This window comes from Rissa tridactyla, chromosome 21 (assembly GCF_028500815.1).
Source record: "Rissa tridactyla isolate bRisTri1 chromosome 21, bRisTri1.patW.cur.20221130, whole genome shotgun sequence".
In the NCBI taxonomy this organism is placed as follows: domain Eukaryota; kingdom Metazoa; phylum Chordata; class Aves; order Charadriiformes; family Laridae; genus Rissa; species Rissa tridactyla.
The window spans coordinates 3,012,619-3,151,490 of record NC_071486.1 but is presented as its reverse complement, the minus strand read 5'-3'; the positions used below and the strand labels follow the sequence as shown (position 1 = coordinate 3,151,490).

Sequence of the window (138,872 nt, the reverse complement as noted above, 5' to 3'; positions counted from 1 at the left end):
CTCCGCTCCTCCCTGCGCGGCTCTGTGCCACCCTGCCCGCCACAGCCGAGCCTTTTGTCATCAGCTCCGTGTTGCCAAACACACAGGTGTTAATTAAAATCACAGTGAAACAGTAATCGAGTGAGAAGCCGCAAGCTGCCGCCCAGCAAGAGAGGGGACACACCGAGGGGTTGTCCTGCTCCCTCTCCTTTGCCCTTGCCCTCCGCTGCTTCCACCTCTCGGGGATTTCAGAGGACAGATCCCTCTCTCCAGCCTCCATCACTGACTCAGCACCAGGAAAAGGAGCCGGCTGGGCAGCACTCGGTCCCTTTTCCATGTAGAAATGGTGCTAAGACACGGGGGACCTGGATCTGCCCTGGGGACTCGTCCTCCCCCAGCCCACGGGGCAGCAGCCTATGCTGCCCATGGCTCCTCCGTCTGGAGAGGGGCGGTGGGACCAATGGGCACAGCAAACCAGGAGAGGAGGAAATGAAACAGGAAAGCCAGGAAGGAAGGAGTGAAGAAACCCACAAAAAATGGGAAAAGGAAAACGGGGTTGGAGGCAATGGTTTCTGCTCCCCAGTGGAGCAAGAGGTTTGCAAATCAGCACTTCCCACCACAATTCCCAAGGTGGTGGGAGCACAGAGAAGCTCCCTTCCTTGCTTAGGACACGTCAGCCTCTCTCAGCCCCCTTCCTTACAGCCCACGGGGCCACCAAACAGACCTCTCCCCTCCTCCCTTACCTTTTCCGCCGACTGCGACGTCCCAAAAAATATAGGGATGAAGGCTAACCACACAATGCAAGTAGTGTACATGGTGAACCCGATGGGTTTGGCTTCGTTAAAGGTCTCCGGGACCCCGCGGGTCTTAATAGCATACACAGTGCAGGTGACCATGAGAAGCATGCTGTACCCAAGCAAACAGATGAGGGAGAGGTCCGAAATGTCACATTTGAGGATGCCCCGGGCAAAGTGGGGATTTGTAGTCCGCTGGTCCTCGTAGTCAATGACAGAGTGGGACGGGTCCACGATGAACCAGATGCAGACGCCCACGAGCTGCAGCGAGATGAGGCTGAAGGTGATGACCAGCTGGGAAGCGGGGCTGATGAACCGGGGGGCACTCACTGACTTCTTGCCCTGCTCGAAGATGCGGTAGATGCGGTTGGTCTTGGTGAGCAGGGCGGCGTAGCTGATGCTCATGCCAAGCCCGAGGAAGATGCGTCGCAAGGAGCACGTGCTCAAGTCAGGCTCAGCGATCATGAGGAAGGTGGTGGCGTAGCAGAGGAAGATGCCCGTCAGCAGGACGTAGCTCAGCTCCCGTCCCGACGCCTTGACGATGGGCGTATCGTTGTAGCGCACAAAGGTGACCACCACGAAGAGGGTGGCGATGATGCCCACGATGGCGATGAAGACGGGCACCACGGCCCAGGGCGAGCTCCACTCCAGCTTGATGATGGGGATGGGGGTGCAGCTGGTGTGGTTCTCGTTGGGCCGCTCGTTGAAGTGGCACCGCTTGCAGTGGAACTCGTCCAGCTGGTACTGGTAGCCATCGCAGCGCTCGCAGTGCCAGCAGCAGGGAATGCCCTTCACCAGCTTCTTCCTCTCGCCCGGCTTGCAGGGCAGGCTGCAGATGGAGCTGGGGAGCTGGCTCCCACCCCCCGGCCACAGCATGCTCTCCACCTGTGGGGCGAGATGGCACCAGCCCCACTGACGCTGGAGCCGGGCATCTGGGGCATGGGGGGATGCCCCGCTTCTGCTCGCAGCAGTGTTGCCCGGATCCCACCCCTCGCCCCATCAGTACACCCCAGGAAGGACCCCAGCCCTTCCCAGCATGGGGCCAGGGAGGCGATGAAGCTCTCCATCGGCCTTTTGGGAAGATTCACTACCAGAAACCCAAAACAAAGTCCCGCCTTCCCTGGGAAAACTCCCTCTCCTCTGTTCTGGCTTCTCCTTCTCTTATCAGAGCTGCAAGTTGGATGCCCAGAGCCCATGGGATACTGTCACACGGGCTGATGGAGGGTCACCATGGCTGAACCACAAGTGTGTAGTTGGGGGACACCCTCCCCTCTGACTCCCCCCAAGTTTGGCTGCCTGCCTTTGCACCCATGGGCTCCCTAACTGCTTTGCACCCATGGGCTCCCCTGGCTCCCAGCCAGGTTTACTACACCCTACGTGGCCTCGATGGGTGCAGGAGAAATCTGCAGGACCTTCCCCTTGGCATGGCCATGCTGCCGGCACCAGCCAGCCCCCAGCTTTACCTTCAGGTGGAGGTGGTCAGTCCATTGCCCGATGACTTTGTACTCAGGAGTGGAGTTCCTGATCTGATACTGGTAGATGTCGTAACGCCCCGGCGCGTCTCCGTTCTCGTTGAACGTCACGGGAGTCCCAGCGATGCCTGGAAGAGAGGGAGGGCTCAGCACCCACAGCACGGGGTGCCCTGGGTGATGGTGTCAAAGGGGGCTCTGCTTTGATGCCTCCCCCTTGGCGTGGGGTTTCTCACTGCTGGGAATGCCGCAAGCTGCCAGGACAATGCCAGCACGGGCACAGGGTGGAGGAAGCAACTGGGAAAAAGAAAACCAACCCCAAACCCAAACTGGTGCAGGGACCTTATGGTACCGATCCACCGACTTCTCCAGGAGCAATGCCAGGCACCAAGGGCCGTTACACCAGCTGGTTTACTACTTCTTTTAAGAAAGGGGGAAAAAGCAGCTTTAAAGCTAAATCAAGTGAACTGTGCAGATAAATGCTAATGAAAGAAAGGAAGAGAAAAATCAAGCAAGAAGGAAAAATAAATAAGAGACTGCAGAGCAGATCACAGAGTGGAGATAAATAGAAGTAATAAGGAGGACAAGACAGAAATTGTTTATTAAGGAGATAGGGCAGAGGAAAAGATGCATTTCCAGAGGAGATCTGAAGACAGACAAGGACACAGCGGCGTGATTCAGTGGGACCTCTGCCAGCCGTGAGCCGGAGGCGGCAGGGGGGAGCGGGCGAGGGGGGAGGCCAGGCAGGACGGCAGGGTGAAGGCAGGATCGCTGATGGGTTGGTCTCCAAAGGCTCCCAGGAGATGTGGAAGCTCAGACCTCCTCGTCTGCTGATCTGCTGCAAAACCACCCTGTCTTTGCACTCAGCATTTGCAGTGACCCATAACAGGGGACACCCTGCGACACCCAGCCCCACGGAGCCATTCCTCCCCACCACCCTGGGGACGGACGGACCTGAGAAGTTGACGTTGCGGATGTACTTGAGCAGCTCCACGCCGTCCACCGGGTCCATCCTGGGGCACAGCCCCACCTTGCCGGGGCAGAGGTTCTTGTGCATGTTGTGCAGAGCGTGTCCCATGGCGTAGACAGCGTCGATGACAAACTGTACCTTTCCCTCCTGCTCGTACGAGGAGTCCTGGCCGATCCGCTCTCGGTCTGTGGGCACACGTAAAGCAGGGCTGCCATCTCCCTGCCATCCCAGCTATTTCCCGCAAAGACATTTCTGCTGCAGCCAAACCCTTGCAAACAAGCCCGCTCTGGAGCGACGCGGCTGGAAACTCCAACCCCATTCCCAAAATGACAAACCCATCAGCCAGCCAGGGCACCTCTGTCCCAGCGGGAGGCTTATGCTATCGAGGCATGTCCCAGGAAGGAGCAGCAGGGCAGAAACGCATCTCAACCAACCCCAAACTCCCCCCAGAGCAACCCCCCACCTTGTGGATGTATTTCCCAGTGCCAGCCCGAGGCATCGGCTGCGTCTGCACTGCCAGGGCTCAGGGCTCCCGCCTCTCCGCTAGCCGAAATTCCTCCCGTCACCTGTGTGTCCCTTGTCAGGAGGGACAGCCATGGGGACGCCGTGGCTCTCACCCGAGCCCCTCTGAGCGCACACCAGGAAGGTTTGGGGTACACGAGCTGGCCGCCGCGGGCAGCAGGAAGGTGACGTGCAGCGAAGAAACATTCACTGGGGACATTCCCAACCAACCTCCCTGGAATGTAGTTCTGAATATGTGGGTGCTGGCACCCAGCTGTGCTTCCAAGAGCCCTTGGGATGTCACATCCCAGTGCCATGGGACATCCCTGTGCTCCCAGGTCCCCAAGCAGAATGCGGGCTGGGCTGTGATCGATGTCCCATCCTCACCCCCGTGGGTTGACCTCCTCCATCTGGCTGGGAGCTCCCACCGGCTCCGTGTCTATCAGCGGTGTCAGGAGACCGCCCAGGCAGTATCCATCACTGGCTGTGTGTCCTCCAACACTGGCTGTGTGTCCTCTGTCTCCTGTCACCCTGCTCCCCTTGTCACCCCCTGCTGCCCTCCCACCCTGCTGACCCCACAGCCCTTTGCAGCCATCCTGGCTTGCAGGATCCTGCAAGGATCTGGTAATTACCAGCGACAGCTGCCTGCCTCTCCTGTCATAACCACCCTTAATGGGACTAGAAACATGTTAATCATTTAGCAAAAGACACCGATTAATGTCGCACGCTGTTAATTACAGCTAAGAAAGCGTCTCCCATGGGGTGACACCGCGTCAGGGAGCCACGGCCTCTGCACCGCTATCACCGTCTCTGCGGCGTGGCCGGGCACCCCGCCAGGCCACAGCTCCTTCGGCAACAGCCAAAGGGAAGGAGGGTTTCTCAGGGAGCCGAAGGCACGGCCATCACCCTCCGGAGAGGCAGAAGCAACCTAGAAAGCCATCCAAGGGTTTCCAAAATTAATTCTGGCGCCGCCGTGCACGGATGCTCCCTGATGCAAGGCGGGGTTTTACGGTGACCGCAGGGGACCAGGGCACAGAGCCTGTGCAGATGGGAACGAAAAAGGCACAGAGAAGCTGGGGTCGCTGATGCCCTCCCTACCCGCTGCGGGAAGGTGGGATGAAGCCAGCGCTGGATGCGGAGCAGGTCTCCGCTGAGCGGTGACATCCCTGGGCCGGGACGGAGAGCGAAACATGCCACTGACGAGACACTAAAGCAAATTGATAGCGAACTGACCAGCAAGAAAAGATGATATCAAGGAGGGGAATTTATAGCCCATCCTTCAAAGTTATAAAAATGCTTTTGGACTACGTGGAGATTACTCATGCGAAACCCGTCAAGTTATCCTTTCTTCCACGTTATTGACAAGGGCTATTAATCTTCTCCCTCAACTTTGGGCCTTTCCCTGCATTCATCTCTCAAGGCGCAGACAAGCCACTCTATCTTGTCAAGATAATTACCCATTAAAAAAAAAAGGTGTAATAGACTGTCCAGGGGAGCTGAGCCCATGGCGATGTCCCAGCCCCACTGCCACCCCAGGCGCCGTCCTGTCGCCCCGCAGAGGATGCTGAGCCCAGGGGACACACGGGACCCAGGACACATCCCTTCCCAGCTCCTCGGCTTCCTAGCAGGCACCTCAAATCCCACACAGGTCCCAGCAAGTAAAACACAACCCGCTACGATAACACAGCTTGCGGAGGCTGGATTTTCCTCCCAAACACCCCTCCGGCTTGCAGCGAGCAGTGGGAGAAGCCCCTTGCCCCAGGCCCCAGCTGCTTTTTCCAGACGGGAATTTGCCTGGTGCACAGAGGGTCAACGCGGAGCAGAAAGCTGAGGCTCCTTCCCAACATGGAGACAATAAATCTCCACCAAACTCACAGTAGATTAAGGCCGCAAAAGGGATGTGACCCGGCTGATTATAATAGCAGGGTCATGCATCGTTCTACAGGGCTGATAATTAATTTTCAAGTGCATGATGAGCCTCTGCGGGCACCCCTCGGAGGACGGACGCTGCTATCTTCTCAAGCGGTGGATGAGACAGGATTAGCATCAATTCCCATCACATCGCCGGCGCTGGCTTTTGGCAGAAGTTAATCAAAATCGCTCACAGTGCTGCTCCAGAGAGCTGGGGGATGGTGTTGCCTCTGAGTGTCCAAATCTCATGGGAGCCAGGTGCACATCGTCGTGTTTTTGGGCAGGGTGAGCCCATCTTGGGATCAGGGACCGTCCCCCCACGAGGGATGCTCGCTCCAAACATCTCTCTGCAACGAGGGCTCGATGCAGCGAGGCTGGCAGTGCCCGTTTGGGGAGGCGGTGGGTCTGAAGGAAAGCCGAGCAGAGGCATTGCCGGGACACCCCTGCCCGCTCAGACCCAGCCTCCATCAACAGGAGCCCTTTATCATCTTAACTACCCGGCCAGCAGTGCAAATCCTCCCCCGTTGGCCTGGCTGGGGCACGCTGTGCTGGAAAACAATCAGCGACACAAAAAAAAAAAACCAACCCCATACTAAGAAGAGACCAGAGAGAAGCAAAACAAAAAGGGAAAAGAATATGAAGACTCACAAATAAAGAAGGAAAATCAAATAAAAGCTCCTCTCCCCTCCGCCCACGTTGCTGCTCTGCATCTATCCGCAGAGGTGAGCGCGCAGAGAAATCCCCAGCCCTGCTTCAAAGCAGAGTTACCATCGAGCCCTGCGAAACGAAGGCCATTAATTAGCTCTTCTGGAAAATGACTAGCCCGTAGGGCACCCTGCGGTCCCCGTGCGGGTCACAGTAGGGGACACAGCCCTGAGCCGTGCCCCGTCCTCCTGCCCTTGTCACCCCACTGGCCCAGCAAACCCAGCGCCGCCATCGGCTCCTCCGTCTCCACGTGCAGCACCCCAGCACCTCCCCGTCTGCATCCGCACGTGCGTGAATTATTAAGGAAGCGGCGGCTGGCAGGATCCTTTCCAGCAGGAGCAGGGGCTGGCTGTCCCCCAGGAGCCTGCCCAACCCGGGGAGGTCGGGGACGCAGCCCGGCGGAGGGAGCTCGGGGGCGGGGAAGGATGCTGAGGAGATCCTACTGCAAAAGCAGCCGGGAGACAGGTCCCAGCCTGATCCTGGTCCCAGCAGGACAAACTGGGGATGGAGCGCACAGATCCTGATGGCTGCTAGGACTGGTCTCGGGGACAACGTGGGCAGCTGCCAGCAGGAATCACCCCAAAACCTGGTGCCCACCCCAGCCCTCACCCATCGCCTTCCTCCCGGCTCTCCCATACAGGAACTCCCATACAGGAACAAGAGCCATGAGCTGTCCTGTTTGGTGACAGGACCCTTCAGTTTTGGTTTTTGGGATGCAAAAGCCAGCATTTCTCGGTGCATTTTGGGCTGTACCCAAACCTGAAGCCCATGGGGGAAGTCAGTACAGTTCCCTCTATAAACCAGCCCCAAACAGGACATTTGCATAAGCCGTGCAAAGCACAGGAGCTCATGGATCTGCCCAGGCAGGTTATTTGCTTCATCGTGCGTTATTTCCCCTCTCCGTTTATCTGCCAAGCAAACATTCAGGAGATAATTTATTTGCTGACAAATTCAGATAATTTAAAGACAGTTCCTAGGACATTTGCCACGTCGTGGTTTCAGCTGCCTCCACTAATACCTTGGCCCTGAAATATTGCTTGCTTAAATGCTACATTACTATGAAGATGAAGAGATCAGTGCTCTGCAGGACCTGCTCATGCATTTCCTGGTGCTGGTGATTTCTTGATGCAACTAGGGACGATGAGGAGCTCTCAGCTACCCAAGGCCATGGCCACAGGCAAGTTTTCTTGCTGCTTACCAAGCTCTCACCTATGCATTAGCCACAAGACTACTTGGGGAAGCTGGAAAGCCCTTGTGGGGACAGGAGAGGTCTCCCCAGATCCTTAGCTGAACATCTGGGGAAATGCCTGCAAGGGCGAGGATGTGGAAGCACCATCCTTAGAATCATAGAATCTTCATGGTTGGAAGGGACCTCCAGGATCATCGAGTCCAACCATACACACACAAAAAAAACCCCTACAATCCCTGCCACTAGAGCATGCCCTGAAGTGCCAAATCTACACGTTTCTTAAACACCCCTAGGGATGGTGACTCAACCCCCTCCCTGGGCAGCTGTTCCAGTGCCTGGCCACTCTTTCAGTAAAGTAATTCCTCCTAATATCTAATCTAAACCTCCCCTGCCGCAGCTTCAGCCCATTTCCTCTGGTCCTGTCATTATTCACCTGGGAGAAGAGGCCAACCCCCACCTCTCTGCACCCTCCTTTCAGGTAGTTGTAGAGGGCAATGAGGTCTCCCCTCAGCCTCCTCTTCTCCAAGCTAAACATGCCCAGCTCCCTCAGCCTCTCCTCATATGACCTGGTCTCCAGACCCCTCACCAGCCTGGTAGCTCTCCTCTGGACACGCTCCAGCACTTCAATGTCCCTCTTGTACAGAGGGGCCCAGAACTGAACACAGCACTCGAGGTGAGGCCTCACAGAGGCACAATCACTTCCCTACTCCTTCTCATCCTCAGCAGTGAAATGGGGACAAAAAAAACTCCTTAATGATCAAACTTTCCAGGCACGGCCAGGTCCATCCGCCTGCTGGCACACCACGGCTTCCACAGACATCCCTCCCAAGGGGACGGGGGGGGGGACGCGCAAATGTCCCCAAGTCCTGCCACATCGCAGCCTGCGAGCCGCCACGGCGTTATCAGTCTTCAGGCGGTGCCAGGCAGGCAGTAAATCTCTCCCATCTCTCAGTAAACATGTCACCTCCTGGAGCCTCCAACCATCACCTCGGCAGCAGCGCTGTCAGCAAGACAGATCCCCTGGTTGCCTTGTTTATTGCACTAATCCCTACAAGTCTCTTTTAGCTGGAAATGGCTAAAAATGCATAGTTGGGGGTGAAAAGGGAGCCCGGATCAGGCTCTGCTGGGACAAGGTTTCCTGCCTGGAGTGGCACAGGGACACGGCAGCAAAGCAGTTTGGAAGGAGACACGGGCAAACACCGCTCCAGCACCACCCCGGGGCGACCGCTGCCATCTCCGGGCACCCCCCGCACCCCCCCCGTGGGGCAGCACCTTCCCTGCAGGCACGGGTACGAGCTGGACCCTGACCCTGCGCTATCAACTGGGGTCACTTCTCTGCAACCACCCCAGTTTTAGCCTGCGCAGGTGAGAGAGGAGCTGCTTGCCAGGGAGCAAGGACGCACCGGTGGCTTCATGCCTTCCACAGGACAACGGTGCTTCTGCCAAGCACATGATGGGAAAGAGGGTCACTTTGATGATGATCCGAGGGCTGGAGCCCCTCTGCTGGGAGGACAGGCTGAGAGAGCTGGGGGGGTTCAGCCTGGAGAAAAGAAGGCTCCGGGGAGACCTTCCAGCCCCTTCCAGTCCCTAAAGGGGCTCCAGGAAAGCTGGGGAGGGACTCGGGATCAGGGAGCGTAATGACAGGACGAGGGGGAATGGTTTCAAACTGGAGGAGGGGAGATTTAGATTGGATATTAGGAAGAAATTCTTTACTGTGAGGGTGGTGAGACACTGGAACCAGTTGCCTAGGGAAGCTGTGGCTGCCCCATCCCTGGAGGGGTCCAAGGGCAGGCTGGATGAGGCTTTGAGCAGCCAGGTCTAGTGGGAGGTGTCCCTGCCCAGGGCAGGGGCTTGGAACTAGATGATCTTTGAGGTCCCTTCCAACCCGAACTATTCTATGATTCTATAACTTTGAGGGTGGCAGAGCACTGGCACAGGCTACCCAGAGAGATGGTGGAGTCTCCTTCTCTGGAGATACTCAAACCCCACCTGGACACGTTCTTGTGCAACCTGCTCTGGGTGACCCAGCTTTGGCAGGGCATTGGACTTGATGATCTCTAGAGGTCCCTTCCAACCCCAGCCGTTCTGTGATTTTATGAAGAAGCAGTAGTCCAAATGCTGCGAAACAAGGCAGAACTCAGTCCCAAACCCCACAATTCTGGGTGGCTTTGTACCCACAGAAGACGAGGCCAAGGGAAGGGCGATGTGCAAGAAGCACGTGTGAGAGGGAGCAGCCCTGGGAGCTTTGCGCGGGGACGGTGCCTTCGCACGCACACAAACCACCCAGGCTCCACATGCTTCCTCAAGCACACACAGCGCATTGGGATGCGCAAAAGCATTTTTGTGCAGCACTCCAGTCCACTTTTAAGCCATTCACCACCATCACGAGCCCAGCAGACACCCGAGCGCCCGCGCAGGCGAGCAGCTCTGCATCGCCCACCTTCCCCACGCCGCGGAAGCCCCCGGCATTTCTCCAGCCTTCCCCAAATTCCCACCTGCCTTTGATGCTTAGTCCGAAAAAACCACACTCACAACCGAGACCGCCGCGCACGGACCATTAATTGTCACGTAACTGCCTTGGAGCTGGGCTGGCAGCTCCGGAGCAATAAGGACATGGCTGAGCTGAAAGGCCATAAGGGGAAAGCGAAACTTTTCTAACGCCTGCCCTGGGCTCTCTGCCATCGCCTTCACGTCCCCCTACACCCTGTGTGACACAGCAGCACACCCTCCCCCGCGAGGCTCCACTCGCCCACAGCATCCCCACAGCTCTTACTGGTGCACTTCTTGATGCTGCTGCCCTTCTTCAGCGCGTGCCGGCTCAGCTTGCAGTGGAAATTTTCCTCCCAAAACTCAGCGAACCAGATGTTTCGGCGGTTGTTGTCCAGCGTCCTGCTGGAGAAGTAGCGGTCGAAACCTGCCCGGGGAAGAGGGGACAAATCTCTGGGATGGCAGAGAGATGCTTAACATGGCCCAAAACCCCCCAAAAGAGGGGAAGGAGGGTCTCGTGAGCGATGGGGTCTAGGGACACACAAAGGTACGGTGGGTTCGTGTCCCAGCTGCCACCCGGGCAAAGCTGCAGGCTGGAAAACCCACTCAGGAAAGACCCACTGCAAAATACAGTGTTTCAAAGCCAAAACCTTGTGGTTTAGGGGATGCCATCGCGGGGGACAGCCAACCCAGGGAAGAGGGACCCCACCGAGCGCAGCCCCTTACCTTTGACAGAGACCCGCTTGGGCAGGATGGTGACAGAGCCCTCGGCCACCTCCTCCAGGTGCAGGACGGGGGAAATTTTGGAGCCCCAGCTGTCCGAGCCCATCCAGATGAAGTGGCCCGTCTGGTTCGCCCTCTTGGCCGCCTCTAGCACCCTTCTGCCGAGAGAAGCAACAGGCGCTGGCGCTCGCCGGGGCACCGGCTTCGTGTCTGGCCCCACGGAAGCGGGGATGCTGGCACGGGGCAGGGCTCGGCACCGCCTGCATCTCCTGCTCCAGGCACTCGGCTGGCACCAGGCACAACCCGGTCCATACAGATTCATGAGATCAAACCATGGTGCTCCCACACCCTCCGTCCTCCCCAGCCCGAGCACACAGGCTGCTTCTCCTGCCTCATTTGCATATTTGCTGACTGGTAATTGAATTTCCCCCTTAATTACCCAACATTGGGGGGGGGGGGAAATCAGGTTATGCCGCAGCAGGCAGGAAAAGCAGCAGCGCTGGAAAGCGCGCGTGGGCTCCCATCAGCATTGCAAGGCATGGGAGAGAGCCAGCCAGTGCTACCAGTGCCCAGGCAAGAGCTAAACTGGGCTCAACTGGGCAGCTGAGCAGCAGTGGGGAGCTGGAGAAGCCATCCGTCCTGCCGAGCATCCCTCATCACGGCCAGACGCTCAGCCACACACACTTGCACGCTCCACCAGCGTCAGCCAGTTCAGAAAAATCCGTAGCAGTGGATGGGAGCTTTCCTGGATCCGTCCCTCCGGACTCGTTTTTCCCAGGGCTCGCTGTCCCCTCGGGGGCTTGTGTGGGTCCCCAGCCCCATGGGAGCGGGGCCCGGGGCAGCTTCGTCTCCCCCGCTCCCCGTGCAGCGAGGAGGCAGGTTTGTGACTCACCCCCCGCCATCGGGAGCTGATCATTTCAAGTCCAGATGGTGTTTGAAACGCATAATAAGGAAAAAAACAAACCATACAAATCGAGCGGAGACAAGACAGGGAGAGGCAGGCGTGCTCTGGGAGCCGGGGGCCAGCAAGCAGCCGGGGAGCTGTGCCGGCTGCTCCGTGCTCATCCCGGGTCGCCCCAAGCTCCTGGCAGGGGGTCAGCAAAGCCCACGTCCCACTCCCAGCACAAGCAGCATCTCCAGCTTCCTGCGATCCTTGTCCCACTCCGAACACAGGCAGCATCTCCAGATGCCCGCGGTCCGTGTCCCTCTCCCAGCACAAGCAGCATCTCCAGATGCCCGCGGTCCTTGTCCCACTCCGAACACACGCAGCATCTCCAGCTGCCCACAGTCCTTGTCCCACTCCAAACACACGCAGCATCTCCAGCTGCCGGCGGTCCTTGTCCCTCTCCCAGCACAAGCAGCATCTCCAGCTGCCCGCGATCCTTGTGCGGGGCAGGATTTCCCCAGGGCAAAATCGAGGATGTTCCTGTGAGACGGGTGATTTACACCCGATCCGAGCCAGGCAGGAATTCCATCCCTGGACCCGTCCATCCCAGCAGCACGGCCCTGCACATTTCGGGAGAGGCAGCACACCATCTTCCCGGCTCCGCAGCCCAAGCCAGCACGAGGGTGGGGATCACAGCAGTCTCCGTGCCCCAGGGTAAATCCACGCTTACCCGGCGTGAGGTGGGTGTGTGTAAACCACTGTTCACGGGACGTAATCCTATTCGGATGGGTAAATGTTTACAAACCCCAGTTAATGGGGCTTGCCATTTACACAGCGAGGTAAATCCCCCGTTTCTCACCACACGCCCGCGTAAATGTCAGGTTTGCAGACATTTCTATTAAGGAAGGAAAAAAGAAACTCGGAGCGTTTGCACATCTGATGTAAACTGATTTAAAATCGCAGTTTACCCACATTTACATAATGTTTGCTGATTAATAAATTAGATACTTAGGAAATCAGGGGTAGTTCCATGTGAATCACTCTGCTCCATAAACAACGGGAGCTGCGAGATGTCGCTTCGCCTGCGGAGCAGCTCATCACCTCGAATGTGGCTGCGTCCCCAGCCCTGCCGGGCAGGCATGGCAGCAAGGGGGAGGTCCATAAAAGACCCCCCCAGACCCGTTCTTCTTCTATGCTGGGGGCTGAAGCTGCAGAGCAAAGCAGAACTGGCGCCTGGATCCTGCTCAGCGAGGCCCCACGCCAGCTCCGACCCACCCGCGAGCGGCGTGAAGCAGCCGGGTTGTGACAGCGGGGGTTTCCAAAGCCAAGAGAAAAAGGATTTTTCCTCCTTTGAGCTCTGTGTTGCTGTGGTTTGACGGCAGCATGGTGCCAGGTGGCCGCTCTGAAGTCAGCTCTGGTGGGTCCCTGCCGCAGACGTGTCCCTGCCACGCTGGGGGGTGCATCCTTTCCCCGCTGCAGACGTGGCCGTGCCACACTGCGTGACACATCTACACCACGTTGCAGACACATCTGTAGCCGTGGTCGGCTTCCGTTGCAGTGCCCAGCTCCTGCCATCAGCATCCCGCATCCCAGTCCCGGCCAGCAGCACGCGTAGAGCACACACGTCAGGCTCGGTGTGGGTGCCCTGAAGTGCATTTACTCGCCCCCCCACCCCCGCCTCCCCTCCCAGCCAGGCTGCCCCTCCGCACCTGATATCGTCTTCGTTAGCAAAGATGATGACGGCCCGCGCGTGGGAAGTCTCCAGGAGGCGGCGGATGATCTTGTCGAACTCTCCTGGCTTGGGCTCCCGTGGGATCTTGACGGACTGGGCCACGCACACCCCCCCTGCGGCAGAGAGAGCCCCGGCACTGAGACACCCCCGTGAGTCCCCATCCCCTGGGGACAGCCCCACTCCCAGGGCTCCTCAGCCCCACAACAGGCAATCGGGGGCTGCCCAGCTCACCCGCACTCTCGCCCCGCTGCCATCATCTCCCACGGCACCGTGCCATCCCCACAGCCCACCATCCCAGAGCCCCCTTGGCCACCATTCAGCCCCACAGGACGTGCACTTGAGTCCCCTCCTTACACCTCCTCTCCGGGGTCGCTGCCTTCATCCCTCCTCTCCCCCACAGCTCAGCCCTTCTGCATCGCCTTCCCTCCCACCCGCTCCACTGAGTACCTGTCATCTCGAGCCACAACCACATCACGCCCCGGCCCCCGGACAGACACTCCGTCCCATCCCGACATCTCGGAGAGGATTTTCCAGCCAGCTCCGAGCGCCAGCCCCCCGCCCCAGCCCAGGACTGGGTTTTCCAAAGGGCTCTGCACACGCAATGGCCAAATACCCACACAGACAGCCCGCGGGAAGAGGAGACGATGGGCTGCAGCCCCAGCACGAGCCCATCGTCCCCAAGACAGCAGCCTGGCCCTGCAAAGGGTTTTATTCCCATCCCTGTGGCACCGGCCAAGCTCCCAGCCCAGTTTTCCACGGGGTGATTGCAAAAGCAGCTAATTAAAATTAAAAGAGACAAGCGGAAGCTGGCAATTGGAAGAGTCCCCACGCAGGGCTGCTGGGCTCCCAGCCTCCAGCTCCGAAAAGCCAGAGCCCTCCTGCTCCTGCATTTTTGCAGATGCCAATAAAAAGAGAGATGGGAGAGAAAATTAAACATTGCGGGACCTTCTGGATGTAATTGATGGTCTCGATTTGCATAGTAAATGACACGGCTGATACCTCGCCTGCCACTAAAAGATCTCCGCTTAAGCAAAGGTCAGAGTAATTAGCACACGGTGGCAGGGAGAGATTTCCCAGCTTATGCCCTGGAGAGGAGCAGAGGCAGGATGGGACGGGGACAGGGACCAAGGTGGAGGCCTCCGGGACGGGAGGGTTCACTCCCTCCCACGTGGTTGGAGGAAAATTGGGGTAATTTGACCCCTTGGAACCTAATGACATGGGGATAACACCCGCTGGCCGGGGGGCCATCGCCCCAGCGCCCCCCAGCCCAGCCGTGGAGAGGGGATTTTATCATGGGTTGTTTTTTTTTTTTTTCCTGTGGTAAGAAATTGGGCCAATTCGCTGTTTGTTTCCCATATGGGGAGCCAGATGGATGGAGAGGAGGGAGTTGGATAAACAGACTCCCGGACAGACAGATCAGCCAGGCGAGACAGGCAGCAGCAGGCAGCGCCGGCAGGACGGGCACGTCCCTGCCCGGGGGGACACTCGGCTCCAGTCACCACCGAGCCCCCGGCCAGGCCAGGGTGGCACCGGCTGTGCCGCCAGGGACGAGAGCTCCGGCTAAGGAGCCGGTGTAGCTTAATTACAGTTTCCATGGCAATAAAAGGAGAAAAATCCAACAAAAGCAGCAGTTTGCAAACACAAGAGCTTTCCAAAAGCCCCGGCGCAGGCAGGCGGGTGTGTGCACAGGCGAGGGACAGCTTGGGGCTGGCACAAGCACACACCCACGTGCCACTGGCCACCAACACCGCGAGGCTCCCGTGCTGCGTGTGCTCTGCTCCGGGCTCGTGTGGCCACGGGGAGGGCACACGCCGTGACACATGTCCCACCACGGCACATGCACCCGCACACATGGGTGCCCACGAGTGTGTGGCACAGGGACACTGGGGTCCTGGGCACGCAGCACCGGCTCCATCCCAGTACGGCCAGGGCAAACCCAGCTTTGAGACTTTCCCGGCACAGCAGCAAGGCTCTGCATTGGGGTCCTCCGCGAGTGTTTTATCCCCCTCACCCCAACCAGCCACTTTGAGCATCTCCAGGATCCCGTGGCACTTGCAGGGGCAGCAAGTGGCCTTGGGTGAGCTCGTGGCAGGGACCGTCTTCTTGTAGGCACGGGAAGAGGGGGAGGCAGAGGAGATGGGCCCATAAATAAATAAGAAAAGAGACTAAATCGATGCCAATTCATAAATGACCAAGTTACTCGGCAGCCCCATTAAATCAAACTAACGAGGAATGTAACAAAAAAGGGATATGGGCAATTAGGACGTAATGAGACCCTTATTAACGCAGCGGCTGGAGAGCGTGGAGCACGCGAGCAGGATGCGGCCAGGCCAGTGGGAGGGGAAAGAGGGGATGGAGACCCAAAAAAGTGGCTGGATGCTGGGAGAAAACTGTCTCAAGGATGGACATGGATGTCTGCAACCCCTGGCTGGACCCTACAGTTTACTCCAGCCCATCGGGTCTCTCCAGGCTTAAAAATAACACAAACCCAGCCCAGCTGAAAGCCCTCGGAGTGTTGGGGTGCCCCCCCCATTCCCGCAGCACCCTCCTCCAGCCCATGCACCGATGCTGGCACCACTACTGAACGTTTTTATCTTCTTAATTAATGAAATCTTCTCAATAATGGAAAGAAAAAAGAGGTCGGGGGGTCGGGGGCAGGTGGCTGGGGTGGGCAGAGCTGGGCATTTCGGGGCAGCCCCGCTCACCTCCAGCAGCCCAGGCTCCCAGCGCCTGCATTATTCATGGCCCCCGGGCGCCGCAGCGGGCAGGGGGATTTGCCAAGTGATGCTCCTACTGCCTTCGCACAAAAATCCATTTAGTCAAAACACTTCTTTAAAGCAAGAAATCACAGCGAGGTGGCGGCGGCAGCGATGGGGAGGAGGCGGCTGCTCTCCCTCCTCCTGTGGGACGGAGCAGCATCACTCCCTGACTCCGGCCAGAGGCTGGCTCAGAGAAGCCAGGAGGTGAGGAACAGGGACCCCTTTCCTCTTTTAGCTTTGGAAAAGGACCCAAGAGGAGCGGGAATAGTGGGGAAAGCCTCCAGGACCAGGGCAGCATCCCACAGCCAGCTGCCAGAGACAGCTTAGAGACTGGCACCCAATTTAAGGATGCTCAGATGAGATCCCGTGCGCACCATCACTGGTGGATGGCAGCGCAGGATGCAGGGCGCTTGCAGCAAGAAACACCCTTGAAAACCCAACTCAAACCCATTTCCAAACCTCCCATGGGCTGGGGCAGCAACCAGGCACACGGAGCTGCAGCCCCAGGGTCTGGGAGCACCCAGAGCTGCTGTCGGCTCCTGGCCCGAGCCCCTGCAGCGGTGGCAGCCCGGTCCCACCATGGCAGAGCCAGCAGCTTCGCAGGGAGGCTGCTGCAAGAACCAAGGATGAAACAATCAGCAGCCCGCATCCGGGGAAGCGGAGACCGACAGGGAGGGTGAAATGGTGGGGATGTAATTACGGGAGGTGGCCAAGTGTGCCCAGCATGGCCGCTTGCAGTCCTTTCTCTGCCGCCTGCCAGAGCTCACTGTAACGAGCCCACCCCGGTTAATAAGTGGCGGCCACCCCGTCTCACCCAGGCGGGACTTGGAACAGATACTCATCCTCCAGCAAACAACCCCGGGGAGCCAGGCCAGCGGGGACACGTCTGCACCCACGTCCCACCTCAGCCCCAGGGGCAAAACCACAGGGGTCTGCACCCAGTGCCACCCAACAGCCCCGTGTACCCATCCCTGCCCTGCCAAGCTTGCCTGTCAGCCTACCACCCCCACCCCGGGCAGGGCAAACTGGGAGCAAACTGGGAGCAAACCGCTGCCTGTGCCCCCCTCAAGCACACAGCCGCATCCCTCCCACCAGCATCGCCCCCAGCCCGGCGGGATCGCAGCCTCCCCCGGCACCCCCCCGGCTGCTTGATGGGTGCCTCGGGGACTCTCCTCATTAAGGTGGGGTTAACGCGTGTTGTCAAACACAGGTCAGGGTTTAATCTCCACCATTACGGGCTCGGTGGGAGCGCAGCTGCTCCGGGAAGCGTGATGCTGAAGTGCCCTCTTGATTGCAGGTAGATAATAAGCTTTTGCTGGCGCTAACGTACACCATCAATCAGGGAGCGCTCTGCCGGGGCTCCCCGCAGCGCCGGCGGCTGTGAAGCACTGGATGAGCACGGGCCCGGCTCAACCACGCTGGGAACAGCAACGTGCGAGTCCCCCCCCCCCCCCACGACGTGCTCCCCCGGGGCATGCCGAGGAGGGGATGGGGCTCCCCACAGCCCCACTCCTGCAAGCAGCACCCGATGGCTCCCCTGCGAGCTCCTGGCCTCCCCTGCCTAACCCCAGCCATCTAAATGAGATTCCCAAGACCAGAGTCTTAATTGGCGAGCGGCTGGCTGCTCCCCTGCCCCGGGATTCATTATTCATGTCACTTCAAAGCCTCCAGGAACCGACTCATTAGAGGAGAAGTCATTAGGGACATGGCTCTGTGGTCTCGCAGAGGCAAAGCTCCTGTGCCATCACAGGACCGGTGTGCTTTGCTCTAATCACGCAGCAGGGGATGTCCTGCACAGGGCCAGGGTTTGCACCATCCGTCCATCCACCTATCCACCCTCAACACCGCAGCAACAAGTGGCTTTGCAGTTTGGGGGAGACTCCCTACATCCCACGGGTACCGCACACAAGCCAGGTGTGATGGGGAAACGTCCCCGTGGCATGGCAGGAGCTGCCCGGGTCCCATCACAGATGTGTACCAGAGGAGATGGGGACAGGGACGCTGGCGACACCCCGCTGCTGGCCCTGCCTTGCGCCTTGGTGACACCAGCTGACACCCACTGCCTTCACAGGATGCTTTGGGGGAGCACTTAAAATCTTAAATGTGGCCAAAGAAAAGTCTCCTTTGTCATGGCAGAGCCCTAATGAGAGCAATTCCCAGATTACCCAGCGTGAAGGCTGCAAAATCGTACCAGTCCCAGTTCCACCACTGGCAAAGTGCCTCTGCTACCAGCTCAGGTGTGCCTGGGGACACCAATGTGCCTTTGTCACCCAAAACCAGCTCCGACGCATCCCCTGGTGCAGCCGCATCTCAGCTCGTGGACTCCTGCACTGCACTGCAAGGTGGGCAACTCGCCCCTTCCCGCCTGGGAATGCAGGGCAGGGAGCAATGGCAGCTCCCTGAACCCTGTGTTTTCACAGCCTGGTCCCACCTCGGGGATGGCGGGTCCCTCCTTGGGTGCCCTGGGCTCTGCGCCATGCGTCCCCGTCACCAGAGGCTCCCGGCACTCGCCGCCTGCCTCATCCCTGGAACCGGCTCAGACGCTGCTCTTCAGTGTTTTGAAATCTCATTGGACATTATGAATCTGAGCAATTTGCGCCTGCTTTTCAGCTGCCTGCATTGCCGGGCTAAATCAGTAATTAATGAATTCGCAATGGGGGAAAAGAAGTAGGGGGGGGGGAAGCAAGTCTTCAGCTCGAACCCAGGGCCTGGAGTGGGATGCCAAGGAGCAGAAAAATCAAGTCTCTCACTTAGGTAATAACACCACAGACGGTGTCCGTGGGAAGGATCTTCTGCTGAAGACCTAATCAGGGACGCAGGGAAGTCAAGCCCCCCGGCGCCTCTGCGGGCGAGCTGCCCCTTGGCCTGCGTCTCCTTCCCCCTCAACCTGCTCCAGCCCTGAACTGGGAAGAGCCAGGAGACTTTGGGATTCCTGGGGAGGTTTATAGCAAGACTTCACAGTCTTTCCCCCATCTACTGCTCTGCGAAGGGAGCACGGCTGCAGTCAGAGTTTATTCTCTGCAGCAGAGACCCCACCACCACCACCACAAGAGTCCAGGAGCTGGGGCGTGAAGCGCAAGATGAGTCTCAAAAGCAATGACAGCTTTTCTATTCGTTTAGCATAATAATTTAGCCTATCACTCCTAATCTCTGCTTCACCGATCCCCCAGGGCTGCGTCTCCCATCTCAGACTGGACCTCACTGGGAGCTGCGTGGAGCCACCAGCATCTCCCCAGCATGACCCAGACCATGTCATCAGCCCGCGGGCACCCCCCCCAAACACACACCAAAAATATTAAAGAGGAAGATATCGACTCGGGCAGCCTCCAAAGCCCAGGTTTGGGCTCCAAGCCAGAGCCCGCGCGCCAACCTCAGCCACAACTAATAGCTCCTCTTTGTCCGGCCCCGCTCGCCTCCCTCCCGGCTTCCAGCGCACAAAGGGAGCGCTGCGAGATGGGAAAACAGGGAGCAGAGCGAAGAGCCAGGGCAGCATTATTTACTGGCAGATTTCAGCCAGCAAACGGAGCGAGCCACGGGGCTAGAGGGAGCCTTTTCCCAGCCCAGCAGCCCCAGTTCAGCTCTGGCTCTCCCCAGTCTCAGCCTGCAGGACACTTTGCACCCACCAGCCAACAGCTGGAGGGCAGGGAAACTGAGGCACGCCTCCCTTCAGGCTGTATTGGGGTACACAATGTAGACAGTAGCAAAAAGAAAAGAAGTAGCGGGGGGAAAGAAATTGGAAAATAATCCACGAAATGCGGTTTCTGCCTCCGAGGAGCCTGCAAGAGTTTCAGGATACAGAGTGGCGATGGCAGCGGAGCCTCAATGACCAGACCTGTCCCTTCGGCTGCCTCCGTCCAGCACAAAGAGGTGCCGCGTCCAGCAAGAGCTGGCGCTGATTTTTGGGCAGGGGGTGTGATGGCAGAGACCAGCACAGAAACTCAGGGGATGGGTATAACCATGATTTTGGCCAGTGGGTGTCAGGGACCCTTCCTGAGCCGCGACGTCAAAGGTGATGCTCAGAGATGCTCCATTTGAGCCCCGCAGGGAAAAAGAGATGCCAGAAACCCCCCCCAGGAAAAGATTCACCCAAACCCCAGCCTTCCCGCAGAGCGGGGACTCTTCAGGCTCTCGGCATCGTGCCACAAAACAACACGCAGCTCTGTGGCGGCTGCTGAATGGGAGGATTTGGCTGGGGAGCCGAGACGCTGGCAGCAAATAACAGCCCTCCGGTGAGCCACGGTAATTGAGTGCTGACTGCACAAGAACAGTCGTCCTCGGGGATGAAAGGGAGCTGGATCGCCAGCCCTGCTCTGCCCTACCGCTCATCACACCTCGCTGTCGCGGGGCTGAAGGTCACCGGCTTTCACTCCCGCACGCTTTGATGGCGGGGGGAAAACTCCCCGCAAACAGCACTGGGAGGTACTGGGGGCAGGTACCCACCAGCATCATCCTCCCGTCCATCCCAGCTGTCCCACGGGGACGGCATCCACAGGGCGCAGGATGGGACGATCCCCAAGGCCAGCAAATAACCAGGATTAGCAACGTGCAGGTTTGCATATACAAATCTGCTGTAAAGTCATGTCTGATGCTCGCTTATGCCTGAAGACACGGGAGCAGCTTTTTGGGGGTGACACCCTGATGCATCACCCAAAAGTAATGAACCCAGTTAAAACCAGAAAGACACAGCCAGGGATGTCACATGGGGATGAACAAGTGCATCACAAATATATATCAGCCTCTTAACTAAAAATATAGAAAACTCAGCGAAGGATAAGACAATGGGGGGCGGGGGGATGACAGTGTAAAATTGATCCAGACACATGACTAAGGAGTCTTGCGTTTGGCTGGAAATATTACCCTCTTCACAAAACTGAGCGCTGCACATTACGGCGTGCGGCATAACGTGCCGTGCTCACCAGCTAAATTGCATAAACATAAATCCAATCCTTCATCTCCAAGAGCTCGGCGACAGCGGAGACGTCAACGCGCGCAGAGGCAAAGGGCCATCCACCGCAACAACGCCATGGAGAGATGCCGTACCAGAGGGGATGGGGACACTGGGGACACTGCCTTGCACCTTGGGGACACCAGCTGACACCCACTGCCTTTGCAGGATGCTTTGGGGGCAGCACTTAAAACACTTAAATACGGCCAAAGAAAAGTCACCCTTTGCAGACACATCTTTGCAACGCTACCACCCGAAAACCCTTCGCCCTTGTGAATAAGGACTTTCCACCCCCAACAATCACCAGGGGCCAACAGTATAATTGCCAGAGTAATTGCAATAAGATATAATATATACAAAAGATATATTACTATATAATATGAGATATAATGGCCCACCCAGGTCGGTCTGTCTCGGTAGCCCAGGGCCAGCCCTGGCTGCAAGAGTAACCTGTCCCCAGGGCGAGTCCCTTCTCCCCCCGCCGGCGGAGGGGTCGCTTTGAGCAGAACCATTTTCCACCGCAACGGCGAAGGCTTCAACGCGAAGCTTCGCTAAGAATTGAAACTGAAGGTCAAGTTGATAATGCATCAGAAAGCAAACAGCTTGACTGCTAACTGCTAACTACAGCAATGAGCGTTATTGCCTGATGGAAATAAAAACCGACTCGCAAGACTCAAGCTTGGCATGAAAAATGAAGCGCAGCGCCGTTCCGGAGGAGAGCAGGGAGATGCTCGCCCTGAGCCCGGCGTTGGCTGGCTCTTTCCCCCCGGCATAAATACCCCATCACGGGTAAAGTGCTGGCAAGCCCAACGCGGGGGCCAGATCCTGAGTCAACCAACAGCCCTTTTACATCCCCCTTGGACAGGCTGGAGGCACCTTGAAGCAGCAATAAATCGGAGGAGCCTTTACGCTGCCAGAGAGGTGCAAATGAGAGCCAGGCGTAGACAAACGGGCTAAAAAAGAAGGGGACGGATCCTTCACCCGTTCCCAGTGGGTCTGCGCTGGTGTAAAGGTATTTGGTGGTTTTAGGGGGGGAAAGACTGAAAGGTGAAGCAGGCACAGGTTGGCTCTTCCTTCCAGCCTTGCAGGTGCCACCACAGGGGACAAGGCTGGGGGATTCTCAAATAAAAAAAAAAAAAAAAAAAGAAGAAAAATAAATTAAAAAAAAAAAAAAAAAAAGGAAAGAAAAAGCACATTGTTGGTCCAACCACGCCGTTATTCATGCCTGCCGAGCTACTTTCCAAGGGTGAAGGAATGAGGCTGACCCCCAGCGCTCCCTCCTCCCAGGGGCGATGCTTTAGGGCGCAGCTCGGAGCCCACCCCGGGGAGAGCTGCTGCCCCGGGGCCCCGCGCTCGGGCTGATGCACAGCGGCTCTTGTAAATAAACGGATTCCCGCAGCGCGAGCAGAGGAGCAGCGTTACTGCTGATAACGCACGGGCTGCACTTACGCCGCTGTTATACCACAATTACAGTGGAATTATGCTTTTTGATAACTAAATTATCACTAATGCACATAATCGCTGGGTTATGTGGATACACAAATTACAGGACTGCCTCAGCCCCAGATTAATACGCGTGCATTTCGACTCCATGTACACTCGTTTACTCTGCAATTACACCGTCATATCATTAACCATCTGGTTAGAGGAATTTGCGGTAACCACAGGTATCTCGAAGAAGAAGCGCTCGTGCTGCAGCGGGACCACCAGTCACGACAACCGCTCCTTACTGGTGCTTAATGGAGGAGGAGCGTGGGTTCGAATCGTGCCCGTGCCATCAGCCCGCTCCTCCGGCACCGGGATCCCAGGGGAGCAGCAGCTGTGGATGGGATGGCAGAGCATCCTCCAGCCGTGCTTGCTACGGGGTAAGGGCACAACAGGGCCAGGCACGGGCTAACGAAGCTGATTAACCCAGTATTATCGTCACCTCCCCATGTCACCCAGCTGTCCCATCAGCCCTGCTCTGGGCACCCCACGGGGCAGGACCTGCCGGCCCAAGGCGGGCAAGGAAACTCCCTTTTTGGGGTGGGAAAACAATTGAGATAATGCAAAAAAATGCCTCTCCGCCCCCACAAAAGGCTGCTTTCCCTTATTCCTCCTGTATTCAGATGAGAATCTCATTATCACCACTAGCCAGATGGGGCTGCTGTTAGCATTCACAAACCCCAGTCGGGTCAGTGGCGAAGCCGTTAAGAGAGCCATGAACCCAGACCTTTGCTCACAGCTCTTCCGTGGGGCACCCCATCCTGAGGGGTACCCCCATCTCACAGGGCATCCCATCCCATGGGATACCCCATCCCGAGACGGACTCCATCCCAAGGGGTACCCCATCTCACAGGGCATCCCATCCCAAGGGGTACCCCATCCCGTGGGGCACCCCATCCCGTGGGGCACCCCACCTTACACGGCATCCCATCTCGTGGGGTACCCCATCCTGAGATGTACCCCACCCCAAGGGGTACACCCCATCTCACAGAGCATCCCATCCCGTGGGATACCCCATCCCACGGTGTACCCCATCCAGCTCCCCCAGACCTGCCAGGCACCCAACGGCACCTTCCCCGCCTCCAGCCCCCTGTGTCCCCTGCAGCCACTCGCCATCCCACCTGTCACATGCAGGCACAACCCCGGCGCCGCTCACACCCGCATCCCCATCACGGGGCGCACAGGCAGCACGTCCCACGCCCCACCGTACAACAAGCATCGCACCCGCCTACTCCGAAGCATCCCCACGCACTCCTCCTTGCAAAAAACCACAGCCCCGTGAAAATATTCTGCTTTTCAAGTTAAAATCCTGAAGAGCAGATTCCAGGTTGAATCCCCAGATGGGTTTCTCCGCATATTAAAAGCGCAGCCGGTTCCCAGTGCCAGGGCGCGCGCGCGAGACAGAATTAACGCTGTTCCTATTTATAGGGCTTTGATTAGGAGCTCGTCACCTAGAAGTTTTTATTCCTTTTATCCGTTTATAAGGCCATAACGCAGTTTGACTAGCTCCAGATCGGCTGGTGTCCCACCGATTTTGCCAGAACTTAATGTGCCATTCAGATACAGTTAAGCCAGTAATAGGCAGCAGCCTGCGCGCTGCGGGGTTTTAACTGCCTCAGAAAACACTCTTTAGCTCCCGTCTCGCCCTGTGCACACGATGCTGCGGAGGCGAAGCAATGCCGGAGCGAGGAGGGACCCCGGTGCTCTGCCGCGGGGTGTCGGGGCAGCCCTGGGCTCACGGTAACAGCACCCACGACAGCAATATCCCGGGGTCCTCACCATCCCAGCCAGTCCCAGGATCGATGGTCGGCCACCAGCGCATACCCATGAGCTCCTTCGCGGCTCCCAATCCCCCCCTAGGCATCCCACCGCTCCCGTCAGCAAAACATTTTCTGGCTCCAGACAAATCCTCACAAAGAGTTTTGCTGAGCAGGGACTTTACGCCTGTCCAAAGCCTATAGACAAGTTAAAACACCTGCCCTCGGGGATAATTCCACTAAAATTGGGCGAAGCGCACGTTGGTGCCAACTTTATTTTCTGTTAAGACCTGGGAGTATTTGTAAAAGTCTTTTCTTCTGAAACGCGCCCAGCGCCGTGGCTCAGCAGCAGAGGGAGGGGGTTAGATGGCTCAGCAGCCATCCGAGGTCTCCTGGTGAGCAGGGAACGGGATCTCGAGATGCTTTCTGAAAGGAGCTGGCAGCAATAAAGCAGCCTGCTCTGGAAAGCAGAGGTAGGTTGGGATTGCGGGTCCCAATCCTTGCTGGAGAGCTTGGATCCTTGCTGGACACCACGTTGTCCTTGCAATGAGCAGGGCAACCCCAAAACACGCACCACCCCAGCTTCATCCTCCAAACCGTGCCATCACCCCGGCTCATGCACCATCATCCCAAGATTGGCCAAGAAGTCCAACCAGACGCATCTCTCCATCCCCATTCCCATCCATTGCCTTTTCTCCTCCAGTCTCAGCTGCTCCAAAGCCCACACCGAGCTCCCATCCCAGGAGAAACCCACTCACCATCCTCCCTGGACTTCTGGATGAAGGCTTCCACGCCGCTTTCACCATAGCTGCCCTCAGAGGCCAAGGTGGAGACGTAGTTCCACTTGAGGGCTTTGACGATGTCCACCATGGCTTGGGCCTGGTAGGTGTCGGATGGGACAACGCGGGAGAAGAAGTCATAGCGGCTGTTGTCACTCAGGTCCGGCGCGGTAGACGCATAGCTGATCTGGGGGATCTGGGATGGAGGGGGGAAAGACAAAGTGTCAGGAGAAAGAGGTGCTCTGCACCCCACTGCAATGCCCTCGCCTTGCCCATGCTCCCAAAGCCCTGCTCTGGAGGGGAGGGAGGTGGAAATCAAGGAAGACCATGGGTCAGGTGGGAGCGTGAGCCACCAGACAGACATGGGATGCTCCACAGCACCCAGGACCAGCAACTCATGGAGGGGAGACCACAAAGCGGAGGGTCATCAGCTCCACTTGGTGGAAACCCAAAGGCTTTGATCTGGTGACTCAGCCCTTGGTGGAGTTAGGACCACCTGAAGCTCAGGGACACCAAGCAGGACCCCAGAAGGGTTTACTGGGCATCCGATCTGCCCATCATGGGAGAGGCCAAAGAGAAAACCTTACTTCTGCCCTGGACAGCATGGCTAAGGTCTCCCTTTGACTTCCTGCCCCTGGAAGGACAGATCCAACCTCACCCCACCAGGTCCTGTCCACCCAAGCCGTAAATAAGCCCTTTAAATTAACCAGAGCTGCCACACCTCGCACGGTACATTAGAATGATTTAGCACCGCAGGATCACGCGATGCTGAACACTTACACAGCACTTCACATCTCCAAAGCATACCACAGACGTTAATTTATCTTAAAGATGGAAAAGGCTTATTAAATTATCAAGCCCAGATTCTCCCCACCCGCCTGAAGCTCCCTGCCAAACACACACCCAATACCCAGACAGTCCCATCCATCGTCCCCGCGTCCCACGCCCGAGCAGGTGCCTGTCCCAGGAGCAGCCCGGCACATCACAAGGGCTGGCAGAGCTCTCCCAAAACCTGGGCAAGGTTTGAAATTCAGCAGCAATAAAATCACAGGGGCTGGAGCTACAGGGCAGCAGCGCTGCAGACACCGCGACACCCCACCTGGAGCCGGGTCATGTCCCAGGGAAGGGTCCGGCCACCCTCTCACTGTCCCCCAGATGCTGCTTTGCTGCCAGGACAGAGCAAAGGGAGGAGAAACAGCCCAGGGCATCGCCCATCCCAAACCACCCCATACCCTGGGGACAAGCGGGTACAGAGCAGCCATCCCCAGCTCTTAGAGGACTTTCCGCCTCTCCTGCTCCCTCTAATCCAGTTTAGGAATAATTCAGTAATTGCAGCTTGCAGGAGCACAAATGCTGCCGGAGCCACAAGGGGCTGCACTGGATCCCAGTAATCGCCCGGGCTCAGCAGACACCTGGGTGCTGCTGGATACCCAAATCAGCTCAGGCTGCCTTTAGCCTCCCCCGTCACCACTCCCCATTAAGCAATCAGCCAATTCCCAGCAGCAGAGACACCTGGGTGGGCTCGGAGAAGCCAGGGAGAGGTTTGGGGTCTGTGGGAAGCCTAGTTTGTGTTCTAAGATCAAGCCACCTTGCTGGGAGCCCGGTTGGGCAGCGGCATCCCAAGGATGGGGACACTTGCACCGGAGCCACCCCGGACCCTCCCTGGTCTCCAGCCCCCACGACCCATTCCATCCTCCCCCGCTCCTGCTCCCAGGCTGCATCTCACAGTTTCTCCTTTGTTTCTCCATTATTTTCCCCTCTTCCACTCCCCTCTCTCTCGCGCGCGCTATTAAATGCGATACCGGTGTTATAAACCCACGACTCCACCTGAATGCTAAAAGGCCCCTGGAAAGGAGCAGCCACCCTTCCACCTACCTGCAAAATATAAGATGAAAAAAAAAAAGGGAGAGATGGAGAAGGAGTGGGAAAGGAAGGAATCTTTATCAAGGCGCAAATAGGATTACTCTCTGTGACAATCTGCTTTGTGCTCCGTTCCGAGGGGCTGTGATCTGCTCGTTGGGTATCTGTGACCGGGAGTCGGTGCGTGAGACTCAATTAAAATTCTGCTCAGCAGGCAAGGCGCTGGGCTGGCAATCATTCATCCTGGGGGTGGTGGGGGGGGAACGTGGCGGGGGGGCTGCTCCGTGCCCGCTCTCCCTCCTTGCCTTGCCTGCGGCAGCGGCTGCCCAAAGGACGGACACGGGGGGTTGGGAGGGAGGCGACGGGATGCAGCGTTGCCCATGCGACGAGGGCGCGGGAAGCAGCGGTGCCCACGTGAAAGGAGATTTAGGGGCAAGGATGCAAAACTGCCTTTCCAGAAGATCCTTTCCCAATGTTCTTTTTCTTTGCCAAGTACTTTAGTTTAAACAGATCCCTGCCTCCTCCCTGATGGAGATTTCACAGCTATTCCCCGTGCCACCGAGCATCCCATCCCAGCCGGGGCACCCCCGGGCTGCCCATCCTGCTCGAAGCCCTGCTGGAAAAAGAAAGCCTAGAAAATACCTGTTGATCTACAGGTTACGAGCTGGAAGCTGGATTTTAATAAACAAACAGAAAGAGCTTTTCTCTTTCGCTCCTCTGCCTTGGATGGAAGTGAAAATAAAATACTAGTTCCCAAATGACCGTTTCATAGACAACTTCTGCCTTTTTCCCCCTCTGCCTTTTTGATCTCCTGGTCTACAATAGCCCAACTCCTGGCACCAGCTATTTTCTCAGATAAAAGACAAAAGTCCTTTTAGGTCCATAAAAGCAGAATGCAGGCAGGGAATTCAAGGTTCCTAGAAAGAAGGAGGATGCGGTGGGGAGGGGAAGCTGGAAACTTAACTCAGCTGCGTATTTGGGCATCGGTGGCACCTTGCCTGCCTCATCTCCAGCCCGGGATAAATACCAGGGGGGGGAATCAGCAGCACCAGCTCTCCTGCACCCCAAGGCTTCCTTGTCCCATCAAGAGTGGGGAGTAACCGCAGGGCAGGGGGTGAAAACTCCTCCTTCCCTTTTTTTGAACTCAGAAACAGAGTCGGGATCATCCAGAAGCTCCCCCAACCTGGAGAAACATCCCTCAGGGTGAGAGAGCCGGCAGGAGCAGGGGCTGGGGGTGTCATCCTGCTCCCCCCAGCCCCTGGGTCAATGGACTGGTGTGATCGACCTCAAATGCACCACAAACACGCCTTGATTCCGTACCCATTACATTACTGCCAGCTTACGAGCTGGCGCGGCATTTTCTCTACCGGTGGCAGACAGAAATCCCTCCAGATTGGGGAGAATTAGGCAAAAAGCGTTGATTTCGGCACGGCCCCAGCCGAGGTTTGCGGGGCTGCGATGCTTCAACTTAAACCATCAATCCGAACATCAGCCTGAGCAGCCAGGGGGGAAGGAGCCGAAAAACACACGGGCCATTGCACAGCCAGAGCCACAGACACCGGTCGGGAGCATCCCCACGAGAAGGGGCTTCGGTACCGACACCCCCCTGCCAGAAACAGGGTCGGGAGCAGCTAATTCCCTAACCATAATTATTAATTTCATGCATATCTTATGCAAACCTCTGGTTCACCGACAAGATGGAATTGATTTAATTAGAATTTCCATCATCGAGCCATTTGGACGGCAGCTTTTAATTAGGGAGAGTGTAAAGCACTGCAGGGACTGGAGGAGCGAGGGGCTGAGTGGGGGGGGGTGGTCACACCTTGTCATCGGAGCACAGTGAGTTGCAGCCCCCCCCGTCCCACTGCCCCTTCCCCAGGGGGCAGGATCAGCCCCGGTGCCAAGAGAGGATCAGCCCTCGGCATCTCCTCGGAGAGCGATTAAGATCCCGCAACCAGGAGATGAGACACTGGGCTGCTCACCGGCTCTCCGTGCCTCAGTTTCCCCAGGTGAAAATGGGGGGAACTGCTCCTACTGCACAGGGGAGACAAACCGCTCGGGCATCGTGATGCTCCGACACGACGCGAAACCGATAACAAATTCCTCCATTTCCCAGCTCCAGTGCCACCAAAAAGCAGCCGCTCTGGGGTGACACACGCCAGCCACGCTCGAGGGGACACAGCTTGGGGCAGGGAGCAATGGACTCCCCGACCCACCAGCTCCTTTGCCGCAACCTGTTAAACCGAGCGTGTAAATCAGGCAGCTCCTACGCTGGGGCTGACGCCGGCCGGGCACTGCCTGCTCGGTCCCTTCAATAAATCTGGCTCTTGTCAAGAAATAAAGCGCCGGGAAGCGGCAGCTGTGGGAGGTTCTCCCGGCCAGCCCTGGCATGGGCTTACGCCGAAAGGAGATGCTCATCCAGGGGTGCCGGAGGATGTAAAAACAGAGATGAGAAAAAAAAAACCTTTTTCTTTATTGCTCATGGACCCAGCTTCCCACGCCGGGGAGGCAGCTCCAGTGGAAAACCCCAGTGCTGCCGGAGGGTGGCTGCAGCCCTTTTTCCCAAAAAAACAGCTCCCATCCCATCTGAGAACAAAGCACAGGATGCAGAGAGCTGCGGATGCTGCCCTTCGGCATGCTGCTCGCTGGACATGCCATAGCCCCTGCCTTCGGCCTCCTGCTCCTCCTCGCCATGCCGTGCCCAGGCACCGAGGGGGGAACCACCATGGCCGGGGCAGCCTGGGGGAACCAGGCAGCTGTGATCTGTTTTAATAAACCTGGTGAAGACCAAGGAAACGAAGTGGCAGGAGCGGGTGATTAATCAGAGCGTTCCCCCGGCCCATTTCCACCTTCCCGGCTTCATGAAGGTTATCTACCCACTAAGTGGGGAAGCGTGGTGCCCAGTGCAGCATCCCTCCCGTCTCACCGCCCCCCCAAAGCCTCGGGGTATCCCCCCATGGTGGGGAGCAGACACAAGCCTGGGGGGGGTCACACCCGGGGTCTGATCCAGCTCTGCGCCCTCCCGGCTGCAGCAACCCAGCCCCAGGCTTCAAACCCTCGCGTGCCTGCAGGTGCTGAGCACCCCCGGCTCCCGCCACGCAGGCAACGGGCATCGTCCTCCATTAGGTGAATTATTCATGCTGTACAACACCCCTGCGCTAAAAAGGAGCTGCCGCACTCGCCGCCACGAAGAAAACAAGCGCCTCAAAGTGTCCGGCGTGCGTGGAGTCCATCCTCTCACCCCGGCTGAGCACTTGGCCTTCATCACGTCCCAGCTTTTTCGGGATGGGGTTGAAAAATGTGCCCCAGCCCCTGACGCGGCTTTTTGGGGATCGCATTTGCAGGGGACAGACCCGGTTCCTTTCACACCATCATCGCTGCGGTGGTTCGGGAGAAAGTGGGTAGAGCTGGGGCTGGAAAGCTGGCGGAGAGGGGTGGGAAGGAGCTGGAGCGTGCCAGAAAGCTCTGGCAGTGACGCCAGAGAGATGCTATCACACGGAGCCGAGACCAGGGATCTGGGGGAAGGTTTTTCTGCAGGCAGAGCTACGAGGAGTGATGAAACCAGCTTGGACAGAGGATGCCGCATCTGCAAGTTGTTCCGCTGATGTACAGCTTTAATTAGACGGTGGCATCTAACGAAGGACACGTTATTTATTTATGCAGCGCGGGAGCGACAAAACCCCTGGCAGGGAGGGGCTGGGCTCACTGCTGCTGCTGGGGGAGGGGGGGATAGTGGGCTGTGTGCGAGGGGAGCGGGGATGGAGCAGGGAGAGGAGTGTGGGATGGGGAGAGGGACCACAAGGGAGGGACACACAGCATCACCCCAGGGCAGGAACAGCCACCTCCGCCACGCATATGGTCAGAGATAGAGATGGGGCTGCTCCAAGCTCCCAGGGATAAACTTGGGGGGGGGGGGGGAACTGCTGTGACCCCCTCCCAGCGAGGGCTCTGCAGCGTCTGCAGGGAGGGATGCAGACCTGCTGCGACCCACCTCCGGCTGCCGGGGCACGACGAGGGGGGCCCTGGGTGAAAAGCAAAGGGAAGGGAGGGCTCCTGCCCGCATCCCGAGGGGCGCGGGGCTGTGAGCGCACACCCGGGCGCTGGCGGGGGGGCAGCGGGGAAGCTGCTTGCTCCTCGCCTTGTTGGACTTTCTAATTGATTTCATGCCGGTGCCGCTCGCTGGATGCACTGCAACCCTCCTGGAGAACCACTTCAGCGATTTAAAAATCAATGGACTTACAGGGCACTTACAATGCACACCCCACCACCACCACGCTTTCCCCACCAGCTGCCTGCGGGCAGGGGGGGCACCGAGCCCCGTCCAGGGCAGGCACCCCCGGTGCTTCCCCCAGCGTGGGGATGGGTGCCCCTGCTTCGGCTCCCAGCACTTTACCCCCGCAGCCCCTCACCGGGGGAACACCGAGGGGTCCCGGTGCAGGCGCCAAGGGGGAAGTGAGCAGTACTCGCCTGGTGCCACCATGCCATGGCCGCAGCCAGAATTCCAGCAAGCATCATTCCCCCGGGAATGGGCAAAGGCAACCGCCCGCACAGCGGCGCCGGGGGAAGGCAAACGCTTTGCTGAACCTCAGAGCGGAGTCACCCGCGCTTAAAGGTCAGCGGCGGCGTGAAATGGAAGTTGCCTTATTTTCATTTTAAGCATGTCCCTGCCATAAACCCACTATTTGAATAACAAAGAGCGGCAGCAGCTCTCAGGTCGTGGCTTGGCGGGGGCGGGTGGCGGGGAAGAGCCCCCCCCGGGCTCCTGCAGGAACACGGCTGTGCCCAGCAAGGTGGGGTGAGACACCCACGTCCCGTGGGAATGATGTCCCCATGTTGGGGACCGCCGGGGAGCGCACCCACTCTGCACACACACCCCCCCCGGCATTCACACCCTCTCACCCCCACGCAGGGATTCGCTGCTGTCTAGGAAGGGCTGAGCTCGTCCTGCATCCTCCCCTCCCCGGGGGATTTGAGGTCTCCATCCTCTACTCGCCTCCTCACCCTCACCTCGGGCTGAGATCAGCTCCGGATTTTAAAGCTGCTGGGGACACCCAGGGCTTCAGACATGTCCCCGGTGCAAGGCTGGGGCATGGGTGCATCTGAGCCCAGTGACATCCTTCCTGCACGGGTCACGGCCGCTTTGCCCAAGGATCAAAATTGGAGGAGAAGGGGGAGAAAAATAATAACAACCTGGAAAGGATGCAGGTACCCTCCATCCTCCGACTGTCACTCTCCTGCCTCCTTCCCCGCTGCCTGCCCCCCTCCTCCTCTCCGAGGCAAGCATTCAATCATTTTTGTCTCGGCAAATAGCTTTTAAGTTCCTCCCGCTCCCCCTAATTTATATTATTTTAATTATTGAATAGCCCTCTCACTCGTTGCCTGGAACATTAACACATTTAAAAAAAAAAAAAAAAAAAAAAAAAAAAAAACGAAAAATCAAACTCCATCAGCACGCTGTTTTTTCCGTCTTCGCTAACAGCTTCCAGCCCTCCCAGGAGGGCGCCCGGTGCGCTCAGCGTGCCGGGCCGGCGGAGGAAGGGGAGGAGGGAAAGAGAAAAAGGAAAACGGCACCAGCCCTGCAGAACCGAGGGGTTTCGGGGTGCTGGGAGGGGAGGCAGAGCTGGGACCCCCCCTGCGGGAACAGCACAGGGCTCCCAGCGCTGCTGGGCGTGCGGAGTATTTACATTTCTCCCTGCCATTTGCTGCGGAGGGGGCTCTTGTTCAAACACTCTCTCCAGCTCAGGGACATCGCTGCGGATAAATAAATGCACAACGAGGGGGAAAGTAATTATAAACTCCTCAGCCTTCCCGCAGCTGGCACGGAGAGCGGGAGGGAGAGCCAGCCCTCGTCCCACCGCAGCCCTCAGCGCCCCGGTCCCCCCTGCGCACCCAGGGCCGGTGGCACAGGACCGATGTCCCCAGCCTGGCTGACGTCCCCTGGCCGGTCACAGCCGTCCTCGCCCCCCCGTTGGCGATAGCTGCCTCCATCCCCGCAGCGAGCACAGCACCCCTGCGGCCGCCCAGCCATTTGGCTCCGGTGTGACCTTACGTTGTGGGGGTATAACCCACACCCCCCTGTCGAGCTCTCCCCCAGAACTGGTGCCAGGGTGGGGCGTATCGGAACGGTCCCGACTCTCAGCCGCTCGCGGGCCGGCACGTCAGAGCGTTAGTCTACAGGTGAGAGCCACAGGCAGGGAGATGCCCAGCGTGTCTTAAATGATGGCAAAAGGGTATCTTACACCCAGGGTGCTGAGCGGGACAGGCAGGGTCCCCCCAAGATGAGCCCCCCAGGTGACACCGCTCCCACAGACCGGCCAAACCCCCTCAAGTAACAGGCGGGGAGGGGGGCGAGTTACGCGCGGGGAGCTTCCAGGGATGCTGGACCCTCTCCAGCCTCAAAGGTTTTCAAGATCCACCACAATCAAGCCCTGAGCAATCCGGTCTGACCCCAGAGATGGCCCCCGTGGGCACGGGTTGTGGGCTGAGCCCCCCACGGTCCCTTCCAGCCCGAGTTATCCCACCTCCCCCCCATCCTCAGCCCACTTCCCCATCCATCCTCAGCCCACCTCCCCATACATCCCCTGCAAGGCGACCTCCCTCCCACAGCCCCGCTGACGCCAGGAGCATCAGCGTCCCCCGTTGCCACGAAGCCGGGGGAGAAGAGATAAAAATCCTCCTGCTAAAAGTGTCGTCACCGGAGGGGGATGGAGGAAGGGATCCCAGGGGACCCGGGGGAGGCAGGAGAAGGGTTTTAAAGACACCAGCTACCTCCGGCCATGGAGGAAGAGGCACGCGTGGAGAAAAACTGCAAAAACACCACAAAAACACCCACGGTGGTTTTGCCCAGCGGTTATTTTTACCCTCGCCAAGCCCTACCTTGAAGAGCCGCAGGATGTTGGCCACCATGATGGAGACGGAGCTGCCCGAGGCGCCGATGACGCCGACCACCCGCTCGGGTTTGGTGATGATGGGGGGGCCGCCGTTGACGCAGCGCACCTCAGTGCTGTCCTTCTCGATGAGGGCTTGCACGAAGGTCAGCGACTGCTCCAGGGCGTGCGTGTCCCGCGAGCACGTGTCCAGGATGCGGGCGCCCAGCGTGATGTTGGGGAGCAGGTCGGGGTCGTTGTTGATGCGGTCCAGGGCGAAGAGCATGGCCTCCAGGCGATGGATGCCTTTCTCCTTCTTCAGCTCCCCGCAGGCTTTGCCCTCCACGCCCCGGCCGTGCACAGGGAAAAGCCCCCCGAGCGTGATGTCCCCGTCGATGCGGATGGAGTTCATGTGCGGGTAGCCCTGGCCCTTGGGCTTGGCGGCACCCCCGGGCGCCCACCCCCAGCTCCAGGCACTCAGGAGGAGGCAGAAGGAGAGACGCTCCATGCAAAAATAACCCCCGCTCATCGCCAAAGCCGTGCTGGGGCAGAGCTCGCGGCCCGAAACCCGGCGGCTGTCAGGGAGCAAGGCCGGCGCGGGTGGGCGGCATGGCTCCCGGTGGGCTCCTGCTGGGCTCCCGGCACCGTCAGCGGCTCCCGCCGGTGATGCCGTCCCCCGGGGAGCAGCAGGCAGCCAGGCTGCGGGATGGTGTCGGGGTCTGCATGGCTACACCAGGGAGAAGAGGTGGCAGCAGAGATGTGAGCCCAAGCAAAGGTTCGGGTCCTTTCTCCAGAGCCCTTTTGCAGGGGAGGAACAGGAGGGAGAGAGAGAGAAAGAGAGAAAATTAAGCAGGAGGATGAAGAGGACATCAGCTATTCCGAGCTTTCATTGGGGAGCCCAGCAGAAATTAACACTGCATGTTATTTTAAAAGAAAAAAGATTTGGGATTCACTTGATTTCTGATTCCCACCAGCTGCTTTGGCTCAGCCCAAACCGCATCCAGGTGGAGAGACCAGTGCAGGGGCCCCCAGCCCGCTCTGCCCCAAGGAGCGGGACCAGGTCGGTGGCCAGCTTGGGGCTGGAAGGAGACGCCGGGACCCATCCCCTCTTCGGGGAGCCTCCAAAGTGGGACAAGCCCCGGGATCTCAGAGGGGATCAAACCTCACATGCACCCACAGCCCTGCCCGCCCTAGAGCATCTCTCCTGCCCCAGGGCACAGCCGGGCACGGGAACCAGGCAGCCACCTTAAAGCTGAGCTCAATTTGGGGAGCTGATTGGGGGAGAAACCTGCTCGTTAAACAGCCCCTCTACCGAGCGGCAAGTCCCCTCCTCTCCTGAGCATCCCCTGCTGTGCCCACCTGCCCCTTCCTTATTCCCATCGATGGCCCAGCCAGACCCAAGCTCCTGCCCCCAGCTGAGGCTGAAGATCTTCCCAAGCCTCCTCCCAGGTCCGCCAGGCACGGCAGGGGGGTCAGAGCCACGAGCCGCCCCCCAGCCCCGGCACAATGTGCCGAAGGACCTGGGGGCTGTTTCTCAACCGGTTTTTCAATCGCCTGCCACGAGTCCCCCACGTCTGGAGCACCGCGCTGCAAACCACGCGGGCTCAGAGCTGATCCGTGTGTTAAGCGAGAGCCGACACGGCCAGGCACTGCCGAAACCCGGCATTACGGATCTGAATCACTACCCGAAGCGTTGCTGCTCCTGCCGCTTTTCCTTCGGGCCACTGATTTCCGAACCAGCAGCTGCTTCCTTGCAAGCATCCGTTACCGACGGCTTCCAGCAGCAAATACCGACAGCACCCAGGGCTCGCCCAAGCCGCAGGGGGAGTCTGGCTGTCTGGCTGCCCCAGGCCAGCAACCCGAGGGTCCGCTCAAATTGAAAACAGCGAGGATGGATGGTCAGCTGTGCACCGAGCGCATTGGACTGCAAAAGCCATCGGACCCCGAGCTGGGTGCCCACGGGGGAGGAAGGAGGGAGAGAATGAGGGCAAAACGGGTGGGGAAGGCACTGGGAGCAGCGTCTGGGCGATGCCGGCAGGCTGTGCCCAGGGACACACGCTGCATCCCGACCGAATCCCAAAACCTCCCCGACGGCCACGGGTTATCGGCAGCCCCAGCACCAAGCACGGCCCGTGGGGAGCGTTTCGGCATCGCCAGCTGCTCTCCCCCAGAAGCAGCAACCGAAGAGCAGCCCTGTCCTGCAGCACAGCACGGGGAGGAGGCACCCTTGGGTCCCGATTAACCACCGAACAGCTCGGGGTGGGATTTGGTCCTCTCACCGGGTGGAAAAACCCCACCTGCTCTTGGGAACTGCCATCCTGCCCCGCTGCCCCAGCACACCAGTGCCCGCGACGGCTCTTGGAGGTGGCGGCTCCCCCAGAGCCACTGCTGGAGATGGCAGAGGGTGCTCAGCCCATCCCAGCCCCTCCATCCCGGCCCCGCACCCTCGCAGGAGCCTCCTGCTCACAGCTGGGGGGGAGCCCGGGGGGGTCTTACCTATCACCATCCTCCTGCAACCCCCTGTGCCCTCACCTTGTCTCTTTTTGCTTTCACCACGGACCCTCTCGAGTGGGCACAGGGTGCTCCGGGATTGCTGTAGGACAGCCCTTCGTCCCCCTCCCCACGCCCCGGAGCTGCCCCTGCCCGAGCAGCACAGTCCCCTGCCTCAGTTTCCCCTCTGGAAAGCCCTCCCCTGCATCCCACCCCTGCTGTCTCCAAGCAGCCGCTGATGATGGATGCTGCGAGAGCAGCGCATGATTAATGCAAGGCACCAAAAAGCAGAGGAGAGCCGAGCAGGCAAATGCATTCCCCAAGCAGGACGGGCTGCAACGGCGAGACCGAAGAAACAGCTTAAATTAATCTCAGCTCAAGCGCAGAGCCCGGGCATCCGAGCCGGGCCGGATCCTGAGCCGGCCCCGAGGGGTGCTGCCTGCCGGAGCCGGCCGTGCCGAGCCGAGCCCCTTTACACCGCAGAGGAGATTCCCAGCTCCGCAGCCGCCCCAGCCAGGAGGGCCCTTGCCTCAACTCACCTCCATAAATTATGCACATCCCTGCCCGTCGGAGCCACTTGAAGGCCCATCTCCAAAGCGTTTCTGACAGCCGGGGCTTTTAAGCAACCAGAATTACCCAGTGCCGAGCTCTTTGCTTCAAAAGGCAGGAGCTTGGGAGCGCTTGCGGCACGACACCCACCCGCCCCGCTGCCGGGAGAGCCTCCGCCAGCGCGGCCCCACTCGGATGGGGATCAAGGACAGGAATCAACCCTCCGCACGGTCCCGTCTCCTCCCTTGCAGGAGCCATCCCACCCATCGGCAGAGGGAGCAGAGCCGGGGAAAGCAGCTCCTGCTGCAGCCTGGAAGCGGGTCAGGCTCTGCCCGTGGCGAGGAGGCAGGTGATGGGGAGACCCAGAGATGCTCAAACACTGCAGCACCCCGCCTCTACCCCCGCCAGCTGAAATCAGGTCATCTCTCGCATCCTACCCCAGGAGCCGCGACATTTCTGCCCATCGGAGAAGGGTCACCACGTGGACCCGCTCCCAGGAAAATCCTCCAAGACCACGGCAGCTCCCACGGAGCTGGCGGTGCCCCCAGAGCCCACAGCCTCTCCCTTTCTTCTTTTAAGCTTTTTCCTCTCTGTTCTCTCCCCTTTGTGCCTCCTTTGATCATATAATCTGAACGAACTGAAGGTAAAAATATCACGGCAGGCAAGAAGAAAGCGCAAATAATGGGGAGGGGAGGGGGGAGCTGGTTTGAATCCCTCGCTGAATCATTAGGGGAGATGCAGCCTGAATTACTCGATGTGCCTGTGCTGCAAAAGGCCTGGGCGCTCGTCACGAAGGAGCAGGAGACAAGCATCCCCTTCTCCCCAACACCCTCCACCTGCCCCGAGCATCCCCACGGCCGCACACAAGCCGCTGCTCCCCCCACAGCCCAAATCATGGTCCCACCGTGCCGGGGATGCGCCCGGAGGGGTGGGCAGCGTGCGGGGCTGGGCGAGCAGGCAGGAACCCGGACCTTAGAGCTCAGGAGCAAGGAGGAGGGAAACCCATCCTTCCTCCGAGGTGTGGGACCAGCCTCTGCATCCCCAGGGAGCTCCTGCACCTCCCCAAAGCAGCCCTTCCACCATGAAGCCGGTCCCGCACACCTGGAGGGAGACGCACATCTGCAGGGAGACGCACATCTGGAGCAGGTGCTGGCGGAGTGGAGAACAGCCCTATCCATGCGCTATGGGCAGCGAGGGGATGGAGACACCCTCCTGCCCCATCCGCACCGCCCCAGGGGGAGAAATATTTGCGGATTTGCAACAAGTCAGGTGCAGGGTGGGATATAAACGCTCAGTGTGGCACTTCTCATAGCTCCAAAGGAAGGAGCAATGCTGCTTTCCTCCCACTTCCCACAAGCACATCGTCGGCGGGAAATGAGCCTTTCCACCGCCCTCATCCCGGCCATGCCACAGCCGGATCCGCCATCTGGAAAACGGCACGAGGACTAATCAAACCCAGCAGATCTCCACACCCCGGGCACGGGTCACTGCCCAGCCTGAGCCAGACTCATCTAACGAGGGTCCGGAGCTGCAGAAGCGGGTGCTGGGGCTGCTGCCACCCCGGGACAGGGGTAGCCAAAGGGGCCATGGGCAGCATTTGGCTCCCAGGCTTTGCCCCTGCCCTGCGGGTCACCAGCACCCCAGGACACGGGGCCAGTCCTGCACGGTGGCATCTTGCCCCCCTCTAGTGGTGGCCCGGCCACCGGCCAACACCAGCATCACCATCATCACCATCCAGGAAGGCGCCTGGATGGGGCAGAGCGAGGGCGCAGCTGGGCAGGAGAAATCAAACGCTGATTAAAAAATTCCCCCGCGCCGGGCAGAGCTCCTGCTGCAAAACCATCTCCAGCGCCTGGAGAAGGGATCATGTCCCAGAGGCAGGGACCATCCTGGGCTTTGCCTCTCCCACAACTCCTTCCGCGCATCCCTGCAAGCACCGCACCAGCCGGGGCTGCAGCGAGACATAATCCGGGCTCGCCGCGTCCCGCAGAGCCCAGAGATGCTCACAGGCGCTGGGACACACAGCCACGGAGCTGGGCAGCCCATCCCGTCATGGGGGTCAAGGACTTTGGGGCCAAGGCAAGCGCTCCCCGTCGCTCCCCGGGGCTGGTGGATCCCCAGGAGAGGCAGCTGGAGCCCCCCCGCACGCATTGCATGGGTTTTGTTTGTAAAATTTCCCTTCCCCAGCCTGGTGCTGTCGCAGCTCCGGGAACAGACGGCCCGGAGGGACCCCCAAATCACAGCGAGCAAGCCCAATAGCCCGAGCCCTGGGGCCAGAGGAGACCTGGCCCATCGCTGCTGCACAGCACAGGGGGAGGGGGTCTTCGCTGGAGCCCCCCAGACCTGCCCCTCGATGCAGGGATTTTGCAGCAATGGAAACGCTCCTTCGGAGGGGAAAATAAATAAATAAAGAAGGAAACGGCCCATTTCTCTCCCTCGCTCCGCTCCCTGCAGGACTCCCAGTCAAAACCAAGTCATTTTACTGCCATTAGCTCCGTGGAGCCCATGCCGCTGCAGGCAGGCGAGTTCACATCTCATGTGCCATCAACCCAAGCGATGGCTGAACGCTAATCACCGCGGCTTTATCAATCACCACCGGCAGCGGGCGAAGCCAAGAGGCGAGTTATTCGGGTCCCAGGCAGGGCTTATTGCAGGGCAGCCCGAGCATCCCACCCCTCTCCGAGCAGCCCCTGCTCCCACGGACCGCAGAGCTCTGCCTGCAGCAGGACCAGGCTCCTTTGGCTGTGCAGGAGAGAGTTCAGAGCCAGGGCACTCACTGGTTTTGCGCTAAATTGCATGGGGATTGTTAAACCAGGCAAAGGCCGAGCCAGGGATGTGGTCCAGGAGACGCAGGAATAAGCGGCCGAGAGGCTGCGCCCAGCACTCACCTGCACGACCCCGTCCTCGGCTGCCAAGGAGCCAGCCGCCCATCAGCCCACCGCCAAAGAGACCTCCCCAGCCCAGCCCTGGCACTGGGAGGGCTGTGCCGGCTTCTGCCACGCTGGCTGCCGCGAGCTCGCCAGCGTCTTTTTTGAAAATCAAGGCTGTTTCTTTCCCCACCTGCTATTCCTTCGGCAAGCGGGGCCAGCCGGCACGCAGCACAATATCCCAATTAGCGCACGCTCGCTCTTCCCCACTTGCAAGTGATTTCAGGGAACTTCGTTTCGGCTCCTGGGTTGTTTTTTTTTTAATTGCAAAAGCTCCGTGAAGTACAGCAGAATTTAGACACGGAGGGAAGGGACGCCAGGTTAAGTTCTCTCTCGACAGGGAAAACCTTAAGTATTCAGGTCAAGTACCCCAGCGCTCGCTCGGAGGAAAAGCAAGGCCATGGCTCAGCAGGCAGCGGCAAGCAGAGACCCCAGATTTTACCATCCAAACCCACCCGACATGCTCCGAGATGCAGCTCCCCCCCCGCCCCAACAATCCCTCGATCGATGCACAAACCGCTATCGCAACGCTTGCATAAGCCCAAGCCCATCGCCAGGGTCCCGACTCGACCTCTCTGCGATGGGGTCCTGCCAGCAGCTGGCTCAGAGCCCCACGGGGGGGGAAAGCCGGGTACCGCCACCCTCCTGGCTGCTCCAGAGCATCCCCCAAAGGATGCTGAAGTCGGAAGAAAAAGGCTCCCACTGGGCATGGATCAGACCCAGGGAATATTTATCATGTTATATATATATATTTATATCCCTCCTTAACTGCAGGCAAGCTCTCTCTCCTTCCCCCCCCCCTCCCCGCTGCCAAGCAGGCCAGCGCTAATCCCTCACTTTGAAGGATTTGATGGCATGGTGAGGGGAAGGCGAGCAGGATCCGGCCGCGGAAAAAGCGGAGATGGCAGGGGCTCACCTTGCGGGAGGCGGCGCGGGGTCTCTGCCAGGAGCCAAGGCACAGAGCTCCAGCCGGGAGAGGCCGGAGGGAGGGAAGGAGCCGGCACTCATCCCCGCTCCTGCCACGTGCAGCAAAATCCCGCAATTAATTTTTGATCACCTTCTGCAAATTGGGACGGCGCTGGCTTGGAGCAAGAGCACAGCCTGACTGACAGTCCCCGGCGGTGCCTGCGGCACTGCCCGGTGTTTCTGCTCCCCATCACACCTACGGCCCAAGACCGGGGTCTGGCAGCACGAGCCCCTGCCCGTACCCAGCCTGGGAAAGCCCCAGGGTGGGGCAGAGACCCCCGTCCTGAGCCAGGCTTTGTGCAGGGCCATCCGCAGTACAGGGGCACGGGGAACCGGACCACCCCGCAGAGGAAACCCCTCCATTAGACACGAAGCCCGAGAGGAAGAGACGGTGCCCGCAGCGGGCGCAAAGCTGGGGAGGGCGGCGGGAGTGGGTTCGCCTATGTTATAATTAGGACCTGCCACATCTTCAAGCCGTTGCCTTTCTGGGAAGAGCTGGAAGGGGGTGGCTGAGCTGACAAATCCATCCTCCTCCTGCCTGATGCCAAAGTTGAAGCACGTGATGCCGTTTTTCGGGGAGCCGGCAGGCTCCTCCGCAGGGTGACGCTGGCCCCTGGGATGTGGGGCTGGACCACGGCTGTGCCCAAGCTTCGCTTCCCGCTGTAAAATACCCTTGAAACTCCCCCTCCGCTGCCTCGACACTCCGGGGTGCAGCTCAGCACCACCAGCCCGGCGCCTGCTGCCCTGCCCAAAACGGGCTTGCCTGTGCCCCCCCCAAGCGGGGGCAGCTGGAGCCCACTGCTGCCCGCAGGGACCCACCACCCTCGCAAAGATGGACCACCCTCGCCACGGCCCCCGGCACTGCTTCCCCCCGGCTCGGCCAGGCTGGCCAAAAGCAGCCGGGATTTCTGCACATCCCATCGGACGGCGGCTCTCAGCATGAAGGCGGCGGCAGGATACAAGGAGGGGGGTTCTCGCCCTGGCTCTCCCCCCAGCCAAAGCCATGCCCAGCACGTCCCCCCGCACCCCCTGCCTGCTGCCCTGGTGCAGATAAAGCCCAGCTTATAGCAAGAGGAGGCAGGGAAGGAAATGAGCTTTTTCTTTTGGCACTTCTCTTGGCATTTTCATGCAGCTCCTCACTGCATTCAACAGATCAGCTCAGTTCCCTCCCTCCCCGGGCCCTGCCTCAGGTGAGCGGCCAGTGCTGGTGAGCTGCTCCAGTCACCCCAGCCTGGCTTTGGTCACCCCAGCCCGGCTTTGTGCCATCCCTCCGACAAGCCCCAAGCCACAGGTCACCCAGCGGCAGCGATGGCAATGACTCACTCCGCAGCGTCTCCGTCGCAGCCACCGCTGAAGGCAGCGGGCATCCCCCTCAAAGCCCGAAGCAGCCCACAGAAAAATAACCTGGCTGGCAGAGCACGGCAAACTCATCACGCCGGGAGGAAGAGGAAGAGGAGGAGGAGGAGGAGGAGGAGGAAGGCAGCAGAGCTGCACCCGGGCAGACGGTGGGAGAGTTCTCCGTTTTTTTCCCACGGCTGCCAACTTCCCCAGCGGCTCCCAAAGCCACACGGATCCACTCTCCCAAAAAGCACTGAGGAGCCGGAGAGGCTCCGGAGAGGAAATCAACCCCGGGAACCTCTGTCTGCACAAGGAGCGGGGCTCCCTGCCCCGAACCGGGGGTGCCTCCGGGGCTCCGGGGAAGGGTCTTACCCCCCCCAAACCCCTCCGAGCTCGAAGGGGCAGCCCCTTCCCCGCCGACCCGGGCAAAGCCCCGGCTCTCTCTGCCCCTGCCCTGCCCTGCGGCGGGCTCTGCGGGCCCTGCCCGCTGCGGCGAGGCGAGCCCAGGGCAACCACCCGCCTGCGGCTCGGCCACGGCCACCAGCCCCTGCCCGGTGCCTCCTGCCCCAAGCCCCTTCCCAGCCCGACGAGCCCCCCAGCTGCCCTCCCGCAGCCTACGCCGGGGCTCATGGCACCTCTGGGGGACAAAGGTGGCAAAACTTGGGGACTGGGGCAGGGGATGTCCCCCCGGAACCCACCCCCCCCCACGGCGGGATGCAGCGGGGTGGCGACGGGCAGCGCTCCGCAGCCCCACAACTGTGAATAATGGAACGAGCGGAAGAGGGGGGAGCTGGGGAGCTGCCGCGGGAGGGTGGGGGCCAAACGGGGGGGCGGGGGGGTGTCCCTGCTGCAGCCCTCGCTGTCGCAGCCCCCCCTAAAAAAAAAAAAGAAATAAGAAGAAAAGGCAGAAAATTTGCTGGAGCTTTGCGGAGGGGAAGAGGGGGAGCAGCGGGGCTGCAGGGAGGGGGAGGAAGGGGCACCCCAGCCCCTGCGGGAAGATTTTGGGGGGACCGGGCGCCCCGGGGATGCTCCGCGCCCCTCCCGCGCCGCCCCGCACTTACCCGCGGGCAGCGCGAAGTTGGCGGCGCCGACGACCCCGTCTCCGGCCGCTGCCCGGTTCCGAGATCCGCCTCCGGCTCCGGCGGGGCGCCGGAACCCCGGGGGGGCCCTGCGGCATGCGGCGGGGGCAGCCCGACTGCCACCCGCCCGCCCCCCCCCCAGCCCCGGCCCCGGCCCGGGGAGCCGAGCGAGCCGCAGCCGGGCGGGACCCGCACCGCAGCCGCGACGAGGAGGAGGAGGAGGAGGAGGAGGAGGTGGAGGAGGGGGAGAAGGAGGAGGAAGAGGAGGAGGGCCGGGGCCGGGGAAGTTTTGCATGAAGAAGCGCTGGGAAGCCCGCCGCCGGCTTTGCCAGCCTTTTAAAGCACTAGCGCACGGCGGCGGGGAGGCGGCGGGGGGGACCCCCGCATCCGCCCCCGGCTGCCCCCCGGCTCCCAGCGACGGGGGGAACGGCTGCAGCCCCGCAAGCCCCCTCTGCCGAGCAGCGCCGGGCACGAAGGGCAGCAAAAGCCCCGGCTGGTGGGAAGCGGGTTGGACATGGCCCCTCTCCTGCCCTGCTGCCCCCAGCACCTCTCCCCTCCTCGTCCTTAGCATCCAGACATATTTCGCTCGCACTTGTCCTTGTCTCCCTTCCCATCACCTACAGCCATCATCACGGCCATGAAGGCAGGAGCAGGACCAACAGGCGTCGGGGCCTCCAGACCCCACGGTTCCTGCGGGTCACGTCCTCTAATTTCAGAATTTGCAGAAGCAAAGGCCCACAACAGCCCCCACGGATGCAAACACACCCGCCTTTGCCAAGCCCTGCAAGACCCAGCACGGTGCACGGCGGGGGTTAGGAAGGGTCCCCCCACACCCGCCTACTGAGGGGCAGCTCCCACTGCGTGCGCTAACAGCCAGCCCCAGATTTTCCTTCCCCATGGTGGGAGCAGCTCCCCAGGGCCGCGATGAGGCTCATCACCCCAAGCCATCGCCCTTCTCTTCAGCCTCCCACAAAATGATGGCAACACTCCGCTCACAGCTCATGCATCGCCACCTTTTGCTATCAAACCCCCACCCCCCCTCAGGCCCCGGCAGCTCTGAGGAGCCCGTGGTGGTGGTGTGTCGATTCATTAATCCAGAGAAAACACAGCCCCCTAGTAATGGCCATTGACACATTAACTGCTCCAATCCATCACGGTAATGACTGCGAGATAATCGGTCACCGGAGCGATTAGGAGGTACACCTGCCTGCACACCGGGGCTGCGAGAGCACCCAGCCCATGCAGGTGGGTGCCCAGCCTGGCTGGAGGGAGGGCTCTCTGCAGCTCCACCTGCCCCTCTGAGCACCAAAAAGCAAAGCGCAGCCCTCCCAACACACATTTCCAGCTTCATTTTTCCCTAAGGCTTGATTTGTGCTTGTTTGGAATAGCAAAATACCAGCCCTGGTGCGGGATGAGCCAGGTCCCAGGCAGTGAGGGTGCCGGTGCGAAGGGCTGGGTGCTGCCGTCGCAGCCCTGGCGCCCAGATCCTGTCTGGAAGCTGGAAATGAACTGGTTTTGCAGAAGCACTCAGGGCTGCCCGGCTCCCAGCTCAACGTCCTGGCCAGGCCTCTGAAGGAGCTGCGTGCTCTCCAGCGAGACGCACTCCCCTGGAAAGCTGGCCGGCTGCCCTCCTGCCATTAAAGTAAGTGGCGATATTCCCATGGATTCAGATGCTCACGGGATCATGCCCAGAGCACTGTCTCCTGCGGAGAGACCAGGCTGTTGCAGGGATTTTGTTTACAGCCGGAGAGGTTCTCGTTGTTATTCTCGTCTGATGCGGGGAGGGCAGCCCTGGGAGGGGGACGGTCCCATGCAGCCCCCACCATGCACAAGTACACGGTGCGCAACCCCATCCATGCCAGCACTGATGCCAGGAATCGAAGTACAAGGACTGTTGGACGATGGGGAGGGGACACAGGGGTGGATGATTCTTTGCTGTGAGGGCGGTGAGCCCCTGGCCCAGGTTGCCCAGAGAAGCTGTGGCTGCCCCATCCCTGGAGGGGTTCAAGGCCAGGTTGGACGGGGCTTGGAGCATCCTGGGCTGGTGGGAGGTGTCCCTGCCCAGGGCAGGGGGTGGCACTGGGGTGGCTTTCAGGTCCCTTCCAACCTGAACCATTCTATGATGGTGACAGCCCAGCTCTTAGCTGCCATCTGCCCCACCAGGAGCAACCTCCCTGTCCCCAAACAGGGCTCCAGGGCAGCAGCTTTCACCCGGCATCGGCCCGTTTTGGGGGTCCATTGGTTATTTCCAAAAGGTTCTCAGGGGGGTGAGGACTCGCCCAGGCCCTTCTGCGCAGGGAGCAGGGCAGCTCTGCGGGGGGATCCCGAACGTCAAGGAGCCACGTTGTCCCTCCCACAGGCAGCAGCTGCAACACTGCAGCAGGGTTGGGAGTGACCCCCAGGAGCCAACCAAGGACCCACAGCTGGGACCACCGGCTGACCCAAGGGGGCTACTTGGACCAGCATGATGTAGAGCAGAGATTCATGGGCAGAATGGCGGGGAGGGGGGGGGATCTGCGTCCATCAGTGCCCAGGGCCACCGAGCCCCTGGGAGGAGAGGAGCCCCAGAGGAGCCCCACACCTGCCCCAAGCCCGAAAGAGCCTTGGGCAACACCAGAGACACCAGACCATGCCCCATTCTCGTGGGTCACCCACAAGCCAGGTCCAGCCCCTGCCGGATAAGCCGGGCACAAATCCCGTCACCAAAAGCAGCTCTCAGAGGCACCCCGAGGTCATGCCCTCGCCTCCCCAGGGGATTTCTAAAACATGTGCTCTGCTTTCCAGGAGAAACGAGGGCATCCTGCTCACAGCCTGGGGTCCCACAGCAGCAGGGCAGGGCTGTGCCAGGTGACACCAGCCCATCCTCGTCTGCTTCCCCCAGGGACCGAGGAATCACTGGGGGAAGGCGCCTGGGATGAAGGATGCAGAAGTTTGGGCTGAAGCGTTGCCTGAATTGCTCCAACAGCCTGCTCGCCCGGGGATGCTCCCCTGGCTCTGGTGGAAAATAATCATTACCCACCCTCCCCACCCACCAGTCTTGGGGACCCGAGTCCCAGGGGATGCTCTCTGTGTCTCTCTTCTTTTCTCCAAGCCTCATGGACCTCACGTCTCCCCTTCTCACACATCTCTCCCCGCCATCAGCCAGAAGCCAAAATATCATCACAGTGCTCACGTCACCGTTGAGAATGTCAAAACACAATTAATATTTGGAAACACGGCTCAGGCCGATGCTGCCGAGCTTCCCCCACCATGGTGGCTGAGGGGGACCAGTAGGAGGGCACGGGGACGGACGGGAGATGCCCCAGCAATGCCAGGGAAGCAGCTCATACACATGGTTACGCAGAGAGCGGTTCAGCACATCCCACAAAGGTCGCTGCTGCCACGGCCAGGGCTCCTCCTTGGCACCCGGGTCAAGAGATGATCGAGTGCTCCAGGATAGTTCGATACCATCAGCAAATGGATGCAGCACCGTCCTCCGCAGGATCGATACGGCTTCAAGAGGAACTGAAAAAGTCGCTGCCTCTCCTGTCCCAGAGACAGGTACACCCCGAGCTGATTCCCGGCTCCGTGTTCACATCCATCCAGGGATTGCAGGGTGCTCCAGCATCTCCAGGGCCACCAGCAGCTTTTCCCTGAACCTCCAGGGCTCGGGGGGCTCTGGTGTGTCCCAAGCCCATTCAGCCCACGGCTGTTCCCCAGACAGATGCAGCTCCAGCCATGTCGCATCCAGCCTCCCGCCAGCCCCCATCCAGCCAGGAAGGTCACCGTCTCCACTGCTCAAGCCACCGAGCACCACCAAGGAGACAAACTGCTTGCAATTTTTTTTTTTTTTTTTTTTTTTTTAATATACAAAACATGAAACCGCATCTTATGGACTGGACTTTCCGGCTCAGCTCTGCAGAAGGGCTTTGAATAATTTATGGCCGAGCCACCGCCTCCTCCTTCCTCTTCACGGGTCACTCGCATCAGAGAGACACAGACCCGGGAACCAGGCACGGTCCTTTTCAGCTGTGGGTTGCGTTTCCAGCGCCTGCAATTGCCTTGGGTGTGGATTTAATTCCCTCCTGGATAGAAGGGTGGGGGAAAATAAATCTTTAATTCAAAGTGAAATATTAATAGAACTGTAATTAGCTGTAATATCTACACAATTTAAAAAAAAGCAGGAGTCCCAGGAAGAGCTATTTTCATGTGTATTTAAAGGAAAATAAGTTTGCAGTGTAAGGAGGGGGGAGCTGGGGATGTTTTTCTGGTGTCCCACTTGTCTGGGGGAAAAACGTGTCCGGGAGAAGCGGCAGCAAAGGGACACGGGCTCCGGCAGGTCAAGGGCTCCTGGCTGGTGCTGGTGACACAGGAGGACGGGAAAGGCCAGCTTGCAAGAAAAGAGGAGGAGAACAATTTAGAGGGGAAAAAAGAAAGAAAGAAGAACACGTCGAGACTTTTGTCCGGCTCCCTGGGGAGGGTTTTTGCAGCAAAGGGAAAGTTTTCACTGACATCAGGCAGAGAAGAGCCTCAGCAAGAGGATGGGGAAACAGGAAAAAGTCTCTGCTGGAAGTTGGCCGGTGTTTCAGGCTGGGTATCGAGGGGGGTGACCCCGGCTCAGTCCCCCCCCCGCAGCGGTTCACCGGCCGCAACGGCACAGCTTGCTTGCAAAAAGCCACTGAGCTGGGCAATCAGAGGCAGGGACGGGGTTTACTGAAGGAAAAAGGAAGAAACAAAACTGCAAAATAAAGCCAAGCGACAAAATAAGTTGACTTGCCCCCCCCAAAAATATCTAAATAACAGGCCCAAGGAGGGGAAGAAAAAAAAAAAAAAAAAAAAGACAACACACCAAAAAAACCCACATCCTTGGATTTCTTTCCACAAGAAAGGGACTCCTACACACAAACAGCACATGAAATGGGTAATAGATACGGATATTTCAGAGAGCAAAAATGGTACTGACTGTGCTCTTATTGGATCAACATTCACACATAGAGTCCATGTTTCTCTCGAGGAGTGAGGATAATGGGATGCCGAATGTCAGACCATTTTAAATATATATAAAACTCATTATACGCTTCATGACTAACCAGATTTCAACGGGAAGAGTCGCATTTTAAAGAAATGGGGGAAAGAAAAGCCCATCCAGGCTTGCAGGGAGGAATTAGCAACGAAAGAGGGATGATTCGGCTGCAGCGATGACAATTCCTTCTCCGCCTCATGAGCTGCAGCCATGCCAGCTCCCTGGCAGCCCCCCTGGTTGCCTCTTGCCCACCTTGGGGGCTGCCAAGCCCCCGCCAGTGGCTTTCATACAGCCTGGAGTCCTGCCGCATCCCGCATCCCACCTGGCTGGTGCGGGACCCCCAGGAAAACCCTGCCTGAGGGCAAGCAGCCAGACCTGCCGCTTGGAGGCCACTAAGGAGGTGACTTTCCCTGGGTTTGTGGGCTTCTCTCACCCCCCCCATGCCAGCATTGAGGGGATGGAGGGAGCCCTGGGGATCCTCCAGGAGCAGCCCAGGGCAGCAGCAGGCACCGCTGCTTCGGGGCAGTACCCATCCCCGGCCAAACCCCCTCCAGCTGCAATGTCAGAGCCTCTTGTCGGCGTTTTATTCCTCTCTCCTGGGTGTATCCAGCCTAAAAATTCCCCTTTGTACCTCACCGCCTTCGCGTTTCAGGAGGACAAAGGAGTCGTGGTTGGCTTTGGCCGCTCTCGGAGCCCGGAGTCGGGCAGCACCAGCGCTCTTCTCCTCTGCAACACTTCCACCTAACGGCAAGAGCGCCGGCAAGGAGACAGCCCACGGCACCAGGGCCACCCACCCCACGGCCCCTCGGCACCCACATCGCACCCCCAGGCGTTGAGCAGAGGCCGGCAGAGCTCAGCGCACCGATGGATCCATCCAGGCTCAGACCTCAGTCAAGGAAAAGCTGGAAAAGACCTTGTGAGCAGGTACCGGAGGCTCCAGCAATGGGGAGTTTTCCTCGATTAAATAAAGAAAAAAAAAGCCAGTTTTGTGATCGAAATGCACTGATCGGACACGTGTTGCCTGGGCAGCGTGACATTTCACTACACACTTTGCAATTATTTGTCACCCCCAGCATCACCCGGGCTGCATTTATTCCCCGCACAACCCATAACTTGCATCCCTGCGTTACACCCATCTGGGGCCAAGTTCCCCCTTCCCCAGGGAGCCGCAGGAAAGCCATAACCCCCACAAATGGGGGTTTTCCACCCCACTGCTCCGGCTCCCAGCCATCTCCATCCTCTGGGCGATGTCCTGCTTCCCTCTTGTGGCTGCTGCTCCGGCTCGGCTGCGCCGGGAAGGCAGAGGGGATTCGGAAGCCTTGCACCCCAAGCTTGCACCCCACTTTGCTGCTCGCTGGAGACCCATCATCTCCAGTTTGACCCACTCAGTTGGTGCCATGCGGGTGAGAAGCTGTTGCTTATAAACGAGGATGAAAAGCAGCCATTGCCTAATTCACCAGGGCTCCCCCAAATCCCAGCCGCCAACCCAAGGGCTCAGCAGCCAAGCTGGTGGCAGGAAAAAAAAAAAATAAAATCAGAGTTATTTTACCCATTATCTGTGTGGAACAGGTTGGGACATCTCCAACAGAAAGTGTCAGAGTTGTCCACACACACAAATACTTTGACAAAAGACATTGATTTAATTTTTCCCACTCCCTACCGGGATTCGCGGCTGAACAAGATCCCAGCCCTCACCGAGAGGTGAGGAAAACTGGAAACCAGAGCCAACTCTGTTCCCCTCCCAAATTGCTCCCGCCCTCCGGAGAAAGCTGATGGGGAAAAGAAGGGAAGAGGGAGAAGACAAGTTTCTCGTCCCACCAGCAGCTCTCTGCGGCAAGATCCGGCCCCGGCACAAAGCGTCATCGATGCTCCATCGACTAACGCCAAGCGGCAGCAAACACCCCCCAGCACCCCCCTGCTCTCACCTCCCGCTGACATCCAGCCGTCCCTCCTCAACGCTAAAACCCTTTAAACAGACCTTAAAAACAAAATAGCCGTGACGGATTCAATGGTTTCGGAGGAGTTGCTCTGTGTCAGAGCGTGCTCACGTGGCACAGGCCCAAGGACGCAGCTGAGCAGCAAGAGGCTATTTTGGGCAAGCGATTACTCCGGATTTTGGGTCCAAACAATGCAGAAACACGAAGAGCTGAGACACACTATTACATCGGAAATCTCTCGTTATGCACCTTCAGCATCTTTTATCACTGGCGCTTCGGAGAGCACAGGACCAACTCCTGAACTGGCGCAGAGACGGATCAAACTCATCACACCCGTGCTCAGATCACCCCGCAGGACTGCGGGTCTGGGGATGCGGGTGGTGCAGCTTCTGCCAAAGCCACCATCCTGCTGCCATGGAGAAGACCCGCAGCCGACGAGGGACGCAGGGCAGGACCCAAGACATGGAGCTGCCTGACAAGCCGGCAGCGCTGGCCATGCTGGTGTCATTAGCGCCGCTGTGTTTTTTAGGCTAAATATTGCACCAAGCAGAGCTGGCACGGCGCAGAAGTCACCCCCCACGTAGGCTCGGAGGCGCCGGGTGTCCTGGCAGTGCTGCCCTGCTCCCCTGGACTAACATTCCTTTTCTCCCCCTGCAACTTTCTCTCTAAATCCAGAGATGTCCCCCTGTCCCCAGCGCAACATCCCTGGGGACATGGTCCCGTCCCTGGCATGGGGGGGGAGGGCGGGGTCCCAAAGAAAGGGGGTCAGACAGCTCTATCTGCATTTCCATTTGGATGCAGGAGGGGTTTTTTCCACCCCCAGGGATCATGGGCAGCTGGAAATGCTTTCTTTAAAGAAAGAAAAAGGAGGAAAATGAAGAACAGAGCGCATTTGGTGGTAAAAATTAACTGTGATGGCCAGGCAGCACACACTCCCTCTGCACCAACAGGACAATTAGAGGAAAATCTTTATGTATTAACTAACCTGAAAGTCACTGGTGGTGCGGAGAGTTTATCCCCTTGTCTTTCCCGGCTGGCTGTGCCGGAGCAGAACAGCAAGAGCAGCAGGATGCAGGACAGGGCTGACGGGAGAGCAGCACCTCGCCGGCTCCCAGCCAGAAACAGCCCTGAGCCACCAGGGAGGGACCGGCAATGGAAAGCCGCGGGATGCCAGAAGGGTCCAGCACCAAGCATCGGCCTCTCGAGCCCCCAGCCAGGCGTGAGGACACACAGGACACGGAGGAGAGCATGGAGCAGACCAGCGAGGCTGCCATCGTCATGCTTCCCCTCTCCAAGCTCCCAGAAAACCTGCCGTACCCCCCTCAAAGGCCTCCAAGCCAGCAGCGAAGACACTCGCCCCGCGTCCTGCCCCATGCAAAACCTGCCCCATTCACTCCACGTGCACCAGCCTGCTCTGCTGGGAGGCAAACTGCCCCAAACTGGGCTGGATTTGCACCGAGGGCTCCTCCAGCACCCCCTGCCTGCTGCCAAGGCCAGGGGTGAGGGGCAGACCATGCCCCCCACCCAGGGAAAGGGACCCCAGGCAAGCAAAGCTCCGCAGCACCAGGGCATCCTCCACCACAGAGCTGACCCCGTCGGAATAACACCCGTCTTCTCCTCCCGACTTTTCCATAATTCATGCAACAACCTCCTGCAAGAAATATACTCCTCGGGCATAAAATATTCATGGCCTCATACTTTGCAAGGAAACACTGTCTTCCTTGGAGCGCTACCAAAGAGTCAATGCCGGCACGGATTTGCCTTTGCAAGAGTAATTATGTTCCTCATCGATCAGGGGCTACAATGAGAGGGGCTGCGCTGGGAAGGGGCCCCCCCAGCCGGTATCGGTCTGTGGCTCCGGCGCAAGAAAGTGGCTTTTGGAAAAGCTGTAAAAAGGCTCAAGAAAAGGTGGGACGGCTCCTGCACAGTGAAGTGCGTCCCAGGAGGTCCCCGTCCCCGTGGCTGCATCGCTTTGCACAAGCAAGAGCCGCCGCAGAAGGGACCGTCTCCCCCAGCATCGCCATGGATGCCATCCAGCCCCATCCCAGCCGTGCCCCCGAGCCTGGCACAGGCACAGAAAGACATGCCAATAATTACATGCCTGCGGATGGCAACCCCCCCGCCCCGCCACCTGCCTCTTTCTGCTCACTATTGGGCTGCTGGTCAATTAATTAAGAGCTCCTTCATATTTCACTCCATTTGCAGAGTTCAGCAGGGGGCCCCAGCCCTGTTTGGCTGCACAATATTCAAACCCTTTATTATTATTATTATTATTGCTGCTTGCTTTTTCTCTTTCCCAGCACGGGCAGCACCACAAGCTCCGGTCCCAAGAGCCCAGGATGGCATGGGATGGGGGGGGGGCGTGCTATGGAGGGAGCAGCCGGCTGCGAAGGAGCTCCATTCTGAGCAGAGTTTTGGGGCAGCAAATGTCCCGTGTCCCCAGCCCAGGGCCCCACACATGGCACAGAGCGGCATCAGCTCCTGCTGGCTCTGGTGCTCAGTCCGGCAGCAGCCGGGGAGCACGGAACAGCCTCCCCATGGCAGCGCTTCTCTCCATGGCTGGCAGCGGCTCAGCACCAGCCTTTGCTGAAGCCACAGCGGGCAAAGCCGCAGCCCTTGCGGGGTGCTCGGCAGCGCTGCATCCGATTTAGGGACGGCGCCGTCAGCCAAAGGTGCTTTCACTGCTGAGAGAACAGCTTCCCACAGAGATGCTGCTCTGACCTAGCTATTAAAATTAACAAATAACGAATTCTCGCCCGTGACCGGATCGATCCCCGGGCAGTAAGCCAAGCCCACGCTCAGGCCAGGCTCCCGCAGGAGGGTCTGGCACCCAGGTGTGCTCAGCAGCTGCTGGGCACCAAACCCCTGCGGTAGGCGGGTTTGGGGACCTCTGGCATGGAGGGGACACCCGCACCAAAACAGAGCCCCCAGCCTGGGTGACAGAGGGGTCCTTTAACTGCCACCACCTGGGGACAAGCCCACGCTCAAGCAGCAGCATACGTTTAATTACTCCCATCTTGTCCAGTGCAATATGCGCTCTAATAAAACATGGCCCAGATTTCATGGTTCCTCACACCCTAAGCCAATTAAAAATAAAAAAGCCTTTGCCACCAAGCCTGCCTTCAGCAGCCAAACCTCACCTTGAGCCGGGTGCTCTGGCCATGCCAGGGTGGCACTGCTCCCTGCACCCTGGGCGAGGCGTCCCGGGGGGTTCTCCCATGCTATAGCAAGGTCCAGCAAAGCCCCCATCCCCTGGGACAAGGGGGGAGATGGAGGTGGGTGCATCACTCAGCTCTGAGGGGTCTCAGTGGTGGGGAAGGAGAGGAGGGGGCTGTGGTGTCCCAGGGGGAGCGGGCACCCCAGCAGCAGGGGATGGGGTTTACAGGGCAGGGGGTGGGGGCTCGGCACAATGGGTGGGTTTTCACTGAGAGGTGAAAAACAACCTGGAGAAACCCGTGCAGAAAGGATCAAAAGCCAGCCTTGGGCCAGAGCCGGGAGCGGTGATGAATGGATCCCGCAGGAGCACAGCCGGCCCCCCAGGACCCCCAACCAGAGCCACAGGCTGCCACACGCCCCAGCTCATGGCCACGCTCCCCACACCAACGCTCCAGTCCCAAATCTGGACTCAGCATCTCACATCCCCGGACTTCCAGCAAAAGCCACCAGTGCCTTCCTGTGGCAGCCGTCCTCACTGCAGCCGTGCGGCGGGACGGATCCGGCCACGCTGGGCTCCCTTCAGGCCGGGGCGGAGAGGAGGAAGGATTTCGGGGCAATTCACTGGCCTAACACCCCGTGTACACACAGCTGTGGTGGGGACAGGGACCGTCCCCTCCTGTCCCACACTCAAAGGGTGTTGCTCAGTGTTAGCACGCAGCTCCCACCACCCACCTGCAGTGGGTGAAACACAAGTCATGTCCTCAACACCCCCCCAGGAGCCTTCCCTAAGTCTCCAGGGAAAAATCCCCCCCACCAGCCGATGCACCCCAAGTGCTCTCCCCAGGGATGCTGTGGAGCAGGGACCCGGCAGGCACCCATTAACTTTGTCCTTTCGTTTAAGGGCGACATGCAGGTGCTGGCCCAGGGGTGGGCTGCTTGAGGGGTGTTTTCCCTCCGCAGGGACCCTGGGGCCTCTCGTCGGGAATGGGAATGCTGCTGTCCTCCCCCGGCTCCCAGTCACGCCGAGCCGCCCCCCAGCCCGCGCCGTCGTGACGTTCCCCTCCAAGGGGAGATACGCGCGCGCCTCGTTTGGCTCCAGCACCTACATACAGATTAGCAGTTGCTAAGCGAGCAATTAATCAGGCCCCCGGAGCGCGCCGGGAAGGTGGGTGACAGCCTTGCAAACTCCCACCGAGCTGCTCTCCTGACGGATGGAGGGGGACCGGAGCATGCAAGAAGCCTCCTGCCCCCCAGCAATGAAGCCATGAAGGTGGCAGGCGCCATGTGGGACCCCCCTCTCAGGCAGGGACCATGGGGGTAACCACAACCCTCATGGGTTTTGGGGCACGGAGGGGTGGGATGCTCAGCCCCATGGTGGCTTCCAGCATTGTGGAACCCAACCCCTCACCCTTTCCCTTCGTGACCCCCCCAGCTGCCATGCCGGTACGACTGTGCCATTTGAAAGATGACCCCCCGGCATCGCTGGGCATCGCTCAGGCCTGGCGCCACGTAACCGGAGACAGGAACGACCAGTGACCACCCAGCCTGTTATAGCCGGCCCTAATCCTCTGGCCGGGCTGGATGTCACGTACCCTGCCAGGGATGGGCGAGCCACATCGCAGGGTCAGGGACACGCCACGTGCCTGGGTGTCCCCTGCTAGGGACAAACATGCTGCCCCTGCTGTCCTTGGGGGGCAAAGCAAGCAGAGTGTGGAGGGCTCAGCCCTGCAGCCAGGGTCACCAGCATCCCCCTGTCCTTCCCCTCCCCAGGGGACCAAGAAAGCCCCCTTGGGGACCGCCACAGGCAGGCTGCCTGCTGGGAGAGGCAGGGATGCATTTCAGCCCTGCCCAGCCCCACTTTGCTCCAAACCCACCCCAGCAGCACACCCTCACCCCCAACCCCAGCACCATCCTGCTTCCCAGCAAGGGATGCTGAGACTCACCACAGGGACAGGATGCCTGCGGACAGGGAAATGGTGTGAAGCCCTACAGGGCAAGGACTAGCCAGAGGTGGCTCCTGCCCACTCTGCCTTTGAAGGCCAGGGACCAGCTGCAGGCGCAGCCCCATTTCACACCTCCGTGGGCTCCCAGCTGGGCTCAATCCGCTGCTCCCACAGCCCCAGCCCCAAACTGGGTGCAGCTGACCCGGACGGAGGGCCCCCAGCAGCAGCCACGTGTGGGCTGAGTTGAGCACCAGGACTCCTCGGGTCCCTTTCCAACCATCAGTGCCTTGCATGCCTCAGTTTCCCCTCACCGCAGAAGCTCGGGCTCCCCCACCCCACCGAGTGATGCTCCCTTTGCCCCGGCGCGTTCGACCGCTGCAGGGAGGGTGCAGCCCTCGGGGGACCTGCACCCCACGGGGAAGGAGGGCCCCGGGAAAGGGGTTCTCCCCCTCCCCGGCCCTCGCCGCTGCCGGGAGGCCTCTCCCCGTTAGGTGGCAGCAGGGGACCGCAGTGTCACCGCCGGGCTGCCGGCAGCGGCCCCGGGATGCTGGCGGCGGGGGGGGACGATGCCTGGATCCGGCCCCCGCAGCTCCCCGCCCCAGGGAGACGAGGCCGCATCCTGCCCGCTGGTGCTGGGACCGCCGGCTCGGTGGGCTAGCAGCTTTTCCTTCTGCCAGAAAACAGTTTTCCAGCCCCCAAAACCCACTTTGGCAAGGTTGGGAGAGCGTTTCCCCCAGGAAAACCTGCCGGTTACATCTCAGGGTGCCCCGTCCCACCCAGCCCTGCTTGCCTCTTGGCTTATTCATTGATCCATAAGGTGCTGCAGCCCCTGCCCGCCGTCAGCCATGGCCCTCAAAGCCCGTTAATTAAACACCCCAGCCCAAGGACGGGGACACAAGTCACAGCATCCACAGCAGAGACCAGGGCTGCTCCGGCTCCCGCCTTTACACCAGCAGCCAGCTTGGCCCCATGCCCCATCCCGTCACCTCCGGCATCGCCTCCTCCTCCCGTTTCCCTGTCTCTGTGGTCACCCCGGGCCCCCGCACGCCTCCGGAGTGGGGGGACGCTGCCAGCAGCTGAGTCAGGCGTGACCACCACCTGAGTCACCGGGACAGAGGGAAGTCCCTCTGTCCCTGATGCTTTTCCAACCGGAGCTGAGTAAAAGGGAAAGTGTCAAGGAATTTGGCTGGGAAAAGTGTTTTCTTGGAGCCCCGACGACGAGCAGCCTCTCCGGCGCCTCCCCTTTGCCACAGTGAACTCGGGGTCACCATCAGTGAGCACAACCCCGAGCAAACAAGTACACGGTGCCCGTGCTCACACATGGGGGGCAGCGCCAGAGACACCCCTCTGGGGGCGGAATATGGAAGTAACAGCGAGTGGCAGCGGCTCCGGACACAACCGTCCCCAGAGCTGGGTCTCCTGTCCCAGAGGTACCGGGGATGTGGCTGATGCGGGTCCCCTGGGGTGCTGCCCCGGGTGGGAGGGTGAGCTCAGGACATGCCCCCGCACAAAATCGGGTGCTCAGCAGGGACAGCTCGGGGCGGCCTTTGCACATGGGGCAGCGGAGTTGCCATCTGGCCGGGGAGAAGGGCAGGGGGTCCTCCCCCATCACAGGGGGTCCGTCCCCATTGCACGGGGCCTGCGGAGACTCCAGGGGTCGGAGGAGCCAGCCCTTCAACTGGGAAGGCCAGGAAAATCGTGTCCCCTGTCCCTTGCACCGCGTGTCCCCCATCCCCTTGCGCCACGCATCCTCCGGCCCCACTGCAAGCCCCTTGCAGTGTATCCCCCACCCTTTGCAGTGCACCCCCCCACCCCTTGCCCCTGGTGCCCCCCACCCCTTGCAGCACCTCCCTCCCACGTTGCTCCTGCCCCTCCCTGGGACGCTGCCGGCCGCCGCCGGCTCCTTTGCTGCCCTGTTTAGTTTTGATGTGCCACATGCAATAAAATACCTTGATTAAAAACAAAAATAAGGCAGCCAGACTCCCCTGCGAGCCAGACGCAAGTCCTCAATTAATGACCCTTCGCATTCTCTTCCGTTGCGTTTCGTTAATGGTTTACAGCGGTTCCCCCCGGCCTTGTTCCCCCCCCTCTTTGTTATCCCCCAGCCCCAGGCGGGGGCTGCAGTGGGAAAGGGGCTCTGGGGAGGGCCCGCAGGTATATCTCACCCACTGGCACGTGCCCTGGGTGCCCCCGGGGGGGACTGGGGAGCAGTGGTGGGGAGCCCTTGGTCTGCTGAGGATGAGGAGCCCCGGGGTGAGGAAGGTGTTGGAGACCCCACCATGGATCGTCCACATCCTTGCTCGAGGCTCCTGCAGGAGCGGGGACGGCACACAGCTTCCTTCCTGGTGGTCCCCTGATTTACGTCACCCCCTTTCTAGCAGGAGCGAGGTGATGCAGGACCCCAGCTGGGCTGATAGCCACCCGCCACCCACCTGAGCCCCAGCCCGCTCAGTGCATGTGTGCTGAAGCGCGGTGGGGGGAGTCGGGAAGGGGGCTGGAGCTGGCTCCCCCCAGCAGCCCGGGGCTTTGTGCTCCCGCAGGCAGCCCCGAGGAGGTTTCATGTTACTGGGAAACTGGGATGGCGGGATGTTCCCGGGGCAGCCCTGCAGACAAAAGGCCATTGTGCACCGCAGCCACGGCCTCAGCCCCACAGCATCCCAGCTCCCCTGCCAGGGCCAGAGCCCAGCAGCCCACAGGAGGTGGCACCCACGGTGACCCGGGAGCACGGGGCACCCCCCTGTGGGACACCGAGCAGCTCCCCAAAGCTAACGGGATGCTCCACTTTGGGGTGCCCGAGCCAAAGCAGCTCCCCCACGCACACCCCCTTCCCCATCCCACCACCGTCGGCACCCAAAACTCATCCTCGCCACCCTTGCTGGGCTCGAGCGGGTAATCCGGCCCCGCCGCAGCCGAGCAGGGGTGACAGGCAGGGACACGTCCCCACGGGTGCCGGCAGGTCCGGGCATGCAGGCAGGGGGTGGCTGCCCGGGCACGGCAGCAGCGTCCCTGCCGGAGCCAGAGCCACTTTCCAGCCCCACCGGCTCGTCCTGCTCGTCCTGCGCCATGTGGGCTGCCACGACCCAGCCAGCGCTCTCCGGAGCTATAAATTAGGGTGCTAATGTACATATTTACATATATGGGGCGATATGTATCACACACAGACCCAGGCAGCACCGAGCCCAGGTGAACCCCTCCAAACTGCTGGCAGGGGATGAAAAGCAAATCCCAATTTTTGTTTTAAAAAGGTGAGGGGGAATTAAACCTGGCTTCTGGGATTGAAGGGGGATGAAGCCCGATCCCCGAAGCGTGGAATGCAGCAGCTCAGCACCTAAGGGTGCTCTGAAAAAAACCCTGAAGCCAGTTTTTTTATGGAAAAAATACCTCAAGCTGTTTTTCTTAGGGTCTGTGAACAAGAGGCAGGATGAGACATGGTGTGCATGGCGACAGGGACAGGTCGGTGGTCACTTTGATTGACCAGGGTGTCGGGGGCCCGTATCTGCCCCCAGCCTCTGTCACCCCATCAGGGATGTCATGCCATGAGGATGGAGGTGGCTTCACCTCTGGTTCCTCTGGCGTGGCCGGAGCTGCCCCACGCTGCGTTCCGTTGGCCAAGTTCTTCTCTAAATCCCCGGCTCCTGGAGTCAGGGGATCCAGCCCCCATCTCCTCCCGGTTACAAACGCAAAATGCTGCGTCCGGCAGCGCGGCTGGAGGGGCAGGCGGGGGGAACGCCGGGCGAGCGGCTGGCAGCGCCGGGACCAGCCTCATGACTGTCCGCCCAGGCGGCCAAGCCGTCCCTGGGGTGACTTCCCAGCAGAGCTTTCAAAACAAGACAGCACCTGACATGCTTGGCTTGGTCCGGGCAGATTTGGCCACTTCTTTCCAGGCACAAAGGGCACCCGCACTCTTCGTCAGCCCGGGCCCCTCGACGCTGGAGGGTTGGGACAGGCGTAAGGCGTAATGTTCCCTTCCTTCCCCTCCAACTTTGCTCCAAGGTGGGCTCCGCGGAGACCCACGCACACCCATGGCAGCCCTTCTCCCAGTGCTCAGCCCCCCCATTTCCACCCCATTTCCCTCCCCGGGGTGCGGATGGGGGGCAGGCACTCAGCGACCCGCACGCCTTGGCCTCGTCCACCTTCCAAGCAGAGGAGCCGGCTGCCAGAAATGTCTTTTCCTAGGGGCTAATTATTGATTGCAGGCAGTAATAAATATTTCAGCAGGGATTTGCACGCAAGCTCCAAGGTAATGATGGGTTTTGTGTGCCCGCTCCACGACTGCCTCTCCCGCATGGACCGGGGCGAGCCCCTCTGCTTTTTGGAGGAAGGAGAAGTATTTCTTCTTGTCTGCTGGAAACTCTTCAGGACATGGCGAATCTCAGGAAAGCCCTTCCCAAGGGCTGCGGGTCTCAGGATGCTCCACACCGGAGATGTCGTACCAGGAGGAGGAGTTCAGCCCTGCGGTGCCTTCCTGAGAAAGTCAGAAACATGGAGCGTGGCAAACGTGATGCTCACCGTATTGCACTGGGCGAGACTTAACGAAGGCAGTTAATCATCTTGGACCAGTCTGCAGAGCCTTCTGGCTTGTGCAGCCATCACTTAGCTTGCAGAGAAAGGGCAGAAATGGGTGGAAACGGGGGGGGGTCTCTGCTCATCCCTGCGGCAGACCCTACACTGGGTCCCGTAGTGTTGATCCCGGCCATGCAGAGCTCAGCTAACTCCTGTGCTGGAAGAGGTGGACGCGACCAAAGCAGTAAGCCCAGACCTGGGTCAGACCTTGCTGCTGTCCTCCTGCCTGGCCTCAGGCACCTCCTGCACGCAAGATGTTTTCCCATATAACATATATCCCCTCCCTGGAGACACTGGGAGCATCTGAGAGGCTGCAGTGAGCGGGGCTCCTGTACAGAGAGGAGCCAAATACGCGCTCCCCTGCCTGCATCAACCCAAGGATGCTGGAAATGAGAAAACTCAGCTTCAGAGCGAGCCACGTCCTGCCTGTGGCTTTGGACTTTGCAAAACCACTTGCGCAAAAAAGGTCTTCAGCAAACGCCCCTCGCGATGCAGCGGGGGACCGGGGTGGTGCACGGGGATGCTCCAGGCACAGCATGAAACCTCCCCGGCCAGCAAAATCCCAGCAACGCTGGGTAAAGGCATCTGAGAGGAACACGGTGCGCCCCGAGCACCAGACCCGACGCTAACACGGGTGAAAGGTGCTCTTCACCCGGCCTCGAACGAGTCACGCCACCGCTGATCCCCGCGTCTCCCCATCTGTGAAACGAGGGTAACGACACCTCTCCCCGCAAGGCCCACAGCCACGCGGATTCATTAACTGTTGTTCAAGAGGGCTTTGGAGGTGACAAACACACCACACTCTTAATTAGGCGGGGAGCCCTTCCAATTACCCAGCAACCCGGGCGGAGGCTTTTTTTTTTTTCCAGAGCTGCCTTAGAGGATCGGGTTTCCCCTTTCCCAGGGAAATTAGCAGGAATTAGGCACCCAAATACCGAACGCAGCTTTGCGGGGCTCGGTGGCAGTCGCCGGGATGCGGGGCAGAGCGGGACGAGATGTTCCCCCCCCGCAGGGCCACCCTGCGGTCCCCCACGTATCCCCCAGAGGTGGCTGCATTTTGGGGGCGGACAATCAGCGCCTGCAGTTCTGCAGAGCCGGGGGAGCAGGGAATGATTTCAAGCGCCTTCTTTTCAGGGAGGCTTACAGAGGTGCAGCTTTTCCCAAGCCCCGGGCACCCTTTTCCCCATCGGATCTTCTCCCAGGCCTGAAACAGTGGCTAAAAAAAAAAATAAGGACACCCAATAATTCGTGTGTGCACCCCTCATCCGCAGCACACGCATCCCACAGCGCTGGCATCACCGTGTCCTGCAAACTCAGAGCTCGCGCTCTCGAAAGCGGCGGTATTAAGCCTATAATTTATCAGGTGATTTAGGAATTTGTCCCCGGAATAGGGCGACAGGAAAATACTGCCCTGGTGAGTGCTAAATCCACTCGGGGGGGTGAGAAGGAAAGAGCTGTTTAATCAAATTAAAAGGAGTGTTTCGGGGTGGGACCGGGGCTGTTTGGCCACATGGGGCTTCATCAATGGGGCCGTAGGGAAACAAAGCCGGGAGGGGAAACAAAGGCCCCGTCCCTGTCCCTGTCCCTGTCCCCTCCCGCCATGGCCGGCCATCCCCGCAAAAACCCCGACCGGGGACATCCCCTGCCTGTGTCCCAGCGGGTTTCCCAGTTTGTTTGCCTCGCTGGGATAATGGGCAGCACCGGCTCCATGCGATGCCAACCCCTGCACGGCACAGGCTGCCCCTCCGCGCCCTGCGTGGGGCTCAGCTGCGATGGCGGAGGGAAATAAATAAATCACTTCTAGTTTCACTATTTCCAGCCATTTTCACTTTCTGGTCTCGCTGCAGAACTGTTCTGCAGGTTGTGGGATCCTCTCCCGTCCCGCTCCCAAATCCGGACCAACTGCAGGCTTTAAACTGGGGAAAATGGCAAAAACAAAAGTGAAAATGATCTTCCCGGGCTGAAATCCCGGGCCCGGCACCGGGCGCTGCTCGGATCCCAGCAGCCTCGCGCCGCCGCGCAGCTCACCTCGCCGCTGGGGCATCGCACACGCACAGACCCCCTTCTATTTACAGTGGGGGGGGTCACTGGCCTGTGGCCCCCTCCCTGTGGGCGCAGCCCTCTCTGCCGCACATTGCCAGGCTACTTCCAAAAATCCCTGGGTCCTCCCATCCTGGCAAACACGCTCTGAGCGCCAAACCAACCCCATTGTCCCAAATCTAATATTTTTCCCCACGTTTTCCCCCATCGCACGCAGTTTCCCACCGGGGCAGTGCTGCTGGGAGCATCCCACCGCCGCTCTTTAGTTTCGGGGCCGCACTATTTTGTTTTAAAGACCAAATGGTCACCCCACAGGTGAACCCGGCGTGGGGGGGGCTCCGGCGTGGGCTCGGCCAGCGGGGAATTGCCAAAAGTTTAAGGGATCAAAGCAAGAAAAAGCAGCCTCGGTTGTTTGCAGCTCTCCGGTTACAGCCATTCACCGCCACCGTAGAATAAATAACGAGGGATATTAATAACAACGAGCCTGTGCCAGGGACAGAAACCAAATTCCTTGCCAGGCTCATGGCAAAGAGGGGGAAGCCTGAATTTGGCCGTGGGAAGGGCTGGGGCTGCCGCGGGCAGAAGGCACCCCGACCCCTCCAAACCCAGGCAGAGGGGGAACACCAATTTTAGCCAAAAAAAAAATAAAAAAATAAAAAAAATAGGGTCTGCAAACACCACCTTGCCTGGATGCAAGGCCCTCCTCAGATGGAGGAGACGCAGCACCATTCCCGGGTCGGGGATCCGCAGGCCGGCTCAGCCCCAAAAACGCAGCGGTGCGAGGGGGCGATGCCCGCTCTGTTTGCCAGGCGTTGGAAAACAGGTCAGCCTCTTACAGGGTGTTTTTCCTCCCCCTACACACCTCTCTGCTTTCATTTTTTAATCGACAGAAAGGGACACTGCTCCGATTGTGTTTTAGGCAGGGGAATTTGCAGGGGATTTTAAAAATCCAAATAACAATTAGCCAAAAAAAAAAAAAAAAAAAAAAAGGCACCGCAAGCCCGGCTGGGTTTGATTTCTTCTTCACGTTGTAAATCTTCCCTGCTGAAGAAGTTTTGCAGATATTGAAAGTTCCAAGTTTCACATTTATAAAGGTGCTTTTTTTGGGTTTTTTTTTTTTTGTCTTTTAGTAAAAACTTGCCTGAAACGTAAATCCAGCATCGGCCAGTCTGAAGTTTGGCTCCTAACTCCAGATTTCGAGCCTTAGCATTAGGATGGTCAGAAGCACCTAAATCGGAGTTTCGGTTAAATTTGTGATGGGAGTTTCCGTGGGAGTTTGGGGGAATTTGGCACAGCCCCCTCACTGAGAGGATGATGAGCTCTGGATTTCCTTGTATCCCATCAAAAAACCCACCGTGAGACCCCAAATGCCTGACATGCCTTGGAAAACATTGCCCCCGATGTAACGGGGCTCTACTTTTTGAGGTACCTACCTGGAGAGCTGATCCCATTCCAGACTGACCTAAACCACTTCCAAAACAGATGGTAGGAATTCAGAATAAAGCTCTTTTACTGCAGATGAAGCCCATCGCCCACCCAAACCCCGGGAGAGCCTCAGGGCCGCTCACCAGCTCCCGAAACCCCACCGTGCCGAGCCGTGCAGGACTCGCTTCCACACCAGCCTCCCGTTCCTGCAGTGCTGCTGCAATGAAAAACAAAATAAATATCGTGACAAAACCCAGCCGGCCCTGGGATGCCCCAGGGATGGAGCACCCGCTGGTGGTGCCTTCAGATGGGGAATGGATGATCTTTTTTAGGGGGGGGTGGGTAACCTGGCAGGGACGGGTGCCGGACCCGGCGCACGGCACAGCGCCTGCCCCCACGGTGCTGCCAAATTCCTTTATGCCAGCCCAAAACACCGCAGGGGGGGGCAACCGGGGGGGGGGGGGGTGTCTACCCAGCGGCGAGGCCAGGTCGGCGGCATGGCGGGGTGCCCAGAGCCAGCAGCATCCCTGCAGCATCCCAGGGCGGGGGGATGGCGAGGCGGGGGGCGGCGATGTCTCCATCCTCCCCCGGCTCTGCCTCCATCTGCCCCCGGGGTCGGCGGAGGGTCCCCCCGGGGGCTCGGGGAGGGGAGGTGGGGGGGGGAAGCGGCCGCCGCCCGCCCTCCGCAGCCCTTTGAACGGACCTATCGCTCCCGGCCCTGCCGCCGCCCGCCCCCGCCGCCGTGATGCAGCCCGGCTCCTCCTCTCCCCGCTCCGCAAGGGCTGGAAGCTCCCCTTAGCCTGGTTGCCCTTATTTAATTTCGAGTGTGATTTTGCTATTTTTAGCAGCTGGATCCCCTCCAGTAAGGCTGGGAGCTCGCTCCTTTTTTTTTTTTCCCCCCCTTCTCCCCCCCTTCTTCCCCCCCCCCCTTTCCTATTTTTTTTTTTTTCCTCGCTCCCTGCAAATGATTTTGACCCAGCTTCCTTCCTCCTGGAGCAATTTTTTTTTCCTCTCTCTCTCTTTATTATTTATATAAATAAGAGGGGGGCCTGGCTGAGCTGTGGATGCGTGTGTGAGTCGCAGCCTCTCTCTCTGCCTTCTCCTTTCAGATCCGCATTTGCGAGCAGCAGCAGCCGCCGGGAGGGGGGGGGTTTAATTCGCTTCACAACACAGACACGCCAGGAAAAAAAAAAAAAAAAGCAACCAAACCACCCCCCCCCAAAAAAAAAAAAACCCACCCCAAGCACCCAGCTCCGAGATCAAGCTGACTGTGAGTGCCGGCCTTCCTCTTTCCTTTCTGCTCCGGGGGGGTGCGGGGGAGGATCGGGGGGTGCTGGGGTTGGGGGGGACCCCGGGGCTCTGCTCCCCCCCCGCATCCCCGCATGCTGTGCACGATCGCCCCCGGTTCGCTCTGGATTTGCAAAGACGCGTGTGTGCGTGCGGCGGGCCGGCTCTGCAATGCCTCGCTTTTATTATTCTTGTTATTAATTATTGTTATTAATAGGGTGATGCACCTGCCTGGGCCGTGGGGAGGGGTTGTGTGTGTGGGGGGGGAACCGGGGGTCCCCGGTGCCGGCTGCTCCCGGCGCGGCGGGACTTTTCCAGCACTTACCGCGTTTCGGGGGATGCAAACGCCCCGCACCGCCCGGGGGGGGGGCCCGCACGGCGGCGGGGTGCAGCCCCCCGGCACTGGCGGGGGGGTGTGTGTGTGTGCCCGGGCTCGCAGGGGTGCGTGGAGGCCGGTATCGGGTGCGTGGGGGTCCGGGACCACGCATAGGGATGGCGGGGGGGGGGCGGACCGTGCAAGGTGCGTGGGAGCAGGACCGGTGCGTGGGGCCGGGGGGGTGCAAGGTGCGTGGGGCCAGGCCAAGCCCGGCTCAAGGTGTGGGGACACACACACACAAGTGGGTGCAAAGTTGCAGTGCTGGGGCTCAGCCGCGCCCCCCCCCCCCCCCCCGCCAAAGGACAGTGGCCACGCTGCGAGACCCTGGGGCCCCGCACCCCGGCGTGGGGGGGCTGTGAGGGGGGGTGATGCCACACAGGGCTGGCTCCACCCGGGGTTTTATTATACGCCCGCAGGACAGGGGCTTCACAAAGCGTGTGATGGTGCCCTTCCTGCCTCTTTTCTTTCTCCCCCACCTCCCTCCTTCCTTTCTTTTATCACTTCCTTTTATTATGCATGCCCAGGAAGGAAAGGGGGGTGGACTTTCCTTAATAGCAGGCCCGGGGGGGGCTTCAAAGCAGCCCCATGGAGGGTTTGTCCTAATGAGGAGCCGCGCACATCCCTTCCCAGCCCAGTTCCCTGCCGAACAGGCTCTTCAACTTCTGCTCCACTATTTCTTCCCCTCCTCCCTCTCCCGTCCTCCCTCTGCCAGGAGGTGCGGCCGGGATCCTTCTCCAGCTGCAATCAGGCTAGATTTCCTGGGCGTGAAGAGATTTTTATTTTTTTTTTTTATTATTTTTTTTTAAGATCTAAGCCACCGCCTGTCTCCCCTCCTTCTCCTGGGCTGGTTTGTTTAATCTAAGAGTAGGTGGCAGGAGCGGGGGATTTATGGGGTTATTTGCAGGGAGCGGTGTAAAGCTAGCGCAGGCGGGTGGGGGAAGGCAGGAGCAGGCCCAGGGGCAAGCGAGGACCGTCGCTTCGAGGGGCCAGGTTGCCTCTTTTGCAACCCAGCCCTCGCTTGTGCAAGAGATGGCTGCTGAGAATGGCCCAACTCATGTCGTGGAGCAGAGGGAGCCGATGGGGCTGGGGGACGAGAGTCCGGCAGCTCGCCATCCGTAGGGATGGAGAAGGGAGGATCTTTTCATCCCCCCAACTCCATCGATCGAGAGGCAGATGTGGCCTCCCCACCTCCAAACCTTGCAGAGATTTATCCCTCCCGGCCTCGGGGAGCCTGGCAGTCCCCTGCCCTCCTCTCCGGCTGGATCCTCCCTGTGCGGAAAGATTTCTCCCTCAGCTGCTTCCTTCCCTCCATGGCAACACAGCTGCTCCATCCCTCCTATATGGCTTTGATGCTCTGGAGCGGCTTCCCGCGCTGTGCCTGGCACCGTCCCGGGGGCTCGGGGTGGTCCCCTGGGGCCACCGAGCAGGGGAGCATCACACAGAGCCAGGGCCGCTCTCGGGAAGAGGGGTGCTGGCTGGGAGGGTGCTGGGGTGGGAGAGAGGAGCATCCCCCATCTCCCACCCAGGCATCCTCCTCCTCATCCCCCTCTGTCCCAGCAGGGCATGGAGCCCTCGGTCCCCCGGGGTGGTTTCAGCGCTGGAGCCCTTGGGGAGAGCTTGGAGGCGGTGGGGGGACGGGTGGGATGCGCACGTACTTTCCCCAGCACCGACAACTTTGCGGCGGCAGGCTGTGGTCAGGGGGCCATACCCGGTGGCATCCCCCCAGCGGGGAGGGTCCCTTCAGCATCCCTGGCCGGAGCTGCTGCCTGGCTGGGGCCCGTGTCCGTCCCCAGCGGGGTGGAGGAGAGCGCGGCAGGGTGGGGGCCATACTGGGCCCATCTGTTCCCAGCTACGGCAGAGGGTACGGCACAGCTCGGAGGCTGCCTTTCCTCCAACAAAGATTAACTTAAAAAAAGACAAACACCTCTCAGCCCCCAGTCAGCCGGCCGGTGTTTTACTTTCCTAAACCTAAGCCATACTTTTTTTTATCTAAGAGACTCCTTGAAGGGCTCTGGGATGCTGTGAGTAATATTTTCAGGGTGTTTACACGACAGCATGGTTTCTGTCTCCCAAAAAAAAAAAAAAAAAAAAAGAATCTGAGGGTGGTTTTTGTTGTTGTTGTTTTGCACTCGTGAGTCACTTCCAGGGGGGAGCGGGAGCTGACGCCTGTTTTTTAAAAAGCCTCGAAGGTCTGAGCACGGCTCCTTGCACCGCGTGTCTCGCCCGTCCCCGCTCCGATGAGTCTCAGCATCCCCCGGGGCGGGGGCAGCACCCCGGCTGCCCCCCGCAGCCCTGCTCTCCCCGGTAGCGCGGACCCGGCTGCTCTAACACCATCCAAATTGAAACCAGTTGCTCAAAACTAAGTGTTATTAACCCTGTAGGCAGAGGTAGGCAGAGTCTCTCCTTTGCCCGCAGACCGGCCACACAACCTTGTACCTGCCGGAGAAGCCGGGCCAGGGGGCCTGCCGTGCTCCGGAGATGTGGGTCAGACCCAGGGATGGGTGCAGGGATCGTCCCCAGAGGGAGAGGTGGCCCGGGGTGGGGGTTGCAGCACCCGTCCCAGAGCCACGCGGTGATTTTCTAGCCAAGTCTCCCAGGCAGCTCCAAACCCCGTCTTTACGGGCGGCGAGACCGGGACGCTGCTCTCACGGCCCTGTTTCTGCTGGGAAATGTCACATCACCGACGAGGGGAGCAGGCGCCCTGCGCTCGGGGCCATCACTAAGCGCTGGGGCTGTGGTGGCAATCCTGCTCCCTTCCAGCCTGGAGCCCATCCTCCTGGCTCCTGGGCTGGGAGCTGGGTGTGGAACCAGCACCACGGGTCTGGAAAAGCAGGTTTTCCCTATGCCCCTGGGGAAGCATCAAGGTGGAGAGGGGAAAATGGAGCCTTTTCCTCTGTGGGATTTCCCCACGAGCAAGGAGAGCCATCCAAGCCCTGTGGGACATGCACAGGGGAGGGGTCAGCCCAGCATCCCTAGGACAAGGGCCAGGCTGTGCCTGTCCCTAAACCCAGCCGGGGTGTCAGGAGCAGGGTGAGGGGTGCAGCATCCCGCCTGGGGTGCAGCAGTGCTGGGTGTCGAGGTGGGGTGGGGGGAGCCCCCATGGGGATGCCCAGAGGCCCCCAGTGCCTTGCCACCGCTTGTCCTGTTCCAACTTGCCGGCGCCGGCAGCGTGTCTGGGATTTCAAGGACTCCAGATTAAATCTGGAGCCGCTCCCCTCCTTTTGGGGAAAGGGGACGGGCTCTGCGGGAAGGGGTGGCCAAGCTGCTGCTCCCCAAATGCCTGCTGGGGACCTCAGGAGCTGCCTTACCACCGGGACACTGGCTAATTCAGCGGTGTGTCCGTGCCGTGGGTTTGTCCGGTTCGTTTTGCTCCCTCGGGAGAGACGCAGCTGCAAACCCACCCTGGGAGGGGAAGGCAGGGAGTGGGGATGGGTGAGATCATAGAATCACAGAATGGTTGGGGTTGGAAGGGACCTTAAAGCCCAGCCAGTGCCACCCCCTGCCCTGGGCAGGGACACCTCCCTCCAGCCCAGGTTGCTCCAAGCCCCGTCCAACCTGGCCTTGAACCCCTCCAGGGATGGGGCAGCCACGGCTTCTCTGGGCAACCTAAATGAGCCTCTCCCAGCCGGGACAGGAGCAGCAGCCGCCACATGGGGCTGGTCATTAGTGCCACGAGAGCAGGGAGTGACACCGGGGTCCCGCTGCCAGGGTCTGGCCCCATCACTGCCACCACGTTGCTCCATCCCCGTGTGTCGGCGCTGGCCTGGGCTCGTTGCATCAGGGCTCGTTGCATCAGGGGCGGGAGAGAGCCAAAGGTCTGTTTGCAGGAGGGACGGGGGTGCAGCAGGGGCGGTTGTGCAGATCCCGGCTTTGCAGCAGCAGTGGGAGCAGGGTCACACCTGACCAACGTGCTCCGCATTTCTGGGGCAGAAAATCCCTGCACCCCACAGTGTGGTGCTGCCGAATGGGCTTTGGGGTTAAAAAACAGAAGCGGGAGTCTCTTCTAGGCATAACTCTTAGTGATGCTTTTGGTTTTTCCCCCGTGGGCCCTGCCAGCCCCGGCAGTGCCCTGGGTACGGGCTGGTCCCCGCTCTGGGCGGGGAGAGGAGCAGGATATGGGCAAACCTCTGGGAAGGGCTGGAGTAAGGCAGAAGCTGCTCATTTCAGCTGAATTTTAATTCTAAGAGGCATTCTTAAAGGGGGGACCCTGGTCCTTGTCACCTCCTGTCTGTGCTGATACCCCACCGGCCACCCCCATCCCCACAGAGGGGCTGGGCAGCAGCTGGGGGGGCTGAGCATCCTTACCTGGGGGGGGCTGAGCATCCTTACCTGGGGGGGGAGCGGGCAGAGCCGCAGTCTGGCTGACCCCACAGGAGGCTCCAGTGGCTCCCCATGTCCCTCGCAGCCCCAGGAGTCACTTGGCGTGGCCCCCAGCACCCACTTGTCCCAGAGCAAGGGCTGGGGGGAGAGGGGCTGGCTGGCATGGTGAGCCATCACTGACCGACCTTCCTCCCCTTCCCGCTCCTCCTCACTGCCGCTGGAAGGACAATGAGCGAATCCGGCGCCAAATCCAGCCAGCCCCTGGCCTCCAAGGGGGAGAAGGACGTGTCGGAGAAGAGGGGCCGGGGGCGGCCCAGGAAGAAGCCGCAGGTACGTGGGGTCCCCCGGGAGGGTGAGAGGGCACCCCGGCACCCCACTGGGCAGCTCTGCGCACCCCCAGGCCATGGGGCAGCAAGAAACCCCCCCTGACTTGCACCCCAGCAGCATCCCCCGGGCAGGGATGGGGATGCCCAGGGTGCAGCCCCCGTTACCCCGCTTCAGGCAGCACCTCCCGGGTGCAGCAAATCCCTCCTGGGGGGCTTCAGAGCCCCCCCAAGCCCTGCAACACCCCAGAGCTCCTCCTTCGCCCAGGGAAGGGCTGGGGGCCTCCCCTTGCTCCTCCCCAGGCTGCAGCTGAACCTGCCTTTGCAGACGGGCTAATTAAAGCCCCATTAGGAAAAGCTGCTCAGAGGGATAAGATGCTGCTGGAGCCTTTATGGTGCCAAGCCCCCCCTTTAACACACACACACACACATACACACCCCCGGGGGTGGAGGTGGGGGTTTGTGCGCATCATTTTCCTGCAGAAAAGGCGATTTGCTGCTTCCCCGACACTTTGCCGGGCAGCGGCACCGGCAGCGAGCCGGGTTCGGGGCTGAGACACCGGCTGGGACCATCCGGCTAAGCCAGGCGATTAATGCCGGTGCGGGACGGGTCACGTACGCACCCGGCTGAAGGACGTGCAGGAGCCTGTGCCTGGCACCCGACCGCCGATCCCAGTGCAACCAGTGCTCCCAGTATCACGTCCAAGAGCATCCCTGCCCCAGCAGGGTCCGTTGGGGGGGATGGGGCTGCCATCCCGCAGCATCCCAGGGTGCGCTTGCTGCACTGGGAGCCGCGCCAGGCACGCATCCCTCCCTGGAGACCCCCAATCTGCAGTGACCCCCCCTCTCTGCTCTCCCTCCAGCAGGAGCCCAGCGAGGCCCCGACACCCAAGAGACCCCGCGGACGGCCGAAGGGCAGTAAAAACAAGGCCACCCCGAAAGGCAGGGTAGGTGGCTGGGGACGGGGGCTGTTCCGTGTGCTGGGACGACAGGTCCATTTTGAGCTCAATTATAGACAATTTAGGGCAGATCTACCCCTGGGAGGGAGGGGTTCTTGGCGCTGGCCCCCGGGAAGGTGGGGAGGGAGCCAGGGACGGCGTGTGTCAGCCTGCGGACACCCCGCGATAAACCTGTTTGCAAAGGAGACGACTCACATCCCGCGCCCGCCACCTGAGTCACGGGGCCGCGGCCGTTCCGGTGCCGGGGGGGGGACTGGGGGGGTGGCCTGGCTGTGGCCCCGGGGCCACCTGGGTGCAGCAGCCCAGGAGATGCCACTGGGGTGATGAATTTGGCAGTCGTGGGTGGGAGGAAGGGGAATGCCGTCTGCCCCCCGCCGGCAGCATCGCAGGGACAAGCGGATGGAGACAACCTGACTAAAGTGTCTTTTTTTTTTTTTTTCTTTTTGTCTCAGAAAGCTGCAGTCACACCAGGGAGAAAACCTCGAGGCCGACCCAAAAAATCGGTGAGTGGGCTTTTCCCTTCCCCCTCCATCCTGGCAGGGTGCTGGGCACTGGCTGTCCCCAGGAGTCGGGGGGAGATGCTGCCGGGCTGGAGGAGAGCAGAGCAGTGAGCGGAAAAGGGACACGGCGTGGCACGGGACAGGCTCCAAACCTGGCCATGCCGACGCTGGGGGGACGGGGGGGCGCTGAGCCATCCCAGCTCCCCCATGTCCCCACGGCCCCAGAGCGGTGCGCAGGAGGCAGCTGGTCCTGCCTGCGTGACATGCTGGCACACGCCTGCCCGGGCGCCCGCTGCGTCACCAGCGTGGCATTCCTGCAGCCCAGGTGCGCAGCAGCCCCCCCCCCCCCCCGGTGCACTACAGCCCCCCCTCCCCCCGTGCACTACAGCCACCCTCTTGTGCTTTCCCTCCTCCATTTCACTTCTCTCCCCTTTTCCCCCCGCGGTTCGCAGCCCTACGGGAGCTGCCGGGCACCCACGAGCATCACCCGGCTGGGAGCAAGTTTCACCTCCCTCCCGGTGTGCCCATCCTGCTGCCCCCAGCCATGTCCCTGTACCCAGGAGATGCCACCAGGCACCGGGACACAGGAGCCACCCACGGGCACCCCTCAGGGTGCAGCTGCTCTGCCCCATGTGGGGTTTTGCCCCTTAAATTCCTTGTGGAGAGCAAGAGGCTGAGGGCTGCAAACCAGGGGGTGCCATCCCAGGGGTCTCCCGCACCAGCGTCACACCCCAGGGGCTGTTTTGGGGACGCCAGGGCAGGCAGCCGGTTCGGGAGGGTGGGACCAAGCCCATCCCATGGTGACGGGGCCACGCCAGGGACACCGTGTCCCGCTTTGGCAGCCGCCGGCTGCGGTGGCTTTTTTATGAATGGAGCAGGAGGAAGCGGGGGCCGGCGCTGACTCACGCTCACACTCAGCCCTGACTCACCGCCGCGTGCGGGGCCGCCATGCTCACGGCCACCCGCCCCACGTGCGGTGCCGGACACGGACACCCGGTCAGACACGGACACCCGATCCTGCCACCACCAGCACCCCCCTGGTGGCAACTGGGGACACAGCAGTGGCGCTGGGGACCGCAGTGTCGCACTCGCTACGAGCCCACCCGGGGATTTTCTTACCTGGGATTTAGCCCGTAACGGTTAAACCCGGTTAAATTTAGAGTCCCCCAATCCAGGAAGGTGCTGGTGCCTCAGTTTCCCCCTCTTGGCACAAAGGGTGTGATGTGCCTGCTCAGCCCTTCACCCAGGGAGGGAGGGGGGTGTCCGCACCCCCCGGCACCCCCCCCCGACCCCGCTCCCTTGCCTCGCAGCAGCAGGACGAGGAGGAAGTGAACATTTCCCAGGAGTCATCCGAGGAGGAGCAGTGAAACCTCCCGAACCGGCGCTACCTCATCGCCCGACGGTCCCCGCGTCCTCGGCGGCCGGGGGAGAGGGACGGGGAGAGACCCACCGCGCCGCCCTGGCTTTTTCCTCCTCCCTCCTCCGCTCCTTCCTCACCCTCAGACCACGGCAGCACTGGAAAATGGCCCAACCTGGGCGGCCCCCGCAGCCCCCCAACCTGGGGGGGCTCCCACCCCGGCTCCCCCCTCTCCCCAGCGCTGGGTTTCGGGGCAGCCCCACTGGCAAAGGGGGTGCCCGGCAGAGAGCCGGGGCTGGGACCCCCTCGCCTTTGCTGTCCCCCCACAACGCAATGATCTCACCCATCCAAAGCGGGGGCCGGCTGCTCCCCCCCCCCAACACCGGGCTTTGCCTCTGCAGGGAAGGGACCTGGGCGGGGGGGGGGGGGGGGGGGGCTGTCAGCAAAGGTGAGACCCCCCCAAATACATTAGACCTTTGCTCTGGCCTGCTGCTACCCTGGGCAAAGCCCCCTGTGCCCCCCCCCAGTCCTGGGGACTGCGCTGTGTGTGGCAGAGCGGCTCCCGCAGCGACGCCGGGGCTCGGTGCCCGTCCCCAGGGGTGCCCGTCCCCGGGGACGCCCAAGCGGGGCCGGCTCGGAGCAGCCCTTTCCTCATAGGTTCTGGTATATATATATATATATATAATTTTTTTTTTTAGTACTATTTTTTTTTTCCTTTCATTCACAACTACCTCTGGATATTTAAGTTCCACTCTCTGAACTCACAGACGTGCTGCTGCTGTGCCGGCTGCCGGGGGCATCGTTGGCTTGGTGTTTCCTTTTTTGGGGTGTCGCTGGGGGCTGTGGGGTATTTTTTTTCCCTCCCCTTTTTTGGGCTCTTTTTTTTTTTTTTTTTTTTTTAAAAAAAATAAGAAAAAACAAATCATTATTTTGAGGTCTAGGTTACTCTGCTGCTCCAAGGGATAGAGGCTGGCAGGGTGGTGGGGTGGGGGGACCGTGGGATGCTGCTCCCCCCATCCCGCCGCTCCCCGCTCGACGGCTGCAGCGGGACCGGAGGTCGGTGCCGGGCGGCCCCGATGGGAGAAAAACTGGGGTTTGGTTTGGGTTTTTCTTTTTTTTTTTTTTTTTTTTTTTTTTCGGTCCACTGTTAACGACCTTTTGGTTTCCTATTTGCAGTTACTTGAATAAAACATTTTATGGATGTTTGATGCCTCTGCCCCGGCCTCTGGCAGGGGTCCAGCCCCCGGCAGCGTGGTGGGAGCAGGTTTGCTGGGATCCAGCCAGTGGGAGCAGGTTTTTTTCCGCACAGGGCACGGAGCGGGAACCTTCTCCGCGGGTTCATCTGTGCTGGCGCCAGCCATCCTCCGCGGGGACGGACGGGACGGGAGCTGCCGATGGAAAAAGAAAGAGGCAAAACCCCGCCGCCCCCCACCAAAATCCCATCCTTGGCATCTTTTTATCACCAAACCGAGTCCGGACGATGCCAAGGCAGGAGCACGAGATAACATTCCCCCGACATCAGGGTGTCCCATGGTCCAACGGCGCTTGTGCTGCTGAAAACCCTCCCTGCCCGACGCCGGAGGCTCTTGACCGAATGCAGAGAAATCGGTTTATTGGCTCCTGCACACGCTGTGCTGCTCCTCTGCGTCCTGCCCTCTGCGCCCGGCAAAGCCCCGCAGCCCGGCTGCTCCCCGCCAGGGTGCCAGCCCCGGCCGTCCCGTCCCACTCGGTGCATTTTAAGGGGCTGGCAAAAGCAAAAAAAAAAAAAAAAAGGCAAAAATAGGCGCCGAGGTGGGAGATAACCCGTTATCGTCAGTGCTCACGGGGTGGGATCGCTGCCGGGCAGTGGCCGCCGGCGTCGCCATGCTGCTGCGGGCGCATCCTGCCCTTCCCGGCAGGCGAAGGCGGCAGCGCCGGTGCTGACCCCGTCCTCCCCTCTCTCCTGCGGGCAGGATTCGGTCCCGGCTCTGCAGGCGGCATCAGGCCTTCCAGTCCCTGCGGGGGGAGCGGTGGGGCGAGGGTCCCCCCCAGCCGGGCACCACCTGCAAAAGAGCGTGCCCTCAGCATGGCGGGCGGCCCCAGCCCAGACCCCCACCAGTGCTGAGTTGGGGGGGGGCACAGTGACTTCGAATGGTGTCAGTGCGGGTGGAGAAGCCCCAGGGCTCGCAGGCGCAGCCCAACCCTCCCAAAAACCTTTGGATTATACCCAAACCCCCGCCCAGCTCCCAGAGCCCGCAGGCTGGCACTGGGGGTTTCCCAGCCAGGCTCCGCACCCCAACCCCGCTCCCCGACTCGGTGCCGCTTAATACTAATTTTTCCACGCAAAAAAATAGGTAAACGGCAATTCCCGGCGGCACTGTGGATGGCTGGTGAGGGACTCACCCGTACCCAGCCCCCGTCCCCAAAAAGGCAGCGTCGCACCCACCCGGGCGTCCTCCGCCTCCACCAGCAGCTCCTGCTCCGACTCCTGCAGCTCCTCGGCCGGGTCGTAGCTGTACATGGGCAGCAGCCGGTGCCGCAGGCGGTCAAACCTGGCAGGGGGAGGGCGGCTGAGCGGTCACCGGTCCCAGGCGCCCCCCCTCCAAACCCCACATCCCCCCGCCACGCTCACCTCCGCTTCTTCTGGATGTACATCACCTGCGAGGAGAGCAGGGGAAGGCGTCAACGAGGGGGTTTCGGATGGTGTTTGGCCCCCCGACCTCCCCACCCAACCACTCACCGCGGCCAGGAGGGCGCCGAGGAGGGTGAGGAGGAGGAAGGGTCCCAGGACGTAGCCCACCAGCGAGTCGCCCGCCGCCCCCGGCGCCGTGGGGGCCGTGGCGTTGCTCATGGCCCAGCGCCGGCTCCTCTCTGCATGGGGACGCGAGTGTCCGGCCCCGCCGGACGGGGACGTCTGCGAACCCACAACCCCCCCTGGGAATAATCCAACTTCCCGGTAATGACCCACCATCCCGGTAATAACCTACCACCCCAGGAATAACCCAACTAGCCAGGAATAACCTACCACCCTGCGAATAACCCGCGAATAACCCACCGACCCGGGAATACTCCCCCATCCTGGTAATAACCCAACTACCCGGGAATAACCCACTGACCAGGGAATACTCGAACTACCCGGTAAGAACCCACCGCCCCACAAATAACCCAACTACCCGGGAATAACACACCATCCTGGGAATAACCCACCGCCCTGGGAATAACCCAACTACCTGGGAATACTCAAATTACCCAGTAAGATCCAAATATCCCCACAAATATCCCAACTACATGGGAATAACCCACCAACCCGGTAGTAAGCCATTGCCCCAGGAATAACCCACCGCCCCAGGAATAATCCACTGACCAGGGAATAACCCACCGGCCAGGGAACACTCAAACCACCCAGTAAGAAGCCACCGCCCCACACATCCCGGGAATAACCCACCAGCCCAGGAATACTCAAACTACCTGGTGAGAACCCCCCGCCCTGGGAATAACCCAACTGCCTGGGAATAACACAACATCGTCCCGGGAATAACCCACCGCCCCAGGAACAACCCAACAACCCCAGGAACAACCCAACTACCTGGGAATAACCCAGCTACTCGGTAACGACCCACCACCCTTGTAATAACCCACCACCCCGGTAACAGAACCCACGGCCCCGGGAATAATTCCCCCAGGAATAACCACCCCGGCCCCCGGTACCGACCCCCGGGGCCGGGCAGGAACGGCGGGGGGAGCCCCCATCCCCGCAGCCCGGCCGGGACGCTGCTCCTCGGGACACGGGCATCCCCGCACCGCCCGGGGAGCCCCACTCGGGGCCGCGGGCGGCCGGTTCGGGTTGGGGGGGATCATCCCGCACACATTCCCCCCCCCACCCCCCGGAAATTTGGGTTCGGGGGGACTCCGCCTCCGCGAGCAGCAGGACCGGGGGGAACCGGCGGCGCCCCCGCACCAGGCTCTGTCCCCCCGCTGCATCCCCCGCCCCGTGCCCCATTTCTCCTCCCCCCCCGCAAACACCCCCATTGACCCCCTCTCGGCGCCCCCGCCCCGCGCATCCCCGCGCGCGGCCCCGCCCCGCCCCACCTGCGCGCGCCGCGCAGCGCCCGCACCCGGAACCCGCGCGGCGGCGCGTGACGGGCGGGGCGGGGCTTCGGGGGGAGGGTCTTCGCGGGGGCGGGGCTTGGGGGCGGTGGCGGCGCGGGGCCGGCAGGGGGCAGCAGAGACCGGGCGGGGGGGGGGGGGGAGGTCGGGAGGAGGACGGGGAAAATGGGGGGGGAGAGAAAAAAGGGGAAGGGAAAGGGGAAAGAAAAATGGGAAAATGAAAAATAGGGGAAGGGGAAAAGGAAAAAAACGTGAAAAACAGGTAAAGAGAAAGGAAAGGACGCGGGGGGGGGCACAGGGAGGGGTGGAGGGAGGGGGTGGATGGACAGACAGCGGGATGGAGGGAGGGATGGGGGGACAGAGGGGCACAGCCAGACAGGGGGTGCACAACGGGATGTGGCTGGGCGAAGGGACAGAGGGAGGGAGGGACGGGTGGGTGGATGGACGGACAATGGATGGAGGGATGGATGGATGGACGGATGGACGGATGGACAGATGGACAAACGGATGGACGGATGGACAGGCGGACAGATGAACAGATGGATGGATGGATGGGCAGATGGATGGGTGCACAGGGTGGGTTGGTGTGTCCTTGCACCATTAATTGGGTGGATGGATGGATGGATGGATGGATGGATGGATGGATGGTCGGACAGAGGGACGGACGGACGGATGGACAGAGGGATGGGTGGACAGAGGGTGAGACACCAGACCCGTGGGGTCCAAGGTCCCTGCGGGTGCAGGCACAGAGTCTGGCCGGGCAAGGCCACCCGTGGGGGGGGCTGCCGTGGGTCCCCTCCCTGGCTCATGCTGCAGCTGATCCCCCTGGGGACCCAGACCCACAGGGACCCGGGAGCCCGGGCAGGGGCTGTCACGGCGGTGCCACCCACGTTGGAGCCCGGGGTGGTGGCAGTGGCCCAGCGCTGATCCCGGCCTCGGGGCTAATCCGCTTTGCCCGCGCAGGGACCAGATGGCCCCGCTAAGTGGGTCAGGCAGGAGTGGGGGACACTGGGGAGCAAGGAGCCCCATTTTGCTTCCTGGTACCTAAAAAAATTAATAATCAAGTGAAATGAGGTAGAAGAGGGGAGCCTGTAGGTGGCAGAGCTGGGGACACACAGTCCCCAGTGCCCAGGCTGGTAGCGGGACGGGGCTCGGTGCCACCATGGAGCATCTTGTGCTGGTGGGGTGGCAGCGGTGGGGAAAAGCAGCTCCTGCTCTGCAGCCCCCGGGATGAACCTGCCCAGCAAGAGGCCAACCAGCAGCACAGCCGGGGTCTCCTCCTGCCCTCACCCCCTGCCAGCCCACGCCAGGCGATTTTCGCCTCCTGGTCCCTGTGCCAGCCCAGGGCCGGGGCTCAGGGACGCTGCTGATGCAGCAGGGCCGTGGGGACGCAGGAGCAGAGGTGCCCTCAGCCAGGCACGGTGTGGAGCAGGGGATGCCGGAGCTCCTCACAGAGGATGGCAAGGGATCAGGGGGTGCTTGTCCCCATGCAAGGGGTACTCCGCAGCCCACCAGCCATGCTGAGAGCACCTGACGCTGCTGTCCCCACTGTTCCATTGTCCCCAGTGGTCCCACTGGCCCTGGCAGCCCTGCTGTCCCCAGCATCCTCACTGACCCTGCTGTCCCCAGTGGCCTCACGTGTCCCATTGTCCCTGCAGACCCTCCCTGGCCCATACCCCCTTCCCAAACCACAAACCCATTCCCACATGGAGCCGGGGAGCATCCCCTCCATCCCAGTGTCCGTCTTACCATGGGATCCGGGGCTTTGGGAGCAACGGGGGAGGCAGATCCTGGGGGTCAGCGTCAGTGACAGGGGTCTGGGGGAGCCCCGCAGCCTGAGCAGGGCATCACCCCTGTGCGAGCAGCAGCAGCTCCTCCTGGCAGCCCATCCTTATCCTTTCCTTCATGCCCAAAGGGGCCAGGATCCGGCCAGCACCAATGGGGGAAACACACAGTGGCGCTGGACCCCCCAGAGTCCCCCCATTGCTGGGGCAGGAGCCGGCCAAGGCGGCAGGAGCACATCCACGCCGCGTGGCTTCCCTCGCTGCTGCTGCCCATCCTCTCCCAGCCTGGCGCTGCCGTGCTGCGGCTAAAAATAAATCCAGCAATTTCTAGGAAAGTTCCTTGGAGAGAGCGAGAGAGCGAGCGGGAGCGTGCTGGGTCCCAGGGGAAGCAGCGGGCCCTGGGAGCAGACCAGGGGGGTCACCGAGCCCCCCTGCGTGGCTGGAGGCAGCCCTCGGCACTTGCAGCATCCCCCAAATCCCAGGTGAATTCTTTTCCCCATTCACCGTTGCCCAGAGCATCTGGATGGGGAGACAGGAGCGGAGGCCGGGGCAGGGCAAGGGCTGCTCATCCCTAGGGAAATCTCTTACTGCCAGGGAGGGGGAAGAATGCCGGGGGGCTGACGGCAGCATCATCACCAGTCCCAGGACATGGCACCTTTGTGACCAGGGTGGGAGGGGGGTCAGACAGGGGGGCAAATTTTTGGCAGGCAACGAGAGCTGGAATAGCGATAAGGGGTATTGCTGCTCCAAACCCGCCTGTGACAGACATCGGCCCCCTCCTCGCTGCTGCTCGGCCCCCAGCAGATAATTGGGGACAGCTTTGCTGAGCCACTAAGCTCCCATTTAAGCAGCTAAGCGCGAGTAGCTGGATTTCCAGCCAGCGCATCCCTCCGGCTGCTCACCCGGCCAGGAATACCGAGAGCCGGGGGGAAGCACTGACGCCCGCCCGTGCTGGGGCACAACCTGCTCCGGTTCTGCCTCGCAGCACCCAAACACGTTCACTCTACCGTGAGCAGAGATTTTCACCCTCGGCTCGGCACCGTGACCGTGAGGATGCTGTGCACGAGCCGGCGCGTCTCCCCTCATTGCAGTAACGCGGTGCAGGAGGAGCCCGGTTGCATTCGCATCCCAAAGGGAATTTCCAAAGCAGGGTGGGGGTGAGAGATGGATCTCCAAACCAGGACATATTCGCTTTGCAGATAAATGTGAGAGCTCCCGCGGCTGGATTTACGGCCCTGCTGCTGTGCCATCGGGCTGCACGTCAGTGGACGTTGCCCAGAATTTAATTTCACATCCCCAAAGAAGGAGAAACCCCCACCCCGGCCGAGCCAGGGCCAGAGCAGAGCCCTGCGGGTCAGGCGAAGTCAGTTCACTCTTCCTGAGCCCCAAGGCAAATCTGCTGCACCGCAGCATCAGCAGAGCCCAGCCCCTGAGCTGGGGAGAAACGGGGGTGTTTGGGGTAAGGGACAGTCCCGAGGGGCCGCACTGGGCACCCGTGGGGACAGGAGCTGCCCCCGGCACACGCAGATCCCCCCGCAGCCAGGCACGGCCCATGGCAGAAGGACCACGCTCGCTGGAGTGTGTGGAGGTTGAGGAAGGGGCTGAGCAGCCCCGTCCCACCAGCAGTGAGGATGGGGGACCCGCCGAAGGCTCTGCCGTGACCAGTCCTGTCCGATCCCCGAGTGCGCCCTGGCACCGGTCCTGCATCCCCCACAATGGCCTCTGAGCATCTCCCACCGCTCGCCTTTCCCAGGTGGTCAGGGAAGGCACCAAGGAAGGTTTGGGATACCCTGAGCCGGACCATGGGTTTTGGGAAAGTGGTCAGACTTCACCGGGCCATGCTTTAGTAGAGCATTTGTGCACGCACACACGTTTGAAGCGCAAGCACAGCGGGTATTTGTAAGAACGGGGTCTGAAGGAGCTCACGTTATTTTTCCTTGACCTACGCTGGCATCTCCAAAGACATTTGTCGCCGTTTCCAGCCCTCGCTGCTCCTGTCACCAGGGCAGCAGCCACCCGCAGCCACCCGCAACGCGCTCTGCTGAGGGGTGTCACCACCAGCTCACGGTGGGTGCCGGTGGCACCCAGCCTCTCCCACACCAGGGGCTATTTCCACCTGAAGGTCCCTCGGTGAGGACTTTGTGAAATAATTGTGAGCATCTTCAGAGCCAGGATGGCTTCTGCTCGACGAGGCTCTTGGTCAGGACCAGAAACATCTGCAGGAGGCTATGCCATGCCTTAAAATTCACCCCGGGTGAATTGCCGGGTGCTCTCCCCACTCAAACAAGCCCATCTCAACATCAGGCTGGTGGTGACATCCCTCTGAATTTTCCTTTCCAGACTGTGAATGTACCTCAAGCCGCTTCAGGGAGGGCTTTCTCCTCTGGTGACGCTTTATTGCCCAGTCCCCAAGTTCAGGTAACAGCGCCGGGAAGAAGAGAGACCACGCAGCAAGCAGAGCCCTGTGTGAAATACTGGCGTGTTTATTGGTTGGCACTAGATTACAGCCTACACTCTTGTCAAACTTGCACCCATTAATTTGGTTTTTTTTTAAATCTTTTAAAGACAGAGATGACCTCCCTCCTCCCGCACACCTCAAACCGAGGAACCACGTTGAGAAAGGAACCAGGCTGCCGTACATCAGCACAGCCGCACACCGACCCAACATCTGGCTCAAAAACACCCCCCGGACTCATCGCAGAAGAGGGACGGGGGCGTTGTAATGACACCAGAGCTGAGCGTGGAGCGGACAGGGAGCCCTCCGGTCTTTTTGGGGAACACTACGGTTGAAAAGATCCAAATTATGTAGGTATATGCTATAGCTGCCAGCCTAGACTAAGCAGGAACAGGAGAGCACCTGCATTATTCACAGGTCGAGCCAAGATCTGACCTTCAACGGAAACCAAACGTTGTTTTCTACTAATGCATCTGACTTTAAACAAATGTGTCGTAAGTAAGAACAAGTCCAAGTCAGTAAGAAAGAGAAAAAGCATCAGCCGAAATGCTAGATTTCCAAAGTGCCCTTGCAGTTGTAAAGTGGTTTTGCAAACCGTTTCAACTTAATGTATCATAAAAACCCCCACGTTAACTTTACCAGAAGATTAGAAACACAAAGCACTGGAGTGAGGAACAGAATTCTGCAGCCAGAAAAATAAACCAAAAGATTATGGGAATTACAAGTCCAAAACCACCTAGAACTCACGGAGAATTGAGTATTTAACTTACGGTTCACTGAAAAATCACCAAAAGCCTTAGGCTTCTTTCAATTCTAATAAATTAGCCAGTTTGTTCTCTACACCAGTTTTTCCTCCTCCAAACTCTGACATTTCCATGCAAAAGCTGGGCAGCAGCAGCACAAGAGACATCCCAACCGACACCAGCAGGTCGCACAGGAGCAGGGAACCCCGGGAGATCACTCACCGCGCTCCGCTGCCATCGTCCTCCCCGGGCCTGGACACTCAATCGACTCTGAAAAGTATCTGCAAGGTTTAAAGAAAACCCCATTTTCCTTAGGGACTGCTCACGGCGGTGCTGCCAAGGAGGAGGGGTCGGTGCAGGTCGGTCCTGGCTGGGTATCAAAGTCTTCTCCTTGGTTGCGAGGGTGAGTTCGAACGTACCAGCTCAGACAGGACCAGAAGAGACGGCCAAAGCCCCGCGGCTCCGATCTTGGAGGTATCTCGGTGCGATAAGGAATGGAAAAGCCTAAGGCAGATGTGTTCATACCCACGGACACGCAGCTGGTGCCGATGGCGGGGCGATGCGCCCTGGTTCTGCATCCCATCACCAGGCACACGCTCTGCCGGGCTCCAGGATCCTGCTCTCCGGCTCGGGGCGGGCTGTGGGGGGGGAAAGCTGCCAGCGGGTCTCAGGTACAGAGAGTTCATGAAAAGACTGACCAGAAAATGCAAAGTGATCATTCCAGATCTTCTGATTTAATAAATAGAAAATAGGACATAACAGGACATTCAGCAAACACTCTTGGACCTCCCAAGATTAAGGTGAGGCAATTCTAGAGCCAATTTCTCAAGTATAACTTCAAAATGCTCACTTTCCCACAAAAAAAAAAAAAAAGAAAAAAAAACAGAAAAAAAAACCCCTATCAACTAGCACCAAAAAGAGATTTTATAAATCTCCTAAATACGTCTTCAATCCAGTTAAGTGTTCTTTGTCACCCATCTACACCTCTCTCAATTATGTACAGAACTCATGACACTATACCCAGTAAAACACTACACGTATCTACACACCACCTTCCACCACTGACGCCGAGAGTCCTCTCTAGCCATATTAAATTCATTCTAACACGGAGAAAAGTGAGGAACATACACATATATCTGTATGTTACAGCCTCTAACGCCGAGACAGGGTGAGAGCAGACCAGGAGGAAGGTCACCTGCATCCCCGGGCTGTGCTGTAGCCACTAGATGATGCTGTCTTATTAAGCAGGGAGAAGAGAGCCAGGAGGGAAAACCCAGTCATTTAAAAGCAGGACTAGAGCAGGCGAGGAATTAACACAAAGTTATTGAGTATCTTTATAAGGTAAGAGCTCTTCATGCCAACGAGCGTCTGCAACAACTTCATTTCTTGGTGCAAGTTCAGCTAAAGAGACCAACAGATTTCGATCCTCTCCCAAGAACTGGCACCAACCGATGCTTCTACTCCAGGAAAGTTAAATATTCAAACCTATCTTTCATAAACTCCCAAATCACCCCCGTTTCCTTGCACAGGTACAACCATTGCATCCGGCTGTCTGAAAAGCACAAACATATCCATTAGGGATAAAACTAGGTTTCTGAGAACGAGCAAGAAAATCTGAAGTTGACAGAACTGGGAGAGGGAAACATTCGCTCTGTGCAGCTCCAACTATTTGGCTCTTTTGGAGCAACCAGCACGTTGCAAAATGGTGAACGCATTTTCTGCATGGAAAAGCTGAGGCAGAGGCCCAAAGCCCGGGCGAGATCTGGGAAGGGAACTGAGGATTCCTGACATTCCCTACCCACATTTTTAGCCACTGAATACTTTGTGCCTGCACAAGGGAAAAAGCAACACTAGCAGATTCCGATCCCTTTTAATTTTTCAGTTTATAGAGTTTGCTTTAAGGCACATTCAAGACCAGGCTGAATTAAACTGCCTTCTTGCTCCAGAGAAATCTGGGCCGTGCACACAACCTCCGTCTGCCGAGGAAAAAAGCTGATGTGAATGCTTAAATCGCAGCTCCCTTCCAGCCCCCAAAGCAGAGCTCTTACCTTCCTCCCCGGCAGCGAGCCCCGAGACCACCAGCGGAGGAGATGCAGCAGGCTGGGTGGGTGGGTGCAGGAGCTCCAGAGCACAACCCCCCCCCAGGGTCGGGGCTCTGCTCCGTCCCCACCAGCACCACGCAGCGTTTTTATTTCGCAGCAGCCATTAGAGCACACACCTGCCTTGCGAAGCTGGAACCAAAGCAACCTAAGAAGGAGCCACATCCCCAGAATGTTAAGGAAAAGGAAACAAATCCCAGCGGATGCATTTTTAAAAGCCACAGAGAGACACAGCAGGTGCATTCACCTGTCTGTGCACCTTCCTCCGGCAAAGCGAGGCGAGAGATGTTATCTGAGGAGAGCCCTGGCCGGGCGCCCTTCACCTGTACATCTAATAGTTTCTTGTAGTGTAACATACACAGAACTCAGTTAAATCACAGCAGGTTTACTATCAAGAACCAACAGCCACTCCCAGGCATTTCTTCCATCTTACTGTACTGAACATGAGCAAGGGATGGGGGGAAGAAATAGCCAGATTTTAACAAGCCAGATATACTTTCCCCATCCGATCCACGCAGCAGCTTAAAAAAACTCATTATGAAATGCCCCCCTGTTAAAGCCTATGTTTTTATCCCCTTCTATTTTAATTACAATTACTGGCTAATAAGAGTTTTTCAGTAATACCGGTCTACGACGTCAGTTGTGTTTAACAGCATTAAACACAAACGAGCGAGCTGACCGCCAGCCACTTCCAAATTATCTTTTTGCTAAAGGTGATGCAACTGCCCCACTTATTGAACAGCCTCACTCCAACACCCTCTTTTTGACAGATGCACCTCAAGATATTTCAGCTGTAAAACCACTCAGAGACTACATGCCTTGTTCCGAGAGTCCAAAATCATGCACAAGGAATATTTACCCCATCCAGCGCCCACAGCACAGCGGCCGGTGAGAGACCTGCCATCACGTCCTGCACCCTCCCAGCTGCCACTGCCTCCGAAAGAGTCCTAAAGAGTTTTGACAGTTCAAAGTCCGACGCATTTTCAATTAGAAAAAAACCCGTCATTTTTAGTTTGCTAAACTCAAAGGAATGTTTTGCCAAATGATACACCTGGTGAGGCAAATGCCAAACCCGGAGAGGGAAACGCCGAGCACTGGTACTTCTAAGAAGTCACCGCGGTTGCGAGCAAGGGTTTGCCGAGCTCTGCCAGAGCAGCTCTGGCCAACCCTAAAAGAACACAAAACAGCTCGGCCAGTGCTGGTAAGAAGGAAAAACACTGTGCAAAGATAAAGGAGGCACAAACCTCCCCTGGCTTGGTAACAACACCGAGTTTCTCTATCACCAGTAAACTACTGTCTAGAATTAAACAATCCATCTCTGTGAAGGAACCAAAAGACATCTTTGTGAAGCAACCGAAAGTACTCTTAACAGCACTGAATGCCCAGATTTCAGGGAGAACAGGAAAAAAACCTCTTCTTTCACTCTTCTCTAGGCATCTCCCAGGAACAGGCGTCACCTCCCCGGCCCGACAGTGTCCCATCACACCCTCTCATAGCCAGGCACCAACACCAGCACGCACAGCTGCGCGGCACAGCTATTACACACTGCGGGAAAGCGTCACTGAATAGAAAACGATATGTATTACTTTAACTGAAAAAAGGTTCTTCCTTTTGAAACGTGCCTTTTGAAAAGCCTCAGCATGGGCAAAGTCAAATTTGAAACACAAAACACCATCTTAGAGTAACCACTTCAAGCCAAAGGTGCCACTTGTTTTCTACCACACACGACTTCTAAGCTGACATGATCCAATGCATCAAAACCCCCCTTCCACCATACCAAAACCTTATTTGAGAGAGACTTCCTAGAGCTCGATACGTTCGATTTCAGCTCCACTAAGTTTAATTACACCTGGCACTCCCCTGCAGAGGGATGGCCACCTGCCTCTTGAGCTTTACGCATCAGTTAAGATCCTCAGAAAGGTACGGGATCTGACAAACCCTGCCGGAAGAATCAAGCAGCAGTAGCTGGAGACACTGGTACCCCGGGGTGTCTTCCTTTTCCTCCTCCTCCCATGCCAGGGCCAACAAACACCAGTATACCCACTACCCGGCCATCAGCTCAAACCACCAACTAACACTTTCCTGCCACAGCCGTAATCCAAGCTGGCCTGTCAAACGTTTCCAGTGACGGAGATCCAGACTTTTAAGTATTTTGAGGTTTAAAAGATGATCACACTAAGCGTGTCTAAGTGCTGGATGCACTGCTTTTCTCCCATTAGGGTCTCAAATACGTTTTAAAACTCCAGATGGCAGGATGCAACTCCGCTCTACGAGGATTTCTAGTTTTGACAATACCAGAGGAAGTGAATCAATGCTGAAGAGTGGGAACTGCTCAGAGAACCTCCCTGCGCTGAGCAGCAGGTTTCCCTCTTCCTCTTACTTCATCGCTCAACTTGTGACCCTGAGGTGACCCTTAGGTGCATAGAGAAATCCAGTGTTCAAGTGTTTCAAGGGCCAACAATTTTACCCCTCTTCCTCGCTGCAGGCAGACTTGCTTCTTGATCTATCAAGAGTGATGTGTCCTTGTATATACCATGAATTCACGTATGAAAAGCAGCAAGGGAAAACGTAACCTTATCAGCGAAATTACTCTACCCCTAAGAAGTTGCAGAGGACACTGGAAGTTTGTCATGAGACCCCTGGGCTCAGAGGTGTGCCAAAAGGTAATTAATGGTAGCTCCTCTGAGTTGGAGGCTGTGTATCATCAACACGCCTGGTGTTTATCCCAAATTGAGTTTCAGAGAACAAAGACAAGCATCTGAAACCTGCAACTTGAGGGTGACTCGACGGATTTGCTGCAGACTTGCAAGGATGCCTAACGAAGCATCGCTATTCCTCTGTTTTACTTACAGACAGGCCAGTGCCAAGTACGATGGAAGCTATGTTGAAAGCCAAACTAAGAACGTTATTCTTCAATGGGAAGCTGAGACACATTGTAATGTTCGATGGGAAGGGTCAGGCTAGACACTACACCGTTTGAGGTAAGAATGCCACTATCTCCAACACAAGCTCGATATAGCACCAGTTTTAGCAACGCTGGGAGCCTGAGTCTAATCCTACAGGGTTTTTAGCAGTTGGTCAGGACAGCCCCACGCAGCGCCATCATCCAGGCACTAGTCTGTATTGCCAAACCCAGAGCACATGCCGTTCTTAAAACAACTCGTGTCATTAATAAAGGTAGTTTGATTGTCGGTCCCAAACCAATTTAACATCGTTTTTGGAGAAAATCGCTTAAACTGCCAGGGCACACGGCTGTTTCCGTTACTGGAGAAGAACCTCAGATGCTGAGGAAGACGGGAATTCGTGTGGTGCAGGGAGAAATCTGGGTGGCACAGGACCAAGGCCTGTTTTGAAATCCGCATCATTTCTACCCCAGGAGCTATTTCCAGTTAAGAAGGCATAATATCAGCCACTCGATGTTACTGTGTTAACAGCATCAATTCATGCCACATTAAAACACTTTCTTGGCACAATTTATTTTTCTGACCCAAACAAATAAGCCATTAGCAAGTCATTAACAATATTCTACCCTAAATTGTCAGTTTAACAGCCCTGTAAAAACATTTTTAGTTTAAAAACAAAAGTGTGCATGCTGTTGATATTAAAACTGCAGTTACTCTTTCAGGAGTACCAGCTGTTTTGTTGCAAAGCATTTTCAACATACTAATCTGTACAGTAAAGACAGAAACTCAGTTGAAGGCAGTAGATGGCTGTGGTAGGTGCCACTCACAGCTCGGTGACAGCGGACTGGCTGAATTTCTTGTACGCTTCCAGATACAATATTCAAGCCCTTTTGAGAGTTTGGTTCAGGCCGATCAGCACAGAGTAAGAAAGTATTGTACATTCGTCTCTAAGTTGAAGTGAACTGAACTGGTGTAATTTAGGCTCGATTCCAGATGCTCAGTTTCAAGCTACTTCTTGAATAATGCCTCTCAGCTTTTTCTTATGCGTGGTTTTTCATGTTAGCGATCACTGGCACTGCTTTTGGCCTTGCTACTCCACACTGATGAAAGCAAGGAGAACAAGCAAAGGAACAGAATAGGATCTTAAAATGACCAGCTTCTTGCCAAACCAGCAAGGATACCATTCCCCCTTGTCCCAGGCTCCATGGATATTTCTATCAGATTTTCATATTGTAAGCGCTTCTCGGGAAGAGAGAAAACTCCGGAACAGTGAGTATTTATTAGAATATTTTTTGTTAAATAAAGAGGAGGGGAAAAAAAAAAAAAGGGAAAAAAAAAAAAAAAAAGAGTACTGCAGATTTAATTTCACATCTTGGCTATGCTCTGACAAAAGAGAAGTTACTGAAGTCAGCAACTCCTTCTTGTCCCAAGCCAGGGATTAATTAATGCCCCTCCCAAAACTTGTACCAGTCCCAACCCACTCCCCAGCCCCAACCCTTCCCATTTTATTTCCCAACTAGACAACACTGTTGGCAAATCAAGACAGCATGAAACTTACATCAATAAAAACAACAAAAACAGGAGAAAAAAAAAAAAATGTGCCAATGCATCAGGGGAACTATCTTATTAGACGGTGAACTTCTCCAGCTAGCAATTCTGCTCGGGAGTCAGCTGTACCTTTCACGGAGGGAGAGTTTAAATGTTTTGAATATGCTCCATGGCGCAATTGTAAGTGCTGCAGAACCACAGGACAAGAGATTGAACACCTGAATTTCTCCCCCAGGACTTCTTTTCAGGGACACACATAGTTATCCAACCAAGGGTTCGTGCAGTAACACTCAGTAAGTACAATCCAATGCTTTAGCACAAATTACAAGTATCCAGTTCAGCACGGTATAAGGCATGTGGACAAGAAGAGACATCAGCAGAGCGCAGCAGGATCAGCAGAACAGCATTGGTGATTGACGCTCCAGTTTGTCAGACTTTGACCCCACTTTGAATCCCTGATTCCTACCACAAACAAGGAAATTCAGTTTCTATCGTAGCGTTTCTGAGGCTATTTATTTTTGGCCAAGTGTTAAAAGACCAACTCCTTTTTGTTTCGTTTTGATGTAAATGCAGAAACGTTGGCGGAAGCTGTAGGAGAAGCAATGGAGCAGCAGGGATGTCTGCAGGTGATCAAAACTCTGCCCTCAAATTCAAGTGTCACTGCACTGAATCGGGAGATACTGAACGGGGAGTAAACTGGCCCAGCCACTAGCACTGTCACAGAATGTGTATTTGTTGGGTTTTTTGTGGTTTTTTTAAAAAAAACAGAACAAAAGGCAAACAGATTAATTATGAACCCTTCTTTTCAGAAGCAGACCAGGATTAAAAAAAAATTCCCGTAGAATTAAAATGTTAGATTCTCCACCTAAAAAAAGTTTATACATATGCGCTGAAAGTGACCACCACACAGGTCCGAACAGCACCTTACAGTACAGACTAAGACTTAAAGAGCTGATCTCACATTTGAAGTCTTTTAATTAAAAAAAAAAAAAAGTGGCTATGGCTGGGATGACACAAACGGGACACTTCAGAACACAAGGCAGAGGCGAAACTGGCAGCCTTGCTCGCCAGGCCATGGAAGCGGTGTAACGGGAAAGGGGCACTTCATGCACAAAATGTATTTTACAAAATACATATCCAAAAAAGCAAAAAAAAAAAAAGCCAACAAAAAAATAATAATCCCACCTTGCACTAAATTGCAGCACTCTCAACACTTGCTCTGCCACAGGCTGCTGCCCATGCCTTGTTTGATAGAGGAGGCATGTGAAAAAGGGGAGGGGGGAGGGAAATCCGTGTTTCAGTCTATTTTTCAAAATTTCTCTCCTGGGGACGTCTTCAGTCATCTGATGTCAGACACGGAGCTCTCAGAGTACGTCGTGGTCATGACAGGAGTGCCGTTGTTTGCCAAACAACCTTGCCTCAAGGTTTCAAAATACGAGGCCTGCACTGGTTTATGATACTGCAGAACTTTTATGGCATCTTCTATCTTAAACCATTCCCTTTTCCTTCCTGTGGGGAAAAAGAAAAATTAGCAGATGCAAAAAACAATGTTATCCTTTCTATGTTTAAACATTCCTGTTGATTAGCTTTCCATCATTATCACGTGCAAGAATAATTTCACTGTGTAGCAAAGCATCCGTTTAAAAGATGCTGGGAAATTTTCTCTCAGGATTCTCTGATCTCGAGAGCCCCCTACTCCGAACACCACACTGACGGCTCCTCTACCCCCACGACAGGGATCTGCATAGGGCAGTACATCCACTGGCCAAACAAACCGTCTTGCACGTCCCAATTTAAAACCCCCCAACAATTATTTTGCTATTTCTGCACTTTCTGTTGAAGTTAGATACTCCTTTTAAGACAACCCACAACAACACACACCAACCACCACCTAATTTCTATCACTTTGCAAGCGAACCTCAGTTCTTGGTGGACAGCACTCATTTCTTACTCTTTCCACAAAACCTCTTCCGTACACAGCCTGAGGAAAGTCAAGGTACAGGTGCCATGGTGCTATTCACAACCCTCGTGCAGAACAACAGGCTGATTTTCATTTGGGAATCAGATTTAAATGCAAAGATTTCAAAAGATAATGGGGAATGATTAATCCACACTGCCCACATAATTTTTCTTCGAGTCTTAGAAAGGACAACTCTTCATGCTCTTTGCTCAGTATCTTCAAATGCAAGAATTAAATGCAAAATTGCTGCAGAGGCAGCTGTACAGCTGAACTGACTTCTCTTGGGCCAGAGAGGTTACAAAAGCATCAATTTGACCACAATGTTTTTTTTCCCAAGCAACCAAAGGACACACCACTGCAACTTTTCTCGACCACTCCCAGAAGGATTCCAGCTCCCAGAGGGACACTGACGTGTTTTTTCCTGCATCAAACCAGTTAATGTTAGCAAGCGCAAAGAACTTACCGATATTGACAGAGTCCTCCCAGTCTTCCAACACTTCTGTGACGATAAGTACGTAAACATATGTCCTGTGTTTCCTGTCCCGATTCTAGAAGGCAAAGGGAACAGAATAACCACAAAGCTACCAAGGGAGCCAAGGCAGGTGGGCACATGGTGACTACAAGTAGCAAGGTGCCTCACTGCGATGCTGCAGTACCTTACGTGCAGTTTCTCTCACATTATAGCTCGTTCTTAGCTACTAACAACCGTTGTGTTTTAAATGAGAGGTCTGAAATTAATAGAGATTGCAACTCAAAAGTTTATTTCCTAATCCGTAAGGCAGTACTTCGTGGATGGATAGGCTTATAAATCAGTTCCTCAGCTGGAAAAAAAAAAACCAAAGGAAAGATTTTTATCTATTTCACACAGCTCTGAAATAGTTAGTGGAAAAACAACTGTAAGAAGAGCTGTGTCTGGTACCTGCTGACTGTGCATCTCCCCAGTACTCCTCGGGTGTTACTGCACTCCTAAAAGGAGCCCACACGCTCCACCACGTTGCAGGGGCCAGTTTGGCAAGGGGTGGTGGCAGGTGCTAAAGAACAAAGGAGGGTCACCACTCCCCAGCTGGTGGGTGGCATTTCTGGCAGCAAGAAAGGTATGAGGGCACTGAGAATATCCACTGTTACACTGGCTTATCACTCCTGATTTCAACTGGGAATTGCAGATGATCAATATAATTGAAAGGATTAGCACGCATTTTTATTTAAACGGGGAGTTTTACATTTTCCTTCAATCAAGTTATCTGGTTTATTTCACAACAAACTAGGAAGTGATTTTTTGCATCAACATTTCACAGCCTCCATGCCTGAAACTTACCTCAAAAATTCCCACTAATCTTCCTAACGTCCCTTTCACTCCAGCCTACGAAAAGTTCAAAGAGAAAAAAAAAAAAACATGCTTTAACAACAGGGCAGTACATATTTCCTTATTTGTTGTGCAGGAGCAGTTCCTTTAGAACAGGAAGCAAATGCTGTAAAATCCTGTAAGCAGGCAGGCATTCTCAGGAATTTTGTCGTCTTTTTCTATATTCAAACCATTTTGGATTCAATCTGGAGGAAAAAAAGAATTATTTGAAGAGTTACTCATTGCATACCAATATACCCTCAATGACCAGAATCTCCTCTAAAGGCTATTGTAGTCTAAGCATGGATAAAGTTTGCTTTGGCATTTAGCAGTTTTACGTCTTTAAAATTACAGTTTAAGAAAATAACTTTAAAGTATGTATAAGACATCCACTTACACCATCAAAGCAAGATGACAACTATCAGGTACCTCAGGGATGTCCTGCATACATTTGAAGCGAGCTAATATAAACATAAAATACTTTCAATGTGGCCTCCGCAGGAGGAACAAGACTATTTTTGATATAATACAAAATGCAGACGCGCATGGAAAGAAGATTTTTAAATCAAGCGCAGACACAAATCAAGAGAAGATCTAAGCAATAGTTTTGTCTTCTATTTGAATACTACTGAGGATCTACCCACTTTATCTCATTTGCTGTCACTTTTTATACATCCACTCACTGCTGTGGCTCAGTCACTTTCTCAAAGTGCTGTTTCTCGCCTCTGCTCTCCAGGGTTTGCATCACGCATGAATGCAAAACGCCAGCCCACTCTCCTGCCCCCAGCCCCCCTCTTCTTTTCCAATAATTTACATTCCCTTCTTTTTATGACGGTAAACGGTTGGAACTCAAGCGCTACAGACAAGATGAGATTTCGCTCCATGACTTGATTGGTCTGAAACACCACACACAATCTGGCATATGACCCAGCCACGTTTGGAAGGTAAATTCGGCTGCCATCTCTGGCAGCTGGAACGTATCCTAAACAGTTCAGGAAAATAGTGCCTCTGCTCTCGCAGACAAGATACATAGATCTGATTATGTCAGGCTTTTTTTTTTTTTTTTTTTAAAAAAAAATCTTTAGGTGAGGGCAACTAAATATTTGATAAGATGCATCCTCGGTGTCCTGAGCAGCCAAGATACACCATTTCCCACTTGTTCAGCTACTAACCAGTTGCTGTACGGTCATACGCTTTTAGAAAGGAAGAACTTTTATTAATTAGAAGATTTTCCTAGTTAAGTTCCCTGCCTAAATGAACACACAGATACTAAACAATACAGGCAGGGCACACCTCACTATTGCTTCTAACAACAGCTGATGGCAGAACTACCCCAAAAGAAAAGGATTTGTAGCTCCCCCTACTACAAGCATTCACAGAAATCTGTAATTCTTTCTGTAACATGCTCCCTGACCTCTACTTCTAGGAAGGAGCTTTTCAACTGAATCTTTTATGTTGTTTTTGGATGCAAAATTTATCGTCTCATCAGTATTTCTGACATTCTGCTCAGCCCATAGGTGAACCACTGACTATTAACCACAAGGCTATTTCTGGAGTCAAACAGCAATTCCATGAAGGTCAGCGTACGCGTGTGTGCGCACACCAGCGTGGCTGGGACAGATAACTGGGTCTGACCTTTGCGGATGAGTGATTTTACCTCATCTGCAAAACTGTTGCTGCTAACCTGGACTAATCTCTCTCAGAAGCAAACTGGAAGGCTAATACTTCAAATGAAATTCATCCAAAGAACTCCTTCAGCAGCCTTGAACGGTGGGCTTTTTTTTTTTTTTTTTTTTTTTTTAGATAAGCAACCATATCAATCAGCCAGCAGTAACACAGAGAGGAACACAAGGCTTCCACCTTCACAACATACATACATATATATAAGTATATTATAAGGTGAAGAGTAATCAAACTTTTCAGTTAACTAACTGTTTTAAGCCAGTTTTCTTCACTTGTTCCTGCAGAAGCCATTGAATTTCTGCTCTCCTTACTCACCTGCAGAGGCACTGAATCAAAAGCCAGGGATGTTGTTGTGATGGTTTAGCAAACTCTCAAGCCTGACTAGAAACAAATTTATCTCCAGGCAACTAGCCAGCCTAGAAACTGAGCATGAATACTGCACAACCAGCCTCCCAAGCAGTTCATCCCAGCTCTAAAACTGTGCCTGAAGTAAGACAGGCAGGTGAGGAGCCCTCCCTTCTGTTCTAACAGGGAGGCGACAGAAATAATGCTCCGCCTGCAAACTAAGATCATCCTTTGCCATTCTGCCTAGTCTTATTCACCCAAAAAGGCACAAAAAGTGGTGCCGAGAAAACATGCCCTGTAGGGAAACCATATTGAATTATCATTAGACAACTCAAAAAAGTGCTAAGATTTTCTTCACGTGTGAATTTATCACATGCAGTAGGAAACAGCAACATAAGTTAACGGTTTGATTCAAACAAATATTGGGTTGATAAAGAGAGTCACAGAATCATTTAGGTTGGAAAAGACCCTTGGGATCACCGAGTCCAACCATCAACCCCACTCTACAAAGTTCTCCCCTACACCATATCCCCCAACACCTCATCTAAACGAGTCTTAAACACATTCAGGGATGGTGACTCCCCCACCTCCCTGGGCAGCCTATTCCAGTGTCTAACCATTCTTTCTGTGAAGAATTTTTTCCTAATGTCCAGCCTAAACCTACCCTGCTGCAGCTTGAACCCGTTCCCTCTTGTTCTATCACTAATTACCTGTGAGGAGAGACCAGCACCAACCTCTCTACAATGGCCTTTCAAGTAGTTGTAGGGAGTGATGAGGTCTCCCCTCAGCCTCCTCTTCCTCAAACTAAACAGTCCCAGCTCCTTCAATCGCTCCCCAAAGACTTACCAAAGACTGCAAAGCACATCAATCAATGGCGCTCTCATTCTATTTTACTGGTATAGTGGATTTTAAAGACAACGTATAGGATATACAACGCAGATGGATTGGACTGTTATACACTTACTTTTGATAAAGCACTTAATTCACCCAGTGCCACCCCCTGCCCTGGGCAGGGACACCTCCCACCACACCAGGTTGCTCCAAGCCCCGTCCAACCTGGCCTTGAACCCCTCCAGGGATGGGGCAGCCACAGCTTCTCTGGGCAACCTGGGCCAGGGGCTCACCGCCCTCACAGCAAAGAATTCCTTCCTGATATCCAATCTAAATCTACCCTCTTAAGTAAGCTTCTAACATAAAAGTTAGAAAAACATCCAATAAAATACTCTATAGCTATTATCACTAACAAAGCAAGCTAGATAACAAGCAACAAAACTGCCAGGCTCCTCTTTGGGCAAGCTCCGTACCACTCCCTTTGCTACGGGCCAACCCCTCAGCACCTTCCCGACTCATCTCCACTGCAGGACAATGAGCATTTTCTTGGAAAGTTAAAAGCATAGTCACACGGTCATCCAGGATTGAAGCTGGATCTAAATCTTAATTTGCACCAGATGACTCAGGAATTTTTCTCCTCGGATTGAGGATCCTCCGCCCTCATGGGCCACAACAGTAAGTGTCTGGCAGAGACAGCACAATTTATTTGGGCACGTGTTTCCCCCCAGCATTAGAAGTGCTGCACAGGGAGCCCGTGCTGCGATCCTCAAAATGCACACGTGTCCTAGGAGGATACTATTAAACCTATCAACACAGGTAGGGGAGCACCAGCATCAACTGTTCCATCTGCAGGTGTGAAAATAAAGCCCATCAATCAAATGACACTATTCCCCAGGAAGAAGCACACTCAGGTACAAAAGAGGACAGACAGAGCTTGCAAAATGAGCTGCTTTTTCACTGCTCTGCAGATCCAAATCCGTTTCCAACGCCCGAGGTAGCCCTCACTGGAGGAAAAGACGGATCTGGCAGGAGTGCATCAATGTCACAGCAACAGCCAGCTGCCCCAAACCAGCACCCGACTTCAAACCGCTGCCGCGCGCCCACAGGGGTGGGCTGGGCATTCGGGACAAGGAACAGAAATCTGGAGGAAATGAAGCTTTACTAGTTCTGCTGCTCATGGAACAACTTGTTTTAATAAAGAAAAATTACTGAAGACATCCAAGAACAGCAGGTTCAGGTTTCAAAGCTGAAAATAAGTTGGGGTCAGATGCAAAAAGCAGCCTGCAGCAACACCATCTGTTCCTAGGGACAGCTTTTATTTCCTTCCATCTGAGCTAAGGAAAATGTGGGTTGGAATTTCAGCTATTTTACTTTGCTCTATTCGGCTCAAAGCCTGCATCTACTATGGATTACTGCTGGGCAAGAGGACTGTGGTAAAACACCCAAATCTTTGTTCTAATACTTGCAGTACTGAAGGTAGTAAATCACACCCATAAAGAGTGCTAGCTTAGACAAGTTCTAAAGACACCAATTACAGACCTGCTAGGCAAATTTTCTTGCTGTCTCTACTGTGTCTCAGAAGGTTATACCTATTCATCTAATTCTTTACTGCATTACAATGTAATGCAATGTAAAAAAAAAAAAAAAAAGTAAAATGCTTTTACATTTGTGAAATGGAAATGAAATACCACAATGAAGTGAGGAACTTTAAGAGGGTGCACTCATTTTTATGAGGTTTGAGTACACCGGGTAACACACAGTACTGAACTTGGTCCCCTATCTGCACTGAATATTACTAAAACTAGGAAGAGTTCAACGCCATCTCTTCACTCCTTGGTCCTTTCCTTATCCGCAGTCGTTTCCTTAAAAGAAGTCGTCCTCTTTTAGGGCTGAAAGGTATCAATATTCATATTCTAAATCACTAACAAAATACATGAAACAGAAAGGACTCTTTATAAAGCAAGTTTAAGAGGGGGAAAAAAAAAAAAAAAAAAAGAAGAGGTCTAGCAACCAGATCAAAGTACCATCACGATGGACTATTTTTCATATTGGCATCAATTGCCTGTTTGATCACAGATCAAGCACAACTTATCTGGCTTTTGATTCCCATGAAGAAAGCAGGACTAACACTCCCATAATTTTACAGAACTTGACATTTACTAAGTATTTAAAGGTCAGGATGTGAAAGATGCTGTAAGTGCAAAATGAAATGCCTTTGGGTTTAACAGATGAGTGTGGAGGCTTTTTTCAAAGTCACTCCATAATATGTTTAATTTAAGGCATCTATTTCTAAAACATGTTCTTCACCAGTTGCTCACACCCATAAAAAAAAAAACCTTATTCCTAACACAAAATTAATTTTGTGGAGAGAACGGAACAGCAAAAAAATCCAAGAATGAAGAACCAAAAAATATACTACATCGGTGCTAATGACTGCTTTAAAAGGGCCCATCATTTTTTCAGGTGAACCTTAGAACATACCTGGAGTTTACAGCTGTGTAAGACTGCCTATGTCATTTTTCAACATTATGTCAGAAATAAGTGGTTTTACGCTGAAAGGCTGCTCTCATTCAGAGCTAGCGTGTTTGTCTACTGCCACGTTGCCTAAGAACAATGCCCAAGAACTCAAGTCACTTCAAATTTTATGCAGACAACAGCAGGCGTGACAAGTGTTGCTACCTGTCTACTTTAATACTTCTGCTAGTACAGATTAATATAGATAAGGACTATCTCAAACTAGGACAAGGACTTCTAACTCAAACTGGGACAGAGGGATCAGAGGTTTCACTCAGAATCAACATTTTATTTTCAGAACAGTCTTCTAAAACACTGAAAATCAGAAAGAGGGGAAAAAGATTTCTTTATATTGCAATTATTCCAGCAATCACATGGATAAGCTCAAACATATATGTGGTGAAATTAAAACAGTGAATGCAGAAGTTAAAAATCTTAGTTTAGGGAAGCATATTTTAAAAAGCAAATGCATACCATGCAAAGAAGAATGAATTGAGAAAAAACAGCCTATTGTCATCTTCAAAGACCACAAGCAACTGAAAGGGTAATGAGTCCTTCCAGCTTTTCCAACTGTCTCTTATTAAAATGGAAAAGGCATACCAAAGGCAGTGAATGAAGTCCACAAATTTCTTCCATAACTTTGACCAGCACACAAACCACCTTCTTTTAGAATAAAAATTACTTTGTGTTCATCAACACAGAGGAAATTGGATTTTCCCTCTCCCAACACAAGCAGCAGACTCTACCTGCTCAGCTACGCTCTGGGTTCCTTGCGAGTGACAGACATGCCTGGCCCAGGAGAGGAGCAACGACATCAAACCTTCTCAGAAACCAGCGTCAGCTACAACCTACCTGAAAACACCTAGGTTCACATGAAAGGATGAACAAGGACTACTAGCCGGCATGCACACCGGTTGCCCAGCAAGCAGCCTCCTAAAATACCTCCCCTGTCAAATCTATAGCACAAGCTGGGAAACTGGGTGCACAAAAGCCCTTTACAGCATTACAACTGTAATATAACAACCATTCCCCTCCCGCACGCACATTCCCCAGCAACATTTTACACTAAACAGCTCGCTGAGCTTTAGACAGTTGATGTACATTATAATTTTGTGTGCGGTTTGTATGCAGCGTACTGGAACACAAACCTATTAGAGGAAGGCCTCACGCACCTAAAAGCTTGCCCGCGTTTTCCACCCGTGTCAGCTAGCCTCATCATTAGCCGCAGAAGTGCTCAGGTAATTTTATACACATGACAGGCTGCTCTTCTGCAGAGGGCTTTCAGGAAAGCCTTTATCGTAACAGCATCTGATAGCTCCATTTCAGATTCCCACCCTGCATTCACATCACATGCTACTAGGTGTCGCGGAGGTTAGCCGTTGGGGTAATCCTGCCGCTTTTGGAGCTCTGGATGTTTACTGTTTGTGGAGCGGCATTCAAGCAGATAGGTGCTTCGCTGGGAATGACTCAACCCTGCCAGGCTGCCACAGTTTGAATTACATTCTCATTCGGCACCGGTCCACGTGAGCGAGGGAACACCAGCTGAGCGAGAGGGGATTATCTCAGCCAGCCCAAACCAGTTTCTTCGCTGCAGACTGAGCCCATGCCAAGGCTTTCCTTTCAGCCACCGAGCTGTCACGGAAAGAGAGCGACTCTTCCAAGGCACTGCCCGAGGAAGGGAGGGTCGATACAGATTTATTTTTAAGGATTTGAAAGGTGAAGCCACGCATCTCCTGAATGAACCCTTGACTTCTGTATCAAATCACTTAATTCTTAATAACGATTGGGCTGCAAAGCAGGAGTCTGTAGCTAAAAATATTCTATTGTTCTGGTTAAACTCACTCTGTCTTGTAATGTGTTTGAAAGATCGCTGAGTTACTGAAAAAGCAGGAGCTGCATTACAAGCTGGAAACAAAATTTGCCAGCAGCAATCCCCAGTACTAGAGGGACCTAAAGACATTTAAAAAAAAAAATAAACTTTGAAACTTTGACTGTATAATCTTTCATATCTTTCTGATAAACTGCTGGATTATAAAAACACCCAAAGAGAAACACACAACTCGGGAACTGCCACATTAGGTTAGTCCAGAGGCCCAAATATTCAGCATTTTGTTAGACAGCAGCAGGTACTTCCAAATACTTCAGAGAAAAACCTTCATATACCAGACAATTAAATAAAGCAACTACTGGTGAAGCTTCCTCCCAAGTCCCATCAATTAGCTCTTGATTTCTGTTCTGCAGCACAAAGATTTATAACCCTCTCAAAAGCATTTTTAATCCTGCCTTATATAACTAACTGTGAACCTACTTGGTCATCCATATATAATCATTTAATCGTTTCTGAATCCAAGCATCTCTCCACTTCAACGATATTCAGAAGCGAATTCTAAAGACACGTTTTACATACAATTTAAGTGCCATTTGCTGTCTTTAAATTCCTTATGAAGAACAAAATTGTTCTTCCAGCCTTAAGAAAAAAATATGCCTTCGCCACACAGATCATCAATCTGTGTTTGATCTATGTGTTCTCTTTCTGAAATAGCTTCAAGTAAAAAAACCAGCACATAAACATGAACACATTAAGAATTGTTGCTTATAACTCTTAAAATCAATTTCTCTTATTCACAAAAAAAATACATACTAGATCGAAACATGCTGAGGTGCCTACTTTGGAGTGTCTTTAGTGGCTCATACAGTCTTATTTCTACCTTCTACCCAAGTATTAGATAGTTCCGCAAAAGCACAGCTGTTTTTTGAAGTTCTCTTAAGAAACTGTCCTTCATACAGAGAAAACAAAACAGAGAATATCATTGTATGTATTGAAATGACTATAGCTTAATTTTATCTATTTTCAATTAAAAGTATCAGGTGTGGAGAAGTTCATTCCGATTAAGAGCCTTAATTACATTCCTATGCTATCTTTATTTAGGACTCCGGTTTCCTCCCACATACAACGTGGATATCGCCAGTGACCCTATATTCCTCTTCACCTTAAGGAAAACAAGCAAGAGTGACAAAACCAAATTCCCAGAGCTCTGGCTAAGCATCAGCAGTGAAGCTCCAGAAGCCCCCATTGCTGTCAAACACTCACCTCTTCACAGACTTCTCGCACAGCGGCCACGTTGGGCTCCTCCTCGGGCTCCATGCCACCCCCAGGGACAATCCATCGATCAGGATGACGACTACTGCTCACCAGCAGCACCTGCAGAGAGGAGAGCACGGCTGATGGACAAACTCAAAGCAATGCTCCTTCTCAGAGCCCCGCTGAACAGAAGTTGTCTTTGTATCTCTCTCATCTCCAGACACAACCAACCCAACGCAAGCCCTTGAAAATACTCCAGTTTTTCCAAGACAATTTCCTTAGCCCCTTTCAGGCAGCTGTGCAAACTACATTATCAGTGACACCAAGGCACTCCAACACTCCAAATGATTTCAGTCATTACCTTCTCGCTGCTCCAACGCTTCACAGAATAAATTATGCCTCTGCATACCAAAACAACGATTTGCTATTTGATACAGCATGACAATACTTATACTGTAAGAGCTCACTGCTGTACTTCAAAGTCACTACGTAGTCTTGTCAGCCTGGGATAAGCATCATGCAACAACATAACATGGCATAGAAGCTGCTCAGCACCTTCACCCTCTGCAGAAGTAGCTCAGTTTAACTTCATTGGTACCCTGGGCCTTGTCTGCCTCGGCAGTTACACTACTGACATATACAAGTCAGGTAACAGCCCATTAAAATATTTATGTGCAATTGTTTTAACAAAGATTTTCAACTTCCCCATTTGCCTCTTCTTATGCAGGAGGCACCAAAGAGTTCAGCTCTGGAGCCAGCACTTGGCTACTTTTGGTTTAGATGAGGTCGTTCAATGAGATGTAAGCCAAATATAAGCCTACATTAAACCACTTAGGAACCCTAGGAAAAGGCTGCATAGAAGGACAGACTTTTTTGAATCAGGAAAACGGTTCAACCATTTCTATGGGAGTCATTTTTCTTAAGCATGCTTTGTGGCATTTTTTCTTGAAACACATTTTATTCCTGTTTAATTCTGTTCTATACAAGTTCAGTTTTTGTTTTGTCATCTTCTGGAAACAAAAAGCTAACTAACAATCTCAACCGGCTAAAAATTTTCCCAAAGAATACTGAGACACTGTGCTTATTAAATCTACTTGCAATACATCCCTGAGCAGAGATGGAAACTGAAAACAGAACTAATACTGCTTTTCAGCTCTCTAAACAAAGCTTGTTCATTAGAGTTATCATGCTATACTTCATCATTTCACTGGCACAAAGCTTACAGCCAAAGCGACTTGCTCCAGAAACTTTCCAACATACCAGTCCAATTAGGTTACAGGCCAGCTGTAACAGTTTCAATCAGACATTCTAAAGTTAAACTGTGCGAGACACTCAAATCCCAGGCTTTACTGTCTAAATGTTGCTTTACCAGTAGGATATGAAAAGATTTGCACTAATTATCAAGAGGAAACCTACCTACAGAATTCAAAATTAAACTTCTGAAACAAAAACACACGTAAGATTTCCAGGGTTTCCCCAGTTCTTTTATCTTTTGAAAATTCTCATCTGCCAACCGACCGCCCTGAAAAGTGATTTTTCATTTTCCAGGGCCACCCAGACCACATTGGCTCAGCACAGGGAAAAGAGAAGGGCCAACAGAACTAGAACACACCAGGGTGAGGAGACAAGGGTCTGTTGTGGGGGTCCAAACCACAGCTCTCAAACCAGGAGTAGCAAAGCTTAAGTCAGAAACCAAAGAGGGGTCACAACAAATGTTTTGGCAACTGCTGGTCTAACCTTTCCTAAGTCTGGAACTAAACTTGGTGTTCTCAAGTGTCAACAACTCTAATCAGGATTTTTCTGTGGATCCCGCCAATAATAATGTCTCAAAGCCACCTCCTCCTGCTTCAGCCAGAACCCACACCTCAATCCTGCAATGCCTGAAGAAGCATCATTTATCAAACAACCCCATTTAAATCCCTGAGCACTCCCCAGTCTGTCTATTGAATTAAGGCAATTACAATGCGTACTAGAAATGAATCAAGCTGAATGGGCTACCTTAATTCTGCAGTTTCCCAATGGAGATGCTTACTGCCTTAGATGTCTTCTGGCTAAGGCTGCAATGGAACAGCATTTCCATTATAGTAACATCCTGTAGTGTTTGGTCTTCTTCAAGAGGAAGACACAATTCCTTTCCCCCAAACATCCATTCCATATAAAACGCGATCAGTAAGCCGTGCCTAAATAGGGAATGTAAACTTCCTCCATCCTGAGAGCCTTCAAGGCTCGGGACAGCAGCTGGCTACCATGGGCTGGGACCGTAAGGCTGTCACCAGCAGCCACCTCTGGTTTGCCAATATTTGGCCACTGCAGGCTCACCACAAAACACACTCCCTGGCCTGTGCTGCCTTATCACGGTACCTTTTCCTACTATGTTACAGGACTTTACTTTGTCCTGAGTCATTACCAGTACTGTACACTGGACTGAAATTCTTAACTTCAGGTCAGCAGGTGATTCTGAGGGCAATGTTAAAAGAAAAGTAACAGACATTTCAAATATACGTTTTCTTGCCAGGTAGGAAGCATCATCTTCGTCGGTTCCGATTTCAAGTCAGAGTTACAGCTCAAAGAAAAAAAAAAAAAAAGGTAAAAAAAATCTGCAGGAAGAGATCTTTGAAACTCAGCACAGCACACTTCATGCCATTGAACTCCTGCCACCTTCCACTTGTGAGAAAAAATATCTGCTAAGAAAATCCCTGTACAAAGACTCGTACAGGAAAGCCTGCTGGACTGCTCAGACTAAGACAATGCTTTAGTAACACACTAGTAGGAACATTTAGGTGTAAACAACAGTTTTAGGCAAAGTAAATTAACTTCAGCTGCTCTGGCATTTGAGCATTTTCTGAATAGAATTAACATGAACAACCCTCGCTGGGAAGGAAAAACCTGTCATTCTCACACTTTTATGTAATCAGACTATTTCCTGTTTAATAAAAAGGAAATCCCATCAAGAGAGAGTAGGAAACATGCCCTACAAGGTCATTCTTTTAAAACAACTTTAAACAGGATATTGCTACCAATGAGCTCTCCCAAGACAAAGGGGCCTAGTTCAAAATGAGGGTGAGACACTCTTGTGTTTTAAAAAACCACACATCTAAAAAAGTCCTGTATCCCAATACATGCAACCCATTCAAAGGGATCATGTAAAAAGGTCGTTATAACCCAAAACCATGTTTTCCACAAGGCAACATCATTCAAATATTTTACAAATTGCCCCAAAGCCAGTAAAATGAAACCTGCTGAAAAACAACCTCTCTCTGAAAACCATTCACATTTGGGCCAAAGAGCCCGAATGCTGTTTCCAGATAAGAAATACAATCCCCCCATTTCGCCCCCCGATAGCTAGATGGGTGAACATAGGGTACCTGGGGAAGCTAAGATACCGGCCAAGCAGGTGGCAGAAGCGAGACGTAATAGTTTATATTCCTGCCATAATGAGGTCAGAATTATTTTCCAAGTTTCAGAACACGTGAGATAGCACAAGGTTAACTTACACCAGAAAGCCAAGACAGAGAATGGCAACGATACCTTCACCTTACAGCATAACAGGACAAAAATGTTATTCAATTGCTCAATTAGACCGAATATTTTCCAATATAACAATTCTATAAAATAAAGAGTATAGGTGTGTGGTTTTTTTTAAAGGACCGCTTGATAGCTCCTATGTCATCAACACCTAAATTTTTGTTCGTTAGCTTCTTTATTACTTACGAACATTAATTTGACTATATACTAAAGAAGAGATTTTAATCAAAACAGTAGAAAAAAATATACCAAAAAGTGATTTATTTTATTTCTTTAAATCAGGCCAAAACGCAAAGGAAGGTTGACATTTCCATTTTATTCTTGCCAGGCAACTGTGTTTAACATGGCTACCGAGACTCTTGACCCACCAGAGATTTTAGGGGCAGATTTTGGAGCCAAGATTTGAAGTCTTTTTGGAAAAGCACTTGCAGGTATCGCATCACATGGCCAAGTTCTGTTTTCCAGGATTTGAAAGACAATTATGTCATTTCAAAGCAGGGAAATGAGCAACACAAGCCTCTTTGGCAATGCACTAGGCAGCCCTGAAGTAGCTCTCACACAAAATCAATGAAATAAGAGAATGGTTAGAAAAATAAGCAAAGTTTGAAGTCGACAGCAGGGGCTCCTAAACAGTGCTAGATTGTAGCCTTCATGGTACGCAAGCTTCAAAGCAGCATGCAAACAAAAAACCCAAACAAATCTAGAGCAGGCTACCAACTCTCCCCAGGAGGAGACAGGAAACACGCCGAGACATCTAAGGCACACATGGAGCTCGGGGCTCCATGGGAAAAGGGAAAAAGAATTTGTCACCGGGATAAATCTGGGAGTCCCTGATACACAATGCTGACCGTAAGGCAACCTAACTACATACAAATCTGTTGTGTTCACATAATCATTGTTGGGTTTTTTTCTTTCCTTTTTTCCCCCCACCAGAAATAACGGTGCTCGGGAAAGCAAAAAACCAGGCAACCAAAATAAGGCAGAGGATTCATTCTCAGTTAAAAGAACAGAGACTGCGGGATTCCCAGGTTCTGTCATGCAATGGTGGATTTAAACAACAACCACCATCCATAAATAAAACAAGAGTAGCCACGCTGTAAGGAAGACGATTCCTAGAAAAAGGCTCCACAGAAGCATTACAGCAAAGACGAAAAGGGCTACAGCATTATTAGAAGCTGGGCTACAACGTTATTAGAAAATGAGCTGTGAACCTTCCAGGCTTCCAGGAAAAGACAGTCCTACCCACACGCGCCAGCCTGAGGACAATCAAATTGGCAGACTTAATAAGAAACAGGAGACAAGATGTTAAATATGTGGGTTTTGGCCCAGCTAGCATTCTGCTGCCAGAAGCCAATCTATAAACTACTGGCTACTGAAACAGCCTTTGCGCTTTCTTTCATGTTTTCTACCAATATTAAGCCACAAAATCATGTATTTCACATAGCGACTAAAGCACAAACCTCCCAACAGTTAAACTCATTTCACACTTCGGCATTATTTATCAGAATGAGGACTGCCAGAAAATAACACGTCTCTTAACAGGCTGTAGGGAGACTGGTCGAGAAGATGGCTGACTTCAATGATTTTGGCCTGTACAATCTGTCTTTGTTTGAAAGTTTCAATTTAATAAGAGTCTCTGTATTCAGGAGTTTGGAGCTTAGCTGTGCTAGCAACTCTCCGATCTGCCTATGACCAGGCAGGATATTGTAGCTGGTGCCACTCTGTGTCCAGCATAATAAAGACCTTTTATGCTCTACTCAAAGTTAACAAACATTCTCACAATCTCAACATATTATTGTTACTGTACTTAATACTTTTATATCTGACAAAACTGGGATCTCAGATCGACCACATCAAACCAGCTTTAAACACTAACAACAGCATATGGTGACAAATGGAGTTCAAGAGGAGCAGGAGGGGAAAAGAGACACGATAGTGAGCAAAGCCGTGCAAAAATTCATCTAACTTAACAGGCAGAAACATGGCCTCAATTACACTACAAAAAACCATGCATTTTGCCAAAGGATGGTCTAAACACACACGCCAAGGCTTACAGAAGGGCTTCTCCCATCCTTTTGCTATTCAGGGCACGTTACGGAGTTAGCACATAGTAGTTGCGAGTACAGCCTGTGGTCAGCGAGGCTACAGCCAGCTTCAAACATGACAGTCTCTTTAGCTAAGACAAGAATACACACAACCTCAACAGCAAGCCACAGAAAAACCCTCTCCTGACCATAACAGCATGTCCTCACTGTTCCTCAACAGTATACATTTCCTCAGACAAGTGTTATTTTCGCACACACACCCGCACCTTGCTCCATGGCATAATGTGATTTAACCTACAGAGTGGTACCTAGAAACTGGAGGCAGGAAATTAATGGCACAAAGCGAGAAGGGGAAAGTACTCGCCCTACCGAATTTGACAAAAGTAGAGCACAAGTCTTGAAAAAGGAGTAAGAGGCAAACTGGAAGAGGTTCAAGTCATTTCAAGTGTTTGGATCGCACCTACAGTACTATAACCATAGAGGAAAAAACACAGAAAATCCTGTTGGTTTTTAAGCTGCTTCTTAGAATAACAATAATAAATCATCACATACTGCACTGCTACTCTGGCTTCAAAATACCAAGGGTCATATTACTGTTACTACAGTTTTCTTGAGACTTTAGAGTGACTGCTTACTCTTACCAGAGAACACCACAATCCAGAGTCCTCTCCCTCCACCAAAATTATGTTTTAGATAACCACAAAAGTTATCTGCGACATGCCTTTCACAGCAGGGCCGGGACAGAGAAAACAGCTGAAATGCCTGAACCAGCCACTGCCTGTTTCAGAGGCAGAGGGCTGATAAGGAGGCACTCCCAGCGAGAGACCCCAAAACCGATAACCTATTTCTGTCTGTCAAAACCAGTTTGTTGACCACTCAGTACTTACACAACTCGTCCAGGCAGACTTTTTCCAGAAGAAACACTAGCTTTTAAACTGCCCCCCCGCCTTTTTTTCCCCCTAAGGGAAAAAAAAAAAGAAAAAGAAATGAAGGGAGTATTTTGGTCTTTTTACACAGACCAAATGACTCTGGATGTCAGGAGTTGCACATGTATACACTTACTGTTTTGATTAACAAGTCCTATCCATAAAATAAAGCATGCAAAAACCCTACAGCCATGAAAACTCTTGAGAAGCTTTTCAAATATAAGCAGTTAATTCTATGTGTAACATCAATATATGTTATTTGCACAAGAAAAAGTAACCACCTAAGTCAATACAAATGAAAATAACGTTCAAACCATCTGAAGCATCTTAAAAAAAAAAAAACATCTATCCAGTAGGTAATTGAATCCCTCTGAATTTCACGTTAACATGAAATTTCCAAGAACAAAGAGTTACTGTGCATTATCCACAGCACAACAAAGACAGCTACAGAGACACAAATTCTGATATAAATACACACAAAATTTGAAAGATCCTTGACTAGTCTGTGCAGTCAGTCTCCCAGTTAAACTGAAAAAGAACTACTGTTTAAAGAAACTGAGTACTTGCTTCCCAGTTGCTGGATATTACATACAGCATCTGAACACCGACGTTTACTATTCATAAGGTAGAACTGAGAGTTTCTTAATTTTGTTCTACCCAATTTTTCTGGGCAACTCCATCACAGAGGTATGCAAACCAGGATAATTTTCCTGATTTCAAAAAATAATGATAAAACCCAAGCACACGATCATTTTCTTTTGACCAAGAAGGGAAAGAGTTGTTTCCCCAGACCTTGAGAGACCACCCACAGAAGGACTAGGTCCCTTTGCCACCAGTCTCAGCTGGGTACACCTCCCCAGCCTCCTGTACCTGCTTCCACGCTTCTCTGGAGGGTGCCGAGATGAACCAACTCGGGGAACTAACCATGAGTTTTAAAAAAAGAAAAAAAAGCAGGGGGGACCACAGGACGTAACGAACGAGGAGAGAAAGGCAGGAAAAACAGCTACAGCCTCTGGTTAGGCAATAAGAGAATCTGAGACTAAAGGGATTTCAGAGGGTTATGCAGAGGAGAACAGACAGCGGCCACCGCTGTTGGGTCCTTCCCAACAAACCTAGGGGTGGAGTACACTTTCTCCTGGTTTCCATATTCATCACTTTCCCTGAGTTGCAGCAGAACAAAACTGACTCAATTCTTCAGTTTCACAACAGCTTACAGAGCTTCCAGTAAATTAAGTGAAAATTTAACAATTTTCATTCTTTTGTAGTTTGGGAAAGTACAAGAGATGACGGAATTGTTTGTAAAACCGTTTATGAAAGCTGCCTTTATGAAAAGGCTAGAAAACACTTTTTAAGATGAAAGTTACGTTTTGCAGAGGCTTCTACTCTTCCTCTTGGAGAAAATTAGCTACAAGCACCGTGGAGTTGGACAGGAGAAGCACAAGCAAGAGAACTATATCTAAACTGGCCTATGTCCTACTGGAGATGTAGTAATGTGTTAGCAACAGAGAGGGAGAACTTAAAAGGGTTGTGGTTGAAACCAAGTAATGTGGCTGAAGGGAACCTACAGAGTCAAGCCAAGCCATCAGAACAGAAATTCTATTATTCCACGGGAAGTACGATGATCATATGATGCGGGGCTCTTTTTACGTCCCAACAGTAAAGTACTCCAAGTGTTTTTAGCTATTATTATTTTTATATTGAGGCAAACGCACAAAGAATGGCCCAGGAACACGGTGTGATCATCACCGTAGCCTACAGTTAAAATTTGAGAACTGCTGTATTACGTCACAGCTTGGTTTAAAACGGACCCAGGAGAAACAAGAAGAAAAACGTTAGTTTGCATTCAAATTACTTTCCCAACTGAGGCTGTTGTGGGGCTACATAAACGTAGCTTTTGGTGACCGTATTGGCTTGGCGTGCTCGTAGAGCGGCAGAGCCAGGGCGCTTACCAGCCGCTGTGTGAAAGTTCTGTTTTCTCATCTCAATTTAGACTTCATTCACAATTAAGAAAAGACGACCAATCCTGGATCCTATTCTTCCCGAAGCATTTCCTCCAAAAAGTCTTTAAAAATACCAGTTGTTAATGAGCAGCTTGTCCTTTCAGCAGATACAATGCAGGCATGCTTAAACCTGTAGCTACACCAGTGCGGGACTTAAAGCCAAACGGTTCCCTTTTTATTTCTGTTAAAATATAACACAGAGATGCTGCCATTGAGCAGGCCTCCATCTGTTTCTTAATAGTAAGATATTAGTGAAATTTTCTGGAACATTTCCTCATTGAAACAGCTGGTCCGCACAAAAAAATACTTGTGTTATTTAAAAATAACACCATAATAGCAATATTGAGAGGCACTGACATCACAAGCAACAAAATGAGTGATTTCAGAGGTAACACACAACTTGGGATCTCTTGATCTGCACACTCTCCTTCCCCACTTTTGCAGAAGCAGCAACTATCAAGGGAGTTCACTCCATTTGAAAAGATGAAAATAGCAGAGTCCTGGCGTTCGGTTGCCGGAAGGTCCTTTGAAGTCTGTTCACACTCTCTTTGAATTAATCCTGTTGATTCCCCTGTTCTCCCTCCTGCCCAGAGAGACATCACTCGGCAGTGGTTTACTGTTTATGAAACAACACAGATATAGATTTTTTTGCACGCAGCCCAATTAAGAAATGTGGGTTTTGCTCCATTTGAGATTCATGTTTAAATGAATTCTCCCTGTGCTGCTTTTTAAAGGAATACATAACAAAGACATCTTTTCAGCCAATGTTTGGTCTTGCAAAAATGTTCCAGAGCTTCTTTCATGTCCAAAAGTAGTAGCTTCCAAATGTGATACAGAGAAAATGTGCAACCTCGAGCAGCGTAAGAAAAAAAAAAAACATTCACTTAAAAACTTAAAAAGAAAGTATTATGTCAAGACTCTTTATTTGCAAATTTAACGCCTAACCAAAGACTTGCTGTTTCAGCAATCTCCATTGATTGCTAAGACTTTAAAGAAAATTGTATCAACGAACTGAAGAGTTAGGGGGTAAACACCTAAAAAGAAAGAGTAGCCCCCTCTGTAAGTGTAAACAGATTTTTTTCTTATTTCTGCTTGTTCATTGTTTATTTCAGGGACTAATTAGTGGTTCTCAAAGGGAGAAAACTTGGGGTTTTAAATCCATAGCAGGAAATGAAGAAGAAATGCGAGAGCTAAGATTTACTATTTCTTAAGTGCTTAAAAGAAACAGTAACCAGAAACAGCCAGTCCGAGAAAAAAATACTTTAATACTGCAAGTTTTAATTATTTATCAAAACACACTTATTTTTCCTCTTTTCTTTTAAAACAGTAAGCTTTTAATAGATCATTAACTAACATACTTTGGTTCTGTCCCCCCCCTCCCCTTGAGAGGCCTTTTAAATAGATCTCATTTTCCATTTAAATAGAAGTAATCAATTATAAAATATGTCAGTAGCACTAAAAAAATGTATTATTCTTGGGTTTTCTCTTTCTCTTGGAGAAGTCTTTCACAGACATGTTAAACTATATAATTAAACGTGTACGGGTAACACCTTTCTTGTTATCAAAAAAGTGCAAGCAAAGATTAGAAAGTAGATTTCTCTCAAATTAAAGTTCAAATAAATACCAATAAATGAGAATTAACCTAAGAAATAACTAGAAAGAGAAATTAACAAAAATCAAGGTTTCCCACTTGTTCATTTCAGTAATCGATATAAGCATAATTTAAGTGGCTTCTAGGCCTTTTGGCTAAGATCAAGAGCAGTATCTGTAAAAGGAATCCGTTCTGGGGAGGGTGTGTGTTCAGCGTGGTGTGACTTAATAATAACTTTCCTAAATGCATTTGTTGAAAAAGTCCACTTCATGACCAGTTACTGCAATAGGTACGTAACAGATGAGAACACAGGATGCAGTTTCAGCTCTGCATTAAATACATAGATATCATAAATAAATGCAGTGTTTGAAAGGCTGCGTGATGTCCTCGGAAGGCCAAATCAAAATAAACCAAAACTGTAATTCATTGCTTCACTATTTGTGTGGCTCACTTACAAAATCACACACATTAAAGTACTTGAGGAAATCAATCTACATCCCATGCTGCATCATTTACAAAGCAATTAGTGCTCCTTAATGTGTCACAGAACAACACACCACCTGATTTTACTGAGGAGACCAGAGACAAGGCCGAGCGCTAACAGTGACCAAAGCCCAAGTGAGAAAGTGACACTCATGTGAGAACCTCTATCGCCCTGACATACAGAAAGTTTTCCAGAGCTTCATTTGCAGCCTTCATAACAGACCCATGGAAATGACATGGCACAATTAGCACAGGGAGACAGCTAACTCAACTCCTGCTTTTGAAACTGGAAACAGATTTTTCTAGTTTAGGTCTTACCTAGAAACTAAACCCTAAAATTGTACCAATTTCAATTAAATGAGATTTTTTTCCATCCACTGAAAGTTGTTGCAAGCCACAACACAGACACAACTTTGACATAAAAATGGCTTCAAACTCAACCTCAGACAAACCTAACCAGCTTAACCTACACTGAAAGAAGTTTGTCACAACTTAGCATACCCCTAGAACGAGTTTACTTTTCCTTCTTCAGCCATCTTGGGTCAGTATTGTGAAACTTTGTGTCACCAACACCATAAGAGCTCAGGCCATCGGTTCCCACCGGCCAGAAGACGTAACAGCCCACTGCCATGGGGTAATGACACTGCAAATGGAGGCGTTGCAAAATAAAAACCAACAACCAGTCACAAGCTGACTGCATCAGGTAGCTGTTAAAATTACATTTCTACCTTCAACCATACTATAGTCAAACATGGTCAATCACCTAACTCTTGAGAAGAATTGCCACACTTGCCTCACAAATTGTGTAAAATTGCATGAGAAAACTCAGATGCCTTCAACCACCCATGCTGATTAGCCGCTGTACCATTACACAATATGATTACGTTCTTCATAGGTAGTCCAAAGTATCATAAATTTCCTGAAAGTCAGTGGGAAGGCCCAGCTTTGACGAACGCTTCACCAAAACATTGTTTTTTCATTTCAGTTCATTTATGCTTGAAACATTGACACTTCACCATGACAGCAAAGCTACAAAGGGTTTGTCAAGCCTCCTTCACTATGTTAAATAATAACTGAACAGTATGCTAATTTACTTTCCTCCAGTGAACTGTCTGCATTCCCTTCCAATTTCCTGTAGCTACAAATATGATAATCAGGAGAACAAAGACTTTAGCACAGCCACTCAGGAACCAGTAAATGAAATGAAGTATGCCTGACTCCAAAAGAAGCAGAGAGAGACCTGCAGCCTAGCTCGTCCCGAGAAACCCAAACCCACATTATGGAGATATTAAACAAGAAGAGTGAAAAATCACACATCTGTGAGAAGTTTCTCTTTTTAACTTCACGGACAATACGACCACTTAGCAACACAGCCATTCCTAAACGAACCAATCTACCTTTAATTCCCACTTCCTCCCAAGCCTCTCTGGACAGCAACTTCTGGCACTCCATCAGTCCCCTTTTATCCCAGTTTCTTTTTATAAATCCAAGGTCAGGTTTCCTCTCCCATCTCATGTGATGTGCTGGTCTGAAGTTCTGCCAGCGTGGTCGGTCCCCTCCACTGCCAAATCCCATCCCGTGCCACAACACTCCTTACCAGACTGTTCCACCACCCCACGAGCGTTTCATTCTGGGCGTTTTTCTCATGTTTAGCGGAGAGGAAATAAAGAAGATGTGGAGGGGGGGGAAGGAACACCAACTTTCCCAGTGACGCTTAATGGCATATAGAAAAATAAAACCCCCCTGCAACCAAGTCACACCCGGGCGGCTCCGGGGGGTCCCCCACCGCCGGCCCCGGCCCCCCGCCCAGGCCATCCCTCACCTCCTCCTCGCTCTCGCTGCGGAAGCACAGGCAGGCCGCCCGCTTCTTGTAGCCGTCCCCGTCGTAGGTGCGCGTCTGGTTGGACTTGAGCTTCATCATCCTCCGCTCCGAGGGGGCGGCTGGGGGCTGAGGGGAGCGGGGAGGGGGGGGGCAGGCCGGAGGACGGCGAGGCCCGCGGCCTAGAGGGCGGCGGGGGCGGGCAGGGTGGCGGCGCCGGGAAGGACCCGCCGGGGCTCCCGTGAGGGGCGGGCAGGGAAGGACGGGGAGGGGGGGGGACACACGGAGGGGGGCCGCCTCCCCGCGACAGTCTCTTTCTCGGTCTCCGCTCTGTCTCCCACAGGCCGGGAGCCGCCCGCTACGCGCTGCCGCCTTTCGCCCGCCTCATCCCTCCCTTCACTTCCAGCCGCTCCGCCGCCGCTGCCAGCGCTCCGGCCACCGCCGACGACGACGACCGCGACGCCATCTTGGGGCACGCTACGCAAACGGCGTAGAGCCGCCGGGCGGGGGAGGCGGCGGCTGCCCCCTGCCGCTTCACTGGGAGCCCGCCACGCAGACGGCGCAGCCCGGCTTCCAGAATCGCTCCCCCCCGCGCAGACAGCGCCACCACGCCTCCGCCTCCTCCCTCCGCCTCGCCGCGAGCCCTCTGCGCCAGCAGCGCAGGCCGCTTTCCAGAATAAGGCGGCCGTTCGTAAGCAACCTGGCGGCTGCGGGACAATTACGCAAAAGGCGCCGGGGCAGCGCCGGCCCCCAGCGCACATGGCTCGGCTTTGACAGCGGCTCTACGCAAAGCGCGCAGACACCGGGGAGAGAAGAATGCCCGTCTTGCGCAAGGCGGGGGGGGGGGAGTGTTACGCCAGTGGCGGAGCGCGGTTGCGGGGGTCCCATTGTAACCCGCGGGCGGGAGCGGCACAAAGGGGGCGGGTGGGGGGTGCTGCACCCTGGGGCGGGGCCTCTGAGGGGAAGGGCGGGGACCTGGGGGCCTTCAGCAAGCAGGAGTCCCTCAGCACAGGGCCACCTCATGGGGGGCAGTTGCAGGACCCCCCAACTATACACGCTCCTCGCTCCCCACAGGCCTTTTGTGGAGAATTTTAGGGCCCATTCTCAGGTCATAATGTCACCAGGCAGCCTGTGAGCCCCCAAACTGCACCCTAGGAGGGGCTAACATCACCATCGCCCCACCGCAAGGACACCCTTGGCTTGTCAGCATGGCAGGTAGAGGTGGAGGGGTGCCATGGCACAGCTCAGCCCCACATGGGCTCCCTGTCCCATTTGTGCGCTCCCCCAGGAGGAAACCCCAGCAAAGGGGCAAGCGCTTCCCTGGGCAGCATTTGCCCAGTGCTGGTTTGGCGACAGCAGCCTGGCTTCCGTTCCACAAGACAGTGAAAAATGGGGGGTAAGCCAAGAAGCCTTTAACGCCTTCTAACTCCATGTACTTTCTGAATAAAAGGCTCTTTTCCAGGTGTGGATCCCACTAGAGAACAGCCCCTGGAGGCACTGTCCAGAGGGAAGACACAGTTAACTGCTATGCCTCAGGCCCTGAAGGCTAAAAAGCTTCGAGAGGATGAGGATGGATCCATTCTCCACCGCACAGAGCTCCCATCCCAGGCTGGACAGACTCGTGGGTTAGGAAATGGGGTAAATACTTCCCCAAAAGTCTATTTGTGTTCTTCACCCCAAAACAAAAGCAAATTTGTACTTGCTTATTTGGATCTTCCCTTTAATGAGTCAAATGTGCTTAAGAGTCATTTAGATGTGGTGTTAGGGGATATGGTGTAAGGGAGAACTTCGGAGAGTGGGGTTGATGGTTGGACTCGATGATCCCAAGGGTCTTTTCCACCCTGAATGATTCTATGAAATGTTCTTTCAGAAGAAAACATTTAGCATTTCATACCAACTGCCACACGCTCAAGTACTCCCAGTGATTTGAAATAGCTGCTTAATTTCACATGAAGCTCAACGTTTTGCTGAACACAATGCTGCTTCCCAAACAGAATCACAATATAAATGTGTAACAACAAGTGTAGACATTACCACTACATTGTAGGATAAAATAAGCAGAAACTTGAACAAAAATCCCCAGTAAATGCAGACAACCCAGAAGCTCACAAATATCACTGGCAAAGTTCCAAGAGGAGCTGCTTTAATGCACATTCCCATTAAGAACAAGGCTGTTAAGGTGCATCTTGGCTGAATCCAGTCCCCACCTGGGATTCAGCACATTAGTCTGAATTAGGTTTAGCTAAATCACAACCCACAGACTTCAATGGAGGCAGATGAGATCTGAAACACCTAGCCTCTCCCTACGCTTTCAACTCCCTCAGAAATAAAATAAATAAATAATCTCACACCTACCATTTCCCTCCCCCCAAGCCAGGAGGGGAAGGAACTCCTTTCCCCTGGGTTAGTGTCTAGCACTTGTGTGATATTAAGGCTGCTCTGAACAAGATACCATTTACCAGGCTACAGAAACCCATTCCCAATTAGCATCATCCCATTATCAGTTGGCGGGTGACATCTACTGGTAGGCTGCACACTGCAGGGGACCCTGCGCCTCCCAGCCCCAGCTCTGCTCAGCTGCAGGCAGCAGGTGCTGTCACAAACACCCCATCTTTCTCAAGCCACCATTAATTAACCCAGTGGTTTCAGACCTGGGATAAAGGAAGCGCTCACCTGCCTGCACTGGTTGTGTCCAATTCACAGAGGGCCTCAGGCCAACACAGCTGAACTTGCTGAATTTTCTGTCTGCAAAATAGAATTCTCTCTCAGCCCAGATTTACTGCATTACTACAAATTACTAGAAATGAGCATCTTCCTGGGCAGAGTAGAAGAACTGCCTGCAGCACTTCTGCTCCTCATTCATCCATAAGAACCACCTCTACACACTAGCAAAGCCCTACATCAGCAACCCTCACACCTGTGAAATTCCTTCCTATAACCTGCTTCTAACCACAAGTTATTCCACTACTGTTGTTACACATGCCAAAGATCTGAGTCACCTCTCTGTGAGCCCTAGATTTATGCACTTAAATAAGACACAGTGATGCAACCCAGGTGGCATTTTCACCTATTTTATTATACACAAAACATGAGCAGGAAGTTCTACTGAGGAGGCTGACCACGTCCACGACCAAATCCACCTCTCTGCAACAGAAAAGGAAGAGCATTAGAAGTCACCGTATTAAGCAAGTGACAGCACCAAATACACAGCAGCAAGAACGACCAACATCATAAGAGAGCTACCTGTCTTTCCTCAACTCTGCATTACTTTGATAAGTGTCCCCTGCTCCCAGCAGAGCCTAACGCTGATCTGTTTGATACAGCTACCCGAGACAGGTGAACCAGAGACTAAGAACAAAACCAACCCATCCTAGCCAGCTCTGTGGATGGTGTCTAAAACTCTTCTATTTCTGAAGTAGAAAATCATGCATTTCCTCCAGAGATCCATGCTTGCTTCTCAAATGTGTCACTGGCTTCCCATCACAGCAGCGAGGCCATCACGTAGTTTCCTCAAGAGGAATGCAGCAAGCGGAGCTGGGCATAAAGGGTAACAGTTGCCAGCCTCTCCTACGCATAGCCAAATGCCTAACCCCAGCTGGCATACCTGAGAAGCACCACACTAAGAGCATGCAGATACGACCTATCCACTTTCTCCGAAGGAAGGAAATCTTGAATGCAAGTACTCACAAACTGGAATTCAGTGGCTGCTCCAGCACCAGCCTCGGCCTTCTTGTCAGCACCAGCTGAAGAGAGAGAAGAATAGGTTACTAAGCAAAGAATCCACTTCCCCAAGTAGAGCACTCCTACTCAGAATCACAGGTTTACAACCAAAGACGACTACAACTGAGACACAGCATAGTAAAATAGCTACTATTGAGACTGTTAAAGAGTTACTGAACCCACTCCAGAGAAAATCCCACAGTCCAGCTTGACAAAATTCAAGAAAAGAATCATATCCATAAGCAGGTGAACTCTGTTGCGTAAATGAGTAAGCTGAGAGTCTTCTTGAAAGGAGGCCAATACCAAAGACAATTCTCCCAAAGAGATAAGCTGCACAAAGAGCAAGGTTGGCCTGATATTCACACAGCAACACAACGGACACTCACGTGGCACGGCACTGCGCCTGTACGTATCCCTGTCAGCTTCTCCCCGAGTGAGACGCGCAGGGCGTTCACCTTCCAGACCTGAAAGTGAAAACACCAACATCAAATACATTGCTTACCCAGGACCCAACCAACTCATTCTACTCTGCAGCTCGAGGTGGAAAAGCGCCCTCCAGTTAAGCATTAGATCTACCAGCAGAGCTGCACCTCAGACAGCTCAGTGTTACAAACCTAAACAAAAAAGTGGTATAATAAGGAAAACTTCGCTTTAAGGGTAAAATCTGCTGAAGTGCACCAGATCGTGCTTGGGTTCAAGTTAAATAATGTGAAAAATGCATTTATAGCATCATCTCAACAGTATTCATCTCAACAGCCAGAAGAACTAAGAAAAAAAGAGCCAAAAATTAATGATAATAAAAAAAAAAATCAGAAATACGGGGAATGTCATGTCCTACAAGCTTGTCCATAGCTAAATCACAAATTGCATGACATTCTGATCCCTACCTAAAATACAGCTACACTATCAGTATCACAAATCCTCCACAATGGAATAGATTAATAAAACTAAGAGCCGATTATCTATGTAACATCAGATTAATATCAGACAGAACACATGCAGGCAAGAAACAGATGTGGTGGAAGTGACAGCCCCCACATCACTCTTACGGGCTTCACCCTGAGCATCAAAGATGAAATACGCTCCCACGGCACCAGGCAGTGAGACACATTTAAGGGCAGTTGCTGCCTGGCACACCACAGTGTACTGGCAGACTCAAGAAACACAGACCGTGCACTTCTAGAGGCTTGATTTATACTACAGGCACTAGTTTTCCCCTACAGAAACCAGTACTTATAATAGATGCTTTTGTTACAGAGATACACTACCCAGCAATGTGCAGACAGATTAACTTATCCTACAAGGGCTTCTACGTCCTTCTGTCAGGTTCAACCATTATAGCACACCCAATGGACTATTTTTTTTTTTAAACTTCTGATCTGTCCATCTTTCATTTCCAACAGTTCAATTACATCTGTAGCAGACTGCGAATACCAAATACACAGTAGTCTAAAACCTGCTTTAGACTTAACTGTTCCAGCTTTTGTACCAAGCCTTACTGGAGAAAGTTGGTAGCGCTGCATGGAAGTACCAGAAAAGGCCCCAAAACCCCAAGAGGTCAAGCAAGACCCACAGGCTTAGATTCTGCACCACCATCCACACACACCTCTGTGACTCCTTCTCTGCAGCAGCCTAAGGCAGGTAACCCACAGAGAAACAGCACAGGAACAGACAATTTGCACAGCCCTACCAGCTAACCCTGCCAAGGTGAGGACTGATGGAGGTCACTGGCACTGCACTGAAAAGGGCAGCAATGCTGCAAGGTGAAGCTGCCTTGCCGCAGAAACCCTGAGCAAGTTTTAGCCAGGAACTGTAAGCCCCATCCTCCCATTAGATGCGCACTTTCTTTAGCTCACTGGATAAACGCAACACCCAAAGAGTAAACTCAATAACATCCAAAGCTGCTCAGAGATCAAAGAAACCATCACCTTCCTAGTTTCGAAGCAGTTCTTCCCTTTGAAGCAGATGGTGCTACAGTTTTGTCAGGCTCAAAAACAAGTCACAGGAGTTGCAGGTGAACTCCTCAGCACCCGGTGCCCACAGCCTCTGTCCCCACTGCAGCCTCCAGCACTTGGGGACGAGATACAACGTAGCTCAAAAGCAGGAAGAGCAGGCTCCTGCCATCTACCAGAATAACCTTTGTCATGCAGGACTCCCCTTTCACAGAGCATGTTCTGCTTTAACGGCACGATGACATGCTACAATATTTATCCTTGGTAAACACAAGAGGCAGCTCCACACAAGGCAGAGAACACCATCTCCTGCCTTGAGGGAGAAGAAACATTTCCTTCCCCCAGAGACCCAGCCACAGCTGCTGTAACTTTCTCCTTTCTCTAAGTTTCCAGAAGTTTTGACCTCCCAGGCAATTTTACAATCCATGTTCTGCACTGTGGTGTTTCTTCTCTACTTCTGGACAAGAAACCAGGAAAACCAAGCAGAAGGGCTTTTGCAGAGCATTTCAAAATGCATACAAGCCAACATAACCATCCTTCCTATTTCTGAATTATGAGCTTGGAACACAGTAACCTTTTCAAAATGGAACTGAGGAGCATGGTGCTTTCAACACATTCACCTCAAGTTTATTCATACTGTACTACTATATGAATTTGCTCACCACATAGGATATCAAAACGGCCCACAAGGCATTTATAGGCCATTGTCAGGGATCCACAAGGAAAAAGTGTAGCTTCTGCCTTGCGTGGACTAAACAGGAAGGTTTGCAACCCAAACTTTATTATTTAATATTGCTATTTGCAACCAGAGAGGAATACCTTCTGGAAACACATTTCAGCCATCTGCAGGTGGGTCTACAACACATTTTGTAGGGAGGCACCCCTCCAGAGGCAGTTGAGGGCAATCTGAGAAGTCAGCATCACCAACACATCTGTTTGCATGACCAGCATCTCCTTCACTTTAGGGTATGACAAACCCACCAAGAAAAAAAATCAGAACCACAAGCCCAACATATCACATGCATTTGTTGTAAATATTTTAAAAAATGAATACAGCTTTAATATCCTGACTTGCCTAACAGCTCATTAAGTGTACACGATAAAGCCAGAACTGTGGGTATCCAACTTGACCTCAGGTACCACAGAGGAAGCACATCCAGCACCCAGGCTTAGCTTTCAGCCACCGAATCCTGTGCCCATGTGCCACAGCCCAATGCAAGTTTGTTGCTTATCTCAGCAATTCTAGCCAAGGCCTCTCAACTTTTACACAACTGCCTCCAAGGTAGTTATTCTAAGGGTAGCTCAGCCGGAGACAAGGTTCTCTGTACCTGCTGGACTACACCAGCAGTGCACACACAGTCTTCCCCAGGGAGAACTGCAGTGATTACTGCAGGCTCCTCCCAAAAGACAAGAACAGTTTCTGAAAAGCCCTGGCAGCTAGAGACATCCCCATCTCGGACCTCAGCCATGTCTGGTACCTTGACCCACAGCCCGCAGTTTCAGCGTGCCTGCTCACAGTAACTCCAGACACTCGTGGTACCAGAGAAGGCAAAGTCCCACACTCAAAGTATTTCTCCCAGCCAGTCTCAGCTTTCTCTAGCCCCCTCCAACTTTTCAGTGGGCCAGTGGCCATGAGACCAGTGCCAAGTCCAAAAGCAATAAAACCTATACATGCCTCCTTGATCTATTAATGTTTATATATTCAAAAAATCACAGCAACTCACACCAGACTGCGCTGGAAGCTGATGTTCAGCTGAGCATCCACCACACCTGCGCTAACACGCATTACCTCCCCCCCTGCTTCCTCCTCCTCACTTGGCAGCCACTGCTCAACCAGCACTTACCTTTCGGCCGTGGTCTGCCAGTCTCCGGGCGGCTCCGGCGCAAGGTTGCGGGGACGATCTCAGGGGGGAGGTGAAGGTAATCGCGCAGGTACTGGATGCCCTCGTTGGTCAGATACCAGTAGAAATGCCTCCACGCAAACTGCTCTTTCACATAACCACGGGATTTCAGAGACTAGAGAAAGAATTCTCAGTTACTTCACGTATGATCTTTATCATCATTCATCATCTCTGATCAATACCCTCACCACATACTTTTATAAACACAAAAGCTTATTAGGAGTAAATAAATATTCACATGCACAGGACAAAATTACAGCACCATTCCCATACTGTGAGAAAATACAAGGCCACCACACAGAAGTATCACAGCTTCAAAAACCGAGCTAGAGAATAACTTTCTGTGGTCTATGGGGAACAATAAACCAAAGAGGAAAGGGCAAAAATCAACAAAACGGAAAAAGAACCGTAACAGGAAAGAAACAGCAAATGCAACACATCTGACAACGTTTATTTGATAATGGCTGACCATGTTTATTCACAGGTCCACAACAATCTTACATGCCGCGATCCCCACGGGCCGGCAGCCTGGCCCTCACCTCCATACCTGCATGGCTTTCATGACATGGAGGTTGGGCACATTCTTGTCGACGAGCTCAGGATGCTTCGGCATGTGGACATCTTTCTTGGCCACCATCACTCCCTCCTTAAAAAGGAGTTCGTAGATGGCAATTCGGTTCTTCTTGGGCATCAACATCTAAACAAGAGATCAGCGGTAGACAATAAATACTACTGCTTTAAAACAAGTGTGTTTGGGAGTCTACCACAAGTAATAAAGTAACAAGACTGTATGAAAAGCCTAATGATAAATAAACCCCCCCCAGATTACTGTCTCCTATAAAAGCTTTCTGAACAACTTTTCAACACTTGAGCTGCTGGGCAGGCACCCCTTCTGCTTGTTTTCCTGCCAAGCAAAACCAAGCAGTCCAAACTTTCACTCGTTAACATTAAATCACATCACCACACTAAAGACTATGAACTATGTGATGTCGCCCAAGACAAGGGCTGAGGCAGGCAGGGAGAGACGCAGCTCAGGATCAGGCACGTTCCAGCTCTCCCGCTGGTGCCAGAGGCCGCTTGTGCTGCTGTTGTTAATTCACACTTAACTCGGGAGCCGAAGCAGCCTCTCCCACTCCCGCTGAACAGCGGGGCACCCCCGCCAGCCGCAGCCGGACCGGGGACTCTGGGGCCGGTCGAGGCCCTCCACCACGGCAGCCTCTCGGGGCGGAAGGCCCCACTGCCACTGCTGGAACTCAACGGAGCTCCACTCCAGCCCGTCCCTGCAGCCTGAGGGCGGGGAGCCTGGAGCAGCCGCCCCAGCTGAGGGCCCCCCGGCCCCGAGGCCTGGCCTCCCCGGTAACGGGACCTCCCCGAGGCCTAGTGCCCCCCGCTCCCTCCCGCCCCGCAAACTCGGGCCTAGATCCCCCTCCATCGCGGAAATTCCCCGGCGGGGGGCCGGGCCGTGTCTCCCCGTCGCTGCCAACCAGCAGCCCCGTCTCCCGCCCGGGGATGGCGCCGATGCGCGACCGATGCGGGCCCGGAGCGCGGCCTCACCGTGGCGGCTGCGGCGGGCCCAAGAGCGGAAAGGAGGGCGCATGCGCCGCGCCGCTACTTCCGGCCTCCGGAAGGGCCCCCACCTGGCGGCGCGGGCGGCCGCGGCGCTGCCTGAGCGGGGCGTGAAGGCCCCCTCCAGCCCGGGCACGGGGCTGCCCGCTGGGGTGCCTGATGGGGAGTGTCACCGGCGGCTGCGGGGGGTCCCCAGCCGCGCGACACTTTCTGATCCCACCCCGGGGGGGCGAAGAGCCACCCCCCTAGTTCACCCAAGCACGGCTGCCTCCCCCCACCCGAGCGTCAGCTGCTCCTCCCTGGGCACCGCCGGCCATTGCGGAGTGCGGGGGGTCTCGCTCCCCTTGGGGCTTGCTGGAGGCACATAAAGTCCCCTTTGTGCCCCAAAATGCCCGGCCAGGAGGTGGGGGGCCACCCACAGCCCCTCCGCGCCTGCAGTCCCCCCCCCCCCCCCCCCCCCACCAGGCTCTTGGTCCAGAGAGGGGACGTGGTGGCCCTGGGCAGGGCGCAATGCGGGGGACAGGAGCTGTGTCCCCTTAGGGCCACCCTGTGCAATGTCCCCCCCCCAGACCAGGGCTGCTCCTGCGCTGGTGGAACACCCCAGGAGCGATGGGAGCAGGGTCCCGCGGGCAGAGGAGGGGAGATGTCCCCGCTGCCCCCTACAGACACCCCAAACCCGGGGGGGGGCTGGGCTGCGTGGCACCCCTGGATCCGCTGCTGGATGGGGAGAGGGAAAGGGAAGGGGATGGAAAGGGGAAAGAGGGGAAGGGAAAGGGAAAGGGGAAGGGGAAAGGGAAAAGGAAAGGGAAGGAAAGGAGAAGGGGAAGGGATGGGATGGAGGAGGAGAACAGGGAGGCTGGGGACCCCCCGCCACCGCCGCCGGCGAGGCCACCCGGCTTATTGCCATCCGTCTCCGCAGTCGTTTTTTCACCTTGCACAGCCAAGGAGTCGTTACGCCGGGGCGGCGATTGGTTGGCTAAATATGCTTCCCTAATCCCCGTGCTGATCTTTACCCCCCTCCTCCCCATCTGCCGTGACCTTCCCGCCGATGCGCAGAGCCAGCCCCGCCGAGAAGCAGCCGGCCCCGCTCCCCGCCAGCGTCCCCACGTCCCAAAGGTACCACCATGCGGCTCCCGGGTGGGTTGGGGGTCGACGTGGCTCCCAGCGAGGAGGGAGGTTGGCGTCGGTGGGTTGGCCGGGGCTCGCTGCGGCGAGGGTTGGCAGCATACGGCGGGTGACGGTGGCGGTGTCCCCAGGTGGCGGATGGGATACTGGGGGCTCGCGCTGGTGCCGTCACTCCGAGGGCAAATCCCCTCCGGTGGTCCCCAGCTGGGGGTTTGAAATGGGTTCCCCCCCCCCGGTGCCGGTGGTTGTTTGCTGGGAAATGAAACCCACTCCCTGTCCCATTTTAAGCGATTTCCAAACTTCTGCCGGGTTGTGCCATCCGGGGCTCACCATCTGCCTCAGGTTCCCCCCCAGATTTTGGGTTCAGCCGTTTTACCTGGCCTCACGGCATCTCTGGCAAGGTGGGAAGGGAGCGTGGGTCCCGCAGGTCCCTGCCCGGCTGCCTGCACCCTCCGGGGGAGCTGGGGTCTGACGTGAAGCGGCAGCGAGGGGCAGGGGACTGGGCAGGGGTCTGAGCTTCTGGGGGCTCAGGAAACACGGCACCGTGGGCCGCGCTGTGGCCGTCATCCCCGTAGCCCACCCGCCACACCCAGGGCTCCAGGGGGCTGCCGGGGGGAGCTGCTGTCTCCACACACTGACCACGGGGACAGGGACATCCCAGGGCCATGCTCGCCCTGCCAGGCTGGGGGCTGGCACCACTGTGGGATCAGCTGCTCCCAGCTCCGTGCGCAGGGTCCCTCCAGCCCCTCCATGGATGCATAAAGGAGGGCTGGGACCCCAGCTGGGACAGCCCGTGGTTGGGGGGGCTGGCAGCAACCGTGCTCCTTTCCCCCCCTGCCTCCCGGGGGTGCGTTTGGCATCGTCTTACCCGGTGAGAAACACAGGCTCCTGCTCCAAGCCCTGCGGTCGAAGGGGTCCAGCCTGTGCCGGCAGCCCCTGCCCGGCTGCCGGGGGCTCAGGGGCAGGGCCCCCCCGGAGATCCCTAATCCCCTCAGCCGCAGGGGCATGGCTGGGCACCGCAGCGCCCGAGCAGCTGGCGGGGAGCTGAGGCTCTGCAAGGCGGCTTAGGCTGAGCCCAGGGGCTGCCGGGGGGCTCTGCCTTCCCAGCTGCAGGCAGGGGCCGATGCTCACCCCCCCCAGCCCACATTTGCCCCCGGGCTGTGAGCTCTGGAGGCACACGGGGCAATAGGGCTGAGATTTGGGGGGGCTGCGCTAGGGTGAGCGGGGTGGTTGGAGGGACCACTGCCTGCCTCAGGAAGCCGGAGGGAGCAGTGAGGTCCCTGGGGGGTGCATGGGGCTGGGAGAGGCTCGTACCCACCCAGGGGTTGTGCCTGTGTGTTTTGGGGTGCCCGGGCAGAGCTGGAGGCTGGTGCAGCCCTGGGGCAGGAGGGGCCGAGGGACGCTGCACGTCCCGAAGTGCCTGGAGCTGCCTGGGGCTTTGCTACCCTTTCATTGCCTCGTTTCTTCCTCCCCGGGAATGCTGCGACAATCGCAGCAGCCCCCCGGGAGAAACACATCTCCCGGCTCGTCCCGCGGAGCAGGAGAGCTGCCCTTGCCCACCTCGTCCCACCGCACTGCCTGCCCCTGCCTGCGTCTCCTTGTCGTTGCTCTTGCGCCTGCCTCGGAAATGGCAAAGCAAGCACTTTGCTAAACGGATTAGAGCTTCCCCGGCAGCCTCTCGGGCTGCTCCCGCTTCCCTCGGCCCCCGCACCGCCTTGCCAGGGCGAAACCCATCCCTAAGCCAAATATTCAGAGCAAGGCCATTGCGGCAGCAGAGCTGGCCCGGCCGGGGGACTGCACCGCCAGCCCCAAACAAGTGCCGTGCTGTGGCTCCCATCACGCCTGACCCCGAAACCCCATCCGACGCCCTGCGAGTCCTTCCCACCTCCTGGCATTTTTCTTTCCCTTTGCAAGAGCCCAAAGCAGAATGGGGAATTGGTCATCCCATGGTGCTGACCCTGCCCTGGGCTCTGCACCGATCCATGACCCCCCCGGCCAGCGCTGGCCCCCTCCTCTCCCACCTCTGCCCAGGGTGCGTGGCTGCCAAAGGGGCTGCAGCAGGACCGGGAGCTGGATTTAACTGTAAAAGGATTGAGGAAGACGAGCCCGGGCGGCTGGCAGGCATCGATTAGTGACGCGCACAGGGGCAGGGCGAGAAAGAGAAGGCAACACCAGCGCCAGCACCAGGGCCACGTCCCGCAGTGAGCCAAAGCCTGGCTTTGTCTCTGTGTGGGATCCCCCCTGTTGGAAATCCTGTGTTCCCAACCCTGCTGGTCCCCATGGCCGTGCCAGGAGGCGATGCTGCCGGGGCTGGGTTGGAGCTGGGATGGAGCTGAGATGGAGCTGGGCTCCTCCGGCACAGCCCGGCAGGAGGAGAAGACCTTGGCAGGCTGCTCTTCCCAGGGACAGACTTTGTCCCCGCGGAGCTGGGGACACCAGCCTGGCTGGTGTTTGTGCAACACCTTGGAGGCAAACCCAGGACCCTGCCATGCTTCTGCAGATGAGGAGAGGCCGTATCCAGCCGGCAGCTTCCTGGAGGGTCCACGCTGGCATCCGGCTGCCCTCGGCATGGCACACCATGGAGGGAGGGAGGCAGCGAGGCCACGGCACCACCGTCACTGTGGCCATGGCACATACATATGAGCTCCTCCCAGGCAGCTGCCTGCACTGAGCTCCGTGCGGTTTCCCAGGAAAAATGGAGCCTTTATGTCCCGTGCCTGGCCCCTTCCGCGGAAGGGCTCGGAGGATGCCCCCGGGGCCGGTTATGAGCAGACAAGAAGGGGATTGTTTCGGTGGGAGCTGGGTTTCTGGCAGCACCTGCCCCATGCCGGGGCCCTCCACAATGGCTGCCTTTCTGCGTAATTGCTGCAGAGCGGCCAATTATCCTCCGCTGCTAATTAGAGATGCAAAATAGCCCCGCGCTTGCATTCTCCCAGCAAGCCCGTGAGGGCTCCTGGGGCCTGCGGCACATCTGTGGCAGGGGCAGCCTGGCCATGGGGCGAGCACGGGGGGCACCGGCCCCATCCAGCCCCACAAAACCCAGCTCACACTCCTCTCTGCCCTCGGCATCGAGTGGGAAGGGGCAGCAGGGATGGGTTTGGGATAAGCAGGATGCCCGGGCCCCTCTCTGCCCGCATCCTCAACACCCTTCCCCGCAGCGCACGTGGGCTGGGGGCTCTCCCACTGCTCCCAGTGCCAGCTGGCTCAGCGGAGCGCACCATAACGGGGGGCTCTGCCATGATTTAGGAAATGCATTTTCCTTTCCTTGCTCGGGAGGCAGACGGGAGCAGGGCTGGGCTTGAAAAATCCCCCCCTTATTCGTGCAAAGGCTGGCACTCGTGGCCGGATGATAGGCAGGGCGGCTGATAGCCGGTGGCATTTCTCTCCTCTCCTGCCCGCCCCGGCTGGCCGCGCAGGCAGGCTGCTGGCAGCCACCACAGCACGGTGTGGGCTAATTTGCTCTGCTTCTCAGTTTGCCGTGGCGCTGGAAGAGCCGTCATTTCAGAATGGCAAGTGGCTCGATAAATCAGGGCTTATTTCCTGCCAATACTGGCTGCTGCTTCCCGCAAGGAAACTCATTTTACAGGAGGGGAAATGACTTACCGCGGGAAGTAGTAAGCGGTGGGATGGCAAGAGGGAAAGTTTGTCATGGCCGAGTTTTTGGTGAAGGAACCAGCTGCCATCATGGGAACCTCATGCCTTGGAAGCAGGGCCCCTGCCCGCTACCAGCACGGAGCAGCCCAGGAAGGAGATGTGGGTTGGTGCTCCCTGAATGGACCCCATCTGCCACAAGGCTGGTGGCAGTGGGCTGTTAGCACTGGGAACCACCCCCCCAAGTCATTGTGGCCCCTCCATCATCCCCCTGGAGAGCATTTGTCACCTGATTCTTTATGCCAAGCACATTTGCTCCTCTGCAGCGTGGATGGTGCTGGGGCAGAAGGCAGCTGGGGCAGCCCGGCAGTGCCTGCAGCGACCCTGCGCTGAGAACCGCCAACTCATTGCCCACAAGGATGATGCCCAGTTAATCAGCACCCTCTGGTTCCTCGCCCTGAAAAGCCAACGGGCGAAGATCCCCCAGCACCTGCAGGAACTGCAGTCCATCCCCATTCCCATGTTGGGATCGGGGAGCGTTAGATCGCCTGGGTCTTGCCCGCTGCTGCCAGCTGCAGCCGGGCATGAAATATTTCGGGGGCCATGAGGTGGGAAGACACACTCGGATGGCATGAAGCTGGAAGGAGCCGGAAGGCAGGCAGGATGGAGAACCCCACCGAGCTTCATTAAGCAGTCGAAGGTGCTCGTTAGGGGAAAGCTGAGCTGGCGTCGGAGGCCGGTGGAGCCTCCCGGGACCGGGTCGCATTCTCCGGGCAACCCGATCCCGGCGGCAGCAGCCTGGCAGCCTCATTACTGCAGCTTCTGTGGGCGGCTTCGGTTACTCGGCTGGAAGCGCTCGTCTCCTGCTGGCTTTTAATTTCCCTGACATCACCCGCGAGCTGGGGGAAATGCAGGCGCGTTCGGGCAGTTGAGAGCGGGGAGAGCCTGTCGCCACCCCCACCCGCATCCTCCCGGCTCCCCGACAGCCCCCTCCATGGCGTGGGAGGGCTCCAGTCGCCCGCCATCCCCTGGGACCCGCATCCTGCAATAAGCTCCGGTGACCCTGGGCACAAGCCCTGGGGCTCGGGAGGAGGCAGATGGCAGAGGGGACGAAGCTGCCCAGCTCCCTGGCCTCAAGGGAGCCTTAGTGGGGTGCAGCCCCCATCACCCCCTTCCCCAGCCCCGCTTTCCCCAACCCCGCTGGGTAGGAAGGACTGTTTCTTCTTCTCCTGCCAGCCTGTTCCCAGCTGGCACCTTTGGCAAGGAGGTGGCACCGGCTGCCTCTCCGAAGGCGTTTTGGTGTGTTTGTTTCTGCAAGAGCCGCGGCTCAGCCCTAAAACCCTCCCTGCAGCCCCTTCCCGGGGCTGCGGAGGTGGCAGAGTGCCCAGGGGAGGAGGGGAGGGAGAAAATTGCTCTGTCCCGTCCTGTGCCGGAGGGACGAGGCCGCAAGGAGCAGCAGGATGAGGAACCCCTGGGGTATCCTCGCTCAGGTCCCAAACAGCCTGCCAGCAGTGCAGCCTGAGGGGGAAGGAGCCTGTTTGTGGCCCTAACGGAGCCCCGCAGTGACAGGCAGCGACGCTGGGGCTGGACACCCACACTCACCCAGCCGCAGGCTCCTGGCACCCCATCATCTCCCCCAACCCCGTGCCCCAGGCCACAGGACCCTGTGGAGCCCCGTCCGGTGGGTGCTGAGACACGTGGGGCAGGATCCTGGGGTCGGTGCCTTGGGCGAGCGTCTCGGTGGTGATGGCATCGGGGGGGGCTGGCATCGATGTGGCACCCCAGGGTGGGTGCGGACCCGCGGGCCAAGGATGAAGGGGGGGGGGGGTGTGGGGGGGTGTGGGGAGGGGGGGGAAAGGATGATTTTTGCAACCTTTGCAGGCAGCGGCTCCATCCCCCGGTTGCCATGGCAACGGGCGGCTGCAGGCAGGGCGCGCTCCCGCGGCCGTGCGCGCCGCCGCTGCTGCCCGGCTGGGTGCGGAGCGCAGCGCAGCGCAGCCCGCCCGGCCCGGCGCAGCCCCCGGGACCCCCCCCCCCCCACGGCCCCCCGCCGCCAGGCACAGGTAAGCGGGGCAGCCCGGGAAGGGGCAGGTGATGCCCGGGTCCCCCGTGGGAAACGGGGATCCGGGGGGGCCTTTGCGCGGGTGGGGATGGGGGGAGCGGGGGGGGGTGATGGGGAGGGGGATGCCTGGGTCCCTTGCGGGGGTGGGGGGACAGCGAGGGGGGATGCTGTGCAAGGACTAGGCAGTACGGAGCGGGTTTACACCCCCCCAGCAGGACATGGTGTCCCCTGATCCCTTCTGCGTGGGGACACGGAGTCGGGGGGGACATGACCTTCACCCCCTCCCTGTGCGTCTGATGGGGTGCCGGGGCAAGGGACACCCCCTCTGTGATGCTGCTGCACTCCTGCGTTTGTGCCTCAGTTTCCCCAACTGCAAATGATGGGGGGGGGACTTGTGCTGTCCATGTCATCGCTGTCCCCCTGCCCAGCTGTGCGCCTCATGCCACCGCTGAAGCCCCTCCTTTTGCCGTTGTCACCCCAGCTTCCCCCTTGCCCCCCTACCACCCCCCCCCCGGCTTTCCTACCCTGCCTCTGAGCCCCCTCTGGCTCCAAGTCTCCTTCTCCACCACAGACAGCTAAAATCCCACTGCCCATCCCCACTGCCCTGCTCCTGCCAGCCCCGTTCGCCTTCTGTCACCACCAGCCCCGTGTCCAAGAGGGGACGGGACCCCCCTGGTGCCAGCGCATGACGCTCTGGTTCCCCCCATCCCTAACGCAGAAGCGAGGGGAGGGCACCGCCGTATCCTCCACCACCGTCGTTTGCTACTTTTCGGTTGAATTGCAAACCTCATATTTGGATTTCTGCCTAAACCCAGCTCCCGGGACCACAAAAATCCCCACTCGAGAGGCCGAGCATCCTTGTTTAAAGTGGCAGGCTCGGGCGGCAGGCTGAGCAGCCCCGCAGGGCTGCAAGGCGAGTTGAAACCCCACGAGCGGAGGCTCAGCCCCGTCTCCCTTCCCCAGGCCTGAGCTCATGCATGGGGTTGACAATCCTGCTCCCTGCACCCTGCCATGGTGCCTATCCACATTCCTGGCACATCCGCTGTACCTGAGCTGGGCTGCGAGCTCCCCTGGAGAGAAACACTCGTGTTATCTGCAAATGCCATGCATATTTCCCGAAATCTTTGCATAAGGCCGTTCAAATCCCTAGAAGACTTTGACGGGCATCCTGCGCTCTGAGCAGGGTAACTTTGGGGAGCGCAGGAGGAAGGTAAAGGTTTCCGCAGAGCGCACACAAAATGCAAAGCCTTTTGCTGCCGGGGCTTGGAGCAAACGTGTTCCCCCCCTGGCTACTGCAACCTGGCAGCACCTTTGGCGCGTGGCCCCCACGCCAGCCAACGAGGTGGCCACCTTCCCATCCACCTGCAGGACACGTGGCTCCAGGTAACACTCCTGGATCATTGAACCTCCTTTGCAAACGCTTCGGTTTTGGGGAGCCTCCAAGCTCTGACCCGGTGGGGTCCAGCGAGTCCCAGCAGCCGGACTCCCCCAGACCTCAGACCCCCGTGGTCAATGCATATGACTTTAGTTGAAGCCAGGTGGCTGCTGCAGGCGCATCCTGCACAGAATTTATTGGAAAAGTGGCTCCCGGCAGAAGTTTCCCATCGCTACCTCCATGCCACCTCCGGGGACCTGCTGCCCTCGCAGCCACCTCGTGCACTGCTCCAGCAACCGTGTGCACCGGGTCCCAGCCAGTCCCACGGCGCTGCCCTGGCCCAAATCCCACGGAGAAGCACCCGGTGCGCAGGAAAGAGCCGTCCCATCCACGTCTGGCCACAGTTTGGCTCTTTGTCCTGGGGCTCGGACTCTGCTCGTGTTGCAGCCGCAGGGGTTTTGCTGGGGGATGCGGGATGGGGCCCTGACACCAGCTTCTCGCAGCCTGCTGGCATGGCGCCGGCGGCTTGGGAAGGGTCCAGGCTCACCTCCCGCCTCGCTGTGGGCTCGGTTTGATACCGAGAGGGGAGGAGGTTTGATACCGAGAGGGGAGGACGGGTGTTCAGGCTGCTCCTGCCCCTCCAGGCTGCTCAGCCCCGAGCCCCAGCTCCACTCCTGCCTCCCCCGCTGCAGAGCCGGCTGCCAGCGTGAATCAGCAGTGCCCGCTTAACCGTTTCCTCGCAAAGTCCACATCGGCTCCGGAGAGGGGGGGACGGTGCAGCCACGCCACAGCCAACTCCCTCTGCACCCCCTCGCTCCCAGGGCTGCCACCCCTCGCCACCCCACGGCAGCATTTCCCTGCCCCAGCCCCATGGATTTGCACGGATGAACCCCGTGCCGGTGGGGAACCTGCAGCCAGTGGCCGGGTCAGAGCTTAGCAGCAAAGACAGCAGCTCCTGCAGCTGCAAAGCTTCTTGTGAAGCACATCAGCGCCACCAGCTTCGCCTGAGGACCTGCCATCGTGCTGGGGGCATCTCTCCCCCTTGTACTTGGCCATAGCGGGAGCAGCACGTGGGCATTGGTGCCCACGATGGATGCGGTGCTGAGGTTGGGTGCCGCCGGCAGTCGATGCAGCAGCACGGCAGCCCCGGAGCTGCGGCGGTGTGGTGAGAGATGCTGCTGCCCGGCTCCCCTGAGCTTCCTCGGACGTTTCTAGTCCATTTGTCTTTGCCACGGTGGCTTTCATGTGGCAATAGCAGTGGTGCGTCGTGGTGGCATTTGGTGCTTCCTCCCCTGACAGACCCTCGACCAGCCCCATGCTGAGATAAGGGAGAGCAAATTAACTTCCCCATGGCCAAAAACCCAAACTCCGGCCTGACTCCCTCCCCCTAAACCCCTGCACTCGTCCTCAGCCTCACGTGCTTACAAAAGGAGCCAAAACACAGCAGCTATTTCACATTGCAGCCCCATGGATGGTTTGATTTGACAGGCCGGGTCGGTCACAGCGTTTAGTTACAATAAAACCGGCTCAGACCACTGGGTCCTTTCCAATTGCTGAGCTTCGGCTTTACTGCCGGCAGCCCCCAGGTAACTACAAGGCAACAGCGCGCAGCAAATTACCGTCCCATCCCCAGCTCACGTGCCCTGGCAAGAAAAGGTCCCCAGCGCCCTCGGCTTGATCGGCACCAGCCGGGCTGTGCTGCGGCTCCGTGCCGGGATGCTGCAGCTGCGGAAGGGATTTGCACCGGGGAAATGCCATGCGTCGCATCGCTTTGTGCTTGGGGTTGGTGTCGGGGAGCTCCACTCTTGCTCTGGTTCCTGCAGATCGAGCGCAGCTGCCAGCGTGGCTTCCCCCTTCCCTCGATGCTTTCACCAATAATTAGTCGCCGACTGCCCTCCCGGCCCCATTAGCGCTCGCTCCCGCAGCAGGGCTCACACCTGGCGCCCTCCGCATCCCCTGCCCCGGGGCAGGATGGGAACGGGGACAGGGATGGAGACACCGGCTTGCTCCGTGCTCCGTTCCGCTCCCCTCCTTGCAGTGTGTCCGCCACCATCCTGCCATGGCAAAGGGCTCTTTGCGGCAGGAGAACCCACACCAGGGGGTCTCTGCAGCCCCTCCTGGCCCCCGGTGCCCAGCGGGCTCAGCCGATGTGCAAGCAAGCAGGGTGCAGGCAGCTGCCTGTCCCTGCATCACGTCCCCATTGCCCGCTTTTTGGCTGCACCAGAGGTGCTGGGATCAGGGCAACCAAAAAACCTGGACGCAGGGCAACCTGCCACCTGGACACAGCTTCTCCCTGGGCTGACGCCTGGCACCCCACCGGGGACCCCACAGCCCAGGATGGGGCACCCCCATCCGACGGCGCACCCCGAGGCCGCTGCGCCGGGGGTTGCATGTTTAATGGCGGTGTTATAGCAAAGACAAAGCTCTGGCAAAGGCAAAGAGAGCGGGGAGAGAAAGGAGCCAGCTGGTCACCCCGGGGGACCCGGATTGTCCCCCTCGCCCTTCCCAGGCCCTGGGGAGCCGCTGGAGGGATGCAGGCAGTGTGGACGCTGGAGCACCGCTGGCCCAAAGCCCTGCAGCCCCTCTGCCAGGGGCAGGGGATGGCAAAACGGGGCCGTCTCTGCCTGCATGGGGTCAGGGCGCTGCCGGCTGTGGGAGAACGGGCAGCTGCCTGTGCCCGCAGTGCCGGCAGCGCCAGCCCTCCCTGCATTGCAGCAGCCTCCTGCCTGCGCAGGGTCGGCGGCTGCGTCCCCAGCCCCCACAGAGGGCAGAGACCCCCCCTTTGCAAACGCCGGCAGCAGCAGGAGCTGCCCAGTGGGTGAGATGAGCTGCAGCAATGCTCAGCGCCAAGCGGGCTGATGGGGAGAGAGATGCAGGGGGCGGCCGCTGCGGGAGCAACCCAAGGGCATGCGGGGGCAGGAGCTGGGACAAACTTCACCGTCACTCGATGCCAAACGCTCTGCAGCTTCTATCTGGCAGCTCTGTGGATGCGTGGGGCTGGGACGAGGGGGGTGAAGCGGAGCCCCCCTCGGCCGAGTGTGCCGGAGCGGCAGCGTGTGGCGGGGGCTGGCAGCTCGCCACGCCACGGCTCGGCCGCCGGCACTGCGGGCGCCGGGCATCACCGCCAGCCGCCCTGATGCGAAGCGATGGGCTGCGCCGGCGGACGCGGGGCGGCGGGCGCGGGGCTGGCACCTGCGTGGGCGTTGAAGGATGGTCGTGTGTGGCAGGGGAGCGGCAACAAGGCGGCAGCGTGAGATGGGAAGTGATGCAGAGCCAAAAATAATCCCCAGGCTGCAGCTCAGACCAGGTAACGGCGAGGAGCGGGAGCTGCGGCAGCCGCATCCCGCAGTGTCCCATGTCCTCGGCTGCTGGTGGCTTGGCGGGGGTGGCTGGGGCCAGCTCACATGCCTGTGGGTGCCAGGGCACCCCCGGCTGTGGGTGTGCTCCCCCCACAGGGTGCCTGCCCCGGCCTTGGATCGCCCCAAGGATGCCCTTGCCCTCTGCGACAAAACGAAGAGCCAGAGCCCCGAGGCACAAGCAAAGACACCGGCGCTGAGTATCGCGCCGTGCCCAGGGCTTTCGGGGGGGCACAGCCACACGTGGCACCCTGTAGGGTCCCCCAGGGGTTGTGCCACCGGGTGCTCTGCCACCGCTGCAGCTGTACCGCGGGCACTCGGGTCGGGCAGTTTCACGGGCGGTGATGGTGGTGGCGATGCCGTGGGTGCCAGGCAGGCGCGGGCGCTGCCGGCTGCGGGGGGACGGCGCTGGCTGCGCCACGCACCGCCGCGGTCTCCCATCCATCTGTGACTCCTGCGGCTGAGCGAGGGACAGTCACGCGTTTATTTTTAACCGGCTGGGGAGGGCGGCGGGGATTGGTGCCTCCCTGGTTATATCACTAAATCCCTGCCAGGCCCTGTTAGTTCCAGCACAGCGAGCCCTGCGCCATGCTCCAGTAACCGTTTCGGCCCCCCATCCTCCCGGGACCGTGCACCGTCCCATCCCCCAGGCTCCTCGGGGCCAGCTGTGCACACAGCTGGGGAGTGTGGGCACCCACCAACTGCTCCCCACAGGTGGGCAATGGGGCACCAGGACCCCATGCCCCCCAGCCCTGCCCTCCCACCCCATCACCCTCTCCCAGTTGTGGGGTGGGATGCAGGCAGACAGGTCTACCGCTGCCTGCTCCATCTCCCCGGGAGAAGTGACGGTGCAGGGGGATCACGGCCACATCCCGCTCCTGCAGCCCTTTTGGGGATGCGGCAGGAGGAAACTGGGGCAGTTCACGGCCACTTTGTCACCATCCTGGTGGCAGATGCCAGGTGGGACAGGCCCTGTGCTTTCCCACAGGAGCACTGACCACAGCCGGGCAGGACGGGGGTGATGAGGATGCTCATGGCCACTGTGGTCACCTCTCCATCCCCATTTGATGCCACCCGCCGGCCCCCATCCCCATCCCCAGCCACGGCTCTTGGCAAAGCGGCAAAGGGTTAAGCCGTGCAGCGGAGCCACGTGACACTCCGGGGATGCCGTTTTTCTGAAGATCAGGACGGATTAGGGTGGAATATCAGGACGAGAATTTCTTCAGGCGGCGCATCGCCCCCACCAGCCCCACCGCGGCCCCTCGCCCCACGGCTCCCCGGGGACGCGCGGTGCCGAGCCGGGCCCCTGGCCGGTGAGCTCCCCGCCGTGCTGCTCCCCGCCATTCTCCCTCCCAGCTCAGCTGGCTCTGGGGGGGTTTGGATGGCACCATGGGGTGGCTCATGGGGGGCACTGGAGGGGTCTGTGGGTCCAGAGATGGAACGGGCACCATCCCCATCCTGTCCCCATGCCCTGCAGCTGGACGCTGACCCTGTGGCACTGCGGGCTGGAGGGATGGGGGTCCCTGCTCACCCCCCCATAACCCCCCATCTTCTTCCCTCAGTGCATGAGGCTGGTGTTTGCCCGAGAGCCACCCAGCGCCCGCACTGACGCCCGAGGCAGCGTCGGGAGCCATGTCAGGGTCCTACGACGAGTCGGCGGCAGCCGCGGAGGAAACAACCGACAGCTTTTGGGAGGTGAGTCCCGGGTGTCCTCTCCTCCCATGGGGCCCCCGCCACCGTCACTGCATCCCAGGGTGTCCCCCAGGCTGGGGGGGACGGCACTGCCCTCCCCTCCCACAGCAAGCGCTGACAGCGTGCGTCCCTGCCGCGCTGGCTCGGCTGTCCCAGACGGCTTTGCTGGAGGTGTCAACCTCGCTGTCCCCAGGGGGCACAGAGCGATGCAGTGGGGACCAAAAGAAGCTGGGTTTGAGCAGCCCAAAGCAAAAGCTCCATCCCTTCACCCCCAGAGCACCCAGTGCTCCCCCAGTCCCCACCTCGGGCCAGACGGGCAGCCTGGACGCAGCTCCCATGCCTGCCTGTCCCCATCCCCGTCCCTGTCCCGCTCCCAGGTGGGGAACTACAAGCGCACGGTGAAGCGGATCGACGATGGGCACCGGCTCTGCAATGACCTCATGAACTGCGTGCACGAGCGGGCCAAGATCGAGAAGTCCTACGCCCAGCAGCTCACCGACTGGTCCAAACGGTGGAGGCAGCTCATTGAGAAAGGTACCATGGCTTCCCCTAGGGGAGGGTCCCCCCAGGACTCCTCAGTCCCATGGGTCCCCGTGCACTATCACAGCTTCACATGGTAGAGTTGGAATGGGTAAGGGCTGTGGAGCGACACTCAGCTGTCCCCTCTGCCCCCCAGGTCCCCAGTACGGCAGCCTGGAGAAGGCGTGGGGTGCCATCATGACGGAGGCGGACAAGGTGAGCGAGCTGCACCAGGAGGTGAAGAACAGCCTGCTGAACGACGACTTCGAGAAGGTCAAGAACTGGCAGAAGGATGCCTACCACAAGCAGATCATGGGAGGCTTCAAGGAGGCCAAGGAGGCTGAGGACGGCTTCCGGAAAGCCCAGAAGCCCTGGGCCAAGAAGCTCAAGGAGGTGAGAGGAGAAGCGCAGCATGTCCCGGGGCACCCATGCCATCTCCCAGCTCTGGCTCTGGGTGCCCAGTTCAGGCTGGCAGAGCTGGGTGTCACATCCCTGCAGGCAGAGGGATGGGCGGGGGGCTGCGACTGCTGCTCTGATGTCCCTTCTCTCTCCTCTCTGCAGCTGGAGACAGCCAAGAAAGCCTACCACTTGGCATGCAAGGAGGAGAAGCTGGCGATGACCCGGGAAGCCAACAGCAAGGCGGAACAGTCCAACACCCCCGAGCAGCAGAAGAAGCTCCAGGACAAAGTAGAAAAGTGCAAGCAAGATGTGCAAAAGGTGCAAGCCACTGCCCTGCTCCTGGCTCACGAGGCAGGGAAACCCAGTGGAAATGGCCACCACCCCCTTTTCCCCCTGATTCATTCCCATTTTCCCATCCCTAGGCTCCTGTAGAAGGGTGAGGGCTTGCAGGCAGGACTCAGGGCAGTGTGAGCAGGGCAGAGATTTATCCCTTTTACTTGGGGCAAAATCTCTCTGGCAACCAGACTGATTTCACCCACAGAGGCTCTTGGCTCAATCTGGGCTCTGCAGTGTGGTGACCCACAAGCCAGACCCTGTCAGCACCCAGAAAGGGCCTCTGAGGTGCTCGAGGTGTAACCAAGGTACCCTCCTGCACCTTTGCAGACTCAGGAGAAGTACGAGAAGGTGCTGGACGAGCTGAACAAGTGCACCCCGCAGTACATCGAGAGCATGGAGCAGGTCTTCGAGCAGTGCCAGCAGTTTGAGGAGAAGAGGCTCAACTTCCTCAAGGAAGTGCTCCTGGACATCAAGAGGCACTTGAACCTGGCCGAGAGCAGCAGGTAGGTGCCTCCCGCTCTGGTTGGGTGGAAAGCCTCCATGCAAGGTCTCCTTGCGCTGCCTGGAAAGCGAACCAAGCCCTGGAGGGACCAGGTGCCCCCAGGCTAACCCATCCCCTGCAATACAAGGGAGAGGGGTTTCTGGCCAACAAGATGGTCACTAAGAGGTACCAGAGCGGCATAGGGCTGTGCGGGAGCCTGGCGCCCCCCAGTGCCTCATAGGAGGTGACACAACCTGGGCATGTCCCCGTGCCACCCCGCCAGGGTTCACCCCCACACGCAGCCCCCTGACCCACGTCTCTCCCTGCAGCTACGCCAACGTCTACCGGGAGCTGGAGCAGACCATCCGCCTCTCGGACGCACAGGAGGATCTCCGGTGGTTCCGCAGCACCAGCGGCCCCGGGATGGCCATGAACTGGCCCCAGTTCGAGGTGAGGCTGGGCACCCCGGCTGGAGTGCTGGCAGCCCCACGGGGCAGCCGGGCGCTCAGGGACCACTTGCTTTGTGCTTGCAGGAGTGGAACCCAGACCTGACGCACACAATAACGCGGAAGGAGAAGCAGAAGAAGGGCGAGGGGGTGACCATGACCAATGCCAGCAGCACGGGCGAGACGGGGGCATCGGCAGGCGAGCGCGGGAGGTGAGGGCCAGCGGGGAGCGGAGATGCCATGGGAAAAGCACAGCATTTGCCCGTGCAAACGTTGCCAGTGCTGTGGGGACACCCAAGGGGACACGGGATGTCCTCGGTGACAGCCACCAACCACTCTTTTCTGTCCTTCCTCCATGTCTTGCTGGACACATTGTTAGCTGGGCGTCCTGCTCACTGCAGCTCCCGCTCCCCCGTAACCTCGGGAAAGCCGGAGCATCCTCCCAGATGCCAGCAGCACACGGTGCCTGTCACCGTGCCATCCCCCCCCGACCCCAGCCCTGACAATCCCTCTCCCTCCTTCCACCCCAGCGTGAGCAGCCATGAGCGTGGGCAGACCTACAGCGCCGAGTGGTCCGATGACGAAGGCAGCAACTCCTTCAACACCAGTGAGGCCAACGGCGGCACCAACCCCTTCGACGAGGAGTCGGCGGGGAAGGGCGTGCGGGTGCGGGCTCTGTACGACTACGACGGGCAGGAGCAGGATGAGCTCAGCTTCAAAGCAGGTATGGTCCATCACCCATGCTGGGTTGACTGGGGCTCGGCTGCTGGAGCTGCGGGTCCCACACTCTTCTGCTTTTTGGTGTAAATTCCCTCAAATAATTTTTGGGTTAACCCAGCCCTTCAAAATGCTGAACTGGCAGAAAGGGGAAGGCACAAACTGAGCTCAAACCTGTGTGGGACCAGAGAGAAGTGGGTCGGGACATGTGAGGTCTCATGGGTCACCCCTTGCCTTTCTACCTTACAAACCTGGGTGCTCAGGATCAGTCCTAGAAACCCCCAGCAGCTCCATCCAGGGGAGAAATGAAGGGACAGAAGAAGCTCCGACACCTGCAATGAGTTCTCCCCTTCCCACCTTCCTCTCCAGGTGATGAACTAACCAAACTTGGTGAAGAAGACGAGCAAGGATGGTGCAAAGGGCGCTTGGACAACGGGCAGCTAGGTCTCTACCCTGCCAACTACGTGGAGGCAATCTAAATCTTGTGGTGTGCTCCTCGTCGCTGTCAGCAGATAAATCCACCCTCCGTTGTCTCCATCTCTCCACCAGCCAACCAGCCATTTTGCCGTCTGGTCCTTCACTCCTCACAGTTAGAGATTCAGACATATTTTCCGACCAAGCTTTTATTTTTTTAAGAGTTGTCTCCGAAGAGTATTTTGCATAGTCGCTTTCTTCTTCTTCTTCTTCTTCTTCTAAGATAACGTGAAGCGAAAGATGACGGTGTCTGTTCATCTACGTTAGTTGATTTTTTTTCCGAGCGAAAAGCCGATACCTCAAGATCTTGAAGCCCAACCAGTGAGAGCTCCTGATTGGTTGGTTTTTAAAGATACTGAAATCATGAGCCGCCTTCTGATTGGCTGGAACTGTTCCAAAATGCACGGCGCTGAAGCTCCTGGGACCAATGAAATTCACCCCCCCCCCAAAAATAAGAGGGAATGGAGTCTGACTCCATCTTTTTTGGCGTTTCCATGTTCTTCCCCCAAGTTCATCCTCCCTCCCTGAAGGAAGGGGGCAAATGTCCCCTCCTGCCCCACAGCCACCCGGCCCCATCGGCGGGCAGGTCCCTGCTCACAGGCAGAGCTGATGGCAGGTGGAGATGCCCGGGTGAGGTGGGACCAGCCCTGCCATGGAGCTTGGTGGCATCTCCTCAGCTTTCTCCTCCTCGCATCTGGGCTGCCAATGTTTCCGGAGCAGGTGGAGGCTCCCGAGCTGATGCCCCACGTGTGCTGCAGGGAGCAGCATCGCCCTTTGCAAGGGCGATCATCAACGATCACCAGATCCAGGGCGAGATGGCCCTAAAATCCACCACTGTGCCGAGAAGGACCCACCCGCAGCCCAAAGCTGCTGGAAGCACCTTCATGCCCAGCCTGGGATAGCGGGGACCGGCTTGGATCCTGCTGGGGACGGTCCCCATCTGTCCCCTTCCTGAAGAGAGGCAGGAGCAGAGCAGGTATGGGGGATTAGGAATGTCCAGCCTTGCATGGAGCCGGTGGGAGCTGCAGGCAGCCGGAGGACGAGGAGGGCTCGGGGCAGGCA

The 138,872-nt window shown here is 56.2% G+C and overlaps 6 protein-coding genes across 14 annotated transcripts in view; 2 read left to right on the top strand and 4 right to left on the bottom strand.

Moving 5' to 3' along the window:
• The window catches only part of GRM4 (glutamate metabotropic receptor 4), a 42,929-nt gene extending 8,603 nt beyond the window's left edge, over positions 1-34,326 (bottom strand). Inside the window, exons 1-8 of the mRNA XM_054181243.1 lie at positions 33,808-34,326; positions 25,051-25,267; positions 13,324-13,459; positions 10,732-10,886; positions 10,292-10,432; positions 3,197-3,397; positions 2,237-2,373; positions 723-1,658 (exon numbers count right to left, since the gene is read on the bottom strand). Of these exons, the coding sequence (XP_054037218.1) occupies positions 723-1,658; positions 2,237-2,373; positions 3,197-3,397; positions 10,292-10,432; positions 10,732-10,886; positions 13,324-13,459; positions 25,051-25,267; positions 33,808-34,326 (2,442 nt within the window). The remainder of the gene's footprint in view (positions 1-722; positions 1,659-2,236; positions 2,374-3,196; positions 3,398-10,291; positions 10,433-10,731; positions 10,887-13,323; positions 13,460-25,050; positions 25,268-33,807) is intronic.
• A 29,667-nt stretch (positions 34,327-63,993) lies between these two features.
• HMGA1 (high mobility group AT-hook 1) lies at positions 63,994-73,523 on the top strand. Of its 5 annotated transcripts, XM_054181612.1 has the most exons (6): positions 63,994-64,074; positions 64,322-64,482; positions 69,420-69,525; positions 70,382-70,465; positions 70,930-70,980; positions 72,288-73,517. In XM_054181612.1, exons 3-6 carry the CDS (start codon positions 69,424-69,426, stop codon positions 72,342-72,344), a joined length of 294 nt encoding a protein of 97 aa, XP_054037587.1. In that variant the 5' UTR covers positions 63,994-64,074; positions 64,322-64,482; positions 69,420-69,423; the 3' UTR covers positions 72,345-73,517. The 5 variants fall into 5 exon arrangements, with proteins under 5 accessions (XP_054037587.1, XP_054037590.1, XP_054037591.1 ...); XM_054181615.1 differs by lacking the exon at positions 63,994-64,074 and having other exon boundaries at positions 64,193-64,482; positions 72,291-73,523; XM_054181616.1 differs by lacking the exon at positions 63,994-64,074 and having other exon boundaries at positions 64,193-64,482; positions 70,385-70,465; positions 72,291-73,522.
• A 1-nt stretch (position 73,524) lies between these two features.
• SMIM29 (small integral membrane protein 29) lies at positions 73,525-76,439 on the bottom strand. Of its 5 annotated transcripts, none has more exons than XM_054181610.1 (5): positions 76,403-76,439; positions 75,054-75,184; positions 74,946-74,971; positions 74,760-74,865; positions 73,525-74,376 (listed from the first exon to the last, which is right to left on the bottom strand). In XM_054181610.1, exons 2-5 carry the CDS (start codon positions 75,162-75,164, stop codon positions 74,314-74,316), a joined length of 306 nt encoding a protein of 101 aa, XP_054037585.1. In that variant the 5' UTR covers positions 75,165-75,184; positions 76,403-76,439; the 3' UTR covers positions 73,525-74,313. The 5 variants fall into 5 exon arrangements, with proteins under 5 accessions (XP_054037585.1, XP_054037584.1, XP_054037583.1 ...); XM_054181609.1 differs by having other exon boundaries at positions 75,054-75,227; positions 76,403-76,420; XM_054181608.1 differs by having other exon boundaries at positions 75,054-75,247; positions 76,403-76,419.
• A 10,519-nt stretch (positions 76,440-86,958) lies between these two features.
• Positions 86,959-112,608, bottom strand: NUDT3 (nudix hydrolase 3). The gene is made up of 5 exons (XM_054181048.1): positions 112,102-112,608; positions 99,719-99,829; positions 91,228-91,272; positions 90,376-90,460; positions 86,959-89,461 (listed from the first exon to the last, which is right to left on the bottom strand). Exons 1-5 carry the CDS (start codon positions 112,198-112,200, stop codon positions 89,292-89,294), a joined length of 510 nt encoding a protein of 169 aa, XP_054037023.1. The 5' UTR covers positions 112,201-112,608; the 3' UTR covers positions 86,959-89,291.
• Positions 112,609-115,153: 2,545 nt separating this feature from the next.
• Positions 115,154-121,325, bottom strand: RPS10 (ribosomal protein S10). Its single transcript, XM_054181049.1, has 6 exons — positions 121,226-121,325; positions 120,219-120,368; positions 119,615-119,786; positions 116,205-116,282; positions 115,786-115,841; positions 115,154-115,242 (listed from the first exon to the last, which is right to left on the bottom strand). Exons 2-6 carry the CDS (start codon positions 120,366-120,368, stop codon positions 115,201-115,203), a joined length of 498 nt encoding a protein of 165 aa, XP_054037024.1. The 5' UTR covers positions 121,226-121,325; the 3' UTR covers positions 115,154-115,200.
• An 894-nt stretch (positions 121,326-122,219) lies between these two features.
• On the top strand, positions 122,220-138,254 carry PACSIN1 (protein kinase C and casein kinase substrate in neurons 1). The gene is made up of 10 exons (XM_054181244.1): positions 122,220-122,353; positions 134,309-134,441; positions 134,816-134,972; positions 135,115-135,350; positions 135,519-135,674; positions 136,020-136,195; positions 136,503-136,623; positions 136,707-136,831; positions 137,150-137,343; positions 137,706-138,254. Exons 2-10 carry the CDS (start codon positions 134,379-134,381, stop codon positions 137,813-137,815), a joined length of 1,338 nt encoding a protein of 445 aa, XP_054037219.1. The 5' UTR covers positions 122,220-122,353; positions 134,309-134,378; the 3' UTR covers positions 137,816-138,254.
• Positions 138,255-138,872: the final 618 nt, after the last annotated feature.

Excerpts from the sequence above, each read along its gene's own strand:
- PACSIN1 (XM_054181244.1), top strand. The coding sequence starts at position 134,379 with ATGTCAGGGTCCTACGACGAGTCGGCGGCAGCCGCGGAGGAAACAACC. Across the intron at positions 134,973-135,114 it reads GAGGCAGCTCATTGAGAAAG|GTCCCCAGTACGGCAGCCTG; the intron begins GTACCATGGCTT and ends TCTGCCCCCCAG. Across the intron at positions 136,624-136,706 it reads TGAACTGGCCCCAGTTCGAG|GAGTGGAACCCAGACCTGAC; the intron begins GTGAGGCTGGGC and ends TTGTGCTTGCAG.
- RPS10 (XM_054181049.1), bottom strand. The coding sequence starts at position 120,368 with ATGTTGATGCCCAAGAAGAACCGAATTGCCATCTACGAACTCCTTTTT. Across the intron at positions 119,787-120,218 it reads ATGTCATGAAAGCCATGCAG|TCTCTGAAATCCCGTGGTTA; the intron begins GTATGGAGGTGA and ends TTCTTTCTCTAG. Across the intron at positions 115,842-116,204 it reads CAGGCGCAGTGCCGTGCCAC|CTGGTGCTGACAAGAAGGCC; the intron begins GTGAGTGTCCGT and ends CTCTCTCTTCAG.
- SMIM29 (XM_054181606.1), bottom strand. The coding sequence starts at position 76,106 with ATGCCCGTGTCCCGAGGAGCAGCGTCCCGGCCGGGCTGCGGGGATGGG. Across the intron at positions 74,972-75,053 it reads TCGGCGCCCTCCTGGCCGCG|GTGATGTACATCCAGAAGAA; the intron begins GTGAGTGGTTGG and ends CTCTCCTCGCAG. Across the intron at positions 74,866-74,945 it reads TACATCCAGAAGAAGCGGAG|GTTTGACCGCCTGCGGCACC; the intron begins GTGAGCGTGGCG and ends TCCCCCTGCCAG.
- NUDT3 (XM_054181048.1), bottom strand. The coding sequence starts at position 112,200 with ATGATGAAGCTCAAGTCCAACCAGACGCGCACCTACGACGGGGACGGC. Across the intron at positions 91,273-99,718 it reads TGCGAGAAGTCTGTGAAGAG|GCTGGAGTGAAAGGGACGTT; the intron begins GTGAGTGTTTGA and ends AACTTTTCGTAG. Across the intron at positions 89,462-90,375 it reads GGAGGACTCTGTCAATATCG|GAAGGAAAAGGGAATGGTTT; the intron begins GTAAGTTCTTTG and ends TTTTCCCCACAG.
- HMGA1 (XM_054181612.1), top strand. The coding sequence starts at position 69,424 with ATGAGCGAATCCGGCGCCAAATCCAGCCAGCCCCTGGCCTCCAAGGGG. Across the intron at positions 70,466-70,929 it reads AGGCCACCCCGAAAGGCAGG|AAAGCTGCAGTCACACCAGG; the intron begins GTAGGTGGCTGG and ends TTTTTGTCTCAG. Across the intron at positions 70,981-72,287 it reads GAGGCCGACCCAAAAAATCG|CAGCAGGACGAGGAGGAAGT; the intron begins GTGAGTGGGCTT and ends CTTGCCTCGCAG.